Raw genomic sequence first — 119,436 nt, forward strand, 5'->3', positions numbered from 1 at the left:
ACCACCCTACTTTGAGGCACTGGAGGGCAATCACTGAATGGGTGACCTTGCCTGCACTATCTCTGCAAAGTAGACGCCAGACCCTGGAATTCCAGGTATGACCAGGACAAGCATAGGGGGAAAACACAAACCGCGATGGGCTTGCAGGTGAGAACAAACAACGTCCTTGATGTCAGTATATTTTGGTGCCGAAAGTTTGAAGTGTTTCTCTGATCAGGCTGAGTTTCTTGGCCAGATTCTGATTTGAGTTACAACAGCATAAATCCAGAATAACCTCCAGAGATGCAAAAATTAATGGCAAATCAGTTTCAGGCTGACATTAGCATGAAAAGCAAAAATAGGTAAATGGGTACTATCCGTCAGGATTTTTTTTTTCCATCTTTAGGCTGGAGTCAATAAGAACAAACTCCTGCCCCATTCTCGAGTAGGAATATGAGCAGATGTGTGTACAATCCCATCGAATCTGCTTGGATGAAGAAAAGAGGTCAGTTTTGGGGTTGTTTCCCTAGGGTTTCCTCAGGGATCATGATCAGGAAAAATTTGTTTGATGTAAACACAATCACCATATGTTAAAATTATACCTTCTAATTCAGTGGCCAAGCCAGAAAAAATTCAAATCAACTTACCTGCAGCTGACCTTACAAAAGTCTTTGTAATTCTAAGGAAAACATCCCCTTTAACCAAAAAATTTCTACTGACTTTCATTTTCTAGGTTACGTACATCCTTCTCACCCCTTTTGGATTTTTGTGCTTACTTTCTAATATTTTGCCACTTTTTCCCCCCTCACAATGTTATTTCTTAATGAAAACTCCATTTTGAAACACCATCAAACATTTCATATGAAAAATGAAGCACTTAGTATTTTTTTAATTTACAGTTTTACATTTTCTCAGAAACAATTCCACACATTCAAACTAAATTCATAGGTGGTTTTAGTTCCCCTCACTCAGAATGTTCTTATGGCTGTTCTGGAACTACGGACCTGAAGAGCATACATTGTATCCCTAGGTATTTCTCTTCTTGGATCATTTACAGTGTAAATCTAAAATAGTAAGTCTGAGACAAAGTGAGAAGGTAATTGTGCTGATGTGTGGGGTACAGAGAGATACCCCTTATTTGATGGAACTATTTTCTCGTATCTCTCTGCAGCCCATTTGTTATCCTTTCTATTAATAAACCTTCCTTCCCTGATGAATGACTGCAATTTTTCATTAAATTAGATGATGAAATGGATCTTTTTTTTAAACAAGGAGATTAACTACTATCAATAGAATATTTCTCCATTATAAAACTCCATCTTCCCTACCAAATGCAGCAGTAGCATTGTTTAAAGCAGCCTTAAGATGAGCCAAGATGAGAGGGACAACTGGAGAGGTGACATCCTGCTATACAAGTATATGGATCAATCTTAAAAAATGACTGTGAAAGAAAACACATGGCATTATTGGCCATGATGCAGTCTTCAGACTTCTAATGGCACAATAAAAAAACTTGTCTAACTTATACTTAGATGAGGCTACCAGGAACTGACATGACAATGCACAGTCTAGGTAATAAAAACCATCACTCCACACATATGCTAGTGGTTAGTCACACAACAAAAGTTCAATCAGGAAAATCATCCAACTAATTACAAAGCAACTTCCTGCTGGAAACCCATGCCAGCCTCTCATATCCTCTTTATGTCATACAGGTCCCAAGAGCTGTCCCTTATGAGTGCACTTAAAGTTAACACCAGCATGAGTACAGAAAGTGTCCTTGACTCTACTGTAGCTAGGAAAGTAGTTTTGCTGCTTGTGAGCTTTTCTGCATGGTTTCATTCCCTGGCCACGTTCTCTCCATTTGAAAGATGGAGACTGCATTTACCACAATGGCTTGGGTCTGATCTGCTCTATGAGGGCAGCGGTAAAGCCTCAGCTTCAGCCTTTCCTGGGGGCTGTTTATGCCTAGCTGCAGAACTGGTGGCAATCTGAGAGGGATCAAAGTGTCAGAGGTAGAAAGGCTCTGTGCACTTCATGCTCTTCTCCAGGAAACAGTATCACTGCAAGGACTATTTTGGGCTGCTCTCACTCTCACATCCAACTATCTTGACTGCTATAGTCAGCCTTAGTAGGGCATAACAAAAATAATGCAACACCAGGCAGCACAGTAAAAATAAATAAATCCAGTATCATTCCCCACCAGCCCCCAGAGTCAATAATCTCTCCACACACCTCATTACTTGATTTCTATCTCCCGAGCTTAGGAAGTGATTTTCTTTCATTCTTGGATGCTCAGTAAATAATTTATCTCCTATCCCGACAAGTTCAGAACACAGACAGAAGGAAGAACTGGGCTTCTACCCCACTGTGACCTGCTTGCCTGTGATGAACTTTCTTCTATTAGGAATGCAGGCAGGACAGGGGCCAAAAAAACCCTCACTAACTTCATAAATGCCAGTGTACTCTTTCCGTCTGCCTGTGATCTTCGCTGTAAATATACACTCTGGCAGGGCTATTCACAAGCCTATGTCAGATTCCTGCAATGAAGGAATCTATTAATTCCACATAAGGCCTCATTTTCTGAAGAGCTACTGATAAAATGGGACTGATAAGATGGAGGCAATTTAAAGGTCAGATGAAATCCAGCTCATATTCATCCTGCTTTATAATAGAACATCACCAAGATGCTTCATTGGCAAAAGGGCATTTATAAGTATTTTTATTTTTTAAGAAAAATTGCTTATCTACAATAGATACTGAATGCCTGATAGCAAGCCTTCCTGCATTTATCTGCCCAGCAGCTGGCATCTGCAGCCTGCCTGAGTGTCCCTTCCTGGAAATTAAATCTCCTATCATCTTTTATTACACTTTGGAGAGAAGAAATGGGAACTAAACGCAATGTTCACCCAAGCAACTGAAGCAAGAATTGAAACTGATAGGACTGCCTTAATTTGAGTGTGCAAGAGCCTAGCATGAAACAAGTTACTGCTACACTCAGCCACAATTCTCCCACTTCACTCTGTGCTTGTGACCCTCATTGCCATCCCAGTCCAGCTGCCTGCGCCATCTCTTTGTTTGCCATTGGGCCCACAAGCCCACACAGCTTGAACGTTGGCCTTGGAACCAAATAGCAGGCCTCTTTGCACTAAACCAGTGCTGAAACTTTGCCTACATGTAATGAATTATTTTTTTATTTGATAAAGTAATATTTCTCCCTTTTCACAATGGGATAAGTAAGCGATATCAAAACACAGCATATGATCTGATGCAACCACAGGTTCTAAACTCAAAGAGGAAACTCAAGGGTACTGAACACATTGGACCACAGTGTTTGCCCCTCACTGCCCCATTTTCAGATCAGAACCGAGAGACACGGCTTTTGGAAGACAGCCACTTCTGTCGTTATCAAATAGCCTATTGTAACCCTGACATAGTAATGTGCTAAAGGAAACTACTTCCACTCAGGACGTGGCAATGCAGCCACGTCTAGGAATCCCAAATTCCACGTGTTGTTGAACCTGGTTTTGCTCCTACTATTCAGAGTTCTCTGAAGATCTGGAGACAGCCACCGTGCAATGCTAAATTCCCAGATGTTGCTGGGTGTTTGGCTGTCTGGACAATGAGCCAGCTGAGCGCCTTCATTCCATTAGGGAACTGATTTCTTTCTTTCCCTCATCTAAAGGCCAGTCAGGTTCCTGTGCGCTCATCTCACCCCAGGGTACAGTGATTGAACGTTACCTGTTGAACATAATCCAAGAAAATCCTCAACTGCCATGCAAAGGCTTGAAACGCTAATAGCAATTAAATCCACTTTGGTGTGGTTGTGTGGGAATTGCACTGAAGTGTAATTAGGATTTTTGGGAGTGTTCAGGCATCTGCTCAGCAAGCAAAGCGTAAATGTGATCACTAAGAAAAGGAGCAGTAGCTATGATTTGATGCCTCCCAATTCAAAGCACTCTGATGTAAATGAAAAGCAGCAGTGCCCTCTGAGCACAGCAATTTTTGTCTTTCACCTTTTGGCTTGTCACACTCTATGTTACTCAGGAGTCCTGAGCCACACACCACTGGAAGCTGGGGGGAGCAAATCAAGAAGTACCTCAGATTACTTGCCCTCTTCATACACCCATGCCTTGGCATCCACTATTAGCACCTATTGGAGGCAGAAAATTAGGCTTTATGGACTTCTAGTCTGACATAGTAGAGTCCTTCTAATGCACTAAGGTTGTATGTGTTGAGCTATTAAATCTCAAGCACACAGGGTCTTCCACAGTATGAAATCCAATCCAGTTTTCCTCATTTTTACACACACTGTTCTTTGCTAACCAAACTCAGCAATCTCTGACATCCCTATCAGGAAAACACATAAGAACTGGGTTTGTCTGCAACACATGAAGCTTCCCTGTTACCAGAATTCAACCGGTATGAGGTCCAGATAAGCTCCTCCTTGCCGGCTGAAGAGGCAGGCCTCATGTGGCTCCTCTACCTCCTACTGCAATAAGAGACTGTTGCAGTCGGACCTCTCCTTCCCTCTCCAGTCTGTTCTCTGCCTCCATCCTTCACATGCTCCTCCCCAAATCCCTGTAATTAATATTAAACATTACAGTTTTGTCCCATTAACACAAATTGCCCTTTCCAGAAGCAGATTAAAGAGTTTCCACTGGGGATTTCTCCTCTCCTTTACAGTTTTGCTTCTGTGATCAGTGCTGTCTGTGTCTCTCACTAGCTCCTGGGGAAAAGGAGTGGGAGGTAAAAAAAAGACGACAAACACTTATTAGCAACTCCTTTGAAGAGCTGGAGATTGTGAATTAAACTGCTGATTAACTCCCCTCTTACCAAAAAGGCAGGTTCCCCTTTTCTTCCTCTGTCTCCTCCTCCCATAGGAATGGTAATTGGGAATCACGCAAATCACGTGCACAACGTTTCACCTAAGCAATTTACTGAGCATTTCTAATCAACAAACTCTTTCTTTTTCACTCTCTCTCTCCATTTGTTTTGGGGTTTTTTGCTCAGTGAGAAAAACATGCATGTAAAATACTTGAGTGCATAGGCATATGTAGTGTGTGGATGCACATGTATCCCCCTTCTCATGATCCTCCCAGTTCGGTTCCCGGAACAGGAAAGAAAAACACATTAGCCTTGAGGCTGCTCTAGTTCTCTTCCCAGCTAGGTCCTTAGCAATATTCTAGTCTTGAATTGTTAAGAAATATTTAGGCACAGATGTGACTCATCAGGCATGTGCCACCTGAATTCAACATCACAAACGCTGGCCCATCCACAGAAAGTAGCCATACTTCCACCATCTGCAGGCATATAGTCACACAAAAACCCGTATACCACATAGCTAACAAACTTCTTGTAGTACTCAGATTCACTGCTAACAGTAGTGTCCAAAGGTACCACTAGTCCTAAAGAGCAAGATGTCCTGAACCCTGTTACAACCTCTGTTCACCGCCAAAACCTTCGGACCCCAGTGAAATTTGATTTATGAAATATACCACACACCTGCATCAGTTGCACTTTCCCAGAGACAACTGGGAGAAAGCCAAGATCCTCCTTCCTAAAAACATCAACTGCAAGGGAGACTCTGACCACCTGGTATTGTTGAGGGCTTTCAAAGCCATATAATTTTGAGTCTGCTGAGGCAAGTGAAAAGGACCATGTACGTTAGCTGGTTTATAAGACTGTATAGGTCTTATAAACCTAGCTTTACTGCAAGTAAATTGCTGCTTCTGGGGTTGTGATAATAAATGGATAATTATGGATTTAGACACTCATAACATCACCAAGAAAATCTGGCCAATGAGAATTCACCATGACAGTTCATCAAACTAATTAAAAACCAATTGATTATCATAAGATCTAACATCTATGAAATAAGACGCATGTTTACAGTGAATTAGCTATTTATAATCAAGATACAATTATTTAGTGTACAAGTCCCTTATACAATCTGAATTCAACGCAGAGCTACCTGTAGACACATTGCATTTATTTAAAACGTTTCAGGATGGATGCAGCAACTTTTTTTCAGCAAAGAGAAATAAATCAGTCCCTAGAGCTTTCCTTTCTTCTGCTGGGACAAGGGAAGCGCACTTGGATTGATTTCTAACATACAACTCTGCCACGTGAGTTGTTTTATTGAGCCAACAAACTATTTAACAGACAAGATCCCAGAGGCCTCAGATTTTTACACGAGACATAGAGACACCCTCTGTCGATAGCTGATGTAATGTTAACTGGAATTTACAAGACATCACATCATATTATGCAGTGCCAGGAGCACAGCCTACACTTCCAGACTGCCTGAAGTCCACTGTAAGACACTGTTTCATTCATCTATTACTTTGTCCACCTCATGCTGTTATGGCCAGCATTTTCCACGCTAGGTTTCTCCTTAACTTTCCATCAAAACAGTGCAGAACTTTAGAGGAAAATACGTTGTTTCCCTGATGCTAAAAAAGCATCCCTCTATATAATTTATGTAGGTGCTAATCTGTTGTCAGTAATGCGGATTTAGATTCAGTAACGCCTCTTACATTTCCCGGGGAGACCTGTCCAACCTCAGCCAAGTTATAAGCCTTGGAAAAATCTCGGTTTCCATGGGCTCACAGAAGCTTTCACAAATTTCTACCTAACCGGAACTGGACTGCTGCTTGGATACAAACAGATCTTCCCATAGCATTTCTTAAGACAGTAGAGATACACTCAGATAGGGTCTTGAAGTTCACATATCCAAGACTTCTTGGGCTTCCTTGAGCACTGAGACTTGTGAGAGAATTTTCCAACACTTCGTGATTAGCCAGGACTCTCACTTAACTGAGAGGCAGCCCATCTCCAGAAGCTGAAGACTATCTGCATATGGAATGAAGAAAAAATACTTTGACAGCTCACCTTAGGAACCCATAAAGTGGTTTAGGAACACCCTAGACTTCATCCCAATAGACGCCCAGAGGATCTCAACAGTTACAACAGGTACAATCTAGCAGCAGCCAAAGACTTTATAACAGGACTGTTTTCTAGTTGGAAAATCTAGAACTGGTGATCTTCTGAGGAGGTGGGAGGGACCTTAGCAGAGGAGAAAGAGACTTGGGAAGGGCCATGTCTCTCTTCATTAGCTCTGCCCAGAATGGTGCATGCTTCAGCTGATGCAATGGGAAGCAGGGCTGAGGGCCACGCAAACCTTCTAAACTGCTAAAATTGCAGCCAGCCCTCAGGAGTTCACTGCTCAGGTAACAGATTCAAGCCTGTTTCCATTCCTAGTGGATAGCAAACATGAACTTCTAACCACCTGTTCCTGACAGGAGCAGCTCACACGGGCAAGTGCTGCAGATGTGGAGCAGTGGTCATTCCAAAGTCTCGATACTCAGAGAAGACTCAGTCAGGGCTATCATGAACAACACAAAATGCTGAATGTAACATTGACAGCCTCATTTAGGAGATTGTATTCTTGTCCAGTGTGTCAAAGGCTTTTCATCAAGCATCTGTGTACTGCTCTCTGTCATCCGGAATGGCACAGACAAAGTCAAAGGATGATAAACGCTGCCTTCCAGAACACTGGTTACAAATGAGGCTTGTCTAGGGCTCCACACACTAGCTCTTTTCTGTTAAAAGCCACTCTAAAGTTCTTGAATATCTCTGGGAATTAATATTTGTGTTCTTCAGGTTCACAGCACAGCCCAGATTTGCAAGCACTTTCACTGTGAGAAACTTCAGTGGATACCTTTGAGGCATAGGGAAAAATACCACAGCCATTGGCAACAGCAATCACCCCAATAAGGCTTACCCTCCTTTCTGAAAAGGAAGGAAATGCCCACCCTTTTTGGTGGAGTGTTAGAAAGGGGAAACTTCTACCAATATTGCGGGAATGTTTCTAAATACAGAACTGTTCTCTGGGTTACAGATCACACTGCATAGTGGGCTGACACATATGGAAGAATGTGTACATACATGTATGTATGTATATACATGCATATGTGTGTGTCTCAGAGAGGTGGGTTTGTTTAGCCTGGAAAAGAGAAGACTGAGGGGGGATCTTATCAATGCAGCTAAGTATCTGGAGGAAGGGTGTAAAGAAGATGGGGCTGACTCTTTTTAGTGGGGCCCAGTGACAGGGCAAGAGGCAACGAACACAAGCTGAAACACAGGAATACCCTCACAGTAAAAAAAAAAAAAAAAAAAAAAAAAAAAAACACAAAAAACACACACAAAAAAAATGGAGCACTGGAACAGATTGCCCAGAGAATCTATGGAATCTCCTTCCTCGGAGATATTCAAAAGCCGTCTGCACAGGGTCCTGGGCAATGTGCTCTAGGTGACCTTGCTAGAGCCAGAGGGTTGGACTAGATGGTCCCAGAGGTCCCTTCCATTCTCAACCATTCTGTGATTCTCTGTGCCTGTGTGTGTCTGTGTGCATAAAAAATATAAAAAATAAAAAAATGGTATCATGCTACTAACGCTTTGGGAGCTCTCCCGTTATGCCAAGTTCCCACAACAAGTCTCAGAAGGACAAAATAATTTAGAGTACTGGCATATATTTCCCATCCAGAAAAGCATAAACAAACTTTGATATTTATTCTGAACATTATCTCAGCCCCACACCTTCTTCTTTTCCAGATTACCACCATGCTTTCCTTGACATTTTTTTCATCTTTGGCCCCTGGAGCTGATCTGCAATTTCACCTCAGCAAACCAAATGTTTGATATCTTTGTTTCACCATGGAAAGGGTAATAGGAGGAAGCAGAGATGAAGGCAAGGAATTTTGGGGAGGGTTCAGTTAGGCTAATAAATCAGGAGTTACTTTGCTGAAGCAAAAGAAGATACTCTAAGGGTTTCCTGTTCCCTTTGGGGGTAAAAGGTACCCATCTTTGCATAACAGAAAACACAAAGTGAATGATTTACACCTAGTCCCTGCTTTCTCTCTACCCAGTGCCATCGTTTACACTTGTGAAACATGAATGGAAAAAGAACTACTGAGTGAGAGAAAGGGGTAAATTCTGATGTTGCATGCATTAGGCTGATTTTGCAGAGGTGTAAATGACAGCACCACTTGCCCTTGTGAGACAGCAGACAACAATTAAAAGATTCTTGTAACTTCTTTTAGCAATGAAGATCAATAAATATCTTCCAGTGGCAATTGCAACATTGCAAAGTACAGCAAGGTGACTTAAGATGCTCTGGCCTAGTTACTGATGCATAAAAGGAAAGGTAAATTTAAACCATTTTACTTGCACCAGTATAACACCTTTGATGGACCCAGATCAGGAAATAGTGCATTTCTCCAGCTACCTGTATCATTTTGGAAGAGCCTTAAGATGAATTGAAACTACATAGCTCAGTATATGAAAGCCCATGCAGCTGTTATAATATTTTGATTATTCCTTCACAGATAATTTAACCAGCTCTCAAAAACCAAGAAAAGTGCATTAGAACAGCCCTTGCCCACAACATAAAGCTCTCTTAAAAATTCAATTCAGTACCTAGGCTCTGGCCCTTCAGCAGAGTTCTTCTAATTCAAACAATATGAATGCAAAAAGCAGGACATCAAGAGCATCTCCTGATCTTTGTCATGATCAGAAACAACTCATGATGTTTCTCCCCAACAGTGAATCACATTGCTTCCAAAGAGCAGTATCCCCTACTTTACTCTCCACATCACAGCCCAAGACAGCTTACGCAAGGACGCTTTCAAAAAAAACTCCCCACCAGTTCAAGGGGTTAATTTTGCTGTGGATAAGTTATCTAGGAGGAGAGGGGGAGATTATTTTCATGTCTCTCCTAGCCCATGACACATTACATGAAGAGTTAAGAAGCTGAGTTCAATTTGCACTTCCACGTGCAAGCAGCGGTGTACGTGAATGCTTTTCTGCATCTGTTAAATTTAGAGAATGAGCCAAAAGAGGATACAGCATCATAAGTTGTTTTGGTTTTTCATTGAAGACCTACCCATTGATTTGATTTACTGCCTTTTATTTCCAGACAACAGCTTCATAGATTCAGTAATCAAGCGGCAAATGCAAAGTGAGGCCACGTCTGGTCATACGCATGGAGATTTAATGAGGACTATGATTCCCCATGTCTCGGCCAAGCTGTTTCTCACCCTTGGTGTTCCAAGTCTTTGCTGTAACCTAAGACTGGTGCATAGCCTATATAAATCACTTTGTCTAATTCAATCATCTTGGTAATAAACTATTTTCATGGGGGAGGGAAAGCTATAGGGAAAAAAAACACACTCGAACTGTGCAAAATCATGAATGGGCTGCAATTTCTTTTCTTGACTTGTCCAAAGGAAATGCATGTTAACACTCCAATTTTTACCATAAAGAATTATATTGATGCTTGGAAAAATCAGAGCTAGCCTTTTTCCAAACCCACTGCTGCTGTGGATCCTTTCTGTTTACACCATTTTTTATGCTTCTATTCTTTTTAATAACTACAGGCCACTAACACTTAGTACATATTTGCACAGACTTTACAATTTTAGCTCTTCTCCAGGCGTGCAGCAGGTAAAGTCAGCAATGGAAAAATACTGCAAAACTTGTAACCAATAGTGCTTTAGTGCCTTTGCCTTGGCTAACTGTGGATGCGGAAGCTATGTACTTTGAGAGTCATTAGAACCTACCACTATTCAAATGCTTTAAAGAGGAAATAGAATTTTGATTCTGACATTAAAAGTAATCCTGCAGTTAAAGCAAAAAAACTGTGATATAGGAGAATTGGTGTCCTTCCCTGACTTATGCCTTTAGGAATACTCCCCAAGCAAAATGAATGACATTAATCACAACCGTCTCAGGAATATCAAGCAATCCCATTCATTCAAGATGGGAGTCATTTGGCTATCGCTCATCAAGTGCTGTGATCAAGTTGTATGTGTACAGGCCTGCGATGAAGACGAGTGTTCGCTTCACACAGCTTTAGCAAAGGATGAATAGGCAGAGATGACCATGCCAAATTCACTTTGCTGAATTCGGTGAACACTCCACACTGTCTAATACCCTTCTCCAACAGGTGAATCACTATCAGAATGCCATTAGTAACCCCGCCCTTGCTCAGCTTTCGTCCTCAAATAGTGGGGTAAAAGCAAGATGTAAAGCGAGACTAAACGAGTAGCTTAAGTCAGGGGACGATCAAGTGAATCTCTGCAAGTTTACAAGACCACAGCTCTGATCAATAAAATAAAAGATGGCCGTGTAATAAATCTTTTGCCTAATTATATCCCAAATTGACTGCTGGCCCCACTGGGGAATGGCTGCTTTGGATAACAATGCATCAGCCAGATCTGCCACCCTACATGACTACAATAACCTTGAAGTGCATCCATTAAATTGAATAAGTCAAGGGAAGAGCAATACTGAAGCACTCCACCAAAGAGAGGCCCCTACCAATACATTGCATCTCAGCAGTGCCATCAAACCTGGAGGTACCTCAGGTGGGGGAAAGAGCGTCCTTTCTGCTAATGCAGTGTGAAAACTCACCCTATTAACAGCACTTTCTGGTGCACTGGAAACTGAGACCATTACAAAGAGCAGCTCCTCAGGTCCCTTCTGAGTCAAAAAACCTTGATAAAGAGGATTGAGGACCAGATCTTCTTGATTTGCTAAAATGACAAGCGTCCTAAAGGACTTATTTTTATCTTTCAGATGTCTGACGTGCAAATATTTCCATTGCCGAAAGCCTTTTAAAAAAAAAAAAAAAAAAAAAGCTGCAGCTTGTTTCTTTCACTCCAGAAGACAAATTATGCTACTTGGTCCTATGAGTGAATTGGGGCATGTGAGAGGATGTTTCCACATCTGAATACAAGGACACTAAGGGCTCATTTCAACATCACTGCTTGTTATCCGATTTGCTTTCCAAGTCTGCTGCTCGCGGTCAGAATTTTCCTCTAAAAGGGTTCCACTTCTTGGTGTCTTCCCCACACACTGTACTGAATCTTCCAGAAGAACGAAGCAAGGGAGGTATGCCTGCCTCTCTCCCTCCCATTACCCTGTATGTCCTCTTGGTTTACCTTGTGTGCTTCTGTCTCTGTGTGTCACCTAACCTGGTGTCTGCTCACTTTGAAATAAATAGAAGGGCTTTTTTTGTTTGTTTTAAATAGGCAAAGTAGATTTTGGAAGAGCTCCATTTTCTGCAGCATGTGAGTCTTGGTGAGGCAGGAGCTACGGGCCTCACAAAGCCAAGAGCTAACGCACTGTTTCCCCAACAAATACTCAATATTCAGCACCCAGAAAGTCCCAGCAAAACTGGCTCTAAGAGTAACTTCAGCTTGTTTTTCATTCGCATGATAGTGGAAGTTAAGATTTTATTGGCCAAGACCTTGGAAAGAAATAGTAGTTCTGGGTTCTATGGGATTGCCTGGTAATTATGCTGTAAAGGTCAGAAAATAATTAACTTGTGACCTGCAACTCAAGCTTCTAATGGAAATAGCAGTGTATTTTCTCTAGAGCTACATGATGCATACATGCTTTCTTACTAGTTACCCTCCCAACACTACATAAATTATAACAGTGACAAGTGCATGATATGCAGCAAGACTACTTACAGCTCAAGTCAAGTGTCATTACATGAAATATGAGACATTGAAAAATATTAGTAAGTCAGCACTGCTGCAAGGAAAAATGACCATCCACTCCTTTTTACTTCTTCTCCCTTGGGTATTACTACCTTGACCTGATTCATGTATCTGACACAAGAAACAAAGGCATTCATCGAAAGACCTGAATGCTGCTCTCAGTAAACTCTTTACCTGACCTTCTGCAAACATATAGTCTGTCACGAACTAATTCTAGCACAGGGCTTAACACTACCTGCCAAAGAGTCTACCATCACAGATTGGTTATCACTGTACTCACAGGGGCTGTGCTTCCACGTATGAGAAATCAATACAGCCCCTAACCTACTTGTGAAGAAATCTATTGCCCAGGCGTGTGAAGGTCAAAGGCAACCTATATAACTGCTCTTTTTGCAGAGAATGATATAAGGTAGGAATGTTCAGATTTAAGATATTCACCATATAGTGTATATACGCCATCACATGAGAGAACACTGCAAGAAATAGGACAGCAAACCTAGATGCACCATATGGACAATTCAGATGGCCACTTGGACGTTCTGTGAGGAAGGAGGAGAACATGGAGGCATAGGCATTTCTGTACAGGATGCTTCTACCTGACCATTACACACATTTTATGACAATACACGTATTATATACAGCAATTAACATCTTGCGCCTATGCATGCGCGCATGGCTGCAAAAAGTTCCCTGGCACATCAGAGTCTCAAGGAGAGTTCTGCCACAGCACGACAGTGTCATTTTCCTCCAACTTAACCAAAAAGTAAAAATAAAAAGTTTATAAACTGTTGCCTGGCCCCCAGCTTCTACAAACTGTTTTTCATCTATTCTGTCTTCAGATTTGTGTGACCCCATTAAAAGCTCAAATTGCCAATAACATACCTCAGAGTTTTGGGGCCTCTCAGCCTATTCATCCTGGGTGCAACTCTTCAGATAGGGTTTACATGAAACCAGAGATAATTGCATAGGAACACACCATTTGCATTGTACTGATTCATAACCAACAAGCTCCAATGTATTGACTGAATCAAAGACTTGTTCAGCTTTGTTACTTTTCCTTAGATAAAATAAATCCGGCCATAGAAACAGAGCTTAAAAAAATAAATAGGGCAAAAGACTGTGTCAGCACCAATATCTAGTCTGACCTTAAGCCAAAATCATCAACTATCCACAATGTAAATCCCTCAGCTCCACTTCTAGTGGCCTTCTAACCTTACTCGGCATAAAAAAATTCACCAGAACTTGCAAAGATCTCCACTGGTTGTTTTCTGTGGATCCACCACATATAGAAACAGCATTTATCAAACATTTCACCAGCATTCAGTTTTAAATATATATTTTGGGAATAAGGATATCATGAACCTTTACATTAATGCCAGTGAATTCTTTCCTGTGTACCTCTTAACAGAATTCTTGACCAAACGTTTACTTTAGAAAGCACTGCAGGAACATTTTCTGGTGTTATTTTACTGACAATATGAGAAAAATTATGTCCCAGGCTCTGGAGTTGCTAGGAAAATTGTATTTAGCTGACCTGTCTTACCCAAAAATAGTTTATTACAGATGGAAGTTAACTGAATAGGAATTTACTTTACCAAACCCTTCGTAAAATTCCCGATGTAACTTTAATTTCAAATCTGCATTTCTTTTGTTCAGTATCAAAAAGGCAAACAGTACTGCTATGGCAGTTTGAATCTCTGTCTTGTGAAGCACAGTCCAAGTTCTTGGGGCACTATTTCCTCATTATCCATTCTCCAAAGAACAAACTGACAATAATGGATCTAGTATTCCCAAGACACGTTGGGTCTACTTCACTGCTATGCTAGCCACGTGTTCTCTGAAAATCCTGTAATTTATCTGGGGAAAGAAGGTAGCATGCGTGCATGTTTTATTTGCAGCTTGGGGGACCGTTTACTCTGTACATATATTTATTATCAGAATTATTTTAAAAAGTCAAGCAAAGAAACCAAAAATGGCTCTATCAGCTATAAAATCCAGAGGTGAAGAACAGATCAAGAATTGAATCAACTTGCAATTGTGAATGAATGCAATAGGTGAAATCCCAGCGCAGGGTGCATATTCATTCAGCCACAAAGTGATTCAAAGGCCTTCCAAGTTCCTCACGTCTTTAAGAAATGCTTCGGATCAACTATCAAAAATAGAATGAAAAAGTAGACTGCCAGGAACATCTAAAGAGTCATTTTCTTCACGGAGAGGACAAGAAATTCACTTGCATACTCTAAGGGGACTGGGGGAACAGATATTCCCTGACTCTCATAGCTAGAAAAGTGACAAAGAAAGAAAAGAATATAGTTAGAAAGTGGACTTTTTCAGCGACAAAGGACTTAGACTTCCACTGACAGATATATCACCTGAATATACATTACTCTACATGTACACGCACACCTTTTTCGTAAAGTGTCCCCAAATTTTAGCTAAGTGAGAAACAGAAGCTGGAAGCATTCTACATGTTTCCCGTGGCTCATACTGCATACCCCGAAAAGGCCCCAGTTTGATCCTTCCTACCAGAAAAGGCCTACCTTTTCCTAGTGCAGCAAATGCAAGGAATCAAGAGAACAGAGAGAAAGAAACAGAGACTCATGGTTCTCAGATGCATTTTAGCAACTCCTTTCGGGTCAGACTCAGCCTTTCACTGGTAATTAGTTAATAGCAAATAAGAATCTAGTGTTGCTTATTTGTCACCTACTCCTCTATGAAGAATGAAATTCTGTGAAAGCCTCGGAGGCCGAAACTGGGCTGCTGAGAAAGGATATAGGCTGACAGATGATTTCTTGTGCAACTCTGTGGTGTAAGGCACCAGAACACCCTAAGTAACAGGTGTCCTTGTCATTGCAAATATAAAGCACCCTGAAGGCCCATGGAGGCTGACAATAACAGGTATTCAGGTAGAAGCAAAAGAGGGAATAGCTGCACACCAATCCTTTCCCATCTTATACCGTTCCAATTTCCAGAAATCAAAAACTATGGGATTTCCTAAGCGAGCAATTGACATGGCGTTGAATAGCCCCCACTAGACCTAATCACCATGACTTCATCTCATCCCTTTGTTAACTCTGTATGCCTTTAGTCTTCAGAGGACCTTGTGGCAGTTTCACGCTCCAGTGCTGGGCGTACCATGACCTTCCCTCCCCCCGCTTCCCAACAACACATGACAGTAGTTCCTTCTCCTTGAACGGCCACAGTAGTAGCTTGCATGTACCTTCAAGGTCATAGACAGTACCACTCTGGTAAGTCTCATTTCTAACTCTGTTAGCTCTCATGCCCAAAGGACCCAAGGCAAAAGGGCTTTTCCATGAATTCTTTTTTGTGTCCCTGTCCCCATTTCCATCCACAGCCACAACTCACCCCATCAGCCACCAACAGCCCATTCTTGATCATAGTTGATTTTATTTCTCACTATCCCCATTTGCAGAACAGCCATCCACGATATAATAGAAGATTACTATGTCATACAGAAAACATGCATCAGAAGCCAGCTATCTCTGAAACAACAAGAAGCTAGTTGTCCTTCTATCCAAAACACTAAAGAACAAGTGGAGAGAAACAAAAAGCTACCAAATGCACTGATTCATTACAGAGTCCGAAATCATCAGCAAACTGAAAAATTCTAATCACCATAAGGAAGGACAAAAACAACCAAATTCACCTGCAGAAAAGATAGTTGTTATTACAATAAGAAAAAGTCAAGATCTACTCTTTCTCAGGCAACAAACCTCCTACAGGCCCAGAGACATCCACTCCATTGAGGTAAGCCTAGAACTACACAGAATTCGGTCACATCTATTGGCTGTTGGGCCATTGACATGCTACTGTTTGTTGCAACATTTAAAACGTTGATTGGCTTTGAAAAGTTTAGATATAAACACTATCCTCTTAAATGAGCCACCAGAAGACATTTCATCTTACTGTAGCAGTTACCCACAATAACTGCCTCTGTGGTATCTTAAATAGCCTCTGAAGATAAATGAAAAGAGTCCGCCAGTCACAGCCAGGAAAGAAAATAATGATGCAGAAGCTTCCCAGACAACTTTACCCACACTCATCCACTTCGAATTAAAACTGATAAGAACAGCAACAAAAGTGAACATGCAATAGGTAATTCTAACTATTAGAGCTTCATTTGACATTATGATGAATTATCTTGAATTCTGCTACTTGTACAAGTGCCAACAGGGAAAGATATTTTATAAATGTCTTTCAAAACCATTTGGAGTCTGCAGAAAAATAAGAGACTTGGCAAGTAAATCCTCCCAAAATCAGAAAACACTGCAGTAAAACCAAAGTGCTAGAACTGAATCTAAGAGTAAGCAAAGACAGATCAAGAGAGAAAAGTGCTGCCAATCAGTTCCTGATAATGAAGGCTGCTTGCACTAGTGTTGAGAAAACTGCATTCCAGTTGTTATTAGATATTCTCCAGACCAAGTTTCCAGTCTACCTGCCCTTACCTTCTGGAAGAGCAGAAGAAGATCAAAACCAGGCATTGCCCAGAGCCAGTCTAGGTAATTGTACCTTGGACCTCCCAGTAGATGGGTTTCAGTGCTGGTTTTTTAGCCGAGTGGCTGTTTCCTGAATTACTCAGTCTAAATTAGAGGATGGGAACTCCAGCGACCCAGAGCCACCCTTGACCAAGGTCCCACACATTCAAGAAGCACATGCATGGCACTGTACCAAGACAAGCAGGCAACAACTACCCTGTCACTAGGTGGAGACACAAGAGCATATGGTCCACAGGCAAATGAACCCAGACAGAAAAGGGGAACAGGTACAGAAAGCTTTTGTCCAGGACATGTTCCTCTCCCAGTTACAGCAAAACACCGAAGGCAAAAGGTGCAGGTACCTTCGGGGCTTTCCTGATAAGACATGCAAAACTTGCATCCTTTAACTCACATCTGTTTTGGCGTTACTCCCTGACCTAAATTGCCTTTGATGCCTAGACCTGATCTGAGTAACTGCTGCAAGCCTTCGTTGCCTCTGTTTGCCCACATGCCAAACAAAACAAGTAATGTCCTTATTTCTCCTCAGTAACAATAAGTGTTCAAAGACAGCAGACAAAAGTCTCCAAATCCAAGCAAATCACTAACTCTGGCACTGACATCAACAGAAGAGATAACAGCAGAGCAGGTAAATTCTTCCCCTTGGAAAAGCAGTTCTGAGATCCTTCAGTGAGAAGGAATGTGCAGCGTTATTGCATTACACAGAGAACCACCTGCTTCCTTGATCATACACAGAAAGCCACCCCCCCTCTCCTAAACGCAATGCAATGCAAAGAGAGCACATGGAGAGAAAAGGAAACAAATCCAAATTCCTTTGATACAAAGGACATCAGAACCAAGGCAGAAACTGCATGAGACAGATCTCTCACAAAGCTCATTTCTAAGAGAGCCAGTGAGTTAACTAGCATCTAGATTTAACCTACAGATGAGAAGAGACAATTCTACCTCCTGCCCCTGGGTCTCCTTTCTTGGTACAAATGCAAGGAAACTCCATTTCCCTCCTGCTGTGCAGATCCTGTTAGCATTCGTGGCTCGGGGCTGCCAGCACATGGGGTGGGGAGGTGGGGAGGAATGAAAAGCACAGTGACAGCAGCTCATCCACGTGGAGATAAATATCAGGACAGAAAGTACACTGAGGATCCAGCAAGCAGTACACGCTACACAGAGCCACATCCCCAAGAGTCACCACGAGTTCAAATCAGAGTCTGCTATTAATCTAGCAAGACACTGAGACTCAGTATCTGCAGTAAGTCAGATTAATTTCCTTCTCTAAAAATGGCTAGAAACCAAGCAGGTCTTCCTTTCCCTTTTCTTTTGAATGACATAACCCAAACAATAGCTCTGTCCCATCACTAGGCTAAACAAATACATCACTTTAAAACAAACACATACAGGATCAAAATCATCAGGTCAGTTTTTTGGCACTACAGTAAGGTCTTCTGAGATACAGCTGAAACTGAAAAGAAAGGCGTAGCTAATTTCTAGTCTGGGGTGCTAAAGCAGTGGTGGGGTAAGCAGTCCCTTCACCTGAACGTGGGAAAGTAGCTAAAAAGGGGTTAAAAGAGACTTTTTGCTTGTCCTGTAGCAGTTTTACAGAGCAAGTAACAAGTAAGTAACGCACAACTTAAGAAAGAAAAATCTCATTACACTGGCATAAGACAGAATGAAGAAACTCTAGATGATTTAGGAGTGTTAAATTTTTATTTCAGTTTTCAAAAATCAGTCAGAAGGCATGCAGAGTGAAAGAGCCCTGCTAACCAACACTGTGGCTATAGAACACATTCCTTCCCCGGAGCCCTCCACATTCAGCACCCTGTGAGCACAGGAAGAGCCCAGGGTGCTGGGGCTGCAATAGTAAACTACTAAATGCTCCTTACCTGCTCCAGCCTTGGTAGCTCTGGTGTTTGCCACATCTCTTTGCAAAAACAAATGAAAAAAGGTAAAATATAATGAAAATTTAAAAAAAAAAAATTCCTTATAAATCAACAGCAGCTCATAGCAGCTGCTAGCCAAGCAAATCTTCCAAGAGGTGGAGACTTAAGGCATGTTACGCTTGCCCTGTCAAGGGAGACGATTTCAGAGACTTCTTAAAAGGATAGTGACCTAGGTTAAAAAACCTGAAATAAGTCAAAAATATATCAGCGCTTTAAAGGTTAACAGCCTCCGCTGAACAGCATGCCTTTATCCAACCACGTCCTCCAGCACTTTTTTCAGTCCTAAGACCAATGAGCACTGCTAAGAGGAGGGCCTTGGGATGCTGGAGAGGCTGGGTTACCCCCTCCCCTCTCCTTCCTTCTCTTCCTCCTCCCCCTCCCCTTTTTTTTTTTTTTTAGTTTAGTAAATTAATGCAGCAAGAAACTCCCAAGATCTGGCGAGTCCTAGCAGGGGAGAGAGGGCAGAGGGGAAATGAAATGCATTAGGAGGACACAGAGTCACTTTTTTTTTGAGCGCAATGGGAGTGCTTCCCAAGAAACTTCCCCTTCACTCCCCTCCGCTCTAGCCCTGAGCAATGGGACACCTTCCCTACAGCAGCAATAACTTATTCAGAAGGAAAATAGCCCAGGAAGCAGGAATCAACAGCAGCCAAACGGCGGGCAGGAAAGCAACACAACCAGGACTGCAGCACAGCTCCACACTGACAAATTCCTTTGGATTTAATTAGGAAGACACCCTGGCTAGCAGCAGAAATTAAAGCTCTGGGTTTTTGAGGGTCCCCTACACCTCACCCCTACTCCCGCCACACCGATGGCAAACCCCTTGCATCTCCTCCCTCCGCTCGCCAGCCTGATGTCCGGAACAGGATCCCGCTGAAGGGAGATTTCAGTGCGAGAAGCCTGGTCCTCCAGCCCCGAGCACTACCGCAGTGGCGGAGGCACAGACGGAGAGGAGGGACGAGCCAAGCAGCGCCGGAGTGAAGCCGGCGGCCGCTCCCCAGGCGCCCGCGGAGTGCCGCGCACCGCCGCTGTCCAGGGTGCTGACCGGAGGCTCCTGCCTCGGCGCTGCCCAGGGTGCCGACCGGGGCGCGCCTGCCTCGGCCATCCCACCGCCCCAGCCTGCTTTTGAGAAGGGTGGCTCGCTTCCCTTACCATTTCTCCCTAAGTGCCGTTTACTTTATTGGCCAACCCCACTGGCCCACCCCTCACGGAGTACAAAAAGAGGTGAGAGCTGGAAAAATGTGCAACGTCAACACGCTCGGAGTCTACGTGTGGGAGACGATCGTTTTCTTCAGGTAAGACTTGTATTTGCGGGAGGAGTGTGCGCAACGGGCACTGCCTGGCTGGACCACCCTGGCCGCTCAGGGTACAGCCCGCAGGTATGGCTTCAGCACTAGCCCGGCTGCATTCCGCCTTTCTCGAGCTGCCTTTTCATCTCCTCTTGGTTGCCCGAGACTGACTATTGCGGAGCCCTGGGCTCGGGACTTTCCGCAGCTTTAGGAGTTACTCCGTTTAATTAGCACTGCAATCTTGCTAACCGCAGTGCTGAAAACACCGACCCCGACTGGTTGCAAAGTGACAACTAGTGGCGGCTGGGAACGCTACACTTCAATTTGCCCGGGCAAATATCTCTTCCTCACCCCCTCCCCATCCTCAGATTGCAGGTTAAGGTGAGTTCTGTGGGATGGTTTCACTGCTCAGTTTTCTTATCTCGAGAAATTGCGGGCTTCCTTTTCAAGGAGGGCTCACCCCATCTCACTAGCCTGCTATGTCTACAGGCACCGAAAGCCTGGAAATAGGCACCTTCCTTCCCAACTTTGTTTCTTTTTCCTGCAGTTTTCAAGACGTTCCCTCACTAAACCTAAACAAAAATCAAAAGGGATGGCAGGACCATTTTTGCCATTATATCCATTATTGGAGTAGCTGTATTTTGACTCTGGTTTACATGCATTCAGTTTCTCATTAAGGGCTAAGGAAAGAGAAGGAGCAGTTTCTATCTAAAAGAAGTGTTTCTTGTCCATGCCGCCCTGTAATGCTTTTATTAAATAGACAAAGAAAAATATCAAGAGGTGGAAGGTAGAAGCTTTTCAGTATCTGCATGGATAATGAAGTCTGCGGTAGTGAGGATATCAGAGACATGCAATTGGAAGAAAGCCTTCTGTCATGACCTGAAGTGCTCAGTCTTAGGCTTCATTTCAGTTACATGGATTCCTCTACATCTTGCAAAGCCTCATCTTAAAGTTTAATGTGAAAGGAAGGACATTATTTATCTATAGAGCACACCTTACCAGAGCAATACTTACTATATGAATCATAGTTGCATACTTGCTGACACTGGCAAGGCTTTTCTAGCTGGTGGTCTTTTTCCCTATGAACGCTTGTCTTTCCAAGCATAAGAACTGGGGCATCTCCACTTCCTCCTTCTGTAATTCCACAGAAAAACAAAAACAGCAAGATTGTAGAATGAATTGAACATACTTAGCGCAGAGTATTTGTTAGGAAAAACAAAGAAAGTTCTGGAAATAACTAAAAATCACCAGAATTCAAACAACAATGAACAACCTTCAGTACTTCAGAACCATCCTTTCAAGTCTTATTCAGCTGCAAGTCTTATAGCAGCACTGTACAGTATAGTGTGGTGGACTAAAAGGAAGCATATATATGCACAATAAACCCTTTAATTTAAGCAAGCAAAGGGATAAAAGTCAAAAGTAAATGAGACATGCTGCATCCCTTCATACCGTCATAAATACTCTGGAATGCTGTCTAGAAATAAATTAGATTGCAAGAAAAACAAAAGGAGCATCTCCAAACTTGAATTTCCTATGGCTTTAGCATTTAAGAGACTGACAGGCTCTCCTCTAAACTACCTGAACAATTGAAGTTGATATATACTTATCTTGCCCATCCTGTTCTAAAATGCACACTGTTGTTATGTATCACACAACACACGTGAGCACCTATAGATTCTAAACAGAGTCCTGAGCATTCGAAACTTTGATAAACCATACTCCTCAGGTTCTAATGTTTATACTGTTATATATTACATATATGCTGTTTGAGTACATGTGTACATATATATATATACACACACATATATGTATGCTACGTTAGCTACAAAAGGTATTTCTGGAAGTTGATGTTTCCTGGAATACATAAGGCATTTTCACATTTTCTCAAAACTTAATTAAATTATTGGAAAATGTCAAAACTAAACTGCTTTATGAATCACAATCATGTTTCAAACAAGAAACAATTCAATAATTCCCGCTCAAAACTCACTCCAAGCAGTGTTCCCCCCCCACACACCCCATGTGTTCTTGTGTGTTCAATTTATTAGAGGCCAAAAGTCTACCAGCATTTCTAGTCCAAGAATAGCTTCGCTATTTCAGTAAGAGGAAGTTTACTCATTAACAGCGATTCATAAATTTAGTGTCCCAATTACTCAGACACTCTGTCCTACATAATGTTAAACAAAACAATAACAAAGCTGATAATCCAATAATCCATAATAGAAGTGTGCAGTTTAAATTATAGGATATACCATACTTTACTGTCAGCTTGTCAAAAATATTTTGGAAAGAGTATCCGTGCTGTGTTAGCACGTACACTCCAAAATAATAATTTAAAGAAAGCCTAGGTCCAAAAGGAAAAATAGATACAGCTGATATAGGAAATAAAACTAGATCTGTTATTTAACCAGAACGTCCTTTGCCAGCCTTTAAAAACAAGACCCTGTGGGAAAGAATAACAGCTGGTGTGTGAATGCAAACATTACAGTATTGCCAATATAATATTTGTTTCTGTTACAGTTGGGGTGTTTTAGAAGGAATTTGCCATAAGCAGCTTATTCTGACATGCCTTTCTTTATGGAAAAGCATTTCCTATTTTGCTACCTGCCTTCCCAAACTGCGGTCACTTAACTGTGACTAAGACATTTACTGAGAATCTGGGTAGAAGCAGAGATGGGAACAGGATTGGGAACGAGAGATGAAATGGTTATTCTGACAGACAGGCCGCTTAACCATCATTCCTTACAGACCTCCGCAAGAAGAAACGCTATTTCCTGAGAATAATAATGGACTGGACAGTACTTAGGAAAGCACTTCCAGATACCCTGCTTATATCTGTGGAGACATATACAATGTTCTCCCAAAGTCTAATTACGTTCACTGTATATTCATACTCCAGCTCAGCTGTTAATTCCCTGAAGTGGAGTAAAAAGCTGCATCTGCCTTGTCATAACCTTGCCTGGACTTCGTGTTATAGTGTAGCGTTTTATTAACTGCAGCAATGCAGAAATACCGCAGCAGAAGCCTGAGAGTGGGAATGTCCCCTGTATGGGTTAGGAGATAAGGACAACCTAGAATTGCAGATTAACTGAGTGGACTATGCCCTTTGAGTCTTTGAAGTGATCTGGGCTCACTTCTTATCATATCTACGCTTCTGTAAATAAGGCATCAGCAGCACAACCTCCACTGAACGGAGATCAGAGTGGGCCCCTTTTGAATAGCGATCTGTCAGCTAGCAAGAGTGATTCAAGGCTACTGCTTTGAGAGGTTCACAGGCTGAAAGTTGCTGCCAGCTCAGATGCTTTTGGGTTGCTCTAATTAGCATTTTCCTATTCCCACCCCTCAATAACAGAGCTTCTTCCCAAATTCAGCTTTTAAAGCAATAAAAAGAAGCCATCTTGAAAGTGATGCTTCCATTAATTTTGTGGAAAGCAAAACACTTTTTTCTAAAATAGATTTAACAAGTAATATAGATTATTGGAGAGCTGCTGATTCCAGTCCCTTGAAAATACAGTAAAAGTGAAGGCAGAAGAAGGAAAAAGGGAGCAAGAATGTATGCATCTCCAAACCTTCTGCTGTACCTCTGCAGTGCTAAATAGCATTGCAGAGATACCTGTGAATGAAGCCTTAACCAAAGACTTCCAGAGCCACAAGCTAAGCAATGTGGCAGATTCTCCTTGTAGTAAAGAGCGGTTTCCTCATGCTAACTAAAATCTACTAGAAGTTGTGCCTCATAACCTGTTGCACCTCTGCTCTGAGGCTGTCAGCTCCTCCGTGAAATAAAAAATGATTTAGAACCATAAAGTCTAAGGCTTTGCTAAAGTCACTCTTTAGCTTTTTTAGTCTGCAACCTATAATGGCTCAATTAGAAACCCTGCTAAAAGGGTTACATACTCAAGGCTTGAAAATGTGATAAGGTAGACAATTCTACCAAGAAGAAAACTATTAAAACCTATAAATCATTCCATAGCGATTAGCTTGTTTTCGTCCCACTAGGAGAGCAAAATGTTTGGGACCTTGCCTTTTGCATGGACTTTATACACACTTCCATCCACACAAACGCTAACATTTCACTCGCATTTTAGGCGATTACAACAAATTAACACAGAGTACACAGAACATTTTCTGATACACAGTCTAATCTTAATCTTCCTCCCTGATCAGCTGCCTCAGAACAACTCCAGATCTGCTCTCTGGATAGATCAAAACAAAAAAAGCCCCAGAGATGTCTGGACAGAAACCATTTCCACTCCCCTCCTTATAGTAGATGCAAAGGGCAAGAGAACAGTATATGAGCAAGATGATTGACAAAAACATTGCCAGAAGTGCTGTCATCTCTCACCTGCACTAACAAAATATCCTTTGTTTCTGAGGCACTGGTGCTGTGCAGATTTTGGATAACACAAACTGGCAGTGCACCTCTATTCCCACTGAGCATTATCTTATTCTGCAGCAACTCCCACTGGCAAAACATACATTTATTGTGCAGACACCAGAACTGAGCTATTTCTGGAAAGAAATCAGATTCATTATATGGGGAGATGCTGCCCTTACATGTGGGAACGTTACATCATGTGAATCGTCAATGAAGATTCTCTTCAAGAACGAGTGTTTAGGCATGGCAGTCTGGTCCCTCTTCATTCCTATTCTCCCATGAAAGAGGTACTAGAGAGCCTTATATACAAAGCAAATCAGCAGCAGAGTGCCTTCTGACTCAGTGTTTTAAGTGTGCTGGATTGAACACCACAGTCTGAAGACTAAGAAATTCATTCTACTAGCACCGAGTGACATGAGCCAAAAAGGAAAGCGCTTAAAAGCTAAAAATTGTAACAGCATGCTACAATTCCGCTGCTCACTCTCCATGTTGGCTTATAAAGTTTATCTCACCAGACCTTCATGAGCTGACTTGGACAGAGAAGGATCCCAGCATCTGAACTAAGATTTGAATCAATGTCCAGAATTAAATTACTTTATTATTCCAACACTGATCACTGTTCATTCATTGGTGATAGAAAACCAGCAGTGAGGCCTGTTCTCATTTCATCCTCGAATGCAGGTTAAAGGCTTTCCAAATTTCAATGTTAAGAGTAAAACGTCAGACCATCTTTGAAATACAATTGTTATTTAGGGACTGATGAAAGACAAGGGTTTTTAAAAAATAAATCACGCTCGTTTTTGCTATATCAAAACCACATCTAAATATGTCAAATTACCTAAATCTGTTCACTCAGTTTCACTCGCTCACTTTCTGTAACCCTTCAGCTTTTCTGAGAATCCCAAAGTGGCTAATATTAGGAAGACAGATAGGCTGATAATGCATTTTGATTTGTATCCATTTTATTCATCTATATCGGCTCTTGCTGTTGTGGCACATTAAATCAGGATTTCACTACTTCCAGAATATTACCCTTTTGATTTGCTATTGTTACTTTGCCTACTTTCTATTGAACTTTGTCTACTGGCCAAAGCAGAATGATTTCTATTCTTACATGGTACAGTTACACTTGTATCCTCCACATTTTCCAAGAAAAAGGGCTCAATCATATTCTGTCACATACTTAGGAAAAAAAAAAAAAAAGTCTAGCATACCCTCCCCACCATGATTTGATTCACCGACTTTGACAAATAATTCATCCCAAGTGCTTTTGATAATTTTAGCTTGGAAAAAAAGATGCTAACATCCGGGTCTCAGGATGAATGGAGAAAAAAAAAATGAAGAGACAAGAAAAGCAGGAATTCTTCCCCCGGCTCCAGTGTGTCGCACTGAAAGGACTGTTAGCAGCCATGACCAGACACCTTCTCTGGCTGACTGCTGCCTGCTAGAGCTACTTGCAGAGCCCCAGAAAAGGCAACTTTTGCATTGCACTTGACATTAATAAGATATTGCTGATTCAGCGGGTCAGTTTCCCTTGATGAAACAAAACGAGTTTGAATCTTCTCCCTTTCCTTCTCTCTATCCAAACAATTCATTTTTGTTTTTACAGAGCCAAACAACAGAGACCATCTCCCACAAGGGAGAGGGATTACATTGGTATTTCTTAGCCGTGATGCTTAGCTGGTGCAAAATAACATGGTCCCCTTAACGTCTTTGGAACCTGCTGACTTACTCCAGCTCATCCAGTCCTAGAGGTCTGCATGCTTTGATCCCAGTGGTGCTATAGATTAAGTATAGCATTTCCAAACTGCTGCTAAATCTCTACTCGTACTTCAGGGGTTGGATGCTCAGAGACTGAAGAAACAGAGACATGATGTCTGTACCCCTCAGAAAGGCCCGAGCACAGAGAGGGCTTGCAGAGAACAGAAATAGATGGAAATAGATGCACCTGTCATATACATGCACTGAGCACACCGTATTATGCAGACAATTATTCCATCCATATAATGCACCATGGTAAGCTGCTGATTTTGGGACTGTACCACGTCTGGCTGGTACACAGACACAGTTGACATCCTGTAAATACATCTCTGCTGGACCTAAATGCCAGCTGGGAAAAGCAGGAGAAATCTTAATTTACCAAGCTCCACAAAATCAGGGAAGGGGGTAGGGGGGGGAGGGGGAGCAGGACACAACACCACCACCACACACTTGCACCTGCTTTCCCTTTGATTCCTCCCTCTTCATCCTTCCACTGTGGCTCACAGCTCTCTAGAGAAAAAGACAATCAAAACCCAAATGCCTTAGCAGACAGCCTCCAGGGATCTCCATTGTTTTTATCAGTGCCTCATTGTGAGGTGGGTAAAAAGAGGAAAAACTGCCAAGAGGTTGCCAAGACAAGGAATGTCACATGTATGGAACAGCAGGGCTTGCAATGCAATCAATCATTACACACAGTGCCTTGGGACGGAAAGCTGCTGAAAGCAGCTCCCCCCCCCACCCCACCCCGCACTCCTGACCTATGAGCGATTTCTGCCCCTACGATCGCTCGCCCAGAATGCAGATTCTGTCCCCCAGCCCCAGCCCATGCAAGGCTGGAGCAAGCACAAATCAATAACTAGCAACCAAAAATGTAATCAATGGTGGACTGAATCACTATCACATGCATCTATTTCAGCAGCAAAAATGCAGTTGAGCTGAAAATTGTGCAGGAAGTCCAGCAAAATTCGTTGTTTCTCACCTTTGCCAGATTTCCTTCGGATTTTTTTTAATTCCTTCTTTTCAGAAAATGCAATAAAAAGATGCTTCAGACAAAGCCCCAAGGAGCACACGCTCCTCCTTCTCCCGTCTCTCATGGGCAAGGTATAAAACCTGAAAGCATTCGATGGTAGGCTGCTGTCAGCTCCCTTTAAAGAGGGATTAACTCCAAGTGGCTTTGTAAGGGCCAAGAACTCCTGTGTAAAATGGATAAAGCCCTTCACTGCAGCAGGATCTGTAGGATCATGTATGATTGCAGCTGGGGGTAGAGAAGCAAGATACTCCAGATTCCTGGGCGAGACAGCCTTGTAAGTCCTGCATGTTGTAAGTACTGCAAAGACAGGTTGTGGACAGGAAAGTGATTTTTCATGGGGTGTCTTTACAATCTCTTCTCTGTTCACTCCCACTGCTTTTACCCTCCAGGAATACTGCTGAGGGTGGGGCAATGGTTCTTGACATATACACAGATCTTTTTCTCCACATCAGAGCTCCCAAGATCTGGCTTACAAATCTGAACGCGTGCATCCCATCCCTCCTGCCGCCCCTGTGCACCTGAGAGTAAACAAGCGTTCTCCAGCTTCCAGCCTTGTCCGTTATACTCCCCCTCACAGAGCTGTGGGCTTAGAAATCATCTGCTAACAGCATGATTAGCCCCATGAAGTATAGCTTGCTCTCCTGCACCTATGCAGGCCCTGCAGTGCTGCCAGAGTTGAAGACTTAGGTTTTTTTTGTTTGTTTGTTTTTAAATCATGGAGCTGAAGAGAACGAAGTCAGAGGGCAGCCACACTGGGGAGAAAAGCCTTCCCAGGAAGAGCTTAGCCATTCATTCAAAAAGTTGCATTTCATTATAGTTCATGAATAAGCTGATAAATTACACCAACAATCACAGACAGCACAGGAGGAACATTCATCTCTAGCTGCCTTTACAAAGCACGGAGTTTGCTTTATGGACATTTCCACAGACCTATGCCAATTTGACTGCACTTTGCATGTGTCCAAGAGCATTGCAATGACTAGGATCATTTTGCCATTTTCCGATTCAATTAAATTCTCTATTGGTCAATTCATTTTACACAGTATAAAATAACCTGACAAAGAGAGCCCCAATTTTACTGTGGGACCCACAATTTTGGAGGTAGGTTGTACGTGTTACCTCAGGAAGCCTTCTCAGAGGATCCGTGGTAAAGTTTCAGAAGACAAAAAAACCCCAGTACTGTGCACTGGATGACATATTCTTTTTAAAGTAATTCTATTCACACCATCTCTGATTTATCACAAAAGAAAAAGCAGTTGCAATATTCTTATCCAGTCTTAACAAGCAGCAGAAATCCTTAAATTAAAACCAACTTTTAAAAAGAAGCTGTAACAAACTATTTGAACGGATGAAATTGCAACTGATAGCACGACTGCAGAGCTATAGATAGAAGAACAGTAGACAAGCGTCAGAGAATTATGAGAAATCGCGGGCCTGTGATCTAAAACCTGACGTCAATAGAGGTTCCCACGGCAGCTCTCCCTCCAAGTACTAAATCAAGAACACATTAGCAAACAGAATATTCTTACCTAGAATATGAAGCCTCATCTTATAAAGACATTTTTCCCTTTATTTACTGTACTCAGGAAGGCAGTTCGTGCATAACTTTAAACATCTGACTAGTCCCCTTGACTTTAAAGGGAATATTCAGAATGTGTGAAGCTAGACACACGCTTTTGTCTTTGCAGGGTTTCTTCTTTTGTTTTTCTACAAAAATGCAATTATAAACTTTTTTTTTAAACTCTTGGCTATATGCACATGTAAGATTCTGTGCTAGTATTTATTGGATTTACTTCACAAATGGTTTTAAGATTTGAGCCTTGACTTGCAATTCTCCATTATTTTTCTTAATAGTTTTCTTAATGCGTTTTCTTAGGTTCAAAAACATATTAAGAAAACATAAGTGGCTTAGGATCATATATCCCAAGAAAGTCACTACTCATGCTCCAAGAGCTGTACTCCCTTCTGGAGGAGGGTATAGATAAGAAGGTCAACAGGGAGAACATCCACAGCTTCAAAACTTTGAATTTAATGCACTTGCATGAGGAAAAAAAAAAAAAAAACACACAAACTCCGTGAGGTAAAGAAACAATTTGCCTCAGTTTGAAAAGCCAACCACTGAAAGCTTTATCTGTAGTAAAAGAAAATAAATCAAAGGCTGGAATAAGTGCTCCCTCCTGGTTTGTTATAGCATGTTTGGAAGCCAACAATGAGAGGGTGCATAGCAGTAGTACTGTGAGGGTGCACACTCACGGGCCAAAGGATCTTGGGTGCAACAGAGCACTCTTTCCATGCAGTTTGTTGGTCTCACTGCACTATTCCTATCTCAACTATATATAATACGCAGATTTCTTTTAACCCTCCCCTCTCCCCCCCCCCCAGCTAGTATTCTGGTCATTTATTATTTTCTTAGTGCTCTGTCCGGGCAGAGTCAGCGATTGTTCCAAGCTTGGTGGCTTTCCATAGAATTAATCAATGTAATCGGGACGTTTCACAGCTCTAGACAGGGTGTTTTGCCATATGGGGTATGAGCCACGGGCTGCAGAAACGTGGCAGTGAAACACAGAGCCATCTGAATGCTGCAGTCTGAAAAGGAGATTTTTTTCAATCCAGTAAAGTCTTTGCTGTTTTTCCTGGCTGGGAATGCTCAGAGGGGGTTAATTCTCAAGGCGTCTGGAAAAGCATCTCTTAGCTCCTGCCCTCCTGTGCCGGCACAGGGACGAGGGGTAACATGTTGCAGAGGACCTTTCACCCAAAGGATCCCAAAACGCTCTGAAAACTTTAACTGAACACACCCTGCGGCTACTGCAATGCAGCTACTAGTGGTGCAAAAGCCAGAATTGGTTTAAACAGCTCACAGCAACAAAGCACAACTGTATAGGACAGAGATAGAACTATTCTACAAGCCTACTTTTTCTTTTTTATCCTCTGAACAAGGAATGAATTAAAAAAAAAAATGTAGGTCCCTCCGTAACTTATTACCTGTTTCTTAGGGCAAAATGTCCTTTCTCAGTGTCCTGAACCCTATATTTCAGCAGTTTGGCTGTACATGACCATCTTCCTGTGCTGTCCAAGATCCTGGTCTGTACCCTGCCTCTGTTGCGTACGCTGTCAAATAAACCAAGTAAATAACCAAATCCCAATTCTCTCCCCCATCACAAAAATTAGCTTTATAAATTCACCCCCGTAGCACACCCTGTATCCATACTGGATGCATTGAAACCTTCACCTATTGACTACGATCACATGGATTGCAATCAGCACTGTGTGACCAGCACACCTGCAACACTCTCAGCTCCTACTCTGCACCATGTCAGACCAAAAATTTAGTGTCAGGGTTCCCTTCTCTCCCCACACCTGCACTCCTCCTTTTATCCCATCTATTTCTACCTCTGTAGACCAGAAATTCTGAGACAACGTGGCAGAGAAAAACATGTAGAAAATGAATTTCATTCATTTTAATTGAACTGTATACCAATATTGATTGTGCTATTCATTTTGATAGCAAATCTAATCACTACAAAAAAAAAAAAAAATCTCTGCAATCTCTGCCAAGCATTCCCAGGCCAGCATCTGGTAGTATTTCCCTCAAGACAGCATGCTGATATGCACTCAGAAACGGGAAACGGGCTGGGTGCAGGGTTTAGGGCTGCCCTTTTTGCTCCTCACTGGGAAATCTCTTGTCCTCTCCTTCCTCTGGACACCAAGAACAAGATGGAGACGGCAGCCTCAGAGTAAGCAGAGGACTGAAGACAGGCTGAGCACTCTTGAGCTCAAGTCTCCGCTCAGAGGCTTCAGTGTCTGACAGGCACCATCTCGGGGACCAAGGAGATGACTCGGAAAGCCACAGTGAACAAAGCAGGGAATGGGATCAGAAGCACTAGTGGCCAGGCTTGCATCTGGCCTTGCTGCGTTCCCGCACAGCCCCTTCCCACAGGAAGAGTTGCCATGGGTAACGCGGCTCTCGCTAGTTAATCATGGACAACACGATGCACTTCTATGCCCAACTGTCTCTTGTTCTCTTTGTAACTATGCCTCTTATCAGAGTCTGCTGGAGTCAGTGAAATTATGCTGCTGAATTCCAGGCCTAGGTTGCCGATACAGGAGTTGACAGAACCTCTGCAATACCTGATCTTAACATCTAGTATTTCCAATTGTCATCAGATGGTCACAGGGCTAAGTTTTCTGTTAAAGGCTAAATGCCTCTAAAGTCAGTCATCAATACACTTCTCCATGTTTTCTCCTTGAAGTTGCAGAATGCAGCCTGCTTTTCCACCTAAAGCTCCTCAGAGAGGTCCTTAATCGGTGCAAAAGACCTTGTGCTCTCCCTGCTTGCCCAGTGCTATGATCCAAGCGGCCTCAGGGAGAACCTGGGGTCTGTTCCTCAGGACAAAAGGCCCAAGAATTCCAGAAAGCAGCACACTAAAGATCTTCACAGAAACCATCCCCAGGCTTTATCTCAGAGGATACAGCTTCAGACTCCAGCAAGTGGCATGGTGACATGAGGCACCTGCTCTGTGGGAACAAGGGAAAGATTTTGGGAAATCCTCAAGCAACTCTCTCCCACCCACCATTCCAAAACATTAGCTCTCATGAGACTGGTGCTACAGGATAGGATTTAACTAAATCCTCTGCCACACCAAAGCATTGTTTCTCTGAGCAATCTGAGACCTTACTCAACTAGCAGCAATATTTATTACGGGGGTAGCCTGAGCATAGAGACCTGGTATAATAGGCAACAGGGCACTGGCCACCAACACTGGTGTTGATTTTAGACAACTGTATAATATTTGTTCTTAGTCCTAGTCATGGATTGTTACTGACTTTTCTTTTTTAAATCACCTCCCCTCCTTCAGTTTTCATACTATTTCCACAAAAAAACAGTATGCAAAAGCATAACCCCACACTAAGAGGCACCTCTTCCGCTGTTGAACCCTTTCTGAAGTTGGTCCCTCAATACCTTCCCATAAACCTAGCATGGCACACAGACAAGGGCACACACTTGGGTCAAACATCATGCTAAGGGGTCCCATTCACCCTCCCATCCAGGGATCAAGCATTCTTCCTACTTGCTTTCCTTCCTTCTCCTTGCTCAAACATTGAACTGAATGTTGTCCATACACAGGCATACATAACATTCACACTCTGGGCTTTCAGACTTCACAGGCCACAACTGCAGGTGCACCAGGGCCCTGGGGCACCTGTCGCAGCACAGCACCACATAGTGATTTCCCAGCAGCGTGTGGTCCCACCGAGCACTCCACCTGAGGTCCTCGCGCTCACCTGCCCCACCGTGACTATCTGCCATTTGTGCAACAGTATCCCACGCCCAATGCCAGAGTGAAGGTCGCGGTTTGAGACCGCTTTTAGTGACAGATACATATACTGTTAAGGTGCCACAAGTCTTCCCTGCTCAGTGGGAAAGACGTTGTGGTCCAGGAGCAAAGCTGGGCAGGTCAGTGCTGCAGTTTCCTCACACCACATCCCCGTGCTGCAGGGGCACAGCCCGGCCTGAAGAAGCTGGACGTGTCGCACTGCGGACCCCACTGCCCAGGGGGCCACCCTCAGATGCCAGTGCTCCCTGCCTGCCTTTCTGGAAGGTTCTCTGCAACCCCCACGGCACCGCACAGGTCGTTAACCCTCATTCCTGTAACCATCCCCAGCTGTCACAGGCTCACCCGAGAGCTATCTATAGCGCATCTCTCTGCCATCGCACCAGAAGCTCACGTGAGGGTGTGAAGAGCATTGCAGTGGTAGCACCATGAAAGCGGTGCCATGGAACATCCCCCCATTTCTGTCAGGCCCCACCGCTGCCACCGCTCTGGCTCGCTCTAAAGCAGGGAGCGGCTTTGCTGGGTAGGAACCATGCAAAGGTTGCCAAGATCAGAAATTGGTCCTACTACTCTTGAGAGGAGATAGTAGTTGCAGAAAAGAAGTTGTTCTTTTGTTCTTGTTGTAGATGTTACTTGAAAGCAGAAATTTGTATAAGAAATACATAGTTCAGACCTGCTGACAGCAAGAGCAGACAAAGCCTCACGGAGTAGCCTAGCAGGACTGTGCAGGTTCTCAAATCAGATATTCCCTCCAGGGACAAATTGAGATATTCACAGCCCTCTGCCTGAAGAGGGGTTTGCAGGGGTGTCAGGCCAAAAGAGCTGCGAACTCCTTGCATGCCCATGCTTGTGAGACAAGCGCTAGCTCCAGTCCCAAAGCTACATGGATATATCATGGGAGCTCTCGTACACGAAATAACGAGCACAGGCAGCTATTTCTATCTGCCACCTCCCAAGCCTGTCCATCCATGGGAATGAGATTTGCCATGAAACTTGCATTATCAAGCAAATATTCTAGGTCAGGTTAGCTGCAAACCACTATTTCAGTGGTATCCAGACCTAAATCCAGCTGCAGTGACTAGAGTCAAAAAGAATTCCTAATGAGACAGCTGTGTTGTCTTCTGAAGGTGCCAGAATAGAGGCAATCCGAGGGTGCAGAAAACAAGCTGAAGTTCCCCCTTGTGTCCCCAAGATACCACACTGCTCTAGTGCGGCCTAACTTTGAAGATGATGGGGCAAACAGTTATGCTGGATACCTCAGCCTGCTGTAAAGACTACGTCCAATATTCCTCTCCTTTGTGATACCTACCTACAGAAAACATGACATTTGAAGGACAAAAGTGTGAATCACCTCACTTGAACACTACTCCCAACACATCCCTGCCAAGCTCAGTAGTCTGCTTCTCGCTTCCAGGAAAAAAAAAATACAAACAAAAAAACCACATACTCACTTGAGAAACCATTGCTGAGTGGCACCAAACTGGGGTAAGTGATTGGGTATCTTCTATTTCACCCAAACTGCACAGAGCTCGACTATAGGGATAAATCCAATGCTGTTCATTTGAAGTACTGATGTTGCACCAGTTTACTTTCACAGGGACCCGATGCTTCCACCCTTTGCAGAAACGTATTCCTCTGTAAACACTTGTTTTGCAACAGTTTATGCTTTTGTGGCCAGCCATTATTTTTCCTCTCAGAATTAAAAGATAAACAATTAAATTATTTGACAGGAGAATAGAGGCCCAGTGCTAATTAAGTTCCTAGGTATCTCTTCTTTGTGTAGAAAAATATTGATAGTTCTCAGTATCAGCACTGCACCAGAACTGGGCAGTTTGCAATGTCAGACTTAATTAGACAGGAAGCCACAGACACAAATAAGCAGGAGATTATAGCACCCAGGCCATATAAAATGGAAGAACAGGAAAAAGCCAGTTGGGTAGCTGGGAAAAGAGCAAGCTGACACGTCTACACCCCTGGAGAGAGCCGCTTTCTAATTCACATACCTTTTTATAGTCACCCATTTAGCTGAAACAGAAACTAATGCAGAGAGACAGAGGAGACAGTGCCTATGTAGGCTGGGGAGAAGCCGGTAACAGGTGTCCTGCAAAGCTAAACTGCTCCATTTTGGGGAATATAGTTATTAGGTGTCCTGAGCACCTTAAATGTTCATCTGCACCAGCTTTCACCTTTACATGCCTGCTGGTGGGTTGGACATTCTAGGGGCTCAGTGCTCACACACCAGCACTAATATCAAATGATTATACTAGCGTGTTGACCCTTTGAAGTATTCCTAAGCGTTCCTTTCCATTGATACCATAATTATTTCCTGATGGCCAGATTCACTAGGGATTTCATCAGCGTAAATAAGATAAGTTCTTTTCTCAGGCTGCTATTAAAATGCACCAAGACACTTTCTGCTCAGACACACCTCTTGGGCTAATTTAGGAAAAAACACAGTTTATAATTTGAACCTTTTACCTCTTCTTGTTTATTTAGAGAATAAATTTTCTCTATGATCAACATGGTAGCCCACCCTAAAGTTCCAATTTCTTCAGTCTTCACTAACATTCAAATTGCTTGTTGATTTCCTTCTTGTTTCTGCTGGGCCAGGGGAGGAGCAGTCGTATAGATCTTCCAATGATGCTTCTATAAGAGCTAATGAATGGAGAAAATCCCAGAAAGTTCCCAAGCAGCACATTTGGCACTAGCCAAGAGAGACTTGGAGCAGAACACAAGCTGATGGCTTTTGATGTGCTGCCTGAGCTGAATGGCTATAGCAAAGCTTAATTGTTACACCTAGCCCAAACATTTCAGGGTTGTGTTAGGTACGGTCTGTCCCTCCAAAGCACGGTATGGTTAGGCTCTGCAACTTCCACTGGTGTTTCCTATTACCACCTCTGGGCTAAAAAGTAGATACATCTGCCTGGTGCCCAGATAGCCTGTTGGAAAGGCTTTGCTGTTCCCACATCCCCTACTTTCTGGCTCCATATAAGTTCATGGGGGAAATTGTTGCAAGGCACTGGTTTTAGGGAAACGTTCAGTAATTAAGGCAAACGGGCAGAAACTCGGAAGCTGGCATTCCTAAATCACTTTGACTACTGTGTGTTGTATCAAATAGAACTCCTAAAACACCCATCAGAAGGCCTGAGGCCACGTCCAGCAGCGTCAACGCATCCCTAAAAGTACTCACAGAAACTGTTCATAGGGATGGGCATGAAGCGCCAAAAAGCAGCAAGGCTGTGAGAGGGTGTTCTCGCTCCTAGGTGCTCATCAGCTGTCTCCCAGTATAGCAAGCCTGAGGGCACAGAGCCAGGAATGCCTAGGAAGCTGGTGAGGCTGTGCATGACAACCCCTCTGACTTTCCAGATGTCTGTCCCTTTGCATTTCCAGCACCGCAGAGAAAGTTGTGCATACGAGTTTACACATCTGAACCAACAGAAAGCCTCTGGTTTGTTAGCATCTGCCTCTGCTTTCCTTTCTGCCCCAGCTTTCCCTGACAGCACAAGTCGTATAACCATGTGTGACAACCAAAGTTTATCCTCTCCTCTGCAGGCACTGGCATGGGCTCTCTTCACTGTGGCTGCTTACAGTGACAGTGAAGGCAATAGTCTTTCCCCCCCCTACTCTTTCCCTCCTCTCTACTCAGCTCCGGATTCCAGCAGATCATCCACTTTCTTTATAAGGACACAAAACTTCTTAGGCCGTGGTACATGCTAAGTCCTATGCAATTTTCCCAGCTAAGGAGATCTGGGAAATAGTTCTTGCAATAAGTATATTAGCAGATGCATAGGTAGATGCGGGGTATCCTCATCTCATTGGCTAACTTTCTTTCCATCTGAGCAGTCTGCAGATTTTAAGAGAAGCCCAAGAGGACAGAATGCCCAACTGCCACTGAAATATTCTATAGCAAGTGTTTAATACCCTTCCATTTTGGAAATCTCAACTTCAGTTTGTGTGAAAGCACTTTGGGACATATTACCCCTGCCTAAGTTCTTGCTGTGTATTTTTGATCAATTAAACAAATGCTTATTAGATTTTGCATATAAAAGTAGATCACAGGGAACACAAGCCATAATTTTTGCAAAGATTTACTTCCTTGTAGGAACTGAGACCATGAAATTCATTCCACTTGCAACTTAGAATCAGAAAACGGCTCCCAAGAAATGCTACCAGACTTGCTCATTCATCATAGCATGAACACGTACTCAAATGGGCTCTTGATCTGAATTTACAGTAAAGCTGAACACCAATTTCTGTGCTTTCACCTTTTTTTTTTTTTTAAATGAATTCCAGGGGAGTTTCAGTTTTTAATCGTCTTTTTGCACTTAAAGCTTATGAGATTTGTATTGCCTCTTCCTATACCTCTCCCTCATTTTTCCAGTTTCTTATCTGTCTACAGTTAATGAGAAGAAATCAGTGTATTGCACTATCTGGCATCTCACCGCTGAAGTGGCAGGAGACTTCAGTTACCAAGTCATTTACTGCTTAATTGAAATCTTTTCTTTAGACTCATTGCCATGTAGACACGCTACTGGAATGCAGTATTACAGCCCAGTATTGATCGTCTTCCCATTCCCAGCCTTCCTCCTCTGAGTTTGCAAGTTAATTGCACTGTGTTGTTTTCCTTTTTTAAAAAAAAATCACCCACTCCACAATTCCAGTCACCTGTGAAATGCACTGGTTTAGCTTTGTAAAATTTCCTAGAGCAGAAACGAGGACAAGTCAAGATACAGGATTTGGCAACAGTAAAGGCCCAGTCCACGCTTTGTCAGATCATCTTTGGGCATCAACTAGCTCAGATAAAGTTCAGCCTGTGAGTGGATTGCAAAGACAGAAAGGGTAAATTAAATCCTAGTTTTAGATCATCGTACTAGAAGTGATCTAGAATTTATCTCACACCTTTATTGCAGAAATTAAACAGTTTTTAACAATGAAAAAGCTAGCAATCAGACATCCTTAATGCAGATGTAACTTGCAGAAAAAGACAGATTGCATTTGTGAGGTTGCAGGATTGGAAACCTAGGCTTTGCACATCAGTCATCTGCTAACAGAGATGTGAGTCAATACTACGTGCATGTCCCCACTGACTGCTGATTTTGAAGTTATGGTACCCATTAGAAGTGGGCTTTTAAGTCCTTTTGAACCCCATCTGTTTCTAAAGTCCTTAGGAATTTGGTTGTTCAAAATGCCCTCATCAAGGCCTTGTCTAGACAACGTTTGCCCCACTGGAGTCTCAGCTTGGACTAATACTGCATGAACAACAGACCTTTGAGCGCTGGAGCACATAAATGCCATATATGTTAACTAACCCTAAATTCCTCCTGATAGATTTTGTGTCAGTACTTAACACTACACTTTTGAGAGACAGTGGGTCTGACTTCTACAGTGTCTCTTGAGCCAATGACAAAATGAGAAGTTTCCCAAGATGAGGTCTTCATGCCATAGGGGGACTCTGTAGCATCATTTGTGAGGGCATACATAGCTAAATACCTCGCATCTACTGTAAAGATGCTTAGGCATCTCAGCTGCTTAGCTCCATGGCACATGGACAACAGCAGTATAGTGGTTTTTTTTGAGACCAGTGGCTCCTCCCAGTTCCCACATAGCCCTTGTGCTCATAAATCAGAAGCTTTGTGAAGAAATGAACCTCATCTCTTCCTGAACAGCTTTATTTATTTTACTATATTTGCACTGCAATATTGTCTTTAGGCTTCAGCCAACACCAGGCATCCGAACGCACAGGCAGAGACAGCTCTTACCCGAATGATCTTGCAAGTTACCTATAGCTTTTTGCTAATTTAGGGTATTTTACACCAGTTTCAGCGTGAGAACAGATCTGTGTTTAAGTAGAAGCCGTACAACATATGGCAGGAACTGTGTAATAACTTCTTCTGTCTTAGAAATTGACCTTTCCTGCAAAATTGAGAATGAGCACTTGGTGCCAGGGATCACTTGCCCTGGTGCAGATGGCAACCACAGAGACTTACTAAGCCACAGTCATCACCCTCCAGAGATCGTGGACTCCCATTGAGTCAGAAGACACTTTGTCAGGCTTAGGCTTCTGCAAGGGAGAGTTTCCATCTTGTACAGATAAATCAGTAATTTCACTCTTTCTGCCCCAGGGAGAATACATGTCCCCAACAGAATTTATTTCCTTTCATTGCCCATCCCTTCACAAGCATCATTTCAGGATTACACTCCAGATACCTTCTTTCCAGTCCAGAGACCACATTGCTGTATTGAACTCAAAACGCTGCACCATTAGGAAATGCTGCACTGACCGGTAGCAGGAAACAAACATATGTCTACTCCCCTGTAGTCCCAAGGGCTCTGCAAGAGCTACGCAATCACATTATGCCCATTTAAGCCTCAAATTCCAGACTGATCTGTTCCTATCCACCTTTTGGAAAATTAAATTGTCAGAGTACAGGATATGCTCCCTGCTATTTGCCATGTAATTAAGCAGTAATTTCTGCCCAAGGCTAATCTCTGAGTGTATTTTTCCTCTGAAGCTCAGTGCCAGAGTTCACATTTGTGATTTAGTGGCATGCCAGGGAGCTATACCTAAATTCACAAAAGGATTTTCTGCACTCATCATCTCTCTTCTACTTCGGTGGCAGCTGGGATTCTATATTCAGAGATGTTTGGACTGGGCAAACAAATTAGCAGAAACCAACCTCATTAGGAATCCACATGGGTACCCACACTGCCTCATAGTGGGAATGAGATGCTGACTGCTCCTTTTTTGGAGTCCAAGCTCTTCCCAGCATGGGAAGTGCATTAAAGCCTTCTTTTGTTTGTTTTTCCTACTCACACAGCTTGGCAGCCTCCAAAGAAGCTGAAGCAGCAGCACGATCTGCCCCCAAGCCCATGTCTCCTTCTGATTTCCTGGATAAGTTGATGGGGCGAACTTCAGGATATGATGCCAGGATCAGGCCCAATTTTAAAGGTATGCAAAAAATGATTTTGTGTTTTTGTGGCTTTATTTCGGGACAGAGACTGCATGCAATCTTAATGCATTCCTTCCCTAGCTGTACATGAAGTATGAAAAATATCTACATGAAATATGTGCCAAGTCTCTCATGAGCATGCATGAGTGCCTTACAGAGGTGATGCTATTGTGAAGTCTGGGTTGACTGTTACTTTAATGTCCATGCACATATACAGATCCTCAAACAAAGGACCCAGCCTTTGGGCTTTCACCATTTCCATTCCTGCTGTTCTACATACAGAAGAACTGGCTATGTCAGATATGCTGGATGTCAACGGCTTTTTAGCAGAGCAGCCTGGAGAAACAACCACTAATAGGATGGGGCTTCCCTCTGTTTAGGAGGGAAGTCTGTGATCAACCTAGATTAAGGCTTGAGATCAGCTCTACTGTTACATGGTGGAGAGAGGCTTGGCTCTAACCCAGCTACATGGATGAAAATAACTGAATGTAAACTAAGGCACTGCATACATTTGCAATGTATGATGCGTAAGTAGGAAATAACCACGCTATTCCAAAGTTGTGAAGTAAATTGTTGATCCCAAGTGAGTTTTGATTAGAAGGCTTGTATTTCATTATCAATAGTGTGCAAGTCATGTGCTACAGAAAAGTTACTTTAGGAATTATTTTACAGAGGGTAGTCAATGAACTCAAAGTTCATAAAATGAACTCATATCCCTCCTCTTATCAAGCTGAAGACTCTTTCTTCAAGACAAAGCAGGGTGCTAAATTTTTTGAATAAGCAAACAACCCTCACACTGACAAGGAGAGGAAACCAGTACCAAAGCAAAGCTACCATATCCTCCCTCTGAATGAGATGACCCAATTTCTTTGGCAAGAGTCAGGAAGCGTCTAGCAGGTCTATAGTGATTTTGAATCTCTATTTGAAGTTGCCTGGGAACAAAAGTCCCTATTGGATTAATAGGCAGAGGAAGAGCAAGACAATGAAGTGAAGGTGAAAAACACAGATCTTGATACTTGCACAATGCAAAGTATCAGGTGTCATCATAGAACCACCATGTGACGTCCATGTGCCGTACATGCCCAGGGACAGCACATGCATGCAAACACACCTCAGCCCTTGGAGCAGTCTGAAATAATCAAACTTAGCAACTTGCTTTGCTTCCCTGACAGCTGGAGTCTCACCATGCTGCAGCAACTGATTCACTCGCATCACTTCATTCCACAACGTTTCCAGGAAGCAGCATTACCCAGAGCTTAAATCATTTGCCTGCATCCTGTACGGACCTACTTGCAACCTGCTTGGTTATCGCCTTTTCACTGGCTGGTCAGATTCCTCACCGTCCAAAGGGCCTGAGCCCCAGAGATCTCACTGCATATCCTAGGCAGCTAACGTTTTCCCTCCTGTTCAGCTACATTAACATGCTTTTATCCATAGAGCACCATGTTCCCTATGGAGGCTCAGCACACAGAAAGTCATCTTACCAAATCCCTCTAACAGGATCTCTAAAGATATCCAGTTTCCACTCAAAACAAACAACTGTGTAAGAACTTTTACACCCAACTAAGCATTTACATACCACCACCAATGAGAGGGGTCAAGGGGATCCTGCCAGACCGAGCAGTGACGAGTAGGAAGCTGAACCCCTTGCAAATTAGTGGCTAACACTCCCTCCTTACACTCACTGAAGCCAAGAGGAGTCTCTCCCATCAGCTGCAGAGGAACCAGGGCAGATGCCAGGGCAGCTGTTTTCCATCACTATCCCCATATTACAGTCTCTTAGGCTAACGCTAAACACTGCTATATCAGAACAGCGGCATTTCACATACGCTTTCCCCAGTTCATCCTGCAGTCACTGGCAGCCATGCAGTGGTGAACCAGGCCTCAAGAGAGGAAAATAGGACAGTCCTTTGTGCTATAAGAAAACTCTTTTAACAAGGGCTTTTTTTAAAAAAAAAAAAAAAAAAAAAAAAAAAAACCACACACACAACCTTCTGAGCTCCCCTTCTGAGAGTGATTTGCCCTTGACTGGCACCCAGAGATAAACTGGGACCTGTCACCCTCTCAGTTACTGTCCAGCCCTCTTAGATGCTAGTTTCATTTGCTTCTTTTATTTCCTACCACTAGTTCCCTCTTCCTCCAAGAGCCACAGGGCTACGGTAACATAGGACTCCCAGGACTCTTTAATCATGGTGATGCTTCTTGAAGCTGAATGGCAAGCTGGGGTTTTATATCCAAAAATGGTTGGGAAGCTTATCTCCTAGTAATCAGTTGGATAACAAACTCTGCTATTTCATCCAAATCACAAAAGGGTTAAAAAAGTGCCCTGTAGACCTTCCCACCACTAAGCTATACACACATACACAAAAGAAATTAAACTTTAATATTTAATGAAATGTATACATTATCTTCCTGCTGAAGGCACCTATATTGCAATTCTATTCAAGATAATTTAATTTCATTTATTTCAATGAACTACACCTTCCCCATAGGGCATTTTGCTGGCTTAGCCTCCCACACATAAATCAGGCTCCAATTTCTATGGGAGGCATAGGAGATATTTTACAGAACTTGGGGGTTGTAGCCCTCAGAGCATGTCATTTAAATTAACTGGCAGTAACTTATAAGAGCATTTTAATGGCTTAGATCTAAGTGAAAATACCACCAAAGGTCTGTACCAGATTGATTTTTAGGGAGGAAAAGATTAACAAAGAGAGGACTGCAGGTCTTCCATAAATGCTGTCAAGGTTGGACTTGACTGTGGATTCTTTCTTATTCTGAGAACTATTCAGGAGCATCTAAGCTTTGGTTTAATTCAGACGATGAAGTTAGTAACTCAGGCAAAGACAGAACCGCCTGGACCCAGTAGATGTGGGACAAGGGGCCTCTGCACCCTAGTTGTGCTCTTAACCTCTGCTGCTGGAAAACCAGATTCTTTCACATGTTCATCCCACTGCAGAGGAGTCACATCTCAGTAGCAGGTGAGGAAGTTTCTAGAGTTTCACACGAGCTCTTAAAAGAACTTTTAAAAGCAATACAGTTCTCACAGTTCCTCTTGAGACAACTGCGGGAAAAAGAACAGCACCTCCGCTAAAGCCAGGTGGCACCGAGGGGGAAGCTCTCTTCCCCTGCACTGGGCCAAACTCATCCCATACTCAGCTTCACTAGTGCACTTCAGCACAGGATCAAGCAGAGCAGGGCCAAAATCCTACACTCATGTCAGAGGCATGAGCATATGCAGTCATTTAGGATGTTAGTTCAGCATTCCTTATGCTGAGCCCCTTGAGAGGGGAGACTGCATGCACATGGACCTCTGTTTCTCTGTTTGCAGAGAAATAACTTCTTCCTCATCAGCTCGACAGAAATATCGTAGAAGGGGTAAAGCAAGTACTAAAGCCTGATCAGATGTGTTTCATGCTGCAAGTTTATCCATCAGCTGAGAGACTGATTAGATCCAGATCTGTATTACATAGGCTGGTTAAAACAAGGCCTGCCAGCCACAAGCTTGTTGGATAAGAAGAGCAGGTGAAGGTGGGTGGGGGGAATGAATATACACCACTTTGTATCTCATGTTTTAGCCCATGACTGTGTCTAATAGTCTGGAGAAGGGGTTGTGCAGATAGGACAGTCTGTGAACTGCTGCCGAGTTGGCAGAGGACGATCTGGAAGCTGTTTAGACAGAAATCTGCTTGGATTGCCTGGGACTTGTACTGAGAAAATCCCAGGCCATTACACAGCTGTTATGTGGCTGTGATCTTACTCCCACAGCGGATAGGTACAAAGTTTCAAAGGAGGTTAAAATGGGAGAGGAGGGAAGAAAAACCAAGAGGAATAAACCAGGCTCAAAGTGTTACTTCGTAATCAGGAAATTCCATTAATTTCCACACAAGGAAATTTGCACTGATTACAGACACAAGTCTCTCGTTAAAGCCATTGGTCCCCACATAAGTATTTCATATCACAGCAGCTGCCAGACCGCAGATGCGGCCTCAACAGGCAAGCATCGCCTCCCCTGAGTAAGGCTGAGCCATCAGACAGGGCTTGAAATGCAGACAACATCCTAGTCCCCATAAAGGATGGAGGAATAATCTAAAAGTCTACACTTCCCATTTCCACAGGTCTGTTTCTCCCAAGACACATTTGTCACGTGGATGTTACAGGACTAATTCTCCACCGTTAAAGGGAGATACTGCCTTGCTCCCTGGGGCAGTATCCTCTGTGCTCTCTTCTCCCACAGCCCTATCTTCTCTGCCAGGACTCCCCTTCCCCACGACACACTGGGCAGCTGTAACAGCTCCAGAGCAGGAGCCTCTTTTGCTTCTCAGCTCCCCTTGCTGAAGCTCTAGAGAAATCCGTTTGTTAAAAGTGGGTAGGTAACTCTTCTCCCAGGCATAGAAGACAAGATATGGCTCTGGTTCCAAACTGTTCTCCAGCTTTTTGTCTTGTTATGTGCAGCTTCCAGCATCTTCCTAGTTCCAAATGCAGCATTTCAACCACCTCAAATTTACCAGTCAATATTGTGGTTCACATTCAGTCCTATCAATATTACTGGGAACCAGTATCCCATGAATAGACTGAACCTCAAGCACTCTCTCTAACCATATTCATCCTTTTAAACCTTATTCTCCTGCTTTGGTGGCTCCTTGTCCTTTCTAATACGAACATGCCAAGGAAAGCTTCAGTTCACAAACAAATAGAGCCCAAGAAGAGATGCACAGCCTCAAATCTGGGAATAACCTCTCCCAAAACACGACAGCCAAGAATTTCTGCTGGCTTAGCACCAAAGCCTCCTGTACAGCTGCAAGTCACAGCAAACAACTGTCATCATATGGGGTGACACTCCATTACCCAGCCTGATCCCTACAATGCATTCTGGATGGCCCTGTACAGGCTCCCTACAGAGCCTAGGGTCCTAATTCAGACACACCAGTTAAATAATAGTTTTTAGCATCTAAAAGTTACAGAGCTCTAAACACTCAGAGCCTTTCAATAGTCTCTTGGCTCTTTCCTGACGCTATTGGGTTCAAGGTGAACTTAGCATCCATATCGTAGTTTTGAGATATCTAGGAAGCTGACCTGTTCTGCCTAGCTCTGACCTATCCCTTTTCATCAAAAAAATAAATAAACAAAATGAGAAGTATGCAAACACTCTCCCAAATGAGGGAAATAAGGTGAAAGAAATACTGTACTTACCATTGTCTGACGTCAAACTGGCATTAGAGCTAAGACTAGACTAAGCCTGGGGTCCAGAGCTCATGCCAGTACTTGCCACTCAGTCATGCTATTCTCACAACAGGATTTAACATTGCAGGGTGGGAATACTTTGTCTTATAAGCACAGGCTGAACTACTGATCCAATCTGTATTTGTCATGCAGGCCCACCAGTGAATGTCAGCTGCAACATTTTCATCAATAGCTTTGGTTCAATTGCAGAAACGACTATGGTAAGTAAAAAAATCACAGCACAGCTGTTCAACTACTGGTTCAGCCTCATTCTCTTTCCTGTGAATGCAGCATGATGCTCCACTTTAATATGGCCAGAGGAAAATAGTGCCTCTATGTTCCTTACTTTACCTCAGGTTTGAGTAAATTTACAGTCACACTGGTCAACGACTAAAGTCATGTGCAGTCTCTATCCACCTGCATCTCTGGGACGATACTGTACAGACAAAGTATGTGGACCAGAAAAGGATCCAAGTAAAACGTGTTCTGGTTAACTAGACTTGATTAAGTTGACTTGACTTGACCAAGGCTCAAAGCTCAGAGACACAGCTGCAGTGCTCCTTGTCTAAGAGTTTTTAATTCCAGAGGTTTGATTCAACACTTAAGTGAAATGACGGCAGCTGAATTCAAATCCAGTCTGCACTAGATTCCATATTTCACAAATATTAAGAGAATCATTAGATATGGATTTTCTTGGAGCCATATTTGTTAGTCAATGTTTTTCAAATTAAAAAAAAAATCAAAATCAATATTTCCAAGTCCAGGCCAGCTTTAGGTGAAATTAGTGAACATAGCTAAAGTCCTCTGTGCCTGGACATTTGCGAGACACTAGAAGGAGATAGTCATGAGAATAGGACACAAGAGAATAGGACACAATAATTTTCAGATGAAGTAATTAAAGATTGGTTGTGACATAATCAGTGAACAGTAAACCAAAGCTCTGGAGGTGCAGTGCCCTTCCCTTTGCGCTAATTAAGTAAACATTATGGATTTCTGGATTATCTTTAACTCTTTGGTAATTCTCTTTCTAGAAAGTTGTTGCATGAAGTATGTAAAACTCCAGCACCACTTGTTCTGTGCATTTAGACAGGATGTCACATATTGGTAACATCCTTTGACCATAATGAACTACTTGTAAGACATACCACTGTCAGTGGAGAACAACCTCTAGATGCCCAGAATCACAAGTTTCTTCTAATATCGTTATTTATACCATTCTTCTTCGAAGGTTGGGGGAGGGAGAAAGACATTGTTTCAATGGAAGAAAAAAAAAAAAAAAAAAACTGTCATTCCATCCAAGCACAAAGAAATACATTTCACAGTCGGACTGCAAAATTTGTCAGAGTTTATAGAGGAAGAATGTATTCGTAGATTCATTGGTATATTAAGCAAGAGAAGGAACTAGAACTGGAATATGGATCTGTTCCTGATGTACATTTTATTGGATACCTCCTTCAGCGTTACAGGTGATGAATAGTCTGTTCCTACACAGTTCAACGCATAAGATCCACAGACAGTAAGGTAAACGGGCAGGCCCACAAGAGATCTGTGCAACATACAGAGCAGATTATATAATTGCATGTTTTTCATTACTTCTGTCCTACATTATAAGACACGTTGGAGCAGTCATACAAAAAGCCATAGGATCTCAGTAAGCAAGATATTCGCAAGATATAAGCGTAGACTAGTCTGAGAGAGGGGAATGCAGCTCACTTCTGAGATACACTGCAGGGACTATCCTCTCCAGAGGCCAACCATTTTGTATTCTATTTTCTGTAGAAAAAAATCTCACGGATACTCAAAAACACCCTCTGGGCATATTACTTTGTTTAGAAATACCCAAGCCAGCTCTGACAAGCTAATCCAGATGCCAGGCTGACACAGCATTACGCACAACCTAATATAGTGCACCACTTTGGGGACAGTGATTCTGCTTGTAAATGCTGACAAGAACACAGGCGACACAGGCACTGAAGCATTTGAAAAATGAGAGCACAGCAAATGAGAGCAATCTTTGGGATTTTCTAACTTTGGATTTACTCTTGCAGAGAACCAGCCACCCTTTCTCCACTGTTTGAGAATGCAGCACGTTACAACACAGCACTAACTCCCCACCACAGCTTATGGGAAGAGCAGAAGGTCTTTCATAGAGGGTTTTTGAGACTAAAATATGACTACTTTGAATCAGGACAAGTGATCAAATTATCTATGAAAAGGTACAAGAGAGACAATTCAACCTTCTCACCCTTCTCACCATAAAGGCGGCCGCAGTCCATCACTGGCCCCAGCACAGTTAGTTACAGTAACAGCCTGCCAGCTGCTTCACTAGTCACAAGAGAAAAGACAATGCGGTGGTTTAAACACCAGTCTTTAGGCTCCCTAAGCATGGCTAGGTTCAGGTCGTAGAATACAACACTATCCGGACACTATCCAGTAACTAGTAACTATTTTACTGGTAGTTGCAGGAAAAGAATCACAGATTTTTATTCATTTATAGATATCACACACGTAATTAGAAAAAAATTGTTAGATGTACCTGAAGAAGGGCAGTTAGTTCCTGCAGAAAACACTGCTGTTGGCATTTAAGCTTATATTGACCAGATCTCACAGAGAGAGCGTAGATCACAAGGTGAGCATGCAGAGGATTCGAGAGACTGAAAGTGAAGCCTTGCTCTCAGTTTGAGGGACCATGAAAGACAGAGGAAGAAGAAAAATAGAAGAAGTGAAAGAAAAAACAAAAAAGCAGGAAAAGAGAACGAAATAGGGGTTCAGTGAAGTCACGTGGGAATTCAGGTCTGCGTACCTCATAAGAGAGAGTACTAAGCAGGAGGTGAAAGAAGGCAGAGGCCTTCCAGAGCAGATACAAAGCTGATACTTGCCCCACAAGGGTTCAAAAGGAACAAGGTAGAGAATGGAGTCCTGAAAACTAAGTAATGATGGGAAAAATCAGAAATAGAAATTCGTCTACCAAACTGAATTCCCCAGGGCATAGCGCAGTTAAAGGGATGGAAGTAAACCCCTTTCAGCATCTTGCAGAGCTAGATACTGACATAAAAGCCTCTGGTGGTATCCAGAATTGATGGGACGTTTATGCTAGATTGTGGCTCATATCATAATCCATCAACCTTGCCTATAATCAACTCTAAGGACAGCAAGGGAACCTGCGATTGGGAACATATTCCTCCAAACCCAGCAAGTGCTTCAAAAGGAAAGACATTACCAACTACAAAAGCCAGATACATGGGTGGATGGGTCTAGACAGCCTCCTTCTGTCCCAAAGCATTACTACAACAGTGCATTCAACAGCAGGGGATTCCAGACAACAAACACAAGATGCAGTCACCCTACCAGCTTATTTTTATTAACAATTTGTCCTGTCTTTATAACAGCAACAAAAACACATTTCCCGCCCCCCCCCACCCCGAGGCTTACCTGGGTAGAGCACCTAAAGCAAAGCTATGAATTCCTCATTCAAAATGACACAGAAATCAAGCACCTAGGGAATAGGGTCTCATCTCAAAATGATGAAACTATACCAGCTTTGGCTTCTCTTTGTGGCACAAGAGAACTGCTAGGATTATTCAAGCACTTCCTTAATGCATTTTCTGCTATAATAGCTATAACAGCAAACTTGGAATTAAGTGATGCCCTTGATCTCTCTTCCTGTGGGAGCTGCTATTTTGTTTATGGATCTCTAGCTGGCTTAAGCAGCTGGGAGTGTTTCGTGTACAATGGAGGCATATGGAGAACAAAGAATTATTTTTGAATCTGATCACCTAAAATTGTTAGGAACTGGACTCAGTGCCCAAGATGACCCCTCCCAATCCCGTGTTTTTAAGAGCCTTCGTGCAACAGACAAAAGCCTAGAAGAAAGAAAACCATAAATCAGCCAGTGCAGGCTCTCAAGCACAGTTCGAATATGCAAATTTATCATCTTTTTGCTAATTTCATGCCATAGTCATCCCATTTGACAAGAGCAAACCAAACGTAATCTTCTAGCCAGCTACTACACAATCATATTTACTCTCGCAGCATCTAACAAAGATAGAATAAATTGGAGGTTGCAATTGTCCATTTGTAAAATATTTGTTTGCAGACATCTGTACATGAGCTCTCTGACCAGATAATGAACCATTTCCGTGACTAGACTGAGCAGCTCATTCCAGCCTCACAATCTCCACCACAGCAAACATGATTGATAAACTTTACGGGTCACGCATTTAATACTGGAGCCACTCACCCCAAGGTCAGTAGGAAGCATAAGCAAAATCACATGAAACCTATCGCAAATCTTAGTTTTGAGCTTAACTTTTTGTGATCAGTCATTCTTGAAACCAACCATCAGCCCCACAGAGACGATGGGCAAGTAACAACTCAGGCAATGTAAGACAGAAACATTTTTGCAGCATTTCATAGCCTGCTGCAGTTTCAGCGTTGTGCCTGCAGTGTTTTGGCAATCTCTTTGGATGGAGTTTGTCTTTGTAGTGGACATAGGAGGGTGGGGGGGAGAATGAAAATGCAAAATGGGACTGTATGACTTCAATACAGGGACAAAGAAAAAGTTGAAGAACAAGACTTCATAATAAATGTCTAAGTTTGAAATTCAGAATGCCAGCCAGTGCAATAAGGAAAGGAGTTTTCATTTAGAAAGCAATATGATTTTTGCCCAGAAAATGAAGGCAAAAAAATCACAAAGGTTTCCCCCCAGGCACCCAAACATAGGCTCACTTATTGAAAAATCTCAATGCACTGCAAATCTCTCAAAACGTCAAGGGCTCTGCAGATTCCACAGGTATGATTTACATAGCCAAGACGGGGGAATTCAGTGGGTATTTCCATACCCTTTTCCAATAAGCTTCTATATTTTACATCCTGGCATTTCAGTTAGTTTTTTGTAGTAGGCAATGTTTCCCTAGCTCTTTATTTATGGTTCTTTTACAGTGAAATATCACTATGGTATGCAGCTGGGGATTTGCTATTAAAGATGACTTATTAATGAACTTAGGATAAGCCTATTGCAAGTGATAGGAAAGCTCTACAGGGCAGTCTCAGCTTATAGGCCAAGCAACTGGAAAAGAAAGGTGCGGGGGGGGGGGGGGGGAGGGGGGGAAGGGACACAACCCACTCACCCAAAACTTCCCTACCCTTCTGAACTGATCACAGGACCTTTCTGTGGCTTTCCAGTCATTGCTCTTTCTTCCAATATTATTTTACTCAAGAAGCAGGCTGCAGAGTGCCTGTTTGAGGAGTAACATGAATCCATCAGCTGCAACTTGACTTAATGAATTCTGCAGTACTGTGCTGCAAATGCACAAGAGGTTATTGTTGCAGGTGCAGGAAAGAGAAGATGAAAGCTAAACATATAAGAAAGCATGAGATAAACCATGGAGGGCAGCCCAAGGGTTTTCAATTCTCTGTATATCACTTCTTATATAAGCTGAGGCACACAGCGTACGCACTAGCGTGCCCTAGAAGGGGAGGCTATGCTAGCAGCCAAGATTATGAGAGCAATACTGCAAACTGAGCAATGGAAAGCAGTGCCAGGGTGAAAAGCAGGGTTTTTTGAGCAGGATAACACCTGGATCAGATTAACCCAAGTGGATTACAGCAGTGCTCACTTCACAGGGAAATTGAAATAGATGCTTTCAGCTAGTTCAAACCCCTTAGAAGCAGAACAGACAATACACAGGCCTAGTATGTTCCCTGCAAACAGCAGGCAAAAAAGTGACTTTAAGGCTTCCTTCCTTGCATCTCCAGACAAGACAGACCAGTTTAGCCCTAGCTTCCCTGCAGCTTCTCCATTTACAACTGGGGCAAGACTCAGAAAAAGCATTTGGTGCAGACCTAGATGCTCATACATCTCTACATTGGTTCAGTCTGCAGTGTTTTAGTTTCTCATACTGAATCTATTGCTTCTGTTCCCAGAATTTCACATTATTAGTGGCACAAAGTAATACTAGCATAGGTATGTCAAGAAATGGATATACAGTAGCATCAGCCATATAGCTTCAGGGGGTACTTGCCAACTCCTTTTGCGCTCCCCCAAGGTAGAAAGCCATTCTACATATAATAAGCATTACCTCTCTCCTTCAGATCCTACAGCTATTTAAGAGCATTAAACACTCCCTTCCCACACAGAACCTTACTATAAAGCAGCATTTAGCAGGTTCACAACCGGAAGATGCAAAAGGATTTTCTCAGTACTTCCAGCCATCTCTCAATGGCCAGCTCTATCACTGTTTTTCCATCATCCTTATTACAATAGCTTTGTCATAAACCCTCACTCCTTTCATCAGTCTAGGGGAATAGCTCACCTCCCATCCTTAGTTCCCCAAAAGAATAGAGGGCTACATATCCAAGCACAGATCTCTCCCCAGCCAAGAGCTCCATTCTTAGACCAAAGGGAAATGACTTTCCCCCTTCTTTTGCAGGAAGGCCCAGGAGAACTTCCTCCTTTAGGCTCTAGCACAAAGAATGCCTGTTAAGCACCATGACACTGCTCCCATCCCTCACCATGTGCCTACCTTCCCGGATCAGCAGACTCTTCCTCATGGCCAACACCTCCAGTACAACTGTTACCCACCACTACCTTCACTTGGCCCAGCTGCAGCCTTTCACAGCAGATTTCAAACTGGCTGCTTGGCTACAGCTGGGGGAGGTGATGAGGTCCTTTATTAACACTTTCAGATCTGTTTCTGACGGGTTTTTGTAATCAGCCTGTTGCAGCGCTCCTGTGAAGGGTAAATAGCCAATTACATACTTGTTCATCCCTTTTCCACAGAATGAACTCAGTGCAAATAAAGTTCCTGGTATTCTACCACCCAGGTAGGATGACAGAATCTCCTCCTGAGGGAGTTCAGACTCTGTCTTATTTTTTCCATTAGCGAAATGTAAATTTGTCAAAGTGAAGTCTTTCACCAGAGCTATTCTGTGTAGAGGCTGGTCTGACAGAACTAAAAAGAGTGAGAATGAAACCTATTCAGTTTTCTGACAGGCTCCACCCCCTTTCTTCAGAGCTCTAAGTCCAGCCTGCCACTTTGTTCACCAGCTCACTCATCATCAGATGCCAAGACTGTAGTATCTTGGGAAGGAATGATCTCAAATGATCTTCCATTTCCTTGGATCCTTACAAGGCCACTAAGCAGAATTTCATTTCAGCTTTATCAAATTGAACTACTTTGATCACTTTGATTATTTTCCCTCGTGCCCTTTGTCATTCCCCCTGGGGAACAAAAGGCCATTGTGCCAAACTGCAAAAACCCAGAATGCCTTCACAACACAGACTTGCCATTCTGCACTCCCAAGCCAGCCGGGGGAAGAGGCTTCACAAGATAATCTGTGCCTAGATGTGATCAGCACACAGATGAGGAGTACAATGGATACAAAGCTGATGCAGAAAGAAAGAGAGAAGTATGTTGTGGCGTTTGCAGCCCCTATAAAATCTTTTTGTGCTTGAAAGTTCTCATCAGAAATTAGTCCGCTAAGTCCATTGTTTAGCATAGCTGTGGACTACTTGGTGTTGTCAAGGAAGATCACACAACAGCATCCAGGAGAAACACTGTACACCTCTAGATAGTGAAAGAATGAATGTTACTCAGCTTGTCACCTCTCAGCTTGACTGTAATGCCTAGGCACAAGCTTTCAACACACAATTCTTCAGTTGGTACTGAATGCTGAAACCCATATCTCTGGCTATGTCACAGCCACAGACATGCCACAGTTACTCTCCATGCCTTACCCTGGCTTCTCAGGCAGTCATGTCCAGTTTGCAGTCATGGTGCTTGTTTTCATATTTGTGTTCAAATAATCCTAGACACAAGACATTCGAAAGGCTACACAACACCTTCACTATTATAGCGCAACGCAGCAGTCTTTCATAAGGGAAAAATAATCTGGGTGGAGACAACCATTCTTAGTGGCCAGCCCAGGACATGGAATGAACACATTGAGAATTAAGATCTTCATAAACACAAACACACACACATAGACACACACAAACATACGGACAGATTTACCTATAATAATAATGCTATAACACAGTACAATCAGCAAAATGAATCCAGTGCATATATTACATTTCTTTGGCCTTGCCTTTTCTGTATTATAACATAAATGTTCAGGTGTCTGTATTAGAAATCCAAATATCCACTGCATACACTTGTCTCCAAAGCAGGAGGACAAAGAACAGTGCATACTAGAGTTACCTACCACACTGCTGAACATACCCTGGAAGGAGGTAATGCAGTCCTACATGCTAGTTATTCGCAGCAGGCCCCTGGACTGTTTCCATGTAGAATATGAGTACAAGGCCCTTGTCCTCTGGAGACGAGTTAGGGGAGGCCTTCCCACAGCCATCTACTATGGGAAGTTCATTTTCATTTGATTCACAGGCATGTAGTTAACGTCCATCATCATGTTCGTTATGACTATGGCAGTCATTCTGTCTACAGCCTCTTAAGCCTGCTGTGGTACCAACGTGAACCACACTATGCCATTCTTCTCACCATTTCCTTTCCTATTGGCAAGTTTTGCAGCTAAAGCAGTGAATTTTCTCCAGCAACAAAGCTTCAAAGCTTATCTGCAGTAACACAGACTCTCGTGGAAAGATTGGCTTCATATTCCCCCCTCCCCCTTTCAACAATCCATCAGGCTAAGAACACTTCTGGGCAGCTGCCACTGAAATTTATTCCAAACATGAGTTTAATTTGTGTTATACATGAAATAAACCCCCAACTGAAGCTAACCTGCTAGCATCCAGCTTATTTGCAGCTGAATAAGCAAAACAACCTTTTGCCTGCTACCTATTAGGTTGGTGACACTGATCTCCCCTGACTGCAATGGTTGCAGATCTTTACGCATAGAAAAGGGAGAATTCAAAGTATACAGCTTGTTCAGGGAGCTGCTGCGTGCCGTGCAAAGCGGAGATTCAGGGTTACTTTCCCCTTTCACATCCGCATGCTTGTCTAGTCCTACACTAAGCCCCTTGTTCCTAGGTGTCCACAGTTATTCATGTTTTCTCAAGACACATTTTCTGGGGGACACAGAGATGGATAATTAAGTCAGAGGGACCCACTAAGACTTGTGAAGGTGACATGTGAGATACCAGCAGAAGGAGGGAGTGTTGTGACTTTTTTTTCACGTTCAGAAGTCTGCTCCTTTTTAGCATCAAGTCTTTGGTCCATTCGCTGTTGTCACAATTATTAAGGTCATTAGCTCCAAGGATGCAGATGGCATAAAGTGGTCTGAAATGCATTTCTAGAACTTCAGTTCTAGAAGTTCAGCTTGGCTATGAACTGCCCCATCCAAAATCACAAAATGTTCAAGAGACAGTTCTCTCCCAGCCCTTCAATGTGACCGGACTCTGTAAGGCCTCATTGCTGTAGAAATAGGAGCATATCAGCTCAGCACGTTTGGCTTATTTGGTAGCATTCTTACCTCCAGGACAAGAGGCTGTAGGTTCACAGTCAGGTAAGGTACTTGAGGTAGCAATATCAGAAAGACTCTCCTCCAAACATATCCTTCAACCTCGGAACCTTTTGTTCTCCAGACGGAAAGAACAGATATAAGAGGAGCATCAGAGGTAGCCCCTCAGAGATGCCAAATATTCTCCCACTGAAGCGAAGGTCCTAGTGCCTGCAGTAAGTATTAGATACTGGGAAGCACATCAGAGTCCCTTCATTGCCTGTCTCTTAATAAAGGGCTTCAAGGTGATCAGAATTAGAAAGGTACCATATCACTAAACATGATAGCAACTATTAGTTTGGGCTAGGGCACTGGAACTGGTTTATGGATATGCTGCTGCTCAGACGCAGTCTGCCTCTGTACTTAGAAAATGTCAATTTATGGACATGGAGCTTTTTTATCCCTCTCCTGATAGCTGGCTCATCCTCTCCCCGTTTCAATTTGTTCACTCACTTTCTTCTGTGAAACTCAGCAGGAAAAGGACAGGTAGATGGCTCTGGAAAGCTATTGGTCAGGCAGGGAGAACAGAAACTGTTTTTAGTTCTCCAGGGGAGCAGCTGGGATGTCTGAGCTAGGCCTCAGCCAGCCTTGGCCTGGGGAGCTCAGGAGAGCTGTAAGACACAAGGTTATATAATTTCTGTAGGTTATAATTTCTGTAGTGCTAGGGGACTAGCTTCAATTAAAGAAGATGGCCAGCCTATAAAATCTGTAGTGCTATTATGGCATTTTGATGGTAGAGAGAGGAACTAAGAACACTAGCTTAGGAGCAGGAGAAGACACTCCAGGCACATCCCTGCTATGTTCACATACTCTCATCAGGGGCTGCTCCTGTCAGTTCAGCTGAGTTACACTATATATTAGTGTACATGCAGGGCATCTCCCTTCCATGGGCTGCCTGTCTCATCAAGCCTTCTTTTACAAGTCCCAAAAGGACCCATAGTCACCGTATGGGGAAGTTGACTTTGGTGCCTTTTTCTCCTTAACCCTCTGCAACAGTCGACTTGCAGATACCAGCCCTCTTTGACCTGTGCAACTGAACAGTGCTTCTCCAGCCTCAAGGTTTGGACCTGAGGTCTTGGCACTTCACATCGAGCTGATGATTGCTACGATGGACAGATGTAAGGATAGGTAGCTGCTCACCCTATGAGATAGCTCTAAGCTACAGAGCTAAAAATAACAACAGCTCCTTGAGAAATAGTGCTGAGAAGGTTTGCCATAGATTGGGAGGATAAGCCTAGACCTGGTTCACTTTTGAGAGCCATTTCAGCACACACCCTCCAGTTCTCAACACTTTCGGCCTGCTCTGAGCACTCTCTAATGTCATTTCTCCCCTCTTCCCTCACACCATGCAGGATTACAGGGTGAATATCTTTTTGAGACAACAATGGAACGACCCGCGGCTGGCGTACAATGAATATCCAGACGATTCCCTGGATCTGGATCCCTCCATGTTGGACTCCATCTGGAAGCCTGATTTGTTCTTTGCTAATGAGAAAGGGGCCCATTTCCATGAGATCACCACAGACAACAAGCTCCTGAGGATCTCCAGAAATGGCAATGTCCTCTACAGCATCAGGTGAGGTGACTGAATGGGGAGAGCCCCACTGAGGTGGGGGAGGGCAGAGCTAAATATCCACTGTTCAAGCCTAAGGTGAGAAACTGGACGCGTTGAGCTTACCTTTGGATAAAAGGAATCGAGAATTTTTTAAGTGGGAGGGCATCCAATTCAGAATCATAGCAATGTGGTGGGAAGGGACCTTTGGAAGTCTCCCATCTAACCTCTTGCTCAGAACATGACTACTGTCAACACTAGATCAGGTTGGCTGCAGCTTTGTCTGGTCAAGTCTTGAAGCCCTCCCATGGATGGATACCCCATAACCTTTGTGGCTTGTGCCAGTGTTGCATCATTCTCCTGGGGCAGATTCCTTCACAGAAGAATCAATGAGAATCAAAATAGATTCTCATTTTCTTAGTCAACGTTGTTTCAAAATTTTTAATTAATTATGTCTACAAAAGGAAAAAGAAAGGAAAGCTCATTAATCAGCTTCTCATCTGGACCTTTATATCCTGCATTAACCTGTGCTTAGGAGCAGTGGGGTGTACTGGTCCCCATTTGCATATCTAAACAAGTCTTTGTGGGAGCACAATAATGTGATGTAAAGGAAGAGGTTTCTCTACAGCCACCCCAAACAGAGGAGGTTGGCGAAAGGGTGGAACCTTTCTGGGAAAGTGCCATCAGCTGCCTGAGCTTCAAGTCTCAATTGCATTAGTAGCTTCTGTTTAAAAGAAAGCATAAGAATCACAGAATCACAGAATGGCCAAGGTTGGAAGGGACCTCTGGAGATCATCTAGTGCAACCCAACCCTGCTCAAGCAGGGCCATCTAGAGCACGTTGCCCAGGATCGCATCCAGGCAGGTTTTGAATATCTCCAGCGAAGGAGACCCCACTACCTCTCTGGGCAACCTGTGCCAGTGCTCTGTCACCCTCACAGTAGAGAAGTTTTTCCTCAGGTTCAGATGGAACTGCCTGTGGTTCAGTTTGTGCCCGTTGCCTCTTGTCCTGTCGCTGGGCACCACGGAGAAGAGGCTGGCCTCATCTTCTCGACCCTCTCCCTTCAGATACTTGTACACGTTGATGAGATCGCCTCTCAGTCTTCTCTTCTCCAGGCTAAACAGGCCCAGCTCTCGCAGCCTTTCTTCCTAGGAGAGGTGCTCCAGTCCCCTCATCATCTTTGTAGCCCTCCGCTGGACTCTCTCCACTAGTGCCTTGTCTCTCTTGTCCTGGGGAGCCCAGAAGTGGACACAGTACTCCAAATGTGGCCTCAGCAGGGCTGAGTAGAGGGGCAGGATCACCTCCCTCGACCTGCTGGCAACACTCTGCCTAATGCACCCCAGGGTACCCTTGGTCTTCTTGGCCACAGGGGCACACTGCTGGCTCCTGCTTAACTGGTTGTCCACCAGGACTCGCAGGTCCTTCTCTGGAGAGCTGCTTTCCAGCAGGTCAACCCCCAATCTGTACTGGTGCATGGGGTTATTCCTCCCTAGAAACACCATTGGTTTTCTTCATGATTAAATAAAAAGGCACCAATCCAAAAGGATTGGGCAGCCTGGCAGTACTCTACCACACACATTCAACTTCTTCCCCACACCAACCAATAACAGCTTCAGATAGGGATAAATTTTTCTGTGCCTCATGCCTCCCTCCGGATCCCTGAGGAGGATGCTGCTTTTGAAAAGAATAGAGACCATATGCCATGAACTGGGTTTCCTTTGTGGTAGCAAAGGGCACTGTATTGCTAGGTTACTTCCACATCCCCAGATTGCTCTGCTCTCAAGACCTGCAAAGACGCAGCTGTCTCTGAGAATTTTTATTTTCAGAAAGCCAGTTTTATTTGGAGAAGGGAGGGAAAAAAACAACTGTGAAAAAAGACTATGGGAAGTGCCTCCTTACCTCAGTAACTGAGTCCATGTTGGAACAGAAGGTACTTCTGGTACTTGCTGGAATGAAGGTACTTTGACCAGATGATCACCACTTACTGCTACTTCTATAACAGAGAGAAAAGACAGCATTAGCCAAAGCATTTTGAGATAGAGAGGTGATCTGGGAAGGAACTTAGCTCATCTGGACCTTTCTCAGTCTAAGGACTTCTGCTCATCACTAGTAGATTCCTTAAGATCCCTAATGTACAAGGAATGGAGAAAGTATACTAACACAAGCCTGAAAGGTTTAACCAGCTGTACTGCATCAAAACTGTTAGAAGCCCAAGAAAACCTGTGGTTTGAAAGCTGCTGCATTTCCTAACACAAAATGTAGGGAATGGCTAAAGAGAGCTCTGTGGAGTCTATAATTCATGCCACTTATCCATTTCTCAAGAGATCTGAGAATTCATCAGTGAAGCTAAACTAATGGCACTAAATTTCCCACAAGAAAAATATCCAATCCCCTACCTTGAGTTCACTTCCAATCCCATCGACCCTTTATTTTGAAGCAATGAAATTAAAGAACATACCTCATGAGCTTAAAGGGGGAAAGAAAGTTAAACTATATTCTGAAGACTTTTTCACCACATGTATATTGTAAATTCACCTAAAGTATGTGCATCCCGCCTCCCACTACAATTTCAAGTGGCAGACATGGGGAAGAAAAAGCAGCACAGAGCTGTAAAATGGAAAAAAAAAGCAGCCCACTGCTGCAACCCATCAAACATTGGCACAGTTTCAGTCCAAAGACCTGCTCCCTGATAGACAAAGTAGTAAAAGAATTGCCAGGCCTGTGGGCTGTATGTGGAAACCTCACACTTTTTCATCTCTAACAATGAACAGATAATAAAACTGCTACCAAGTATGTCTTTCCAGTGAGCTGGTGGTTAGCCTGGCATGCAGTCCTATTCCAGGTGGGTTTTCAGAAGCACAGAGGGGAAATAATGGGTCATGCTAGCCCTGGGGTTGCTCTGCAAAACAGTAGAATGACAGGGGACACAGAGAAATGTAGTTGAGCTGATTGCTGTTTTCAAACAAAAACTTTTGCTGTTTACAGAAAAGAACCTTCTTACCTCTGTCCTCTCCAAATTAAATTTTTGGTTTCTTTTTAAGTACAGTTTCCTATGGCAACCAAAAAGAAAAAAGAGGAGACATAGGAAAGAAGAGGATGGAAGAGCAGAATATAAATGCAAAGAGTTTCCAAAAAGAGACATAATCTTTTACTTTTAAAAAAAGTTTTCATCTAAAGTACCCTGCCATTTTCTAACTAACTCTTTACCACTAGCATTTGCAATAGTCAAACTGTAGTCAAGGCTGTCACAAGAAGGTGGACTTTGTCACAGGGGTCTAACCAAGCTCAGCATGCTTGGCAAGTCTCCCCTCCTCCCCCGGAAACTTGTGATTTTGACCAAACTTTTTTTTGTTTTTGACACAGAAATGATCTGTTCAAAGATTTCTAAACAGCCGCAGACTCTAGAAATGTATCTGAGGTGTCCTTGAGATGAGTTTGGGCTTGCCACTAATCCAGACCATTGCCTGTGGCAAGAGAAGAAGATAGAAGCAGCAAAACTGCTTGGTGTTGGAGTTCTCTGTTCTACCCAGTCCAAAATAACATTGCAATGAAACACAACCTGCAACAGGCAACTCTACTGGGAATTTTATTGTGCTTGGCATTTTTGATGCTTTTCAGCACTGTATGTGAAAGTGCAGGCAGCAAAGAGGTGAATAATCAGTCATTTCCCAGCAGACTGGTGTGCCATGGCGAGGTACTGGTTTTCTGAGAGGGTTTGCCTCCTCACCAGTATCCAAAAATGTTTGACATTGCCCTGTGCTGTCTTCTCTCCTCAGGATCACGCTGACTCTGGCCTGCCCTATGGATTTGAAGAACTTCCCCATGGATGTACAGACATGTATTATGCAGTTAGAAAGCTGTGAGTCCTGTGCATGTCTCTCTTTTGGAAAGGAGATAGTGTATTTCCCCTGTCTCTCTCCCCTGGCATTTCCCTCCCTAGATGGAAACCCACCCTGGTTCAGCCTTCTCTGGACTGTCCTATTACAGAAAAGAAAGGTGGATGAACAGCCAGGAGAGACTTGCTCTATTGTGCGCGCCTGGGGCTGCTCTCTCATAGCCTTTCATCTCCCATTCTTCCTTGCTAGCATCTCCTCCACAATTCCCCCACTATCATCTGCATCTACATCAGAGGCCAATGGGGGCAATAAGGTTTCCTATTGGAGAAAGAAAACTCTTGGAAAGGATGAGGGTAAATTAAGTTCAGAAGCCACCAAAGCAAGAACACAACCTTCAAGCTACCTCAAGTGAGTGTCATCAGAGCCCCTCCTCCAAGGGGTTCTTTGTTCTCCATCCCATCCCAGAAGCATTTACTAAGGGTTTTCCATCCATTCAGTACATGTGACATTTCCTAGAGAAGCCAAACCTCAGTAGATCCCATGAGAGGAACCCTGGCTTGCTTGTATTTACACTGGCCTTTTGCTTTGAAGGAGAAAGGTGAAAGTTCTTTTAGTTGCAAATAGGACTTTCTCTCTCTGCATGAACATTTGCCCCCTTGTACATGCTGCTTATCCCAAAGGAGTGAAAAGCAATAAATAACTTTGTTCAGAGAAAGAGGTCAAGTTTGAAAAAATAACAACCAGGCCAATGAACAGAATTCAAGAAAAAATGTGATCTATTGCAGATAGCTCTTTGCACACCATCACAGCTCCAGTGCTGTGCTGCTAGGTTAAGCCCCTGCTTCCAAGCATAGCTCTCTTCTGCAAGACTGACCCTTTCCAAATCGCATTTAATATGCATTTCACATACCATTTGTTGCCTCCTATCAACAGTTGGTTACACAATGAATGATCTCATATTTGAATGGCAAGAAAAAGGAGCAGTGCAAGTTGCTGATGGACTGACATTGCCTCAGTTTATCCTCAAAGAAGAAAAAGACTTGAGATACTGCACAAAGCACTACAACACAGGTCAGTGCTGTTTACCCTTAGCCCCTGGGGTCATCAGAGCAGAAATGCAGGACCATGCATTTGCCAGAGATCTTTTAGTATACATGACGGCACTCTGGTGATACGAGCCCTGTCCTAGATAGCTAGGGACAACATATATCCAAATATACATATATGTGTGGGTGGGTGTGCGTGTGGGGGTGTGTGTGTGGGTGTGTGTGTGGGTGTATACTTATGTTGCCAGTAAATATACACATATATAGCCAGTAAAGAGGTAATAGACACAAATGTGTGGAACCCTCTTGTCCCTAGTAATATCTGCATTAGTTCAAGGGTATTTTGGTTTCAACCTTCTTTCCCAACGTACTCTTGTCTTTGATGCAAGGGAGCAGATGAATTTTAAGTAACAAAGGACAAGCTGCTGAGAGTTTTATTTGCTATGTCGATGACCTACCTAAGTATTTCAGAACTGGGCAACAGCTGCTTATTGCTTTTTTTGTCCTCTGTCTAACAAGATTCTGGTTCTAGGCAGTATGAGTAAAGCCCCCAGACATCTAAGCTGAAACCATGTCTCATTAGTATCTTACTTACTAGTAACCCTCCATGTATCCCCCACCATTCTCAGGCAAGTTCACCTGTATAGAAGCTCGTTTCCACCTGGAGCGGCAGATGGGCTATTACTTGATCCAGATGTATATCCCCAGTCTCCTCATTGTCATTCTCTCCTGGATCTCCTTCTGGATCAACATGGATGCTGCACCTGCTCGTGTTGGCCTGGGGATCACCACAGTGCTCACTATGACCACGCAGAGCTCTGGTTCCCGAGCATCACTGCCCAAGGTATAGAGAACACGTTTGTTTTCACAACCAGGGCAAATTGTGGACTTTCTAGGCACTGCACACATGTAAGGCACCATACAGATCCTCCAGACAACCAGCTCAACACAAGAGGCATTTTGCTACCATTGCCCTATTCCAGTTTAAGGGCAATCAGAACAAATTCTAGTTTCCGTCCTGCAAAAATTTTAGCAGAGCTTCTCTGACTAGCAGTAAAACTTCTCCTGAGACCTAGCATTCTCCTGAAGATCCACAACAGCTCTCAGCAGGCAGAAGCTCTGCACTTTACAAACACCTGCAACAAGCATACATGCATTTGCACTCTACGTTTTAGCTTTTTCTCACTTGGTCATCATACTTTTATAAGAATACCGAATTTCCCTGTTACAAAAGGCTTCTGATGTAGTCAGTTTGGACTACTGTTTTCCTTCTATACAAACCATCACAAACAGGACCTGGATAAACTTAAAACTGTGGAATTATTGCTACAGAAGAGTCTGGGAGTAGTTTCAGTGGCCTGGCAACACATTCATGCTAAATGAGCTAGATTTGGGTATCCAAGAGCAGATGTCAGCCATATCATGGCTTGACCAGCTCCTTCCAGAGAGCTTGAGAATAACATGAAAAATGGCAAGCAAAAAGGCATTTGGGCGAATAAGCCATCTGATACCAATCCCTCACTCTCACTTCCAGGTGTCCTACGTGAAGGCCATAGATATCTGGATGGCTGTGTGCTTGCTGTTTGTGTTCTCCGCACTTCTAGAGTATGCTGCTGTCAACTTTGTATCCCGTCAGCACAAAGAGCTGCTCAGGTTCAGAAGGAAGAGAAGGCATCATAAGGTAATACACAAGGCAGAAAGGACACGACTGGAATCTGTCCCAGCAGGCCAGAACGTCACTACATGGTCAGCTGGACCAAACCACTAGCATCCAGGGAAGTCCTTGGCATATGATCAGATAGTAAGGAGGGCCATGTATCAAAACACAGGGCTAACTCAATGTGTCGTGGCTTCTCTTCTAACAGTCACCTGATTCCAGCAGTCTAGGGAGCCACTTTTTTGTTAGGCTAGCTAAGCTGTCTAAAACAGAAGGGTCGTTTTCATCAGAACGATTTCCATACAGAGAAATGTTCTGCTTTAAGTTCTCTTCTTCAGGAGACACAATGAGGGCTGGGTGGGAGGCAGGCAGGGAGGTGTGAGGGACAACTAGGAGAGAGTGGCATCCCCTAGCAAGTCAGCTTACATTAGCCTGGAGGTAAGTAACACCTCTTTTGTTTCTGTCATCTCTGTGTTCAAAAGCACCTGCTGCTTCGACCAGCTGCAAATTTCCTATTGGAAAGAAAAGAGCATTCTTCACAGCCTTAGCCTTGCTCCATGCTCATTCACCATGACTGATGCCAACCCGAGCATGTACGCGTTACATAGACACACATCTTTTGCAGCTTGGAAGCTACTAGCTTGTAGGCCAAGGTTCGGACAGCAAAAATCTCACCTCACAGGATGCACTAGAGAGTAATATAAAGGTGACTGTGATCAGAAAGACTAAAGGCACTTAAAAATTGCCCTTAGCTAACTCGTAGAACCAGGCAGGCAGTATCAAATTTTCCGCACCAGGTCTGAGACGCTGTTCTCAAGCTAGCATCAAAAAACAGTGACTTTGTTCAGGAAAAACACAGAAAATTGGGTTGGCGGTTATCTCAGAAGAGCCATTAGGGGACTACTAAGGCTGGATCTGCTCTGCCTAAAATATTCCTCATAGATATTTGTCTACCATAGGTTTTAGAGAGTCCCCAGGGATTTATCCTTTCCAGAAACCATCTGTTGCAGTACTTCACTACCCAGCCATTGAAAGAGTCTTTCTCTGCATCTAACCTGTCATCACAGTAGTTCACAATGTATGGCATCATTCCAGGAGGCAACTTGGTCTTAGGAACAGGGTATTAGGAGGCCTGAGTCCCTGCCTCGTTTAAGATAGCTCATTGCCTCTCCCTGCTTCAGTTGTCCCATCTCCAAAATGGGAGAAAATTGTACGTTTGTCCCCAGCCCAGCCAGGGCTCAGGATGAAGCGTGTTGCACAAATGTAAGGGAAAAGAAGCAACAGATGGGACAATTAGCAACCATTAATTTTTTCAGGCCAGGGCAAGACCCAGCCATCTCAGAAATCAACTGGGAGTGTTCTGGTTCAGAAGGTGTAGCCTGCTTAATAGAGCCAAAGCTAAAAACACCTCACGTAGGTGCTTCACAGCACTTCTGGGACTGTGAGCCCAGAAGCTGTGACCTTTCCTTGCTTTTGTCCCTGATTGCTTCTACCTAGTAGGGGCCATGTGCCTCAGGTCCTTTCAGTACAAGATATTGCACTCAAGAGCAAGCTGGTATCACTACAGAAATGCCTTTCAAGATGATAGAGAAGGGCCAAGGGGATAGAAATCACTGCTGAGGACTTGGGCTGGCCCTGGAGGCAGTGTGACTACAGAGAATTGGTGCCAGGTCTGGCTGCTGAGAAAAGCTGACCCTGCACTTAAAACATCTTCCTGGACTTTGAGTGTGCCAAGTCCAGTTCCTATCCAGGCTACACATTTCCTGGGTAACCTTGTTTTGAGTTTGTTAGGTCTCATCCAGGGAGTTTAGCATCTAAATTCATTTGTGAAGCTAGGTCCTAATTTTTGGTGTTTCCGTTTCCCTGACCATTTCACTCTCCTCTTGCAGAGGTATTGTAGGGAGGCAAAGACAGTAAGCATTGTCAAGTCTCAGATGGTGTGGCCCAGAAATACACTAAGCGAACACAAAAAGAGCAGGGAAAAACTACCCAAGGGCCTTCAGAAATTGTCTCAGTCAGGACCTTGAAACAAATAGATTTGCTGGTAAGCTGCACAACTCACCAGCTTGCCACCCTGCCAAAAAAAAAAAAAAGATTTTGTTCGGGCTGTTTTGTTTTGTTGCAATATGCCAGCGTGCTCTCCTGTTCGCTTCACTGCCCCCAACCCCAGAGCATAGTACCTCCATTCCATGCAGCTACCTGCTCGATATAGGAGCCATCCAGAAAAGACACTCTGCAAAGAAGAGCGAAAGGGGCGACAGGGCAGGTTGGGCATGCAGGAGGGTGCTATTAGGTCAGCGTCAAGGAACATAGAGTGGATCAGCCCTGGTGACAATTCATTAGTGCCACTGGTCTTACAATTAGCCTGGAGCAAGCTATAGTTAAGAGACTCAGTTTTCTAATCCTGACTCTACAACTAACTGGTTGTATTATCTGGGCCAAACCTGTTTTTTTCCTGTGATTACATCCCCGTGTTCAGTCAAATAAGGCTAAATTGCTCTGAGAAGTTTGCAAGGCCTCCACCAAAATACAGCAATAGCATTTGCCTTTAGAGAGCCAAATAAAGGATTTCTCTTGCTCAGTAACTAGGATTAGCACAAATACTTGTGTCTTACCATTGACACGCAGAAGGGGCGGTTCTGTTCCTTACATAGGAAGATGGCTTATGGGAAAGGAGCTGTCAGGGTCAGGAGAGTTACCATGGGCAGGTGAGGCCAGGCAAGGTGAGCTGAAGGGTGGTTGCATGCTGCCTGCAGAGGTCTTTTGCTGGATAGGTCTTGACGCCTGCGCATCCATGTAACTCTGTAGGAAGTCTCATGCTGTGGCTTCACCTATGCGAGTTACATGGAGCCCACTCCTTCTGGGCAAGCTAAACACAACACAGGCAAAGCAAAGAAGGTGATGATAGGAGCGGGAGGGGAGGGAGAGGCAGAAGCAAAACAGGGGATGCTTTTGGAAAAATAAATGCAGTATCATAAACCATTCAAGTATGTCAAAGAAATCAACAGGGTGGAGGTCAATGCTGTTCTCCATGGGTGCCTGGATCCCCTGATTTGCATCTGTGCATCACACAGCTAGCACCCCTCTATAAGGCTGATCTCCTAAGAGCAGAGGGTTTGTCTGACAGAGCAAAGGCTGGGGCACGAGCAAGGTGTCTTCTCCCTGTGGAGCAGGAAGCTGTCAGTGGAGAGCCTTATAGCAAGGGTGCATTGCCTATATCTCATTTTAAGCAGAGTCCCATGCTGAATCTGTTTCAGGAGGACAAAGCTGGTGAGGGCAGATTCAACTTCACTGCCTATGGGATGGGGCCAGCTTGCCTGCAAGCCAAGGACGGCATTTCCGTCAAGGGAGCCAACAACAACAACACAGTCAACCCCGTCCCCGTACCATCTCGCTCCCCTGAAGAGATGCGAAAGCTCTTCATCCAGCGAGCCAAAAAGATTGACAAGATCTCACGCATCGGCTTCCCGATGGCGTTCCTCATCTTCAACATTTTCTACTGGATCATCTACAAGATCGTCCGCAGAGAGGATGTACACAACCAGTGAGGGAAGGGGAGCAAGTGGGAGGGAGAGAGAGCAATCCTTTATTTACGTGCAATAGCAATGCAGCAATGCATGAATTTAAGAATGTGGCAATATCTACTAAAAAAGGTGGGGGGGGGGAAGGGAGGGACTTTTAATCATATGAACTGAGGATAACTGCAACAGGGAAGAGAAAAGAAGCTCTTGATTTGGGGATTGCAGGGTGGGGGTTAGTTTTACAGCATAGGAAGGTTTGGATTGCTCCAGCTGCAATCCAAGCAGTGTAATATATTAATATATAGTCATGCTTAATTATAATGCAAAGACAAAACAAAACAAAAAACTGTTTTTTAGCCTATTAACAGCTTAGATTCTAAAGTCACTGGAATGATTCATAATTCCATGTGCAGAAACAACTGCAATTACGCTTTATCTGACTTTTGCTATAGAAAGGCCATACCAGTCAAGCACGTGGGGGTAAAAAAAAAAAAAAAACAACAAAAGAAAAAAAACCAAGAAGATAATTCTATGCTTCTCTAGATTTTGCACTTTGAAAACTGGATAGATGGGGAAACTTAAGAAAGAGGCTGTGGGTTGTTCTTTATTTTATATATTTACTTTTTTTAGTTTCGGTTTTGCTGATCAAACACTTTGTGACTTTTGGATAGAGGAACGCAAATGTGTTATCTCTCTCATCCCCATCAGAGAGCATCCAATGAGAAAACTGAAAAGGACATCAGGGCCTCCATCGGAAATCGCAGGTACCTTCTGTCCTTTTAAATGACCCCATAGGGTTAGAGTCCCAAGAGTCAGAAATACTATTCAGACCACTTGAAATGACGAAGGATTTTTAAAACAGCCCTCTTTTCCAACCCCTTCTGCCATGTTTGTTTACAATGGGGGGATGGGAGTACAGGTTGAGTTTAGTTAAAGCATAAATTATATTTTAAAAATAGAGAATCCAGGCATATTTATTCCTCATTGTGATAGGATTGGGCAAATGGCAATATTCTCAGTCAGGGGTGGGGTGGGGGGAAGGCAGCCAGTGTACAGAGAGAACGGCTGTTATTTTCAGACATTTCATAGCAGTAATATTAATAGCTGGGCCAATGGACCCAAAACTCTATTTTTGTAACTATTTTGGTGCTGCATTTAGCTTTAACAAGGATGGGGAGATGAAGGGCTGCTTTGCCCTTCTCGGCCGTCTGGCAGAGCCCCAGGGTAGGCTGGCACAGCTTCCTGTGGGTGGGGAAGGGTGGGAGGGGTGGGGGAGGCGGGTGCTTATAGAGGAGTTAGTGAGGGGCTCTCCCTCCAGCCCAGTGGTGGCTGGATGCGCCAGACAGCTCTGTGGCGTTATCTGAAAGCATAACCTGAAAGCTCAGGATTGGCCTGGGCAAGTCAAGGGCTTGATACCTGATTTGTCTCTCTGGCACCTTGTATGTCAGCCGGGCTGCAGCACCTGTGTTAATTCAGTCTTGCTCGTTTGCACTTTAGTGAGTGGGGTAGAAGCAAGTGGGAAGGAAGAGACAATCACTCTGCACTGAAGCACTTGGGGTCAGGTCTGGATTGCACATTAAATGACTGCTGACCCGAGATGCAGATCTGACGCTTTTCCAAGGAGCAGACAGGCTCCTGATTTCAGAAGCTGCATCCCCTGTTGCAGCTAGAGGCAGCTCAGAGCCAAGTTTCACGCCATAGATCAGCGGTAAGATGGAGCCGACCCCTCCAGAACAGTCAGGTCAGGTCTGGCTCCAGTCAGCTGCATCCAAGCCTGTGATAGGAGGTAGTTTATTCTCAGCTGCCAGTGTCCCAACCAGCACAGCAATGGGCAGCTGTTGGTGGAGTGCAGGGACTTGCAAGCTGCGTTAACACAGGGTCCATGTCAACAGTGGGGAAGAGGAGGAGGCCCAGAGAAAGCGCATTGCTCCCCTGGGGTGGGCAAAAGGACACCCATCTCCAAGGCTGCCAAATCAGCACCTTTCACCAGCACTAAATACACTTTATTTAAAAAACAAAATGTAACAGCATGGAAAAAGAGAACTAAAAAAGAAAAAACGTGATATGCACTGCATGGACTAGGGCAAATGCCAGTATTTTCTAATGCTTTGGCAAAGGCTACCTAGCTTCCTGACTCCCTTGGCGCTGATGAGACAGGGAAAGGTCATGAGACACCAGTGTGAGCCAGTATGTTATATGCCCTCTCCCTCTCCCTCCTGTTCCGGCAGCAGCAAACCCGCGGGTTGAGGAACTCTCTTTCCCTGGCCCTGGCAAACAGTGCTTTCCCAAGGAGGGAGATGCAAGCTGTTGAGCAGAGCTAGCATGTGATGCTAGGACAACCTTCCGAGCCTTGGCTTGAGACCAAATCCGCTGCTGGCTCCGATTTTGCTTGCTGAATTATTGAATTCTCTCTGCATCCACGAGGGCTTGGTCGTGCCAACGGTGGGTTGTGTAATCGCTTTAAATGACTTGTCCTTGCCGCAGCCCAACAAACAAAGCCGGGGAATTCCCCTACCTGCCCAGCAGGAGGGGAGAGGGAGGCATCGCCGCCGGCAATGCACCAGGGCTCTTTGCTCGCACAGGGGAGCCTCTGCCAATCACTTTCGCTTGGGCAAAAGAGGTCCTCCTCCTATGCTCAGGCCTAGCACCTCGGAGTCGAACAATTCAGCAGTGGTTCATGCAACTTCTCAGCCTCCCCAGGTTCACTGAGATGGCTCACAAGATGCTAAGCTGAGCAAGGGCCCAGCCAGCTTCAGGGCTCTGTGTTTCCTTTTAGGGAGAGTTTGCCCCAGCAAGCTTCATTACCCCGTTCTGCTGTCTAACTGCAGCTGCTCTAAGAAGTTAGCAGCAGATAGTTAACAAATCCCGTGCACTGTCCTCCTACCCAAGCGAGGTTTTATCCTACATCAAGGCATCCCAAGGACAAGACTGGAGCAAGGGAAAGGAATACATTCCTGCCTCATTTCTTTCTGCTCTGGTTTAGAAAAGGGCCTTAAGACCAAAAGGGGAATACCATGCTTGCCCCAGACATACTTGGAGATGCAGATATAATAAGAGTTATCACTTCACAGAACTTCCAGTGCCACCTCTTGGTGCTGGAGAAGGCCAAAAGGAAGGCAAATTAGGGAACAGAAATCATCGGAAAGATATTTGCGTTTCCTGCTCATATTTAAGCAGCACTTCAGCCCATGGGAACTAGGGACTGAAATAAAAACGACATGCTTATCAGCCTCTGGGAGTCCAGCTCTGCCTTTGCATCCAGTTCAACTCTGCCAACTACTGGGTGCATTTGATGCTCACCATAAAGCAGTGTTATTTCCTCTCCTTTAGGCACCCAGTTTCCGTTCAGGCCATCCTTCAGCCCAAAGGCTGCCTGCACAGTTGCAATGAGCAGCATTCACATCCTAACATGAAACGTCCTGTGATTTTGGCAAAGGCCTAACTGTACTGAGAGCGCCGTCCTGCAGAAATTCTGCAGGTAGTTTCACCATGTAGACAAAACCTTAGACTGTTCTAAGAGCCCCTGGCAAATCTGTGCAGTTTTCACAATCAGCTGTTTTTCTCCACCTGTACTTCGCCATGTTTAGTCGCTGTATTACAACAGAAATTGCTCTGATATTCTCTTTTTCAAAATAGGCTGCTTTAATAGTACCAACAATTATATTTGTTAGTGAGAATGTACAAGATCTATAGATATATCTGGAAGCTACCCTGCAATATCAGAATTTAACTCAATAGTTGTTAGTTCTCCATAAAAAAAACAGTCCCAGAAGGAAAAAGCCTCTGAACAAAATAAGCAGCTGTCTAGCAGTAAAGAGAGAAAATAAGAGTCCTAATTCACTTGGGCTTTTTGGAAAAACATATCCTTTTCCAAACAACGTTATTTCCAGACGTTACTAAAAACGTTATCACCTCATGAGCAGGAATTATTTTTCCTTATATGTAAATATAACTAGGGGAAAAGAAAACAAAGGTAGGATAAACTTACTATTTTTTGGTCAAGTAGATGGGTTTTTCACACTTTAACTTCTGATTAAAGTGGCTTTCCAGCTGGGATCCCAGTAACAGAGAAATCTGTGAGTGGTGCAGATGTTACACTCTCCTGCCTTAGAGATGAGTCCACACCCTGTTTCTAGCGTGGGGATGCTCTGAATACTGGGCTCTGCACTTGGACAGCCAGTGTCCCTAGCTCCACTACTTTTGTCTCGGCTGCCTCCCTGTGCCAAGAGAGCTGGAACCGCACTTCAGCCAGGGCTGCAGAAGGTCCAGGACAGACCAGTAAGCGAATGGTCTCCTGTAGACTGCAAGGCTTTGTCTTGACCCCAGGAAAGGATTAGCTGACCTTTAAATACACGGGCAGGACCATGCATTTCATAGGTCCCATCCCACCCCCATTCCTCCTGTCCTAGAAACCTTTGCTGGTCCAGGACTGGGGCACTTTTTTTCCTGGAAGCATCAAACAACTCCAGGTGCTGGAAATTCTTATGTCCTGTGAATAGAAACCACTTCTTTTTCCAGACTTTTCTGGAGGTTGGATTTTTTGTTTGGTTGGTTTTTTGATTCCGCTACTTCTCAAGATCTTTGATTTTAAGGCAAAGCCAAGACAATTCAAATTACACCACTGATCGCCCTTTATCTTGGCTGTACCTTGAGAACCTTGATTGGTTTCCTAATGCTGATGGAAAAGGACTACAAGCATTTACGATATATGTTTTTTAAAAAGATAGGAACGTTTGAAAGGAGAAAAGGCTATTTTAAAGTGTCATATTTTTCAAAGATTTTATACAATCATATTTTTGTACTGTACTACCATTCTTTAATAAAGCATAGTTCTTATCCCTATGCCAAATAAAGAGAAGTTAGTCTCTTCCAATACCCCATTCCTACTCTAAAACCTCACTACAGGCAGCAATGAGTAACACACTATGAACCCTTGCCTTGTTCCCTAAAACACAATCCTACCAGCATGGCTGCAGCGATACGTCACTCCCTGCTACCTGGATTTCCTAAATCTCCTATGTCCGGGTGACTGCAAGGAACAGGCCTGGTCCTGCCCTGCTGTAGTACCCTGCAGAACTCTGTTCAATGAAAACAGGATTTGATCCCTTCTGTGCTAGAAAGCACCTAGAACGTTCCTGTCCTCTTCTCTAAGGGAGAGGTAAAGGGTATCTTACGCTGTGCAGGCTTCTCAACTGATTTCCATCATTTCTATAGAGACAGTATTTAATTGAGATACTTAATTCTTCTTCAGTGTGCTGGATGAGCACCAAAGTAGAAATTAACACTCATTAATTCTAGTATTGTCAAAATTTCTTCAGGTCCTTTAGGTCCTCTCAGCCCCTCTCTCCCTCTAACAATTATTTCCTAATGGCAGTTGCATCTCTTTTGCAGAAATTAATCTAATAACCATGAGTCTGTAACCATGTTAAAGGATATTGCATTTTTCTCTGTTCATCTCCCTTCTCCCTCCACCTGAACTTTCATTTCTACGGGGAAAAGTTCATCAGCTCTGCAACCTTTGATGGGCCTGGTATGGATAGGTATCTTGGGAAATAAAGGTAAAAATACATCAACAACTCCTCCTGCCTGAGCAGACAGGATAACAGAGTTACCAGGGAAGCACTCCCATAGCAAAGCATGCACAGAAAGGACTCTTTTGAGTCTCTGAGGACTCAAAATGACCATCAAAGGTCTAGCAAAACTGGGTTGCAGTCCTCATGCACTTTATTGCCAGGCTTCCATGTAGAAACTGCTATGGTGTTATGTCTTTGTACTATTCCTGCTCCTTAGGTCTACTGTAGACAGGGTCAGCTCCTAGTAGTGCTGTAGACAGGGAAGCCGGGTTTGACCCAGAACACACACATGGAAAGTGCATGGTTTGGGAACAGATTCAGCACAAGGGGATGTTGCTGTTTTCAGAGGAGACAGGCGGGGATGGCTTCACACTGGCTTAAGGATCTAATCAGCACACAAAGCATTGCTACTAGGCCTTGCAGGCTGCGCTTAGTACTGTCACTGCTCCTGTCAACAGTAAGAAGCCAGTTGCGAAAAGCACAATGCACAGGGACCTCAACAACTTCCCAGAAGTGGAAGCTCACAAAAGACAGAGAGGATGCAAAATCCTACCACCAGTTAGCAGTGTAAGGTTGGAATAGGTTGGTATTTCCAGCATAAAATCATCCATCTTTTACTGGACATGAGATTATACCACCTGAAAAAACATTAACCCAGGTTAAAACTAACTTTTATGTATAGATTTGCCACTAGAATTGCATTAAGTACCTTAAGCAAAACAGGGACTCCTTCACTTACAGAGGGAACTTGGCTGAGCCTGGCTGAGGCATAAGGCAGTCATTAACTGCATGCTCCGTCTCTGAGCTGCAAGCAAGCATACAATTGCCACTCCAGGTGAGTCAAGCTTGGCAGAAGCAGGAACAGGCAAAATTATCCTTGAGCAACCGGCTCTGAAGGGCATGGAGCTTTCTTAGCATTTTTTTTTTTTCTTTGTATGCCTTCTGGGGAGCTGGTCCTAAGATTGTTAGCACTGTAGCAGGCTGAAAACATCTTCTCCAGTGGGTCTGAGAGAAGAGATGTCTGGCTTATTTAGGCACCTGGTGGGGGCGGGGAGGGGCACAGGAGATATACCACAGGCCTATTTGCTCTCTAGTGCTTTAGCCTGTGTCCTCACCTCACCGGGTTACCTGTCTGACAGAAGCATGAATCAAGCTTTAGTCTGCATATCAGCTGAGCTAGCTAGCCTTTGTCGAACACATCACAGATTTTGGGCACTAGGCTACAGCTCCAGATACACAGCAGGTAAGAGCCTGAATTAACTTTGAAGGGAAGACATCCTAACAGGCACAATTATATTAAGGCCAGATAGTGGTCTTGCTCAAATCAGCATTACCCTATCATAGCCCTGCTGAGATCAACCAGCCATGACTTCTCATGATAGGAGAATCAGGGCTTGGGCTTCAGGGTTTCTTGCTTCATACCTACAGGTATCCCAACCGGTGACCTTTATTGAACTAAAACTATGCAATATCAAACAGATTGTGTCAAGGGTGGTGCCTTAGCCACCTCTCCTGGATATGCACTCATATTTTAAAATCCTCATCAGAAGGTACGTCTGATGGGGTAAAGAACCAACACACAAGCCCCTAAGGAGCAGGGCCAGCTCTGGGGTTTGGGATGTGCCACCAACAGACATAGCTGTGTTGTTACCACTGCTTCTAGGCCAGCTCCGTTTCTGTGAGGCTGCAGTATTAGAAGCAGAGGAGTCCTAAGCTTCCTACCCAAGAACACAGGACTGGGATCAGAGGGAAGCAAGGAAGAACAGATAAGGATTGATGCAAGGGACAGGAGCTTGTATCCTCTTCCTCACTGTAGTAAGTGCAGTCATGCTTGAAATCTCACTCTGCGTAATCCTCATCTGGGGGCCAGGGCACTGAAATGCTGCCGCTTGCTCCTTGGGGGACTGGTGGGAGAACTCGAGAGGCTCGACTTGTCCTGTGGAGGAAGGAGTGAGGTACAGCAGAGAGATTCCCAAAAGAGGAAAGAGCAGAGACCCAGACCATGGGTAGCGGCAACTCTGATAAACTCAAGAAACCATCAAAAAGAGAAAGGAGCTGCAAGAGAAGGGGCAACTGCCATAATACAAGAATGGTGCTGGAAGTGCACCTCCCTGAACAACCGCACACTAAGGTGAGGGATGCTGGTACACCCTTCACAGGCAGGAGTATATTGAACTCTCCTGGGAAGTCCTTACTCAGAAGCTTGCCTCTGCTTGCCATCAATCCCACTTTTTAACCAGGAAGAAGAAAACAATTCCAGTGAATTAGACCACTATTATACCTTCTCCTTGTCATCTTAGTAGAAGTAACCACAGCCATGCTATTGGCAATAGCCACAGCCTGAGCAGCAAAGCTCAGCTCTAGAAAAAAGTTCTCTGCTACAGGCTGGCCCAACAGAACCTTAGCAGAAGGGAGCACTGTTTCCTTTACCTTGTGTTTGCCCAAGTAAGGGCTTTGAAACACTGCTCTCTACCTGCACTGAATTTTTTGTTTCCTTTCTATCCCACTCTTCCCAAACCTGCCTATGTTTTGATCCAGAATGATACCAGGGTTAGATAAGAAATAAGCAGGGAAAGCAAGTTTAAAAGCATCATAATCCAATCTGAAAACCCCTGAATTAGCCTACTTCAAGTGGAGGAATTTAAAACAGCTCCTCCCTCTCCAGGCTGATGTCTCCTTTATAGTCCTTCAGCACTGATCAAGGTCACCAAACTTGACAGGGCAGTTGAAAAAAACACGCATGCATGTCAACTCCTTGATTGACAAGCCCCTCCTAAAATCAGTTTAAGACAGCACGTTAATTTGGGGATCTGTCAGCTTTGGAAGTGTTCAAACTAGAATTTTTTGGAAGTAAAAATACCAAAGGTCCAAACAGCGATGCTCTGTGAGAATTTGAATGGTGGGTACGTAATCCACCTTCCCCTCAACGGGACGAATAATTTGCTGTGCTTGAACATTACACCTTCGAGCTCCATCCTGCTGGTCACTACAACAGTGTCTCACTGTACAATTAATGCTGCGCTCCCAGCAATTGGTGTAGTAAGTCAGGAGAGACAGGCAAGTTCAGAGAAGTTTGAGCTGTCAGACACTAAGGCACAAAGGCCTTAACTCACCACATGCGTGCGGAATAAGTTACCCAGAAATGCACCACCTGGAGCATCTCAATCCTAACATGAAATGGAATTCATATATAAAAGATAAAAGTTCGTGTGGTTCCTGAGCCTGACTATGACGTTACAGACAGCGTCGATCACGGTCAGAGCTCATCACTGTTTTCATGGACTTCAGAGTTGCAGGAAAAAAAAGGCAACGTTTATGTTTTGATAGAACTGAAAAAGAAGGCAACTGCTACAAGCCATTAAACACATGTGTTTGAGATGCAGTCAAACTTTAGTGATTTAAGAGATCGATCTATAAAGAGATCTAAAGATGAAGCAACAGACTAAGGACTTCACTCGAAAATGGCCTGACATGCAAAGGTCACAGTGCATTTCATTGCGATTTACCATCCCTGCAGCATTGGTGAACACCATTCTGGAAGCAGCCTTTGAATCCTGAAGATGCACAAACCCTGTTCTAAGCAGCTGTTTGTTACCACCAACCTGAGATCAAACAGCAGCCATAAGCAGGCATAACATCCATTGTGGACAGTGACATTTTATGGACTGTGTTGTCTACTCACACTCTACCACAACGTGCAACATATCATGCTTATTCTATTAAAACTGAGAAGTATCGCAGAACTTGCATAAAAGGAAGGGAGGACCCAGGAATTTCTCCCTTCCAACTACAGACGCACACCTCCCATTTACATGATTTTGTAAATGAATTTATCTTAAGAAGAAAAATAAAAATACTTAAGATATTTGTGTTCAAGACAACTATTGCACACTTCGTTTCACTTGCGGGGGCGGGGGGGATACAAACACACACAGCAGAAATACTTTCTAATTGAAAGCATGCAAAATAAATAGAAGTGGGAACAGTTCAGCACATAGAAAGCATGTTTGCATTGTTATCTTTGAGAAACAGCATTTCAGAGCTTCCCAGAAGCATCCACCTCACTGGTCAAAGCCCTAAGAATCTGATATCTTAAAAGGATACCTCCCTAAAAACTTTTATAAAGCTATTAAGTAGCGGCCTTGTTTTGTCCCATCTTCTGCATCTCTCCCATCTGTAAGCCCTTTCTATGAAGAAAATCTTTGTTTCAACAGCTTGACTTACTAAAGCTCATTTGTTCCAAAATACAACAGAGCCTTGATACTGTTTATACCAGGGACAGCAAAGGGCTCTTGACAGATGAGCTGGGCTGGCTTTAGCAGCCACACTGTAAGATGCTACTGGCTACCACATCCCTCTGCCCAGAGTCACTACGTCCCACAGAGAGGACAGTGAGGATGACTCTCTCAGACACCTTTCACTTTGTAGTGGAATGGAAGTCTGCCAAGGCAGCTGCTCTAGCTAAACAGGCGAGTTGCCACCCACGGCCACCGCAGCCGTAGGGCAGACCAGACAGCGGAGAACTGCACCCTCTTGAAGTGCCCATCCAGACCCCATACGACCCCAATGACCCAAACAATAGAAGTCCTAAATGCTAACTCCTGGACTATTTCTGCTTTTTAAAAAACAAACAAAAAAAAAACCCACACACAAAAATCAGGATACAGGTATTTCCTCTAGCTTGCTCATGAAAGGACAGGATTGGTAGCAAGGTCACATTTTCCATTTCTCTATCTTACTGAAGCCTCAGAAAGCAGCAGTGGCATTCAAATTGCCCTACTTTAACTGACTCTTAAGCAGAGGAAAAAGAAGAAGCTGCAGTTTAGGGGATAAAACTCTCCTCCCTTTAACTTCAAGTAAGCTTCTATAAAACAGGTGAGGAAGTAGTTCAAATTCACCTGTCCCGGTTTTAGTTTGCTGCCTAGTGAAGCGGGTACTAAAATATTGTCACAAGATTATGGCACAGGGGATTTTCAGACAAATGTTCACACAAAGAACTAATCACTCTGGAGTGTAGGTAAGCAGGACTTGCTCTCCAGCTACCTGTGCTGAACCATTAACAGCAGTTTTGCTGTTACAGGTTCTGCTGAAGTCGGACAGCAGACAATCGCACAGCTCGTCTCAGCTCTAGCATTACAGCTGACTCAAAACAAGTCTGGAAGAAGATACTGGAAAAAGTCAAAGGTGATTAATTTTCATGCTTCTCTCCTCAAGAACAGAAGCAGCACTAGAGAAATAGAGAAAAAGCATGGTACCAAATCTTAGGATTTAATTTCCAAAAATAATAAGCTAGCTTAGTTATGAAATGCTCACACCTTCTCCCTACTCACCTTAAAAAGGAACCTGTCTTTTCTATGTAAATTTATTAAATATACATACATATGCATACACATACAAAATTGGTATGGCCTTACGCTCCATTTAAGGACATGTTTTTGCTCTACTGGTCACAGAGCGTGAAGAACTGCTTCCTTAAAAGCAACATTTTTACATCATGAAATAAACCTGTAACTTATACAATATGCATGACCACACAAAAGCATCAGCAAATTTTTTTTTTTGGCTTGTAAAAAAATTTTAAAATAGAAGCTCTATTTCAGCAGTTTGAAGATAGAATGTAGTTTCTGCTGTTAAGTGTATATATTTATTGAATCATACATTCATGCTGACTCCAACTAAAAAAGAAAATAAAGACTTTTCTGAAATTTACTCCATGGACTTTTAGTGCCAGAGATGCCATCTTATAGACCACACTAACCATCGGTGCATTTGTGCTGGTATAGCGCTTTATAGAAAAACAGCAAAAGAACAGTTTTACTTTAGGCCTTTTATTTTGAAGGCTAATCTCTCCCACCTGTGACCTTCTGAGCTCCACCTCACATAGGAATTCCTACAACAGTGGCAACACCAGCCTTGTAGCATGGAGAGCGCCAAACCATTCATGCTCTTGAATTGCTTTTTATCGTTTCAGACTCTTGCAAAGCTGCTGAGTTTGCACACACAGTTAGCTTTCCTTTCCCAGCTTTCAAGACGAAATCTAGGCAGCAGAAGTGGGTCTTTCACCAGTATGATCAAGAAGGGTGTATCACAGTCAGTATAAAGCATCAAAGTAGCTCTGATCTTTCAAACAGCATTGACAGGTGCCCAAATAGACAGTTCTGGTTTTGTCGTCTTTAGACTATCCTGGATTTTAAGACCAGGAGCCCAATAAGAACAGTGGTATCTCCTGCAGAGCTAAGCTATGCCTTGAAGTCTCATGCAAGCTGAAACATGCTCTGGTAATGAGGTTAGCTGTTGGGGTCCATTTTAAAAAAAATAAAAAAGGGCAGCAAGGGCCTGCTATTATTTGTGCAGAGCCTTAAGATTCTTAGGGAGAAAAACTAAGCTCCATGCAGATACCCAAAATATTTTTCCTTAAGTAGTCAGGTGTTTTGTCCAACTTGGAATATTATTGTTTGAGTAGTAGATCCCATTTCAGCTTGGCAAGTGGTGCTTTGTGACATCAAAAAAGAGGGCAACACCCTGTCCTTTAAATCTATTTGTAGAACACACCAAATACACCATTGCTCTAGAATCCACTATCTTTAAGGAACAGTGGAGCTTGAAAGCGTTTTATTAAGTTGTTTCATGTCTTAAAAAAAAAAAAAAAAAAACTATAAAACTCCAAAATTCCACACAACACGCCAACAAACTTCTCACAAGAACTTAGGAGAGTAGCTTTTCAAGCCAGGCTAAGAATGGTACTGCTGAGAAATGAAATAATCTAAGAGATAAGTTGTGCATGCTTTAGCAGGAAGTCATGAGGGAAATTGTTAGGGTGCCATTTGCTGTTAGCCCCAGGCAGCAGGACGTAAAGGATAGTCCTTCCACATGCCACTGCTTACTCCACCCAGAGGACCCCTAGAACATCAGCTCTGAGCAAACTCAAAACACCCACAGTTCCAGACAGACAAGCAAGGACATCAGTTTCTTTCGGCTTCGCACAAAGGCCCCATGCAAGCCAACTGGTGCCTGAAAACGTTTCAGGAGGAGTTTTTCCCCTGGGGAAAGGGGATTGGAACTAAACCTGGTTAAGAGCCTTGCACAATTAACTAATGAAAATGCAGCAGTGGCAGCATGCCTTTTAGTTCTGTTTCAGGTAGTATCAAATACAGCTTTACATTTAAAAAAAAAAAAAAAAAAAAGAACACTTCTTCCTAATTGCCTTGCATGATTAAAATCAGCAAAAGAGGCTAGACTGCACTAGCCATATACATAATCCACCTTGATCTCAGAAACGTGGGCTATGCATTGATAGTCCTTGCACTGTACATAGGAAAGTACTGAAGACTGACTGTTCTTCTTCTAACAGCCCAGTCAATGCATAAATCAGCAGGACCTGAGGCTACTAAAAGCTTAAACAAAAAAGCCAACGTGATCACACTTTACAACAAACCTTTTCAGTATAGTTTGTTGTTACCTAGTCACAGGTCAACCAAAACCCAGATGAGGACATCGCTATAGTCACTTTTCATTTTACGATGCTGTCACCATAATTTGCTTTTTAAAAGTGTTTCTTCTTACAAGACATTACAAGAAAAAAACTTATGTAAATATTTTATTTTGCCTGTCATCTTTTCGGATAAGTAAGAACATCACTTTCTTGGGTCTTTTATTAACATACTTATATTACGGTTCATAAGAAAACAAGCATACACTTCACCTTACGGGTTTTAATTCTTCACTGATACTCCTCAGCTTTTGTCAACCCAGATAACAATAACCCAGAACTGCCTAACTCCTATTACAGAAGTGTTGTTTCAGGTTTACAGATGTTTTCACCAATTTGGTTAAGAGTTATAGAAGCTTCTACTAATAGCACTTTGGACTATCAAAGTGCAACCTGTTATTGTTGTTTTGGATTTGACATCAAAAGCACTGGAAATGCAACAGATGAGAAGGAGAAATTGCAAGCAACAAGGACAGACCTCAGTGAAAGATTTCTGTTGTACAACCTCACATGATGATCATTGTGGAATCCTGATGTAAAAATGCAGTAAGCTTATTTAAGACAATACCAGTTACCACCACAAGGGGAAGCAGTATGTATTTCCAGTCTGCTGACCACCAGACAGCACACCACAGCTATTGCTGTCACATTTAGCTCTGCTCCAATTTACCAAGATACTTAAGTTTCCAGGAACAGACCGTACACAAGTTAAACTGAGAAACATTCATAAGCAGGGAAGGGACAAATATTATAACATAAAACAACAATGAAGATGTAGTCAAAACACAACAAAAACTCAAAGCTCTACTGACATATTTAGTAAAACTAGACTCAACCACTAACCTTAGGCAAGTAAACGGCATATTGTTCTGGCACAGGTAATATCTGCCCTTTGGGGCAGGGAAACTGCTCTAGCTTTAGAACAAGCAAAGGTCAAGAGATATATACTGTATCTGCACAGAGATTATATGTTAAAAAATATGAAAACACTGAGCCCTGCCAGATTTAAAAAAACTCAGTAAGCTGCGCTCAGCTATTACCAGGAGCTCAGGTCTGGTGCGGACTCAAGACTGACATTTTCATCCCGATGTTTTGAACGTCACACGTTACAGGAGGGAAAAAAAAAAAAAAAAAAAAAAAAGAATGCTGTTTTGTGCAGTACAATCTTACAAGATCTCTTCAACTGAAGTTAGAGTTTTGTATTTTCAGTGTCATCTTCCTTCAGAGGTGGAGAGTGTTCAATAACTTATTCAGTTCCAGGACAGATGTGCAGCAGGTGCACCTCCAACAAAAATGCCATCTATTTCAGGTCTGGCAGAAGCAGGGGATTAAATTAATGCCCAAACTGCAGAAGTAACTCCTTATCACTTACAGCAGAAAGAAGTGTAAAGAATGCAACGAAAGTACTTCTATTTCAGTTCTACTTTTGTAACATTCATAATGGAACCTGTTCAGCCTCACACCAAAGCTATGAAATTCTGCACCCAAAAAGTACTTGTTTTCAGTCAAAATGGTTACTTAAATGCAATCAAACTGATGGACAGAAAGAAGGTATTAAAATCATCAGCTGTACCACCTCCACCTACCAAAGCTGGTGACAGATGGGGGAACCTCCTCCCCCTTAGAAGAACTCCAACGTACTCTTGACTTGATAAAGCAAATCTAGACCTTTTTTATTTTTATTTTTTTAACAATTTGCCAAGACTGGAATGAGAGATAAATAGAAGGCACAACAATTTTGCTTTTTTTTATACAAATACAAACTAAACATGAAAAAACTCCCTATTTCAATAAAAAATTTCACAAGTTCAGGAAAAGTGTTTTAAGAGTCAAGTTCTAGACATTTAAAACCTATCCCACAATCCAAAATTTCAAAGTGGTAAAACAGTAGTTAGAATTCCTTTCCGTGATCATGTATCAAAAGAAAAAAGATTCTAAGGATACCCATTATTCCACTTTTACAGCGCCACAAAGAGAAAGATGAATGTCAATTTTTGAAGTGGCAATATCTCCGGACCAGAGGATGTTCGTATGACCCTCAAGGGATAAATTGATAGTTTTTTTTTCCTGCCCTTGAAATACTTGCCAAGTACTACGTTTTCCTACAGCCTCTTGAACACATGCATGTGAAATATTATTCCACTGACTGAAATGCACCCAAATTCAGTAGAGAGGGGGGAGAGAGAGAGAAAAAAAAAAAAAAAGGAACAAAAAAAACCACATTCCTTTAAGACCGACCACTGGTACCAAAAAAAATCCAGTCCGTAGGTTTGAGGCGAGCAAGGAAATTCAGTTCTTTTTAAAATCCACTTTTCCTAAAACGTTGTTCCACAAAGCGGGAATCTGGGACAAGGACTAGGGCAGGGAGGGGGGGGAAAAAAAAAAAATCACAAAACCATAACACAAACAAAAAGGGGCCAAAATAGTATCAAACGTAGCAGTCTATAACAGGCTAGGGCCACATTCCAAGATACCCAAGGCTGAAATTCACAAATCTGCAGGAAAAAGGGTTTGCGCCACCATGTCAACATCCATGATGCATTCACTGGCGTTGCCCGATCCCCCTTCCAGCTCCAAATCCTGGTTTCTGGGACATTCCTCCACGTGGAGGCCCTCGAATCCCACCTCCCAGCCCCCCACGAGTGCCTCCAGGTCCACGTGGTCTGTTATCTCTGCGGTCACCCTCTCTGGCAGCTCGTGTTTTCTTCTCCTCCACATTCAGTCGCACCTCTCCCCTGAACATGATGGGCTGCAAAAGAAAGCAGAACAGGTATTTTCATTAATGATTCATCTGTAACTCTCCAATGCCAAGCTGACTTCTGCAGCCCTGTTTCATATCTATCTCTCCAACTCAAATTAAAACATTTCATGAATGGCTATTAGAGACACAATGGCTATGGTCAAGCTATGCACCCAGTCTTATGCTTTCCTGGAGGGGAAAAAAAAAGTCTGAGACTTCTGAAAAGTGATCTCAGGCTTAACACTAAACATTTTGACACTTATTCTAAAAGGAATTAACCTATTAACAGTCCACTACTGTTATCAGTACGTGGCAAATCACAGTTCACCACCACGCAGAGTCTCAGTCGGTTTTTCTTTTGGCATGAAAAAGATCAGATCCCATATACTCATATCCTCAGTAAACAGGCCAGTGAAGTCTTTCACTTATGTAAGGCTCAACATTTAGAATTGCAGTGATGGGTGGTGACTTGATTAGGAAACCTCACTGAAGTGGGAACAGAGAAGAGCAGAACTGCAACATCCACAGCGTCAACCTCACTACAAATAAAGAGCTGAAGTCTGCAAAGATCTAGGAATTCTAAGAGTAAAGAGTCACTCATCTCAAGTAAATTATTTCAGATACTTCTGTAACAAAATAAAACATAAAAAGCGTGATCTCATCGCTGCCACAGGAAGAACATTTCCTCATCAAATGGAAAGGCTAGCCATTCACTCCTGCTGAACTGATTATGGAAGCAGCACAGGTCCAAAGATGAAGCACACTGTCCTTCTCTACCCATCAGCTATGCTGGACAAAAAGGTCCAAGCATCTCATTATAGCCTCGTTACTGATTCCATTATGAACTCCCATGTTCCATACCAGCAAGCAGGTTTAATTTCTTCGGCTAACAGTCTACCAAAGCCTTTAAAATTCATTTATAGCACAGCTTACCCTGACAGAAGTCCTACCGATTAAGGATATATGTTTGCACAAAACACTGGGCTCATCTGCAAAGCAATAAACAAATCCACATCCTAGCCACTCTTTAATGCAAGACCAGAAATGCAGTGGCAATACTGCAGTACAGTAAGGACATAAGGAAGAAAGGAGGTCCTCATCTGGTGAAAAGCTAGGTTGTAAGGGAGCACACAGCACAGCTGTTATGCTGCATCTTGATTCATTGCCTACCACCACCCCAAACGGCAATGGAGCAAAAGTTTTGCATTAGCAATCATGGCTGACAAGCTAAGCAGGTACCTCCTGCCCTTGCTAGCAGAATTTTTTTTTCAATCAAAACACTAGTATAGTTCCTCTCTTTCAGCTTCTTCCACTTTCCCAAAAAAATATTTGTTCATAAGCTCAAACTCCCCATCTTGTCTCCCTGGAAGCTGCTTTCTGCACAGCTCAGCAGTTTCCCATTGGAAAAAGGCTCAAAGAATACTGAAATTGGTCTATAATGACTAAGTTCACGTTTGCTTATGTTGCTGTAAGTAACTCTAACAGGAAAAGACCATCTGCCTGTAGAAATGCTCTACAAGCCTCGGGATAGAAGGAAAAGAAACAGCCCTACTTTAAGATGCATACGGAAATAGAAGGGGATTGGCTGGAATATCTTTTCTTGTTAGAGGAATACACAAAAACATTACCTATTAGTAACAAACCAACAAACCCACTGACTAAAAGTTTATTTACCCTGCTGCTAAGGATCTTCTGAACTGGTTCAGGATCATCAAAAACCACAAACCCAAAATTGGGAAGTTTCCCACCACTGTTGATGCGGAGTTCAACAACATTGCCATAACCTGCAAGAGAAAAGCCAAGTTCTTGGGTCATACATTAGAATGTTCTGCTGACCACGCTTATGGCTGCAACCCCCACACCCCGTGAGAAGTACAGCAAAGCAAGCAACTTACTTTGGAAAAAGTCTTTCAGTTCACTTTTATCCACATCATGGGGAAGGTTCCCAACAAACAGCTGATGACTGTCTGGGTACCTCACAATCCGTCTAGTTTCCACATCACCTTGTTCACCATCACGAACTTGAATAAAATTTTAAAAAGTAGAATTTGTTTAAGAAAAGTCAAGTCTCCATAATAATCAAAAAAGTCACAGTCAGAATTAGCACATTTCAAAAGATCCAGATTTCAAACTATTTTTATACACACATATATGCATATACACACACATATATATATATAAAATATATAGGGGGAGAGAGCACAAGACTAGGTATTTCACAGAACACTAGTGAAATTCAGCTCTAAAACGTGGCAGACATCCAGGCCAAGATCAACTAGAATATCTTTATCTACAAAGGTAGCAATTTTTCCAATTACTAGCACAGTTAGTGACATTTCCAAACCTTAATCAGCTATCACATTGTTTCCTGAAACCACCGAAGAAGCACAAAATAGTTTATTCTTTTTAGCTTTTCTTACTTGGTCTAGGACCCCTCTGTGGTGGGATGCTCGTTCGCTGCTCTCTCACTCTCTGATCCCTCTGAGGTCTCTGTGGTGGAGTCTGAGATTCAGGCTTTGCCTCAGGGCGGGGCTGCATAAATTCACAAAGAGTTAGCAGTCAAGGATCAGATGCAGTAGTATGGTTCAGCTTTTCAGAGCTTACTAACAAGCTATTAATAACATAACTTAAAAATACAGGGGAAAAGTCTAAATTCACAGTTTTTTCTCCACCAGCGGCTATAAAATGCACATTACCTTACGTACGCCTGCACTGCTTATGGCATATGCTTGTGGCTTGCATGCGTAAAGCAAACAGGTCACTCCACTGCACAAAGCTGAAATTTCCAAGTCGCCTTATTCACAATTATGTACAATAAAGTGCTTCTGCCCAAAGTACTGTGGCCAATCAAGCAGGTAAGTTTTATTATAACAAACTAACAGGACAAAGCTACACTCATGAACAGGCAGAGGGGAAAAGTTCCAGAAGCTGCCTTTCCTTTCAAAAAAAAAATAAAATAAAAAAAAAAAGCATTCATTTTAGCTAGCAGATACAGTGTGCACTCACACGAACATTCCTCTTTTCCTCCATGAGGAGTAAAATTCCTTCTCAACCAGAAAGCCAAGGAATAACATTTTTATAAAGTCTACAAGGACATGTTGAATTTGAAAGCCTGTGGAGCCTCTCTGAAAATTCAGATCATAAGCAAGTACACTGTACTATATTCCCCCCACCTCAGCTTATTTTCAGCTGGTTTACGAGTAAATGGTGCAGGATTCCTACCTGTGAGACCGGTACTTTCACAACATGAGGTGGTATTCCTGATACTGGAACAGCTCCACTGGGAGGAAGGTTCTTACTGGTTACTGATGCCCATGAAAACGTCTAAAGAAATAAAGATTGTACCTCATAACTTGAGATGATTTAATCCTTCTGAAATACATTCCTGATGGTATAGCTAATGGACACAGGATAACAACAACAAAGTTTTAAGCTCTTTTTGAGAGTCTGGATCCAGCCACTAGGAGTCTCCCCACAACTTTCTTAGAATCATTCTGATTCAAAAGAGTTAATGTAGTAATAATGCAGTCACTTCCATCCAATTTCCATAGTCTCTGTAGAGTTGAAATGCCACAGCAGTAGCCTAAAACCAAGCATCAGATCAAGGCTAACCAAAGCACTGCTTTTCTGACGCCCCGTTTGTCTTTCACTTTCCTCAACACTGAAGAGCGAGAAGTATTCCCCGCTAGGAATAAAGTCACATTTAATCCATTTTCTTCATTCAGCATGTTGATTGTGGAAGTTTCTGAAGCTCTCTTTACAAATAAATGCCTGACTCTTTTTTGTTTTTTTAATAAGAATTTAGGCCTAATTGCTGCCACAATGCCCACACTACCAAATATACGCAGCCTTGCTTTTAGGTCATGATATTTTGATCAACCAGTTACTAGATAGAATTTCAACTACTTATTGGAGAGCAGCCAATGGGAAAGAGCCAACTGGTCATGAAAAGAGTAATGTGGGCAGAGAAAAAAAAAGTTAAAGCATGTACACACTTCTGATTCCAGATATTTCTTCTCCTCTTGCCAGAGGGAAGCAAACAAACAAAAAGAAAACAAAACACCCACCACCACACTCAAACAACAGAAGAGTCAAACATACTGATGAAACCATCACACCATAGAAAAGAGCTACTCATTTTCGTTACCCTGGAGTCCTCTTGCACTGCAGGAGCTGGATCAGCAGGAACTGGAGAAGGACTCTTCTCCACAGCCTCTTCTGGAACTGATTCCTCCAATGCTGGCTCAGATTTTTCTTCCTGCACCTCTGGTTCAGGTTCCGGTTCAGGCTCTGGCTCTGGCTCAGGCTCTGCATCTGCAGCAGGCTCTTCCACGTGTTCTTCCAAGTCGTTGCTATTAGAGAACACCACAGAAAGCAAGTAAAAAGATGGTATTGTATTTCATTCCAGTAGCAGGTGATAAGGAATGCTGCTTTTCAAATTTAGAAGTCAACTACATCGTATTCAAGAGGGAGAAATGGGTAATCTGTCTAAAGAAGCCTAGGCGGCACAGGGACGCAAGTTCCACATTATTACACTACAGAATGGTAGAAGTATTACATCAACTGAAAAAAATCTGCATTCAGCTTAACAGCCACTTAGGTTTCAGCTATCCTGCTGACAGAAATCCCGGATTGTCAAAGAAAAAAAAAAATCATGAGTAACAATAAGTTCATCTGGCCACAGACCTGTCCTACAAACAAACTGTATTAGACAACATCTACTTCACCTAGCAGGATATTGTTACCTGACAGTCTGCTCATAATAAGCACCACTATCATCAGGAACAGCCTCAGGTGTCTGCTGCCTTTCCTCAGGTTCCTCCCCCTCTTCTTCCGACTCTAAACGAAGACAGAAAAGGAAAAAAATACACCATACGCATCTTTAGTACTCAGTTCCAACCTAAGGCATCTTCCACAACACACAGATGAAGTCTCTACTAAAAAGCACACATAGGAAGCACTATTAATGCATGACACACACTAGAAGTTTCCTTATATTTCTACTATCACTTCAGTTACCCAGTTTTGACCAAAGCCAAATGGCATTTTTCAAATTACTTAAAAAGCCGATTTGTAGCCTACACTGTAGAGTGCTACTAACTCAAAAAAAGGTCTTACAGTTTTAACACCATTCTTAGAAGAAGGCTATGACATTCAGAGGATTGCCATCTTTCTGACACAATTCTTTGCTGAAGTGCAGACAGCATAGTGAAAGAACGGTAAAACTAGAGACAAGGAAAGATCCAAGAGATCACCAAGCTTAGCGCTGATCCACCTTCTCAAAACAAAGGGACTTCCTCTGGTCTGGGAATGGAGCACTGAAATAGACTCAGGAACAAACGCTGGTAGAGCTATCCAAAAATTCTTGGTACTTACCCTCTGGGGGCTCCGTGTCAGAGTCACCAAAAACTTCATCTTGGTAGCGGAAGATGTCATTATGGACATAAAACTTGTTTGCAACAGAACCCTTGAAACAAAACAAAGCGAGAAACTGATTCAGTTACGGCAGTTGCAAACCCTTTCCCCGTCCCCAATATTATAGTTCACTATCAGTGACAAAGCCTGGCCCTTGGTCCGCCTCCCATGACACTTTGACAGTAACAAAGGAATACAAACAAGACAGTGATTTCTACAAAGAATCCCCAAGCAGAAAGAAAAAGACGGCCAAATCAAGTGAGTTTAACTGCCTGTGCAGCCTGCTGCCATACACAGGAAGTATTTCTTACTCCACAAGAGTTAGGGAAGAATGCTATAATGTATCACATCTCAGATGATATCCCTTGACATCAGGGTAATTAATATTATTTAGAGCAACTCCAGCCACTGATCAGCTCAAGTTTAACTCTGACTGGCAGCAAAGCAAAGCTGAGAAAGCAGAAAAGCCTGCTTGGAGCCATTTATGCCTCTGTTCCATGCACTTGACCAAAAAGTGCAGGCAAACCTCAAGGTCTGATTAAGGAGAAAAATCCACAAAGCGCTCAATGATTATTTAAACAATAACACACGTTCGTAGGTATGACAAAAAGCAAAACACTGTTTTGTTAAAATAAAAGGATACAAGACCTCTGCCAAGTTGAAAGCACTGTTACAGCATGCTACTACTCCACCATAACAGCAACAGCGCATTTGAGATGGAAAGACTGGGATATAACCTTTTTTGCCTTCTCTGCAGTCTTAAATCTGTACAATGATCACTATGAGAAAGAGATCTCAACAGAGCTCCTGGAGCAGATATCCTGCTCAGTCCAGCAGAGAAAGGAGCAATAAGTTCCTTCCTTATGACTGACAGGATCAATAAGACCTGGCAAGTCCTAGAAAGACTGACAGCTACAACTAAGCAAAAAGATTAGTCTTCTGTAGGCTATCACTATCTTGGTTACGAACAGCTTGGTACAAAGACGCAACTGGAAGCAGAATAATTAGCGTGGAGCTACTTTATAACACTGTTTGCTGAGGTCGCAATTCATTATTTTAATATTGAAGTAATAAGGAAACAAGAACTGCTTGAACCAAGAGGTCCTTCCCACACCTTAAAAGATAAACCCCAACTTGCCTCTTTCAAGGTAAGCGCTATTCAAGAAAAAAATAAGTAAAGACAGCATTATATTAGCAAGTGAAGGACACGCTACAGTCGTGCTCAAAACTGGAAAGGTACACAACAAAAAGACAGATCATCTGAAAGAAATTCATATAGCGCTTTTAATTCTGGTAGTTCCTAACAACAAAAGAGTAGGAGCCAGATCTTCTGGGGTCCAAGGTATCCAAAGGAGAAACAATCAAACTGAAAAATAAAATGATCTTGCAACCTATCACTATCACTTACAATTATGTGAACTATACGTTGAAAGCCATGTCAAACCCCAAATCAAAGCTTCATGGAATCAGAAAGTCTGGATTCCACATCTTAAAATGGCAGAAAGCATTTTTCTCCTTCACTAGCCCTTTCCCATGCCAGTTGCTAGGAGGGCAAATCAAAGATAAAGACAACTTTAGAACACACAAGCATTACAGATACTTAATAGCCAGAAGCCAGAACATTCACAACTGTAATGATGATACCCATGGTTAATATATCGGCATACGGAAATAACGCAGTTTCCTGAAGAACCTGCAGGGGTATTATCACTGAACTTTGTGGTGAACCATCTTCGGGGTCCAACCCTTCAGATTCCAACACTGAACCAAACAGGCCCCGTATTAATCCTGACATGAAAGTAGGCTTATAGTAACAATAACACTATATAGCATACCTCCGGTGCAAGCACAAATGTTTGCATGAATCTGCGCACTGGCTGCATGTTATTGGAGAGCTCTCCCATCACCTGGACTACAACACCATCATTGAGCGTAGCATGAGCATCCACATGACGGATCTTTGTGTGGCAATCCTTGAAGTTTAGCGACAGCACTTTCTTGTGAATATCCTAGGAGAAAAAAAAAAAGAATACAGGTTACACTGCAAAAGCCATTTCTGCTAAATTAGTGACCTTCAAAGAAAGGAGGAACATAAAACACTCCAGTTTTGATTGTATTCCAAAACCCTAGAGAAAAAAAGAGCATGCTGCCAAGCTAAGTTTGCTTCACAAGCATTTTCACATTATGAACTTTTAGAAAGGAGACATATCCTGCCTAACTCTTGCTGTTTACAATTAGGCAGTTGTTTCTCCTGATTTTCCTACAGAAGGCATTTATGCAAAGGCAATGAATCACATGCGGGTATGCATCGTTTAACCACAAGGGAGAAAGGAAAAAAACAAACCACCACTCACCAAACAAGCAAAAAAACAAGGACAAAAAGTTTTTCAAGTACTTACAGATTGCCCGTAGACAGCATCAGCTGGCTTTCCATTGGAATCCAAGCCACCATGGACATAGGAAGAGTTCTTTCCATAAAACCTGTTGAAAAGAAATATTTTAACAACACTACACTTTGCTGAGTAAGAATACAGAGCCTCTAAGAGTGCATTATGAATATTATACTTCCATCCCATTTTCTGAATTATTGCAATACGTCCTTACAATTTCATAACCCTTTTTTACATTTAAGAAAAAAACAGCCAGGAGTAAAGTCTCATATGGGTTCTGGAATGATTCAACCCCATTCTCTCTATATAAAAGGTCTAAATCAACATAGTACCCTGAACAGGCAGGACACTGAAGGCTTCTCTCAAGCTCTGGTTTAAAGTTTGAGAAACAGGCAGGTTTTGCTCATCTAAAGTAATGAAAGCACTACAGGCAAATCTTTTTTAAAAACAGAGGGATTAGAAACTTAACATGCCATAAGCATCATTGTATTCCATTCTGACAGCAGATACAAGGCTAGAATTGAAACCCATGGCACGCCTAAACTTTCCTGTGACCCAGACAGAGGAGGTTAGCTGTTCAAAGCGGAGAATAACTCTGAAAAGTCTCTATACGTTCCTGAAATTGGAAGGAGGGTTTCAGGAATCGCTTATCTAGCGACTCAAAGCAGAGCAAAATAAAGCGTGTCTTCAAAAACAAGGCTAAGTCCAGCAATGCAGGATTAACAATCAAGTTGAACAGGAATAGTTTAATTGGATAACATTGTAGTCTGTAGCATAATTATAACTTCAGTAATTCTCCTTTAAAAAATAGCTACTGATATGACTACTGACGCATAGCTATACATAAGAACACAGCTGTCAACATTTTCCCCCTAGTCAGAAGGCATTCTATCAAGACAAACCACAAAACTGTGTGGTTAAATAGAAGATTTATCCAGTATCCAGCTTTCATTTATGTTGACTATATCTAGAAGCGTGAAGTGACACTTCTGGCTTACAATTTCTTTTTTTTTTTTTTAAAGCTTATAATACCTGTCTAACAGCATTTCAATAGCAACCAGAGCAAATTTTTAATAAGATAAAAACCAGTATTTTCCAATGTTCCCAACGTTTTTCTAGTTATTATCCATGTTTTAATCTAGCTGTTCAAAACTGGGAGCAAATTACACCCTGAATCTGCCTTGGATAAATGAGATTTTTAAGTGGCCAAACCTTACATCCAACTAGCCAAGAAGAGGATATGATTTTATTCACTGCTTGCAACATCCCAGTTAACAAGTTCATACAGAAAAACAGATCACGAGGTGAAGCAGAGCTTTACCTGTGCAAGTAGTCAGGTGCTTGATTCAGCAGAGTATAGTACTGCCTCACGAATTCCCGCCCGACCAGCAGGGGACTTGGCTTCTCCATCACCATTTCTTTGGTCAACTGAAAACTAAGGAAAATAAAAAGCTCCATAAAACACTTGTATTTCATGTTGCTGTACACATACTGATAACATAAGCCACATAATGATAGCGTAAAGCACATAAAACCTATTAGTAGTTTCACCACAGTAAGCAGTTCAACCGATATGCTTTCAGAGTCATCAACTGTTGGCGGCAAGGAAGAGGACTGCTGGGTTGAGAACAAGCAGTGAGAGAAGCTGCATAGGTGAGGGAATTGAATTCAACACGCAAGCATTTAATTATCCTACGTACCCTCAGTAAAAAGCATGTGGCAAGCAGGCAAGCACGGTTCTTCAAGAGGATTTGCTAAGTGGCTAAGTCATGTACAGTCGATCCAAGTTCTACTTACCTCACTTGACTTCACAATCAGAATTAGAAGTCAGATGTTCTAAAGTAAAGCCTGCGCTACTGTATTAAGGGCATTTTAAAAAGGTCAAAGTCAGTCCCATCTATTTTTGTCAGAAGTGCAGCAGTCCTACAGTGCTTATCTCTCAAATTTTAATATAATCCAATATTCCTTTTAAATAACTACGCTAGGAATCATAAAGGAATACTGCTCTTCCCTTGCTTCCCCAAACTCAGCAAGTCACATATCGCTTAAATCTAACAGATCAGTCGAATTAACACTGCCATACCTGGGGCCAGGGACAAATCAGTCTATTTACCATGTGCCCCATTTCAACAGATCAGTAAATTACAAAAAAAGCCTTTACAGCTAGATTAGAGAATATGTATATTTTCAGTGCAGCTCATTCAAAAACAAAGCACATTCATGTGTTTCCTTCCTTTCAAGTGCTCATAAAAAGAGGCTCAGATTAGTAGGGGAAAAATATCAATACCAGATCATATTCTTGTTACCTATTACAGAAACAAAAGCAGATTTTTCTGGGTTCATATTCCATTGCCAATTATATTGACAGGTAACAGAATGGGGAGCTTAGCTGGCAGCTTTGCTGCTTTTGTGTTACAGACTACACATTAGTCAATTTTTCTGCTCTGCAGTGCTGACAATAAAGGAAAGCTAGCAAAGGTATCTACAGTAAGTCAAGCAGATGTTATCTGAAATGGAGTCAAAAGACTAGGTGTAACACTGGAAAGGACTTCCTTTGTATTACTGACATCCTAACCCCCTTCTCCCGCTCAACGCTTTCCCAAATCCATGGTATGCAAATTCAATATGCACAAACTTTAGATATGTCCCACAAGTCAAAACCTACACGCTCCTCACTTGAGTCCTCTAAAAAAGCAACTCAGGAGTCATCATTGACCTGTTTTTATTTAAGACTGTGCAACTAGAAACAGCTCCAAGAAGTGGCAACATCAGTGAAGAAAAAAAAAAAAAAAAAAAAAGTCTAATTGAGTAGTCCCCTAGTGCAGGCTAATCCAAATGGAGATTGCAAAGTGCAAGCCTCGACAATTATACTGGGACAAACTTTCTCTTGTCACTGCACAGAATAGCATTTTACATCCTGAGTAAAGAGACTTGCCCACAACCAACTTATGGACAAAGAGAAGGACCAACAATCAGGTAAGGAAGTGGTGGATGGGGCTGGCCACCAAAGAGTCTGAAGTGATGTAAACAGAAGGGACCCCTGAATCAACAAAAGAGGGCAGAAATGGAATTGCCCCAATTGTATGAATGTAAATAAGGAAGTACATATGGGACCACATCACGGGAAAAGCTCTCATTCCCTTTCTGGGAAGTCAGCACACCAAGGTCCCTCCCTGAAGCATCTGTACACCAACACACACAGCACAGGAAACAAAGAGAGTGAATTAGAAATCTGTGTACATTTGCAGGGCTATAATCTCATTGTGATCAGGGAGACGTGGTAGGATAACTCACAAGACTGGAGTGCCACATTGGATGGATACAGGCTCCTTAACGGTGGACAGCCTGGGAAGGTGAGGAAGGGGAGTCGCCCATTATGTGAGAGAGTATATGGAAACGCATGAAGCTCTGCCTGGGACAGGCGAAGGGCCAGCTGAGTGCTTATGGGTGAGGGTTAGTGAGCAGACCAACATGGGTGAGACTGTGGTAGGCGTCTGCTGATCAGACTGTCTGATCAGGAGGAAGAAATAGATGAAGCCTCCTTCAGACAACTGGCAGAAGCTTCACATTCACAGGCCCTGGTCCTCATGGGGGCACTTCCACCACCCTAGTATCTGGCTGGAGGCACAATACAGCAGGGTACAAGCAATCCAAGTTCCTGGAGTGCTTTGATGACAATTTCCTAACACGAAGGATCGAGGAGTCAATGAGGAAAGGTTCTGCCCTGGACCCTCACGCTTACAAAGAGTAAGAACTAGTCAGAGATGTAGAAGTTGGTGACAGCCTTGGCTACAGCAACCATAAGACGGTAGCGTTCAGGATCCCACAAGGAGGCAGTACAGCACTGACAAGCGTGGCAAGACAAAAAGCAGAATCAGCCCTGGACTTCAGGAGAGTCTGCTCAGGGACCTACTTAGAAGAATCCCATGGGATAGGTCCCTGGAGGAAAGAGAGGTCCAGTAGAGCTGGTTGATATTCAGGGATCACCTCCTCCAAGCTCAAGGACTGTTCATACCAACAAGGGGGAAATGAAGCTAAGGCAGCAGGAAGCCTGCATGGATGTACAAGGAGCTCCTGACTAACTTTAAATATCGAAAGGAATTACATAAGATGAGGAAGAAGGGATAGGTGACGCAGTAGGAATAATGGAGACACTGTCCAAGCGTGCACAGATGGCATTAGGAGAGCTAATGCCCAGCTGGAGCTGAAACTGGAAAGGAACATGCAGGGCAAAAAGAAAGGCTTCTACAAGTAAGCAAGCAGTAAAGGAAAGACCAAGGAAAACATGGGCCCGCTACTAAATGGGCCAGGAGCCCTGGAGGGAAAAAAATACAAAAGGCAGAAGTACTAAATGTCTTCTTTCCCTCAGTCTTTACTGATAGGGCTTGCCCTCAGGAATACCAGGCCCCTAAGACCAAAGGGTAAGTCTGGAGCAATGAAGACTTATCCTTGGTGGAGGAGGATCAGGGTAGGGCACACTTAAAACAAATTGGACATACACAAGTCCATAGGCCCTGATGGAACGTACCCATGAGTGCTCCGGGATCTAGCCAATGTCACTGCTAGGCCACCCTCAACTATCTCTGAAAGGTCATGGTGATTGGGGGAGGGTCCTGACAACCGGAAAAATGGAAAAAGCCAAATACCACTCCTGCCTTCAGGAAGGGAAAGGAGGAGGATCTGGAGAACTACAGGTCAGCCTCACCTCAATCCCTGGAAAGGTCACGGAGCAAACAGTCCTGGATATCATTTCCAGACACATGAAGGACAGGAAGGTCATCAGGAGTAGTCAGCATGGATTTCCAAAGGGGAAACTGTGCCTAATCAACCTCCCAGCCATCTATGATAAGAGGACTGGCTTGGGGGATGAGGGGAGCGCAGTGGATGTTGTCTACCTTGACTTTAGTAAGGTTTTGACACTGTCTCTCATAACATCCTCATAGACAAGCTGAGAAAGTACAGGTTAGACAGAACACAGAAAGGTGGACTGAGAACTGTCATGCTTAGGGGTTTGTGATCAGGGGCTCAAAGTCCAGCTGGAGGCCAGTCACTAGTGGTGTCCCCCAAGGGTTGATCTTGGGGCCCATGCTGTTTAACACCTCATTAATGACCTGGATGATGGGACTGAAAGCACCCTCAGCAAGTTCATTGGTGACACAAAACTGGGAGGACTGGCTCATACCTCAGAGTACTGTGCTGCCATTCAGAGGGAGCTGGACAGGCTGGAGAGGTGAGTAGAGAGGAATCTCATGAAGTTCAATAAGGGAAGTGCAGAGTCCTGCACCTAGGGAGGAATAACCCCAAGCACCAGTACAGGCTGGGGGCTGACCTGCCAAAAAGCAGCTCTGCAGAGAAGGACCTGGGAGCCTTGGTGGACAAGGTGAACATGGGCCAGCAGTGTGCCCTTGTGGCAAAGGCGGCCAGTGGGATCCTGGGCTGCGTTAGGCAGAGTGTTGCCAGCAGGCCAAGAGAAGTGATCATTCCCTTCCACTCAGCTCTGGTGAGGCCACATCTGGGGTGCTGTGTCCAGGTCTGGGCTCCCCAGTATAAGAATGACATGGGGCTACTGGAGCAAGTCCAGCAAAGGGCCACAAAGATGAATTCAAGGACTGGAGCATCTCATATGAGGAGAGGCTGAGAGATCTGGGACTGTTCGGCCTGGAGAAGAAAAGACTCGGGGGGAATCTTATCAATGTGTTTAAATATCTGAGGGGTAGGCGTAAAGAAAACAGTCAGACTCTTTTTAGTAGTGCCCAGTGACAAGACAAGAGGCAATGGGCATAAACTGAAACACAGGAAACGCCATCTGAACATAAAAAAACAATTCTTTACTGTGAAGGTGGTTGAACATTGGAAGAAGTTGCCCAGAGAGGCTGCAGAACATCCATCCTTGGAGATACTCACTGGACATGGTCCTGGGCAACCTGTTCTAGCTCACCCTGCTTGAGGCGGGAGGCTGGGCCAGATAATCTCCAGAGGTCTCTGCCAACCCCAACTATTCTATGACACCAAGGGGCAGGGGAGATTAAAAAAAAAAAAAAAAAAAAAAAGACTCTCCCTCTCTCACGTACGTGTTCTAAGTTCTGCTCTAGCTCACTCGAGGATCCTGTTTTATGCTTTCATTACATTTGCTCAAATTTCAGAGAAGTCCCATAAAGCTGGGAATGCCTGACAGACTATCTTCAGAGCAAAGATGACATACCAGTTTAGTATATTACACTGATGGTTTCAAACGCACACTTCATGTAGGCCTGCAAAGGAAGTTATAACCACGCTACAGGACGTACCAGGAATGCAAAATAGAAGTTTCAAACCTCAAAAAGAAGAACATTAAAAAAAAGACATGGAAGCTAGTATTTTGCATACACAAAATACTAAGTCCAAATCAACCTGCCAAATTCCTTCCATCTCAGACAACTGTGGTCTAGTGCTCCGCATATTGTAACCAGAAGACAAACTAATGTTTAACTCTCGTGACAGACCTTACAGATAACGTATTTGAGGATGTCATCACACCCAAGCTCCTAGCAATGGTCAGTATGCACAGCATCCCACTTAATTGGGCATACAGGACACAGATTTCTACCTTGAAAGTACACAATTAAAGGTTGAAAACAAGATATATGGCAATAAAAATTGGTACAGTTTTACACACATTGATAGGCTTTGCTCTGCTTTTAACACAACAGACTAGAGGGTTATTCATACCACTTTATTCAGTTCATGAATTTAAAAACAAATTAAACAAAGTAAAATTCTACTTATTTAATATCAGAAGACAGACATTTCTGAGATAAAATATAGGAGAGAGAGATCTGACAGGCTCCAGGGGAGCATATACATGAGCTCCTGCTCTCCTAGTATGAGGTGTGTGCACCAACTCCATACAAGAAATATCACTTACTTGATAGAGTGCAGAAAAGATAGGACTAAAAGTGAACTAGCACTGAAAAAGGCTTTGCTATATTAAGCAGCTTTCAGCTGCTTGATAATATTTTAAGAGCTAACAATGCAGAAGGAAAAGTGATACGCTATGGTTGGGTCTGGCCTGCAGGAAACATTCAGATTCTGCAGACTACTTCCACTTTAGGAAATTGCTAGTATCTGTGGTTTTGAAGAAGTCTTCTAATCGTAAAGCGTAATGCATCAAATATACTGATGTCCAAGACCAAACACAGTCTGAAGTGACTAGAACTCAGTTATGAGCCCTGTGTTACCTTCTGCTGCATGTTACATTAGATCCCCACAAGACAGTCCAAGATAGTAAGGAAAACAATACCACAGGGAAAGTAAGGATAAACTGTGGGTACCACTGCCAATTTCCTTATTTGATAGTCTATTTCCTCTAAGGCCCTTGTAAAGTACCATCATTACAAGGAGGGGAGAATGACACTAAAGCAGTAGCAGTAAGAATGGCAGACAGACGTGAAGACTTTTACTTTTCAGTCCGGTTAGCTGAACAGATCGTACAAGCCTAATTACTCCACAGAAGTTAAAAACCCTGCCTCTGCGCTGTATGCTTACAATTAGAAAAACAGTTCTACCACATCCCCCAAGACCACTCAGTCTGACAGAGTTCTCTATGAAAAAGCATACAGCAGTTGCTTGTTCATACTATTCCCCCCCACACACCCTCCGGAAGGGGCAGCATTTTGTTTCTTTAGGAAAACTAGCTTCCTCTGAAATCCAGGTTCATTCTTAATGATGCCAGTAGACAGGTTTTCTACTCAATTCTGTCAGGTGCTGAATCAGGCTATGATAATCACTTTCAACTGCTTCCAGAACAAAATGCATTAAGCTTGACCTTCATGCATATTGGTAAACCATCACCTGCAGCTCTTGAATCTCAACTGCTTACTGCACCTTTCAAATTTTTGTCTCAGGGGAAGGAGTCCTCATCGTATTAGCCCACCAGCAGTCACGTCATCTTCCGTGCTGCTCTACTGAATCATCGCAATACTGTACTGAAGACATGCTGAAGGTTACATTGCCTTGCGCTATCGAACTTAAGTATTTACAGGCTAAAAATCAAAGGTCCTCCCTATTGTTAGGGTGAGGAAAAAAAAAAAAACAAACATCAGAACTGACTCTCAACATGGAAGAGGAATAGCATAGTGCCCAGTTCTCATTAAGTAGATTTGAGGAGAAACGGGAAAAACCTTTACATGACCCAAAGGACAACCCTGTTCCCTTGCTGCACCTGCTGCTATTCTGCCAGTTACCATCCGTTCTTGTTCTCTAGCCAGCACAACCCGAATGATATAAGCCACACATCTCCAGAGAATGTTTCTCACCACTCATGAGCAATTCATTACTACTCACCTATTCCTTGACCTAGGAATAACTGTGAATATTTCAGACCATATTTCTGCTACACAGAGCAGAATAGTATGAAATGATTGAGCTATCACCTTCTTAATCCTTTGAGCAGTTTATCTACACTTTTCTGTCAGTTGAGCTAATGACGAAAAGGGAAGAGTTGACAGGAAAAGCTGAAGAACACACGCTTGCTTTAAGACTCACTCAGAAACATGCATTCATATCACTCCACATGTGTAAAACAAGTGGAGTAACTCAAGTTGTAACCAACAAAAAAACATCACAACAGTTCTGCAGCAAAACCTAGTTCTTTCCTTAAGGCAAGGGACTTGACAGAAGACAAATGCCTCCCTTATATTGGTTGTCACCTGGCTGGTGACAAATTCAGCCATCTGTTACAATACTCCTAGCTGGCAGAAAAATCAATGCTAGTCATTCAATTTCTAAAGTAAAGTTATGTAAATTAGAGTCATTTAAGTAAATCCTATATTAGCAAGTTTATATTTAGGTTCACAGAAAATATTCAGATAAAGAATAGGCTCAAAGAGCACCTATCAGCTAGTATTGACTAGCATTTCTTGAAGAGCTCAAAGTGCTATATAATGAAAGTGAACTAGCCATCAGCTGTCTCTTTTTGTTTATACCTCAGACAACAGTGAAGTTTGAATCCTGTTTCTACTGGACTTGCTATATATAATGAAAAAAATCTCTCACGTACATTATATACGGTGTTAAGGCTCTCAGAGTCATTGCAGAACGCTTACTCTGACATAATGACCCAGAGGAGAGACTTAACTGAAATAAAATTTGAAGTCGGAAAATTCCAAACTTCATTTCTTAAGGAATGTGGCTATTTTAAAAACCTTCTGACAATAAAAGTGGCAGTGCTAACAGAAAGACAAATCAAATTTAAGTATGATCATATACTAATCAGGTCATGGTTTAATACCATCCTCGTGCCTTCATTCACCACCTTCTTTACTTCCATACTTCTTAGGTTTTTTTTTAATCCTGAAACGTAAATGTATCAAAAAACAGAGTTACTGAAATGTATTATAGTCCTTTATGACAGGAATATTACACAGCAGTCCACACTTTCTCTTTTGGCTGTTAGTATGCTGTAAGCTGACTCGTTTGATACTACATTCCTGCCTTATCTCCACAAACTGGTGCAGTTTCAGTACTGAAACAGTTTTTTCCCCTCCTCTTAACTACAGGATTAACCTAGTCTTATTCTCACAGAGATGTCACGCTACTTCCAACATCGAAATCCACTTCTACAAATTACAATTCAGATCTTTCATTTCTACAACCTTACTTTAACTATAGAAAGGCAACTCTGACTGTACAAATGATGTGCTCCTCAGATGAAGATCTTTTTCCCCCTCTAAACCTGAAGGTCAGACTTATCATGCAACTCTACTGCCTCATTTTGATAACAAATAATTCCTTTATTTTCAAAAAAATCTCTTTATGTTAAGGAATATCCAGAGAAGCTCACATAGAATAGGGGTATCGATATGTAAGCACACCACGTTACACAGCTGGCAAAACTGCAATTTCACTGAAAGTTAAAGATCTGGTCAACACTTAATAGGGCTGCATACATGAAGTGTCATTTGGAGTATCTTGAGGTTGCTTAGCAACAGGTGAGAAGGCTCAAAGCCACAAGCCATTTATCCATATGGAGTAGCCAGGGTTAGAAGCAGGTACTACTTGTTGCTTTAGACAAAAAAAAAAGTCAGTAAAAATAAAATCATAAAGATTCCCTAATAATCCTCCCAAGTGGTATGATATATAAGTTAAACAACAGAAATGAAACAATTCCAATTAATTTCCACTTTCCACATATTTTTCATGACTACTGTCTGCTACTGCTGCTGACTAAGCAGAAAAGAAGTTGGTACCTGTGGAAACTATGGTACAAACCATTACAGAACAAACAATGAAATATAAACTTGCATCACTAGGCAAATTCCAGAGCTTGTCTCAACGGGGGATTTATATCGTTACACCAGCTTGTTTTGAAGTAGAAAGAGCAATACAAACCTTTTCAGGGAAACGTATATTTAAAATGCCAAAGATACTAGATACACCAAGATGTCAGATGCCCTTATTTTAACAACAGCCTCAACAGTGTGTGTGTGGGGGGGGGGGGGGGGGGGAAGCACTCTAGTTGACCTCAAGCCTGAATTATGAAGTGCTGAAAAAACAGTCAAAATAGGTGAGCAACAGAAGTCCCCAAACGCTCACTGCTTTTAAAACACATGGTCTCATTACTGGTCTCCCACAGGATGGGGAAGAACTAGTCAATGTCACAAGGAACAGTGCCACAGAAATGCAGTATGCATTAAATCCTGATACAAAGACTCCAAACTGAAAGACAAACAGAAAGCAAAGCAATTACTGACAACTACCTGCCTGCAACTGGTTCTACTTTTTGACATTTTGATAGATTCATAGGGAAAGAGTTCTGCCTGAGGAAAGTGATCTTAAAGGCAGCAGTATTTTGCAGCAGATGCAAAAGACTGAAATAGCACACACTAGTTCATTAAATCTAATCTCTTTAGAAGCCAGAGGCTGAAAGCTAAGCTATAGGATAACTCATCCAATGAATAATGAAACATTGAAAGATCTAATTCGCAACAGGTTGTGAACTTACCAGCGCTCAACTTTTACTAGCATCTCCTGGAAACATTGATGCAGTCCATAAGTAGTAGCTACTCACTATGAACTTCTAGAAGCAGAAGCTCCTCAACTAAGATTAGAGCAGTGTCAAGTGCAAAACACAGCATGCAGAGAGAGTAGGCTTTTATTAATAATCTTCTTTAAAACCAGCACCTAATAAAACATGCACCTGGATCCTCAAACTTAAAACAGCTATTTCTTCACTCACTGCAGCAACTAGTGCTTACTGTAAGACAACCATGCAACCTACAAAGGGGGGCAGTGCCTGAGTTCACAGGGCACTTGAGACATTCCAAAACGCTGGATCCTATAAATCAGTCGGCGACTGGAACGCTGCACCCTTGGGCAAACAACTTTCTCTGTGCTTTATTATCCTGATCCTGCAGAAGGGAGAGCCCATACCTGAACCCTTTAAAAGCTCACTGAGGCATCCTGACGAGAAGCACTATCAAAAAGCTAGACATTACACCAATTAAAAGACAGATGGACAAGGAGAAGAAAGTTGAGCTAGAAGCTTAGCCACTTTCTAATCAAAGTATACAAATGATCAATATAAGGAAGTATCTAATTTTAAGTGTAATAAAAATATAATTACGAGATAAAAATAGTTCTGAATTCATTCAACACTGCCCGTGCTAGTGAAAGAACCCTCTGCTTGCCAGCAGCAGATGGAAAGCTTTACTCAGCAGCAAGGCACAACCCTTTAAACACTGTAAGAATACAAATAAACAAATCATGAATTGCTGCAGAAGAGCTGTCACTCTAGAAGTCAGCCTGTGTTTTTGCTAACAAATCTAAGTGTGAGCCACAAGTAAATGGATGCAATGGAGCATGCCAGCTTGCAGACAAAATTCAGTGCTTGGCAGAGATGAATAATAAGAAACAAGCTGAAGATTTTTACTGCTATTATTCAGTATCTAAATGAACACTGACCATTTAAGAGGAATAATTTCAAAAGCACTACATTAAATAGCAGAGAAAGAACACAGTCATCAGAGGGGACAACCCTAAAGCATGAGTTAAGCTAAGCTGAGACGGGCATATGTACTTGCACAGCAAGGAGTGAGTGGTGATCTGGGGAAGCAAAAAGACACTTCCTGAAGGAAGGAGCATAAAGGTCCAATTACTGTCCAAAGACAAACAGCAAGCTAAGTCTTGCTTAAAAGCAAAAGTAGACCAAAAAAAACATAGGTAGACAAAATGCATAGCCCAGAAGAATCTGAGAATTCTGGCATTACCCAGAAGAGCGGTATTACAAGGTTCTCTCACTAAGTTACTCTCCTTAGAGTCTCCCCTCAACGCTGTGCCTTCTCTGAGTGCAGGACCTACTTTGCTTTTTTTAAAGCTCTCTCAACTGGCTTCTGGTTTTCTATCTTTTAATCCAATCACCACTTCTGTTCAGCAATGCTGAGAAACCAGGGATGCAAGGAGAGAGAGGAAGTACATCTCTGCAGAAGCAGCATAAGCATTTGAGTTCTTTCTTAGAATTAGCATCAAGGAACAGGTTTTAGTATAAGTCAACATTTGTAACAGCTGCTCTATGCCTGTGACCTGGCAAGGGTCACCTTTCAGCAGCCAAATACCCTCAGTTGTTCCCCTTCAAACCACAGCTAAGGTATTTAGCACTACTTTTTGTAAAATTGTACTGTTCTGTGTCACATGAGACAAATACCCACAGACTTCAAAGGGGCCTACCTAAGTTATTTCTTACACTACAAATAGATCAAAACACTGAGTTTCACAGGCAGGGTATTATTTTTGTTTAAATAATGTATGCTATAGATGTATGACAGACGAATGAGAAATGTTTCTCCTCTGTTCTCAGATTTCTCAGCATGGCTTTGCATCTCTTTAGGTCATCAGAAGTTGGGTCCCACTCATTACACAAAGGAGATATGGTGTAGGAGAGGGGGAAGCTGTAGAAAACACCAATTTAAAAGTTCATATTACTTAAGCTTTATTGCCTAACAAATACTAAAGTACCAGATGAGAACAGATGTCTTAATTTATGGCCTTTTGAGATGCCTGGGGGAGGGACAAAAGAAAGAAAAAAGGAGAGAGGCCTGAACTGACGGCTACTTTGCTAAGTTCCTCCTGTGGAAGCACTCAGCCATTGAAAACTCACTTTCTCACAGGCTCAGAAGTGCAAACTGAAGCTCAGTCAGCATTTGGGGATTTTCACGACAAAACTTTGTAAACCAGTTGTAACCTGCCACGGGTCTCACCAAACAGGTCAGCCACCACTTTTATTTTTAAAGAACGCAAAGGCATTTTTGTAATCCTCTGATAACAGCTGCCCCAAAAACAGTCAGAATAGTCTGCATATGCACTAATTCCTGTCCTGTGCTAATCCGAGTTCCTTTCTGCACTTCCAGAAGGATAGCCCTCAACTGCTAAAAAGATGGGATTGGGCACGTTAGATGAACAGCTCTAGAACAACAGGAATCGCCTTCCTTCTCTCTCTGTTTCGCACTAAAACAGTTCTGGCAGCTGCTCATATCCTTAGCTTGGGTTTGATAGAGAAAAGCTGGCAATCACGTTGTCACAGAGAAAAAAAGAAAGTGAGGTTGCTGTAGAGGGACCTGCTGTAAAACATACTCAGGACAGCTCATTTTAGCTTAAGCGGTACTTTTCGACCATCGTAACAGGGAAGACAGGTATGATGCACTGAGCATTACAGAAAAAAAAATTGATCTTTCTGATTTGACAGAAAGCCAAAGCCAAGATCAACCTCACACTTGAAAATATGAATTCTCCCAAGTTTCAGAGAGCACAAAACTCAAAGCCTTTGGAATTCACAAAGATATCCCTACATTTGTTTTATGGAACTCCTAAATCAGATGCTCCCAAAGATGGTTTCTCCTAGACAAGGAGAGGAGAACTTCAGTATTTCTAACTAGACTTACTCCAACCTACATTATCCTACAATTAGAAGAAGTAGAAGTACTGTTTCTCGGCAAAGTTCCATTTTAAGCCCGCAAATTTCAGACTGACACTACCCTGTAGGATGAACAAAGTTTGTTTACTGACTGTTTTTTTCTTACCCTCCCAAACTTAGCTTTATGCCTGTACTACTCTCCAAATCGCTTAACTCTAAAGAAAAATAGTTACTTAGACCCTATGACTCCACCACTAGAACAGGTTTTGTTTTGACATCCAAGAGCTACTCTAACAACTCAAAGTTGGCAGCAGGTCCAGTCATCTTCTCTTATGCCTACAATTTTTCCTTTTGGCTCCACTGCAGATTCTTGAAGTAAAAAGCAAAAAGTTTATCCATAAGCAGTCATAAACTAGAACACCTAGCTGCACAGATGTTATAGCTGAATTCAAGTCTGCTCCCACTTGGATTAAAATCACGAGGACTAAGACTTTACAAAATACTTTCTGCATGCCAAGTTGACTCTAAAGAGTCAACCATTTCACCTCTCTCCTCACCTTCAGAGACATGACTTTAGCACAGAAAGTTCTTTACCCTCAAATACAGAGATCCTAACAGTTAAGACTGATTCATCATGCCATTCTTATTTGTTTAAAAAAAAAAGTAGCATAACATCAGCCATAAGTTAAACTGAAAACAGTACAGGGCAACAGAGAAGAAAACAGAAGATGGTTATCAACATGAAAAGACTTTAGAATTCAGTTTTTCACGCTTGCCTCAGTAAGCAATGAGGCTCCTAAGGCTCCTAACATTATTTGTACGCAACTGACAGCTTACAAACTTCTAGCTATCAATGTTGCACTCCCCCAGCTATGTCTTTCTGGAAGAGGTCCAGACTTAATATAGCAAAACTAGGACCTCTGACAAGTATAATGTTCACTGCCTAAAAAATTAGTAGACAGTCTTTAAAAATAATTTGAGTTTTTTTTTTTTTTTTTTATTACCCCAATGAAGTAGCTAAAGACTATCAAGTCTACTAGTAGTTCTGGCAAGGAGAAGTTATGTATTACTTCAAATCAACTTTGAAGACTTTAGGTAGTCAGCTGTAACAAGCACCAGTCTTCTAGGAAAAAAAAACTTTCACCTTTTGTTCAGTACAATAGACTAAAGCCAGCATAACAGCTAGCACCACCCTAAGAACTGCTCTACTTGGTTTCTTCTCTTTCATTTTCCATTCATTATATAAAGTAAAAAAAAAAAAGCTCAGGTTCTAATATTAAAAACTGCAATAATCTATTTTCTAATTTGTCCAACAGGTCATTTCTGTTAACTTTGTGAATGCTGTCTCAGAAGTATCTACTGCATGAGCAACAATACCTGTGTACATGCAGTAACACTATCTTTGTTTTCATTAATGCACTTCCATTAAAAAGCGTTGCTCTGTATGTGATTGTAAAAATTCGCAAGGAGAAACAGAGTTTGATTTTTCTGAACCAATCTTCCAATAGATATATGCTCAGCCACTTCAGAACATGAGCGGTATATCAAAGCTAAGATGCATCTTGTCAAAAACGTAAACACACTTTAGCTCTTACAGGAGTGACTTTATAAGAAGTGTGAAATGCAATAACAAGTCTACAAATCTTTGGAGCACATTCCAGAAAGATTGTATGCAAGCACACAAAAATTAAGACTGCAAGGAGGAGCTTGCTGTCTGGTCAAGTGCCTAAAGATCTCATGTTTAAAATCAAGAGCTTCTGATCTGGAATATCATCAGTTGTATGATGAACTCAAATCGATGCTATTGTGACAGTGACAAATGAACAGAAGAGCAGAAGAATAACGTTTTATAGTCACAGTTAGGAAAAAAGTTTTCGCACTACATACTTATTGTATGTTCCTATTTCTGAGCCTGCCGTGCCACCAAAAAAAAAGAAGTAAACACTTTCTTGTATGTTCTAAGCTGTACGTTCAACTAAACCGTCCTTTAGCAAGAACAGCTCCACTACATTGAGCTGAAATACCTCTGGAAAAGGTGAATTCACTTCACAAGATGCGACCATTTTACCACCAAGTATTATAGAACTACCTTTTAGGAAACTCATTAGGTTTATTCTTGACAGAGGAGGAATAAGAAAATAGAAAACTTGGTCAAAAGAAAGATTCAGAAAAGAACTGAAGTGTGGTTTGTGTGTCAACTTCTGCACTCGCTTTTCTTTGGAATGCCATTCTAAAAAGTCTTGGTAGTTGAAAACAATCCAGCATGCACACCAAGTTTGATTTACGGCACCTGGAAGTGTTAGCTTTCAGAGCTTGATAGCAGCGTCCACATTTCCTAAAGCTGTCACTTCTGCTTGTGAGAGCACGGGCTAGACAAAAATAGCATACGCTGGAAACATGGCGGCTTGCTGCAAATGCTGCTTTTAACCCATTGTGAAAAAATCATTTTCTTTGGAAGGAATACTTACTATGTGCAACCCTTAACATAAAAGGCCACCAGGTACTAATAACACCTTATATCACACACATTCAGACTAAAACGTACCTGAAACACATACATGAAAACCTTTTCCTTCTCCTGACAAACATATCTAGGGCCTTACAAAAAGCTGGAAAGTCTTCATAGATGGACTACTTTGCATTTAAACGTTGGCTTAATCCCAGATCCAGCCAAGGTCACGAAGTATATCAGGAATAAGTTACATGCTCATCTTATGCTTGAGTTATGACCCCCCGTCCCCCACGCGTAAAGTTGCGGCAAGAGAGACACACACCTACAATCTAACCTACTGGCACACTTGTGTAAATACCAAGTATTATTCCTCAACCTACCGCCAACCCACTGCGGAAAGGGCCTACCCCAGCTCAGCGGCAGGTCTGGGGGCTCCCCCCAACCCAGCGGAGGGGCAGAGCAGACTCCGCAAAGCCGCAGACAAAGCTCGCGGCTCTACACCTCCGCTCGCACAATGAAGCCCCCTCGCTCGGGTGGGTGCCTCCCCGGGACCCCCCCCCTCCGAAAATTAGCACTCTTTTTTCCCCAATATCTACTTTCCGAGCGGGCGCACCATTGCATCCCGCTGCCGCCAGGACTCTGTTGTGGCGCGGCCGCCTGGGGTGGGGGGACTCCCCGCTCCGGGACACCCCCAAGGACGCTGCCGAAGCCCGTCTGCGGGGCAGGCGGGAAGGGCGCCCGCCGCACAGCGCCGCCGGGCCAGGCCCGGGACGGCCCCTGCGCGCGGGGCCGGGACCGGCGGGGCGCGGGGGCAGCCGGGAGAACGAGGGGTGGGGGTGGGGGGAGACCCCTCCGCTCCCCTCCCCCCCCCCCAAGCGCGCGGCCTACCGCCGAGCCGCGCGGCTCGAGCCAGGCCCAGCCGTTCGCAACCGTCTCCGGAAGCAGTCGACCCCGCCGCTGCCCTCTCCCCGGCGCGGCCGCGGACCCTCGCTCTCCTCCTCACCTGCGGGCGGAGCGGGACGGGACGAGAACGGGAGGCGTCGCTTCACCGCAGCCCTGCCCGGCGGACGAGAAGCACCTCACGCAACGGCGTGCTCAGCGGCCGGCTACATATATCCGGCGCGCAGCCTAGCCCGGTGGCAGGCGGCGCAGCCAATCAAAGAGCGGCGCTCACTCTCACTCGGATGCTGGTTGGCCCATGGTGGGGAAAGAAGGCGGGCGGGCCGTTGAGCGGCAGCACGCTTCACAAACCACGCGGCCCAGCTCCGCAGGGCGGTAAGAGTGACCGACACCGAGATGAGCCAATGGAAGGTGGAGCGCCCGCTGCTAGGGTGGGGCGGGAGCTGATGGATTTCCCTAGAAGCCAATAGAACGACGCTCCTCGCGCTGATAAGCGCGAGGGGCGGCACTGGCCTGACGCGGTAGTGTGGTTGAGGCGCAGAGCGGCGCCCTTGAGAAGGTGCTGGTAAACCCCGTTATAGGTAGGGGCGGCACCCCATGCGGCACGGAGCGCGGCGGCCAATGGAAGAGCGCAGCGGGCCCTGACGGACAGGCCGGCTCCTGGCCATTCTTAAAGGGGCAGGCAGCCCGCGCGAGTGCGGAACCACCACCCCCTGCTGGAGGGACGGGGCCGGCACTCAAGATGGCGGCGGCGGGGAGGGCCAAAGGTGTCCAAGCTCACCCCGCCCCGCCTCGCCTCCCCCGGCACCTGCCCGGCCCCCCAGCTCGGCCTCCCCCACACCACCAGCCCCATCACCCCGGCAGCCCCGAGGCCCCCCCAGCACAGCCAGCCATCAGGGTCGCCCCACGGCCAGTGCAGGCCGTGCCGTGCCGCCCACCTCAGTCCCCGCGCTCAGCATTGCGGCCTTGTGGCGCCATTAGCCTCAGTAGCGCTATACGGACTTAGAGCTCTGAGGACAGCCCTCGGCGACAGTCCCTGTAGAACTAACCCACTTAGAAACCACCAGCAGGGTCAGGTAAAAGGAGCTTTTCTCCAGCTTTCTGCACAGGACTACAACTGAGGTCACCAGAAACAGGTTCCCAAACAGCACGTCCACTCGCACAACAAAGGAGAAGACAGCAATCACCATCTCCAAGCTAGGAAAACATGGGCTTACTTCTTCTGCTCACCCTCAAGGGACCCCAGAGCAGAGGAATTCATTCAGCTGCTCCTCCTTCACAAGTTTTGACCAAAGTAGACAGGTCATCTGTCCCAGAAGAACAAGTCAAGTTGGGAATTTTCCAACCCACTATGCAAGGCCCAAGAAATCCTGCAAAGGAGGAGTGAGCTCTTAAAGTTCACAGCTCCTTTGTCACTCCCAGGAGCTATGCTTGGGGACTAGCAGATGCTGGTCCAGGGAGCCAGAGGAGATAAGGATGGAAAGGGAGCAGACACTCAACCTGAGCAAGCCAAATCACGGAAGGCCAATTTTTTCCTCTTTGTTTATATCATCTCCTATCCCTACTATACCTATGACATGAAGCAATCAGATATACTTGACCCTGTAATAATGACTCCTCTCCCTCCACCATATCCGTGAACATTGCCTAAACCCTTCCTGCCATGCCTTGCAGAGATGTAGCCAGTGGACTGGCACTGGGCCATGTTCAGCATTAATATCCTTCCCCCCCACACACATACACCCCTGCTATTTATAGACTAAGCCATGTTGCAATCTGCCAGTTCATAAATCAGTAGCAGAGATTTTTGGAAAGCTTAACATGAGACCAATGACCCAGCACAACAGCCATCCAAAATAAAACCTCTCTGCCAGTCAGACCCCAGATGTCTCTCTGGAAACAGCAGCAATATAACAGGGGGACAGGCTCTCAGATAATTCCATTTCTCATGTAAGAAGGTTGGTGCAACAACAGGGTCCTGCACACATTAGAAATGAGTACCCTCTTTCCTCTAATGCAACTGAAGCTTGCTAAGAAAGACCATTCACATCCCCTTCTGCCCAGTCTTCCTGGCAGGGGCACAGCATATTCACTATAAATTCATTGCAAGGGGAAGAGTTAGCCAGGGCCAGCTGAAGTCCCAAGATGCAGCTACAGTTGTTATCCTAACAGATAACCAGATACACTCCCTACCCCAGTTATTTTTCCAGTTACAAGTTAGGCCTCTTAATAGGCAGATATTGAAGCCCAGCACACAGTTAGCAAGTGTTACACCTCCCTACACAGCTCTACCAGCTTTTCTCAGCTCTGACCTACTGCACGGTCTCCTTTCTTGGCAATCTACAGCCTGCCAACACACCTTAACTGCAATAACCCTGATCCCAGCCTCTGTGTCCCACCACAGGTTTCCCCTCACTTCCTCGAGTTCCAGCCTCTTCTACCTCGACTCAGATTTTTAACAAAAAACCCCATTCTCCTTGAAAGGGCCAAGTAGACACACAGACCCCCCACCCCCAGGGGACAGCTTCCTTTCACTCAACCTACTTTGAAGCAGAGACCCCCCCAAACCCCTAATCTTATTCAATAATCCAGTCTACCAGAGCTCTTCTATTCCAGTGCATCTCAAAACCTCAAAGACAGTTCTGTGAAGCAACCAAGCCAACCTTCACCTCTATTGCTCCACCTTTATGACTCTTCCCATCTCTCTCCTGCAGCCACTTTGTCTCTGCGCTGATCATTAGCCTTTGATCACAAAGAGGCATACCACTATGCTAAGAGTGGTGAAATTCCCCAGCAGCTGTTACGGATCCCTATTGACTACAAACTTTCTCAGCTGCTTTCTCTTTAACCCTTTCGAGCATCTCATGCCTTCAGTTTACCTCAGTTTTACTTCCACCTCAGGCAAACTGAGCCAGTTTGTTCAGCTGAGAGACGTTCTGCTTCAGCATGACCCCGAGCAGAGTTCATCCAACATCATCTCCAATGCATCTCCTAAGAAGGAGGGAAAATATTTTAGTGCAAGAAAAACAGAAAGAAAAACATAACTGCAGGAGCAGGGCTGTAGTTAAGCTGTAGTGCTGTCAGAGAAAAACAATTCTGCTAAGAATTACATAGGTGTCCCTAAAATACTACTAAAAGCAGTTTGTGGTCAGTATAAGAACAGGCCCAATGGCATACAAACACCCGCATCAAATACAGTTTGGGTAAGGCTTGTGATAAACAGGGCCTAAACTAATTCATGCCAGTACAAAAAAAGGCATTAGCTCTGATACTCCTGTTTTGCTGTAACCCCTTCTCAGCACAGTAGCAATCTCTCTTTAATTACACTACTATCCCTGTGTTTCTGTTTAGTTAACCCCAGTTACTGGCCCCTGGATGACTTTGCAAAATCTTTTGAAAACCACTTTTTGTGGAGCTATGCCAGGAACTGGGAGGTTACTAGCTAGAAATGAATGCAATGGGAATGATTTTGCTGGTGCAACATTAACATTAAGCTAACATTGAGCTACCCCACGGTGAGGCCCGGGTCGTCCCTGCTTGGGGGATATAAGCCTGGGTTTATACCAGTGCTGCTCCACAGACCAACCCAGAGTCCATCTGGTCCCTAGTAACAGCCCAACTGCCATGTAACAGGGGGAAGCAACCCTGACTCCCAGCCCGCCTGCTGCTTGGGAGAGGAGGGGGCAGGCCCAGGGCAGGGGAGGCTGGGATATCAATTATATATATATATTTTATATATACCTATATGCGTGCGTGTGTATATTACCCTGATATATATTACCATAGAGGGGGTGAGGGGTTTGTGTGAGGCTGGGAGGCCTGTACGGAGCAGGGGCTCTTTGGGGGGCTGGGGGAGGCCCGTGCGGGGCCACGGTCTGCGTGGGGCTGTGAGGCCTGTAGGGAGGGAGAGGGATGGGGGGACCCATGGGGGGCTGGCGGGCGACGTGGGCCGTTCAGGGCGGCCGTCCTGTGGGCTGGGGCAGGGCTGTGCGAGGTCGGAGGGCTGTGCGGGCCTGGGGGAGGCCGGGCGGGGGCTGGAGGGCGGCGCGGGGCGGTGGGAGGCCCTGCGAGGCCGCCGGGAAGGGCCGGCCCCGGCCCGGCCGAGCGGCGCGGGGCGGAGCGGCGCGGAGCGCGGCCCGCCCCTTCCTCCGCCCCAGCCGCCCCGGAGCCGCCGCCGCGCTCGGCCATGCCGGTGGGTGCCGGGCCGCGCCCCCGGGGGGGCCCCGCCGTGGGCCTGGGCCTGGGCCTGGGCCTGGGCCTGGCTGGGATCGGGCATCGGGGCTGGGGCGGTGCGGGGCGAAGGGTAGTGGGGGACTGGGAGAGCCGTGTGGGGCCCAGGGGGGATCCGTGTGGGTGGGGGGGGTATGGGGCGAGGTGGATCTGTGTGGGGTCGGAGGGGATCCGTGTGGGTGGGGGGGGTATGGGGCGAGGTGGATCTGTGTGGGGTCGGAGGGGATCCGTGTGGGCGGGGGGGGTATGGGGCGAGGTGGGATCTGTGTGGGGTCGGAGGGGATCCGTGTGGGTGGGGGGGGTATGGGGCCAGGTGGATCTGTGTGGGGTCGGAGGGGATCCGTGTGGGTGGGGGGGGTATGGGGCCAGGTGGATCTGTGTGGGGTCGGAGGGGATCCGTGTGGGTGGGGGGGGTATGGGGCGAGGTGGATCTGTGTGGGGTCGGAGGGGATCCGTGTGGGTGGGGGGGGTATGGGGCGAGGTGGATCTGTGTGGGGTTGGAGGGGATCCGTGTGGGCAGGGGGGGTTGGGGCAAGGGGGGATCTGTGTGGGCTGAGATCCGTGTGGGCTGAGGGGTGTGTGGGCAAAGTGGATCTGTGTGGGGCCAGGGGGCATCTATGTGGGTGGGGGGGTGTGAGGCAAGGGGGGATCTGTGTGGGGGGAGATCCCTGTGGGGCAAGGGGAGGATCCATGCAGGCAGGGGGGTGTGTTGGGCAAGGGGAGATCTGTGTGGGTGGGGGGGGTGGGGGGGCAAGGAGGGATCCGTGTGGGCTGGGATCCGTGTGGGGCAAGGGGGGGATCCGTGTGGGCTGAGGGCTGTGTGGGGACAAGGTCTTTGTGCTGGCTGGGCCCTGCCCCAGCAGAGATGCCAGGGCCAGGAAGGTGCTGCCAGTCCCCATGGCGGAAGAGCTGGTCAGTCGGACTCACTCCATAGCGCCAGGGATTTGGCCGCATCCACTGATCTTCCCCCTCCTCGGTGGGGATGGCTGCAGTTTGGGGTCCAGCTGCGTTGGGTCCCCTCCTGCCCCATGGCCACGTTGCAGGATGGAGGGCTGCCTGGCTACAGGGCTCTTGTCCCACTTGGCTTTGGCAGTCATTTGCACCCTGAAAACACTTCCCTCCTGTAGTGTTCCCTGTCTGGCTCCAGGAAGGTCCCCTCCTTCCACACACCCTCCCCCAAAGTGTTCAATTATGACGAAATCAATAAAATGCTAATTACACTTGAAAATGCTAATAGGAACTGCTGTCCCTTAATCCCTTTCCATTTTGAATTGTCTGTGAGGAGTTTAGCTGAAAACTTGACAAGGCCCTGAGAAGCTGGAGCTAGCCTTGAAGTTGGTGCTGCTGTGAGGAGGGAGTTGGACCAGATGGTCTCGAAGGTCCCTCACAGGTATTCTGTGAGGGACACCCCAAGGACATCATACAGAGGGGTACCGAGAGCTCTAGGTTTTGCTGAGGATCTCTTTGTGGCATGTGTTGACCTTTTGGTTGGGGAGAATATGAACCCACATCTTTGGGGCCAAAATGCAAGTGTGGTGCATGAGTGCTCACAAAACCGATGGTATGCTGCCAGCTGCACCATCCCTCATTGGTCATCTGCCTCTTTTCAGAAACACGAGTTCTTTGTGGACATGACCTGTGAAGGCTGCTCCAATGCAGTCACCCGTGTCCTGCACAAGCTGGGAGGTGAGTTGAGCTATCAGTGCTGGGTATATGGCAGCCAGCTTACTGGAGGGACAGCCAGCTCTAGGCCTGGATATCACTCCCCTGGGGTCCCGTGTTTTGCAAGGTTGGCGTTGTGGGTAAAAGCTGAAAGCAGCTAATTGGAAACCTCTTCTCCCTGCCCTCACCACTCTGCTCCGAGCATGCTGATTAGTCAGCAACAAATCACTGATTATTAGCAGGACTCTTGTGACCCCTGGAGAAATGGCGAGGGAGGGAGGAGCTGCCCCGGTGGCTGCAGGAGGCTCCAGTCACAGGTATCTCTGTGAATCACCAAGGCCTTATCCTGAACCCACTGGGAGCTGCACTGGTAGAGCCCTGCTCAGACCGTCTTGTCAGAAGGAAGGCAGGTGGATGACCTACCAGGCATTGTCCCCAAGGAGGCCCGAGATGTCTATGCTCAGGAAGCCCCCAGCTTCCAAGTAGAGTAGTCTCTCTGAAAAGCTGCTGAGCAGAGAGCTCAGGGATTCCCTCCACAGCCTGTGTTTTATACCACAAAGAAAATTATAATCTATGCTTCCTTTGTGGTGAGAATACCAAGAGGGAAGGATCAGGCCTACACTCATCAGTCATAAGGACTTGTCATCCCACTCCCCTGCACCACCAAGGGAGAACGGCTTTCAGTCACCAAGCCAAAGGCTCTGGGACTTCTCCAGGACCCCATTACCTGGCAGTAGCAATTCCACTTTCCCTGTATGTGTTTGCCAGCTCTTCCCTCCTCCCCTCAGTCTTGAACATGCTGACCAATTTCTGCCCAATGTGATGATGTGGCAGAGCTCTCAAAGCTGGTACGCTCCTGCAAGTTTTATGAAAATAAGTGATTGGATACAGATTTCATGTGCAGTTCTTCTCGCTGGGTTGAAAGTGGCTCACCTTTATTAGCCACTGAGAGTTCTACATGGAAAAGTGCCTGGTGTTTCTTCCTACTTGCAGCTGCTAGCTGGCACTGCCACTGAAAGAACCTGTCCCCTGACCCTGTCCCAACCCTTACGCCAGTCACTCCTTAGTGCCCATCACACACTGAACCACAGCACAGACTGGGCTGGCTGGAGATTATAATGGCTGGTTTGAACTCAGCTCATTCTAGTTATTGCATGAGTGATTGTGCTGGTGTAAGGGGGAGCGAGCAGACTGAAGCAGTTGAGAAAATCTGGTGCCAAGCGCAGACCTGTAGGAAGCCTGCCTTCCTTCACACCAGTGCTAGCAGGACACTGGTTTGGTTTTGCTGGCTGGTGGCAGTATCAGGATTTCCTGGGAGGAAGCACATGTGCATTTGACTGACAGTCAGCCTTGGGGGCTCAGATGAGTGTAAGGTGAGCTTTCTCTCGCTCTCAGACCATTTGGCCGGTCTCAGCTGTGGAGCACGTTTTTCCTCTCCTCATAGGTGTCCAGTTTGATATTGACCTGCCCAACAAGAAGGTATGCATCGACTCAGAGCACAACGTTGATACCCTGTTGGAAACCCTGAAGAAGACTGGAAAGAACGCATCCTACCTGGGGGAGAAGTCTGCTCAATAGACTTCCCTGGCATGAGGAGGTTAGGCATACATACTGGGTATATGAAACACTGAAGAGAGAGATCTGAGCTTGTTCCGGCTTTCCCAGTACACCAGGCTTCTTCCTGGGTAGTACAGAGGAGGAAAGACTTGCTGGTCCACCTTCAGCAAGTCCCTCATGTTGGAGAAGTGTCTGGACCATATGCAGGCAGCTCCCTTGCTGTTTGGGTCCCCTTAGTTATTCTACAAAGCCTGTATGACCATGGTTGTAGTGTCTGCAGCCAAAGGAGGCTTGAATCTGATAGTTTGGGAGGTTTTGACTGATATTTTTTATTAGCTGGTCTGATTGCATGCAGAAGTAGAAGAACACAGCCTGTATGCCATTCCCAGGGGAACCTAGAGTTCTGCTAGAGCACGTCACCCATGAAAACAAATCCCAAAGACGTTCACCAGCTGTGCAGAAGGAATGGTGGCCCCCAGCATTATCGGGAGGGCAAAGGGGCACAGGGACCCACGTGAGTGGAGGTGCAAGGGGTTGTTCATTAGCGAAGGGACCTCCAGCTTCAACTTCTGGTGCTGTTGCTGTTACATCCTCCACTAAACATGGAAAGGAGCTGCCCTCACGGACATAAAGTGGTGGCTTTCAGATTAGTGCCCAGTGCCTTGAGCCCCCAGTCAACCGGACATCTGTCCCACAGACAACCTGATTGTTGCAGCCTGTGGATTTCCCAAGAGACCCAGCACGAAGTTGACTTACCAAACTCTCACCTAACTGTGAAATGTTTTTGCAGACAGGGTTCAGTTTCAGTGGAAAAGAATGAAGTGGGAGGAGAGGGTTGCCCACTCATTGCATGTACTGTTCTTTTTGCCCAAGATTATTATATAGCATCTCTTAAGAGCTTGCTTCTGTCAATGTAACTTTCCAGTCTAGTGACACTTTTAAAACGATCTAGTTTGATCACCACAGATGCCCAGCATGGATGCACTGAAACCATGCTGATTTCACGCTGATTTAATTCCCAGTTGATAACCATAGCTTAAACTGGTAATTTACACCAGCAGGAATTAAAGTGATAGGAAAAAGGGTTGAACTGATACTGGTGTGCCTAGGCAAGCACACTAGATTTAAAATCTGCGTAATTTATCTCAGGAACAAGTTCGCAGTACTTCCGATAAGTTCTTTAAAATCCTAATTCTAATAAAATATAATTGGTATTTAAAACAGGGAGAGAAACATACTCTGGACTGAGTAGGACCTGAATGATTTTCAGCTCCTAGTCAGTACTGGCGACAAGAGCTGTTTTCCACTTCCAGGGACTGTGGACTATGTCTCGAAGGTCTGCAAAAGTTAATCAAGGCTGCCGTTTCCCATTACAGCTGCTAAGCCAGTCTTGAGTAATGTTGAGGTGTCTCTTTTTCCCATCCCTGTGTCACTGGCCGTGTCTTCTCACCACTTGCCTTATATTAGATCAAGGCAGCTAGGAGAGTCAGGTCAGCTGGCTGGCCTGGAAGAAAACTAAATGCTTTTTTTTCCCATTGGAGTTTAATTTATGCTAATTGATACCCAATGATCATTGAATCCAAAACAAAGGAAAGAGGAGGCTCGGTTGCTCCTTCTAGTCGTTTGCTGTTAGATTATATTAACTGTCATGGGAAAAGCCACTCAATTTAAGTTTTACAGCATGCTTGCTTCCATAGGAAATATTTTTAGGGGTTCACCTGTAAGGGAGGCATAGCGGGGGAGTTGCAAATCACTTGACACAGAGCTTGGGTCAGTGGCTTTCCTTTGAGTTGTGACCGGCAGAGGGCATCTTTGTATAACTTTTATCACCTCTGTGCCTTGTTTTTTCTTCCCTTTATTTATTTAAATTTTTTTGCAGGAACTCAGATATGACCTCAGCAAAAAGACGGCTTAACTGTTTACATATCTCCCAGCTTGCTCCGTCATTTAACCTTTGCTACCCTGCCACATGTCAGAAAGCAGAGAGCTGGCAGGAGGAGACAGCTGCATCCTGTCTTTAGAAGTGGAGAAATCTAGAGAAGAAGGTTACATATATGGTTTCTGGTCCCTCAGTAAATCAAGGCGCTGCTTCTATATTTCAATGCATGTCTGTGTGTCTGGTGTGTCTTTGTACTGTTTTAGGTGGCTTTCCGTAAAAGAGATTGTTCTTAGGGGTGAGATACTACCCATGACTTGTAAGACAGGTCTCAGAGGAAGTTGAACCTATCTTTAGAAGCTGGCTGCAGCCTCTGCCTGAGGGACATGTCTCAGGAGAACTGGGTTTGAATATTGCTTAGATTGAGGGAATCAGTGTCACAGTGGATGTTTGTTTTCATCACAGAATAGGCAAACTTTCCATTTGAGTTGCAAATGCTGGGAAGGAGGGACTTCTGCAGAGTGGATGCTGTAGATCAGGGATAAACCAATGTTCTTTAGGGTCAGATGAGTCCCTCTAAGCAGAATTTGCTCGTCTCCAGCAACACGGTTCAGCCGACAGCCTAACCAAATTGCAGGTAGGAGCAGGAAACACCAAGTAAGCTTAGGTTTAGTACAGTGCTTTCTAAAGCACTGCATAACCATATGAATGTGAGGTATCATTCTGGATTCTGGCCCCAGCTCAGGGCATCTGGATCAGTCCCTTCCCCTAGCAAGCGTTCCGCTTGCTGCCTTTGCAGCCCACTTATAAAACTTTTTCAGCCCACTGAAAAAACTTCAGCTAAATAGGTAACAGCATCATGGGGCCATGATCCCAGGAGGAATCCCCAAGTGCTGTGTGTGCACACCAGCACAGTAGGAGAATGCCTGTGCTGGTAAGAAATACAGAAGGGACGGAGGAAGCAGAGGGATGTAGGAATCTCTCCAAGGTCTCTTAATTCTCAGCCTAGCGTTCATTCCAAAGGACTATACTGTTGCTTAGCTCAGCTCCCATCCATTTAATTCAGGTTTCTCAGGCCAGCAGAAGGTCCATGCGTGTGTCCATCCCAGCATGTTGTCTCTCGTTCCACCTGGATGATAAATCTCCCATGCCTACAAGTTGCACGTAGCTTGTTCTGTGTCTTCTCTCCAGAAAGAAAAATCAACTAAAGTTTGAAAGAAATGGTTACTTAAATTTAGGAGATTTTTCACACTTGCACATTGAAATCACTTTTGACATTGTAACTTATTCCTTCCTAGAGAGGTTTAACAATTCCCAGTCCTTTTTTACTGCTGATGTAAAGCACAATGAACTGCTGTAGATGCACTTGCAGGGGCTGGAGACACTTCAAGGAACATGTTACATTTTTCTATTACTCTTTAAGTTAAGGGAAGCCAAATGATAAAAGCCTAACATTACTCCATTACTTTCTTGCATTAAAATCTCCCAGCAGCAGAAAGTTTCCTGAGCCAAGGCCTAGAACCATGACCTATTTCTGCTTCGTGCCAGTGCAGTCAGATGCAAGGCATGACATCTCTGGGGTCCTGGGTGAGTGAAAGTGCCCCCACGTGACTCCTGCAGCCTTGATCCTCTCCACTGTTGGTTTGAGCTGATGTCCGCCAACGTTTATTATTGCTTTCAGCTTCCTCCCAGGCACAGCCAGTGCATCCACCGGCAGCCGGCTGCCCAGTGGCTCTGTTTTCCTGGTGGCAGTGGGCCCTGGGGGAGAAGCATGCTGTCAGTTTGGCATGGAGGTGAATGGCACGCTGTGGCACAGCTGGCCGGCTCTGGCCCGGTGGCAGCTGAGTGGAGCCAGCAGTGCTTTTGGGACTTGCTCTCTGCCAAACCAGCAGGCGGGAGCTGCAATGTTGTGCCCGCACAGGAATAACACCCAGTCTGGCTTGCTGTAAATCAGGCTGCTCGTCCTTGATGTCTGAGTTGCAGCTTGTGTTGTCCACACTCCCGTCTCTTTTGTTCCCCTCTCCCCACTCTGCTGAACTGGCTGTTTTGGTTAAAGCATGCTTATCTCTGAGCGGACAAGCAGTGGTGTCTACCTACAAGCAGCCCAGGAGGGTCATAGAGATTCCTAAAGTTTCAGCACCCATCCGCAGGGTTGCTGTCTCCCAGACCTTCCCTCAGCCGTTTGCCTTCAGTGCAGATGAAAGGGGCAGACGCTACATTAAGCTCTTGCCCGCTGCAAAAAGGATATTGCAGCTGTGGGTGGAAAGCAGCTGCTGAGGAGAGCGATGGTCACCCGAGCTGGCTGCAGAGCAGCAGCGGGAATACATGCTGCCTGCAGCGCCTCGGTGGGGAGAGCACTACCTCCTTCCAAAGCCTGCCTGGAGTAGGTCTCCATCCACTGGAGCAGAGAGATGGCCAGGCCTGAGGCTCTTCCCCTCACGCCCTCTGCCCTGGGGTTTCATAAATGCCTCTAACTGTCGCTAGCAGCAGGCACGTTGTATGAGGCTGATGTGCTCTTTCCCTGCCATTAGTTCTTAATGACAACAAACTCATGTCATTTACAGGCTCTGTAATTTCCCTGTGTGCTCAGCATGGCAGGGTCCAGCCACAGCCGCTTGCCTGTGGTGTCTCTGCCACCTTTCTCATGGAGACTGGGTGAGTGCAGGGTTTGTGGGCTTTCATAGCCGATGACTCGCAATGCTGATGTCCCTGCTACACTGGGCCTGGCCGTCCTGCTCCTCACTTCCCCTCAGACAGTGTCCCAGAGCGGAGGGGACAGATGGGTGATAAGTCTGCAGGCTACCTCTGCAGTGCTGTGCCCTGAAGATGCTGATGAGGGAGAATAGTTGGGAAAGCACCAGGGGCTCTCGTGAGCCCTGCTCCCCTTGTCCCTCAGTGGCCCCCAGTGCTCTGACCCTCCCCTCCTGTCCCTGTTCCTCCCTTTCCCCTAACCCTGTGGGAAAGGGAAGGGAGCTGCTAGGGTTTCTTCTCCAGCTGTGAAGCACAGAGGGCTGTGATGGTTGTTAATCCCAGCACTCCAGGCATATTAGTGAAAATATCAAGGAGCCAGAAGGATTCACTTTAGACCGGAGCTGATGGATGAGGTCCTAGATGCTGCTTATTTTCTCACCAAAAGCCCAGCAGGACAGCATCATGCCTGCTCCCCAGATCAGCCTTGCAGGCTTATCGAGGGAACAGGGCGTTTCAACCAGGCCGTGCAATCTGCAGAACGC

At 44.0% G+C, this 119,436-nt stretch overlaps 2 protein-coding genes and 1 non-coding gene across 5 annotated transcripts; 2 read left to right on the top strand and 1 right to left on the bottom strand.

Annotated features, from left to right (window-relative positions):
- Window positions 1-18,863: 18,863 nt before the first annotated feature.
- Window positions 18,864-75,488, top strand: GLRA1 (glycine receptor alpha 1). Of its 2 annotated transcripts, XM_009685646.2 has the most exons (11): window positions 18,864-20,291; window positions 39,606-39,736; window positions 45,114-45,181; window positions 55,775-55,998; window positions 59,751-59,833; window positions 60,744-60,881; window positions 61,486-61,700; window positions 62,391-62,537; window positions 65,771-66,057; window positions 66,665-66,798; window positions 73,271-75,488. In XM_009685646.2, the coding sequence occupies exons 1-11, from the start codon at window positions 20,236-20,238 to the stop codon at window positions 73,318-73,320; spliced, it is 1,533 nt and encodes a 510-aa protein (XP_009683941.2). In that variant the 5' UTR covers window positions 18,864-20,235; the 3' UTR covers window positions 73,321-75,488. The 2 variants fall into 2 exon arrangements, with proteins under 2 accessions (XP_009683941.2, XP_068815929.1); XM_068959828.1 differs by lacking the exon at window positions 73,271-75,488 and having other exon boundaries at window positions 19,622-20,291; window positions 65,747-66,057; window positions 66,743-66,893.
- Window positions 75,489-80,744: 5,256 nt separating this feature from the next.
- G3BP1 (G3BP stress granule assembly factor 1) lies at window positions 80,745-107,457 on the bottom strand. 2 transcript variants are annotated; one of them, XM_068960022.1, is made up of 12 exons: window positions 106,982-107,457; window positions 90,963-91,076; window positions 89,651-89,732; window positions 89,087-89,260; window positions 87,213-87,303; window positions 86,582-86,675; window positions 85,984-86,188; window positions 85,059-85,160; window positions 84,257-84,368; window positions 83,732-83,857; window positions 83,511-83,641; window positions 80,745-81,845 (listed from the first exon to the last, which is right to left on the bottom strand). In XM_068960022.1, exons 2-12 carry the CDS (start codon window positions 91,055-91,057, stop codon window positions 81,639-81,641), a joined length of 1,419 nt encoding a protein of 472 aa, XP_068816123.1. In that variant the 5' UTR covers window positions 91,058-91,076; window positions 106,982-107,457; the 3' UTR covers window positions 80,745-81,638. The 2 variants fall into 2 exon arrangements, with proteins under 2 accessions (XP_068816123.1, XP_068816124.1); XM_068960023.1 differs by having other exon boundaries at window positions 83,511-83,620; window positions 106,982-107,258.
- Window positions 107,458-111,900: 4,443 nt separating this feature from the next.
- On the top strand, window positions 111,901-114,266 carry LOC104151062 (uncharacterized). Its single transcript, XR_011143924.1, has 3 exons — window positions 111,901-112,498; window positions 112,719-112,794; window positions 114,215-114,266. It is a non-coding gene; the product is annotated as an uncharacterized protein (transcript).
- The last annotated feature ends 5,170 nt before the right edge of the window (window positions 114,267-119,436 follow it).

Source organism: Struthio camelus, chromosome 13 (assembly GCF_040807025.1).
Source record: "Struthio camelus isolate bStrCam1 chromosome 13, bStrCam1.hap1, whole genome shotgun sequence".
NCBI classification, from domain to species: domain Eukaryota; kingdom Metazoa; phylum Chordata; class Aves; order Struthioniformes; family Struthionidae; genus Struthio; species Struthio camelus.

Coding starts and splice junctions, on each gene's coding strand:
- GLRA1 (XM_009685646.2), top strand. CDS start 20,236: ATGTGCAACGTCAACACGCTCGGAGTCTACGTGTGGGAGACGATCGTT. Junction 62,538..65,770: donor GGAAGAGAAGGCATCATAAG/GTAATACACAAG, acceptor AATCTGTTTCAG/GAGGACAAAGCTGGTGAGGG. Junction 66,058..66,664: donor AGAGAGGATGTACACAACCA/GTGAGGGAAGGG, acceptor TACTTTTTTTAG/TTTCGGTTTTGCTGATCAAA.
- G3BP1 (XM_068960022.1), bottom strand. CDS start 91,057: ATGGTGATGGAGAAGCCAAGTCCCCTGCTGGTCGGGCGGGAATTCGTG. Junction 83,642..83,731: donor ACTGAAAGACTTTTTCCAAA/GTAAGTTGCTTG, acceptor GTATGACCCAAG/AACTTGGCTTTTCTCTTGCA. Junction 81,846..83,510: donor AGAAGATCCTTAGCAGCAGG/GTAAATAAACTT, acceptor TTTCTTTTGCAG/CCCATCATGTTCAGGGGAGA.